Raw genomic sequence first — 144179 nt, 5'->3', positions numbered from 1 at the left:
CTGTTTTTAAAATAATTCAGGGCCTTCGGTGGTCATATCACTGAAAATACAAGATTTGAAAAAAATATTATTGTCTACGGGTGCTCGTGGAAGACCATTTCTAAGGACTGGAATCTAGAGAATGCTAAAGTGATTCTGGTATTTTACTGACCTCTGCTGGTCGTTTTTTATCAAGATAGTTAAATAGAGGCAGTTGAACAGAAAAAAAGTCCCTAAGCGGAAGCAGATAAGTCCTAGGGCTGATCTCCAGAGCCCGCAAAGTACATACACATATAAGTATATAATAAGTATATACTAAAGTATATTCCGAAGGTCTTGAATGCTCGACCTAAAAATCTAGAGCCTTGTTTAAATAAATACAGTTTCAATGAGAACAAACCCCGCTCTTCCTCTGGTAAGAGTGGCACACAGCAGCAGAGAAATGGAAGGCAAATATGTTAGCATCAACTAAATAAAATAAAAATATAAAAATGACAAAATTGGGTAAGGCAATCATTTTTGAAGAAAATCTTAAAAATTCAACATAATAGGCAGCCCAATATACTGCTCTTGCACCAAAAATGAAAAGCAGTAAACAGCAGACAGAGCTGTCTCATGCAGGGCAGGAGAGCAGGGGCAGGTAGCTTCCTGGCTGCCTACTGAAACTCGCCCACACTTACGCTGCTGTACATCTTCTTCCGGGTCACTCAAGTTTCCCATCCGGCCAGGAATAGCAACCCAGGGCAGAGATGGCAGCGGAAGGCAGGCTTAACCACTCCCTTCATGCCAAGGCTCAGGCAGCGGTCCCAGGCACCCCAGGTCTCCTGCTGCTTCTGTAAAGATGCCCTCTTTGTCCTTTATGACCATAGGACACCAGGCGGTCTGACCCATGAGAGGCACCTCCAGGTTCTGGGTACAAGGAGAGCTGCTCCTTCTGTAAAGATGCCCTCTTTGTCCTTTATGACCATAGGACACCAGCCGGTCTGACCCATGAGAGGCACCTCCAGGTTCTGGGTACAAGGAGAGCTGCTCCTTCTGTAAAGATGCCTCTGTCATTGATGCCCGAAGACCACACAGCACCAGCCAGTCTGACCATTGAGAGGCACCTCCAGGTTCTGGGTACAAGGAGAGCTGCTCCTTCTGTAAAGATGCCTCTGTCATTGATGCCCGAAGACCACACAGCACCAGCCAGTCTGACCATTGAGAGGCACCTCCAGGTTCTGGGTACAAGGAGAGCTGCTGCTTCTGTAAAGATGCCCTTTGTCCTTTATGACCACAGGACACCAGCTGGTCTGACCCTGGAGAGGCACCTCTAGGTCCTGGGTACAAGGAGGGCTGCTGCTCCTGTACAGATGCCCTCTTTGTCATTGATATCACAGGACACCAGCCAGTGTGACCCTTAAGTGGCAGCTCCAGGTCCTGGGAACAAGGAGAGCTGCTGCTTCTGTAAAGGTGCCCTTGTTGTCTTTGATGCACCCAGGACACCAGCCGGTCTGACCCTTGAGAAGCACCTCCAGTTCCCGGGTACAAGGAGATGGCAGAACAGGCCTCGGTCCCCACCCCCAGGCACTGACTGCCAGCTGGTTCTTCCTCCTCCACGCTTCAACAAGCCCACCTATGTTCCGAGGAGCTAGTGGGGGGGGGGGGAGTCTATCTTATAGTAGTCACTAAACAATGGCTGGTTTTTAAAGTCAGACCAGTCTCCTGTTGCAGCACTTTCTTTCATTTTACTGTAAATAATCCCAGGATTGTTACTTACCTTGTAAGCATCTGTTATTGGCATTAGTGCTGTAGATTCACATGCTTTGCACAAATCGGCAATCAAGTGTTGTGCTCCAATGATTACAAGTTGTTTTTGTTACACAAAGTTTTCTTCTAGTCACAAAGCAGTGGGACTCCTCTTGGTAATACTGCACATGGTCATCTACATATTATGTCGTGGGTAGGTGATAATGTAAGACTTCTCTATAACTAGCAATAAGATGTCCATGTGTTACTATGAAATAAAGTGTATGAACTGCAAGCTAGACAAGATTTGTTGTGGAGAAGGGTTGGCGCATGTGAATCTACGGTAAGAATATACAATGCTCCAGAACCTATTTCTTTTTGATAGCCAACTCAATCGGCGCATATTCAAACATTTATAAATTCATGGGCGTTCCTTATATTCGCACCAAACCATAAGTGAACTCAGTTACTTGGAATGAAAAGAACAAATATATCACTACAGCACCAATATTTCAACAGGAGAGAGGAAAAACAATGTTTATTTCCTTGTCTCTAAACACGAAATTGATATTCGTTACAGTTTTCTCATTACTTTAGAATAAAAGGTTGCCCAGGAAGAGCGTGCACAAAAAGAAGTGATCAAAGAAAAGTGCAGTGAATCAAGAGAAGAAAGGAAATTCAAAGAAGTAAACAGGGTATTTACATTAATTGCAATAATTACGGTCTTGCAATTTCCGTAATATAGCCACCTGGCCCATACAAAGATCAATAACAACTAGTCTCTAAATATAAACACAACAGTCATGTCAAATGTGTGCACTTTTTGACAAAATACTGGGTCCAAGGTGAAATTAGTGTCATTGACGTTTCGACTCGGCTTAAAGTCGTCCGGTGGGTTAAACCTGGACCATGTGAGTCTTCATCAGGACATTCAATAATAGGGCAACTGTTAGGACACAGATCGGGGTCACAGCGCCGCCGGACAGGAAACGAAACTACAACCCCCAGAGCACCTAGCTCAAGAACTACAGGACCCAGAATGCCAAGCCGGTAGCAGGCGCTTTTCAAACCAGCATAAAAACCACAACGGACGCAGAGGAAGGCGTCGGATATTGAAGTTCGTAGAGCGAGTCGACACTTCAGCAAGGTGAGACCTTGAATCTTGAATCGTGTATCAGCCTTTTGTTTGCCCCTCGAGGAGTGTTCCGACGTCCTTTGTTGAGAACTGTCGTTCTCAGGTTCAGTCCCCGCAGGAGGGGTAACGGACATTACGTATCAGCTGGCGGTGGGTTCGCCCGTGAGGAAACAGGCGAGCCGAACGTGAACCTTGCTGCACTGTTCTGCCGCAGTCCCCGCTCGAGGGTTTTTGAGCGTTGAGACTCGCGCTTCAACGCGCTCTTTACAGCTGTCCCCGTTCGAGGGTATTCGAGCGCTTAGACTCGCGCTAAACCGCGATATTGGTCGCTGTCCCCGCTCGAGGGTTTCGAGCGCCGAGACTCGTGCTGCAACGCGCTTTTGACAGCAGTCCCCGCTCGAGGGTTTTCAAGCGCCGAGACTCGCGCTGCAACGCGCTATTGACAGTAGTCCCCGCTCGAGGGTATTTGAGCGTTGAGACTCGCGCTATAAAGCGCTATTGACAGCAGTCCCCGCTCGAGGGTATTTGAGCGTTGAGACTCGCGCTAGAAAGCGTTATTTACAGCAGTCCCAGCTCGAGGGTATTCGAGCGCAGAGACTCGCACTACAACGCGCTATTATTTGCATCAACTTATTATTTCACCATAAGAAACAATTGGAGAAACCGGGCTGGAGTAAAGCTTGCGTTTATTGCCCTCCGTTGGCTGGTGTCAGGACTGACACTAATGCGGAGGACGAGCCAGGAAAACAAACGGTACTTTCCCCAAACAATTGAGTGGCATTGTCGGCCACTACTTAGCACGGTGTCCTCTGTTGGTGAATGTCGGGACAGACATTCGTGCAGAGGACGGTTGGAAGGAAAGGGCAGAAGCCCCAGCACAGTCCCTGTGTAGCAAGAGTAAGCGTTCGTCTTTTGTTGTGATTAAACCTTGGTTAACAGCATCACTGGATCTATTGTATCATTGCAAGGTACTGAAGTTGGGGTGGTATTATTCAGCACTCAATCCTGGGGTCTCAAGGATTACATAATATCCGACCTACAAACCCCAATCAACCTCCCGGTTGAGTATAGAGCCATGGCCGCTATGGATGACGTATTAGCCGCCTTACTGGATGTACAGACCGAACTAGCCACGTCCAGACAGGAAACAGCGGATCTGAGGGCTCGGATGGACCACCTTCAGAGGAACCCTTTCAGCGCAGGAGCGCCCAGCACCAGTCAACCAACTGCGGTAACGGTAGAGATGCCAGTCGCCATACCACTGGCCACACCAGAAAGGTACAGCGGGGACCCCTCCATGGTACAGGTGTTCATAACACAGGTGGCCCTTCACTTCTCGTGCAAACCGAAATCCTTTCCCACAAACCAGGCACGGGTGGCATTCATGATTTCGTATTTGGCTGGAAACGCCGCCCAGTGGGCTGTGCCCTTGGTAGGCAGAGATGACCCGCTCCTGTATGATTGGGAAGCATTTCAGGAGGAATTTGTCAAGGTGTTTGACCGAAGAGCAGATTCGTACACTGCAGACCGAGAACTCCTAGGGCTGAAACAGGGGTCCACTGGACTTGTCAAATATTTAAATGCATTCAGGCGTCTAGTCGCAGAGACCAAGTGGCCGCCAGCGAAACAAACAGCGCTATTCCACCAGGGATTGAGAGAAGAGCTGAAGGATGTGATCGCGCAGATCGACCCCCAACCGGCGCATTGTGAAGACCTGATCAGCCTCGCCCTTCGCCTAGAACATAGGTTAAGTGAACGTCGTGGTGGTGGACCAAAAAAGGAGAAGTCGCTGCCCGCTCCTGGACATCCAGGGTCCGCTGATCTGCCTCCGACTACTCGGAACGAGCCTATGGATATCGGGGCGGTGAGAGCCAGCCTAACGGCAACTGAGAAAGAGTCCAGCAGGAAACAGGACCTTTGTTTGTACTGCGGAAAAAAGGGGCACTACGTCCGCGAGTGCCCAGCGAAACCCAAGACAGGCCGTACCCGACCCAGCCGACTGGCCACAGCATCGGTGGAAAAGGGGGCGGAAAACTAGAGGACTCCCGGAACAACGGAGGGAATTCCTGGAGTCACGGATACATCCCTTCCATACAGCAACCTGCATTGACTGGTTCTAGGCATATGTTTATACCGCTACGGTTATGGGTGCGGGAACAATGGGTCTCTGTCTCAGCGATGATAGACTCAGGGGCCACTGGGTTGTTTATGGACGAGAAGGAGGCATCCAGTATCGGGATCACGCTTCTGCCGTGTTCGATCCCGGAGGACGTTTATGCGGTAGACGGGCGCAGGTTGATTTCAGGACCCATTAGTCACCACACCGGGGATATCGAGGTGGGGTACGGAACCCAGCACAAGGAGGTCATGGACTTCAACGTCATCTGTGCTCCTCAATATGGGATCATCCTGGGCTTGCCGTGGCTGAAAAAACACAACCCTTCCATAGGCTGGGAGTCTCAGACGTTGAGAATGAACTCCCCCTACTGCTCCCGGTTCTGCGGGTGGTCCTCGGAGCCTCCGGTGTCGGAAGAAATGCTGGGGCAGGCGGTGGCCACGGCTGCAGAGAAGGCGGTGACCCTTCCCCATGCATATAGGGACTTCAGAGACGTTTTCGATGACAAACAAGCGGAGACCCTTCCTCCCCACAGGGTTTATGACTGTCAGATCGATCTGGTTCCCGGGGCGAACGTACCAAGCGGGAGGCTGTATGCTTTGTCCGAACCCGAAAATATCCACCTTCGTTCTTATTTAGACACAATGCTGAAGCTGGGGTTCATCGTGCCATCTAGATCACCGGCTGCCTCCCCTCTGTTTTTTATCCCAAAAGCCAACGGGGAACTTCGCGCTTGCGTGGACTTCCGGGCGCTCAACGCCATCACTGTCAAGAACAGATACCCGTTGCCGCTCATAAATGTGCTCCTGGAACAAGTCAAAAGCGCGAAGGTGTACACCAAGCTGGATCTGAAGGGGGCTTACCACCTTGTCCGCATGAGGTGCGGGGACGAATGGAAGACGGCCTTTAAGACGCGGTTCGGCTTATTCGAGTATATAGTGATGCCCTTCGGGCTTTGTAACGCCCCTGCGGCGTTTCAGTTCTTCCTGAACGACGTGCTAAGGGACATCCTGGATGTGTACGTCGTTGTCTATATAGACGACATACTGGTGTATTCGGATAGCGTGGAGGAACACGTGAGGCACGTGTCTTCGGTCCTACAGGTACTGAGGGACAACTCTTTATTCTGTAAGCTCAGCAAATGCGACTTCCACGTAACCACAGTGGAATTCCTGGGGGTCATGCTAAGCCCAGACGGGCAAACAATGGCCGAAAGAAAAGTGAAGGCTGTTGTAGCCTGGCCGGCCCCTACAAACGTTAAGGAGGTGCAGAGCTTTCTTGGCTTTGCCAATTTTTACCGGAGGTTCATTGAGGGGTTCTCTGGAATGGTGGCTCCCATCACCCAGTTGCTACGGAAATCGTCTTCATTCCTGTGGTCCACAGAAGCCCAGGAGGCCTTTGAGGCCCTGAAGAGGTCCTTCACAAAGGCTCCTGTGCTGGCTCACCCTGATCTGGATCTCCAGTACATCGTGGAAGCAGACGCCTCAGATCTGGCGGTGGGGTCCATCCTATCACAAAGGAATCCGGTGTGTCTGGGGTGCTCCATCCGGTGGCTTTCATGTCCAGGAAGCTAAACGAGGCGGAGAGGAACTACCATGTTGCCGAAAAGGAGCTGTTTGCCATTAAGGACGCGTTCGGTGAATGGAGGCACTTTCTGATGGGGGGCCAGACACGTGGTGGCGGTGTTTACTGACCACCGGAACCTCCAATTCATGACTGCGGCCCGACAGCTGTCTCCTCGTCAGATGAGATGGATGCTGTTCTTCTCCGGATTTCATTTCACCATCACCTACAGGCCGGGCACCGAAAACAAGAATGCGGACGCCCTGTCGAGACAATCCAACGATTCAGGGCGTCCCTCGCCTACCATCAAGTCCATCGTTTCCCCAGGTGTGGTGGTAGGAGCGATTCAACCGGGGGCCATTCTTCGTGGAATACAAAGAGGCGTCTGTTCCGTTGAGTGGAGGACATGGCTTCGCAGATACAAAAAATGGACGGAAAAAGATGGGATCCCAGTACACGGTGGTTGCATCCTGGTCCCCACGGTTCGGCTGAGGAAACAGGCGTTCAGATGGTGTCATGAATCGCCTAGTGCAGGGCATTTGGGTCTGGAGAAAACGGTGGACTACGTGCTGCGTCAGTTCTGGTGGCCTTCGGTGAGGGCCGACGTGCGTGGTTGGATCGCCGCATGCTCGATATGTGCAGCCATGAAATCAGATCACTGCCGTCCTCAGGGACTCCTACGACCACTACCCACCCCTTCAAAACCATGGGAACGTATATCATTTGACTTCATCGTGGGCATGCCTAAGGATCAGGGGTGTACAGCCATTCTAGTAGTGGTCGATTATCTGACCAAGATGGGTCACTTCATCGCCTGCAAAGGGGTACCGACAGCTGGTCAATTGGCGGTCATGCTCCTAAAAGAGGTGGTACGTATCCACGGCCTGCCCAGCGTGATCGTGTCGGACTGTGGGTCACAGTTTACGGCTCGGTTCTGGAAATCCTGGTGTTCTGCTCTCCACGTCTCTACGGCCTTATCCACCAGCTACCACCCTCAGACAGACGGCCACACAGAACGCCTCCACCAAACATTGAAACAATATCTCCGCTGTTTCATAGAGCAGGGAAAGGAGGAATGGGTTGACAAATTGTGGCTCGCTGAAATCGCGTACAACAACGCCACGCACAGCTCCACCAAGGCGTCTCCGTTTTACAGCAACTTCGGACATCACCCCAGATTCCTCCCTTTGGTATGTCCTCGGGCCCAGACGGGCATGTCTGCAGCCAACGCTAGGGTAGCCCATATCAAGGACACGGTTGTGCAGACCAAGAAATGCTTGGAGAAAGCCAAGGTGGTTTACAAGGCATATGCAGACCGGCGACGAAGGCAGGGTCCGTTGTACAAACAGGGGGATTACGTGTGGGTTTCCTCGAAGAACCTACGGTTTCGCAAACACAGCGTGTTCCACCCGCATTTCGTTGGACCGTACCGTAACAAGGAGTGTGTCAGCCCAGTGAACATGAGGTTGGCGTTACCGGCCAGCATGAGAATACATCCGGTGTTTCACGTGTCTCTGCTCAAACCGGCGCGGTCTGCCGGGCGTTTCGCCCCTTCTAGGGTGTTGGTGGATGTGGAACAGGAATACGAGGTCGAGTGCATCAGGGATTCCAAGTGGCGCAGGGGCAAGCTATGGTACCTGATAGCGTGGAAGGGCTATGGGCCGGAGGAAGACTCGTGGGAGCCGGTGTCCGGGATATGCGCGCCTCGTTTGGTGTCAGCCTTTCACAGGAAGCATCCCTCCAAGCCAGGCCCGGTGGTGGGGCCCGTGGGTGAGGGGGGATGTACTGTTAGGACACAGATCGGGGTCACAGCGCCGCCGGACAGGAGACGAAACTACAACCCGAAGAGCACCTAGCTCAAGAACTACAGGACCCAGAATGCCAAGCCGGTAGCAGGCGCTTTTCAAACCAGCATTAAAACCACAACGGACGCAAAGGAAGGTGTCGGATATTGAAGTTCGTAGAGCGAGTCGACACTTCACTAAGGTGAGACCTTGAATCTTGAATCGTGTATCAGCCTTTTGTTTGCCCCTCGAGGAGTGTTCCGACGTCCTTTGTTGAGAACTGTCGTTCTCAGGTTCAGTCCCCGCAGGAGGGGTAACGGACATTACGTATCAGCTGGCGGTGGGTTCGCCCGTGAGGAAACAGGCGAGCCGAACGTGAACCTTGCAGCGCTGTTCTGCCGCAGTCCCCGCTCGAGGGTTTTCGAGCGTTGAGACTCGCGCTTCAACGCGCTCTTTACAGCTGTCCCCGCTCGAGGGTATTCGAGCGCTTAGACTCGCGCTAAACCGCGATATTGGTCGCTGTCCCCGCTCGAGGGTTTCGAGCGCCGAGACTCGCGCTGCAACGCGCTATTGACAGCAGTCCCCGCTCGAGGGTTTTCGAGCGCCAAGACTCGCGCTGCAACGCGCTATTGACAGTAGTCCCCGCTCGAGGGTATGTGAGCGTTGAGACTCGCGCTATAAAGCGCTATTGACAGCAGTCCCCGCTCGAGGGTATTCGAGCGCAGAGACTCGCACTACAACGCGCTATTATTTGCATCAACTTATTATTTCACCATAAGGAACAATTGGAGAAACTGGGCTGGAGTAAAGCTTGCGTTTATTGCCCTCCGTTGGCTGGTGTCAGGACTGACACTAATGCGGAGGACGAGCCAGGAAAACAAACAGTTCTTTCCCCAAACAATCGAGTGGCATTGTCGGCCACTACTTAGCACGGTGTCCTCTGTTGGTGAATGTCGGGACAGACATTCGTGCAGAGGACGGTTGGAAGGAAAGGGCAGAAGCCCCAGCACAGTCCCTGTGTAGCAAGACTAAGCGTTCGTCTTTTGTTGTGATTAAACCTTGGTTAACAGCATCACTGGATCTATTGTATCATTGCAAGGTACTGAAGTTGGGGTGGTATTATTCTCTACTCAATCCTGAGGTCTCAAGGATTACAGCAACCAAGGGTTAAAGATGACCCCAAGGATGTAAGGCTAGACTGCATATGTCTCGTACTCAGTCAAGACTGGATCCTTATAATGAGGATGATTCAAACGTCCCTCAAAATATATTGTTCAGTATAGTCGTTTTTTATTCAACTCCTTTTCTCTCGTTTTGTAGATAGGCAGTTCTTGAGCAACTGGTCTCAGTACATCACCGCTCCTGACCTCCGTGGATCAGGTAGCTGTATCGTTCTGCCATGTTAACCGCTCTCATAGGATTCCCAAGTCTAACCGTCTCTCGCCGCTACGAGGAGCCCATATATTTTGAGGGACGTTTGAATCATCCTCATTATAAGGATCCAGTCTTGACTGAGTACAAGACATATGCAGTCTAGCCTTACATCCTTGGGGTCATCTTTAACCCTTGGTTGCCCTATTATTGAATGTCCTGATGAAGACTCGCATGGTCCAGGTTTAACCCACCGGACGACTTTAAGCCGAGTCGAAACGCCGACGACACTAATTTCACCTTGGACCCAGTATTTTGTCAAAAAGTGCACACATTTGACATGACTGTTGTGTTTATATTTAGAGACTAGTTGTTATTGATCTTTGTATGGGCCAGGTGGCTATATTACGGAAATTGCAAGACCATAATTATTGCAATTAATGTAAATACCCTGTTTACTTCTTTGAATTTCCTTTCTTCTCTTGATTCACTGTACTTTTCTTTGATCACTTCTTTTTGTGCACGCTCTTCCTGGGCAACCTTTTATTCTAAAGTAATGAGAAAACTGTAAAGAATATCAATTTTGTGTTTAGAGACAAGGAAATAAACATTGTTTTTCCTCTCTCCTGTTGAAATATTGGTGCTGTAGTGATAGATTTGTTCTTTTCATTCCAAGTAACTGAGTTCACTTATGGTTTGGTGCGAATATAAGGAACGCCCATGAATTTATAAATGTTTGAATATGCGCCGATTGAGTTGGCTATCAAAAAGAAATAGGTTCTGGACCATTGTTTATTCTTACCGCAGTATACCCAGGTCCGTATCCTTTTGGGTTACCCCATTTTCATTAATGGCATGAGAATCTACAGCACTACATGCCAAGAACAGATGCTTACAGGGGAACAATCTGTTTGAGGCATGTGTGCTGTAGATACACATGCTTTGCACACACTGTAAAGCAGTCCCTCTCCCTAGGTAGTTGTGAACCTGTCGAGGTTGCAGTTGTTTGAAAGAGAGTTCTTAGAACTGCGTGGCCAACATTGGCTTATTGGCATGCAAAGACATCCACACAATTTTTTGTGAAGGTGTGTGGAGTAGACCATATTGCTGCTTTACAATTATCAGCAATAGCAAAGTTTTCTAAGAGAGCCATGGAAGCCCCCATCTTTCCAGAGGAGTGAGCTTTTGGTGGAACAGGTATAAGTTGTTTAGCTTTTACATAGCATATTTGGATGCATTTAACTATCCACCTTGAAAGGTAACATTTAGAACTTGCCTTTCCTATACAAGCATGTGCAAACGCAACAAACAATTGTTTTGTTTTTCTAAATGATTTAATTTTGTCGATGTAGTACATAAGTGCCCTTTTGATATCTAAAGTGTGTAATGCCCTTTCTGCAACTGTGTCTGGTTGCGGGAAAAAGACCGGTTAATCAATGGATTGATTGATATGAAAATTGGAAACTACTTTTGGTAGGAATTGGGGGTTAGTTCTAAGCACTACTCTGTCACAATGCATTTGAAAGAAAGGCTTCTCGAGAATTAACGCCTGAATTTAACTGACCCTTCTAAGAGAAGTAATAGCGATTAAAAATGCAAGTTTTCATGAAAGGTACTGATATTGACAAGAGTGTAATGGTTCAAAAGGAGGACCCATTAGTCTTGTTAGGACAATGTAAAGGTCCATGCTGGAGCAGGTGGCAGTATCAGAGAAATTATTCTTTTAAGTCCTTCCATAAAGGCTTTGATAACTGGAATTTTACAATGGGTGTTGTCTATTTTGTAGATATGCTGCAAGATGTAATCGTATAGAAGTGTATGCCAACCCTGCAGTTTGTAAACACAATAAGTGAAAAAGAACTGTCTGTGCCTTTACATGAAGAGGGTTGATATTTTGCTTGTGGCAGAACATAACAAAGCATTTAAATTTTGCTGCATAACATTGCCTAGGTTTACGAGCCTCTTTAAGACTGTTCGTACATTTTTTAGGTAAATGTACGCTTCCAAATTCTAAGACCTCAAGACCCAAATTGCAAGGTTAAATTGTTTGGGATGTCTTAGTATTCCGTGGTTCTGTGTGAGAAGGTCCGAGTCGAGGTGAAGCTTCTCGTGTGGGATCCATAGAGCACTGCCTTTGGATTGCTTGTGTGGATACCTGCTTGCAAAGAGTGGGTATTTTGCGTTTTCTTTTATTTCACACAGGTCTATTTCTGAAAACCCCCATTTGTGAAAATATGGTTGAAAAAAGCTGGGGTGAATTTCCCATTTGTGGATGCGTTGTTGCGTTCGACTTAAAAAGTCCACTATTTGAGTGCTTGTTCCTAGTTCTGGTACAAGGTGAATGTTGTGGTGTATTGCTAACCTCCATATTTTCTGTGCTGATTGAAATAATTGGAGAGAGTGTGTGTCCCCCCCCCCGTTTTTGTAAATAATACATAGTTGTCATATTGTCTGTTTGAGTTAGAACAACTTTGTGCTGTAGGTAAGTTAGGAAGGCTTTGATCGATAGATGAACAGCTTGCAGCTCTAGGTAATTGATATGTTGATTCTTCTTTTTGGAAAACCATAGTCCCTGAATAGTAAGGTTGTGGAGATGTGCTCCCCGCCCTGCTAGGGAAGCATCTGTTAGAATTATTTGGGGAACTGGGTCCTGAAACAGCCACCCCCTTGGATAGATTCTGTGAATTCTACCATTGCAGAGAGTGATGTGTGCGGCTGTCTACCAACACTAAATTGTGAAGTTGACCGAGTGATTAAGCCCATTGTTGAGAGAGACATTGTTGTATAGGTCTCATATTTAGCCTGGCATGTGGGACAATATGAATACAAGATGCCATCATGCCCAGAAGTCAGAAATGTTTTGGCATGAATTTGACTTTCAGTTTGAAACTGTTGAATTAATGTTACTATGTTTTGTATTCTGTCTTTGTTTGGGTATGCTAATGCTAAATGTGTGTTTAGCATGGCCCCCAGATACGACTGATAAGAGGCTGGCTGTAGATGAGACTTTTGTAGGTTGATGGTAAACCCTAGCTGATTTGGTAAATGTCGTTTTTTTATTAGTGTTTTGTTTGCAAAGACTGAAGTTGTTTGATTTGATTAGCCAGTCGTCTAGATATAAGAAGACATTAATATTTTATCTGCGCAGATGTGCTGCTACCACTGCTAGACATTTTGTGAATACTCTTGGTGCAGTGATAATCCCAAAGGGAAGAACTTTGAATTGATGTTTCCCTTGAAATATAAATCTGAGGTGTTTCCTGTGTGCAGGAAGAATTGGTATATGAAAATAGGTGTCCTTTAGATCTAAAGCTGCCATGATGCCCCCTTTTTGTAATAATGGAACAATCTACGGCTGGGAAGACACTGACTGAGTTTGCGTTCTCGACGTCAGAACAGAAGTCGCAGACTGAGACTGCAGTCTTGGCGTCGAGTGAGTTTTGGACTTCGACATCGAGATATGACCAGTAAATGGAGAATGAAGTCTTGACGCCGAGTGCGATTTCGGTTTCGACGTCGAACAATGACCCGCCAACGGAGACTGGTGCCTTTACGCTGGGAGTGCACTGGCCAACAGAGACTGATGTCTCGACGTCGTACGGGAGATGACGATGTATATATACACACACACACACATATATATTATGGCGCAATCAACAGCAACCAACATAATAGATAAAACAATCATCAATATGACATCTTTAACATTGGACGACAGGGAAGAACAAATCTTAAAATTGGGACTGTCATATTGTCCTCCAAGAAATTTCAATTTTGCACAGACCCGTATCGATATTTTCAGCTATATCAGAAAATTAAAACTGCTTAAATTCTATAAAATCAAAAGTGGACTAGCTAAAAAATCAACTACGGAACAATCGACCTCTGACATCAGACTAATGGCTACTGATGTTGAAGGAATAGTGGCAGCCAGAACTCTAGAAGAGAACATCGATGAGGCAATTGAAAGCAACATGTCTACCCAAGAACACTTACAAGCAGCCTCAATAGCTCAACTGGGGGCGGGCAAGAGCCCATTCAAGCCAAAATCAGTCTTTGTACCCATCATGCCCAAAGATGCAATCGACATTTTTCACGATAGGGTAACGGAGGATATAAAAAATCTACACTATCAAGTAAGTCATCACTCCAAGAAACCAAGTCAAAACGATCTGGAATATAATCGATTAATGACTAAATTAGGTACCGATACTGAGATCATCATAAAAGCTTCGGATAAAGGCGGCAATATAGTACTGTGGCCTAAGCAAGACTATATAAGAGAAGCCAATCGACAATTATCAGATACCCTGTGCTATGTGGAAACAACCAATAAAGAATACTTAAGGGCTTTGGAAACTTTGCGGAAACATCTAACTCAATGCAAGAGAGATAGTATGATCTCTAAAGAGGAATATAATTTTCTATGCAATGACTCACCTGTTTTGCCATCTATATACTTTCTCCCGAAAACTCATAAGGAGAGAACCCCGGTCCCGGGACGCCCAATAATATCGGCGATTGAAAGTGCAAGTGAGCACCTATCACAATACATTGATTACTTCTTACAAGATTTGGTCAGAGATTTGCCCTCCTATGTTAAGGATACGGGTGATTTCTTAACAAAAATCAGCAACATCAAATGGGAAGATAATATGAGAATGCTAACATTAGACATTGAATCCTTATACACTTGTATAGACCACCAAGTAGGATTGGATGCTATCAAACATTTCTTGTCTTCAAGACCTATCGAATATTACGAACATAACAAAGTAATTATGAGAAGTATTGACTGGTGCCTAAACAATAACTTCTTTGCATTTTCCAAAAAAATATACAGACAGTGCAGGGGCGTGGCAATGGGGTCTTGCTTCTCCCCCAGCTATGCCTGTTTAGTGGTTGGCTGGTGGGAGGAGCAGATATTGAGGAAAGAATTGTCGTCAAAATATGGTAACAATATAACAATTTGGTTACGTTATATAGACGATGTCTTTTTGTTGTGGAGAGGGGACAATGAAAGTGCAAATGCTTTTTTACATGATATCAATGTGAACAAAATGAATTTGAATTTTACTTCAAACATGAGTTGTACTGAGGTGGAATTCTTGGACACAAAGGTTTATGTAGAAAATGGTGAATTACACACAACATTGCATAGAAAACCTACAGCAGGTAACTCAACATTACATGCTTCTAGTGCCCACCCCAGACACCTAATTGACAGCATTCCCTACGGTGAGCTTCTTAGAATAAAACGCATATGTAGTGATGAGAAACAACAAACTATATGTATGCAAGAAGCTGTGGAAAGATTCCGTAGGAGAGGTTACACGGTAAAAACTCTACAAAGGGCTTTGGACAAAGCCAACAGTAGATCTAGGGCATCACTATTACCTAATGCAGAAGATAATGCCTTGCAGGAAAATGAAAATACCTCTAAGATACCTAGACTGATACTAACCTACAATAACCAGCACCGTCAAATTCGCTCAATAATTAATCAAAATTGGGCGATAGTGCAGACAGATGCAGTCATAACATCAGAATTGCCTCAAAAACCCACAATAACCTTTCGGAGAGGCATTTCGATGAGAAATAAAATAGCCAAAAGCATCCCAGACCTGAGTACCAAGAAGAAGAGCAGTTTTTGGTTACCGGAAAAACAGGGTTTCTTTAAATGTTCATCCTGCCGGGCATGTAAATTTGGAATAACTACCAAAAAGTACACTACACCTTTCAGCCCGAGGGAGTTCAAAATTCAGGGATGCTATGACTGCAAGACGGAATATGCAGTTTATATTCTGACGTGTACCTGCGGGCTCAGATATGTGGGTAGTACCAAGCAGCAGGTACACGTCAGAATTCTGCAACATCTCCGTGCCATCGTGAATAACGACAGTACATATCCTGTTGCAAGACACTTTAAGGCAGTCCACCAAAACAACTTGGCAGATTTAAAATATTTTGTCATCGGAGCAGTGAATGAGAATCCGTGTGGTGGTAATAGAGAAAAAAGCCTTAGACAGCTGGAATCTAAATTTATTGTAGAACTAGATAGTAGACAGCCCAATGGTTTGAATAATACAGAGGATTTACACCATTTCCTGTAAGATAACATCTTTCTAAATATATTCTTTGATGTCAGGATGTGACCGTTTAAGTTTCTCTCAGACCCTTAGGTTTCTGAAAACTAGTCTGAAAACCATACTGCGGCCCTAGTTAGGTTTCCACACTCTTTTCTAAAAAATACTTTTTTGATTTTGGTTTTAGTCTTTCACGTTATAAGTATAATTACTTTTATCTTATAAATTTTAAAAAAATCTCACAAAGCTTGTAAATATTAAGTTTTCCTTTTTCCCTTTTAAAAGGAAACAACACTATGATGGAATGGGAAAATATCACTGTAATTCTTGCACTTTAATCGAAAAAATACTATTATGCTGCTATAAAACATTATATGCACTTTATTTGTAGGTTTGCACATGAGCTCTATTTTGCACAACTCTCTATGTTGTCTAGATTAACATTGATGAAGTTAGGTCCTTACTATTTGGGAATTTATTCCGGTATTTTGTGTATAACCATAAAATTGAGGTATCAATATTTTATAATATATTTCTATTTTTATATTGTATATAGAATGCATATTTATTTTTATATATATGGATATATTTTTTCAAATTATATGAGGGAAGTATTTTGTATATATATATATTTTTATATGCTGTAGATACACTCATGAAAAATTATGGAGCTATACGATTAAGTGACCTTGACTGCAAATTAAGATATGTTCTGTGTCAAGAAATCAAATATATAGGTGCGTCATGTTTTATCTACTATTTTTTATGACTGAGCATTCATGCTGTTAGGTTGTTGTGACATGAAATACAACTATACTGGGTAATTTGGTTTTAGAGCTATGAAACTACAAAACCCAGCATACATTGGTATATAGTATTTTTTCTATGTTTAACACTGAGATGAGGTGAAAGCATCACGCCAAAAAATGTATAAAAATAAAAAGCGGACCATTTGTTTGTTACATTGAGAAAGAATACGGAGGTATTCGAAACGCGTCTGGCTATAAAATAATAAAGACCTGCTGATCCACAAAAATTGGAGTCTGTAATCCGTTCCTTTGGTTTTGTCCCGGCTGGGCTCTGCAGAAGGGAAACGGAGATATTATATATATATATATATATATATATATATATATATATATATATATATATATATATATATATATATGTATATATATCACGTCTACACCGGCGTTTTCCTTCCCGATATTGCAGAAAAGAACTACACAGGAGCCGTGGCCTCAGTCAAAGTGCAGGTTTATTTCCAGACACAACGTCCTACGCGTTTCGGAGTGAAACTACTCCTTCATCACGGGCCCGTATCTCTGCGAATACTTGATCTTGCTCTTGGTAGGGCATAATACTATTATGATGTTCAGATGATTGTATTAATCACAATCTGTGGGCTTTTCTATTTTTTGTTCTCAGACCAACTTGGACCTTTAAGGCACTTGTCAATCTTCACGCATTATGCGTTAATAGGGCCGGAGTCCAAGCGAGCGCCGTGGTCACATGTCTTGTACTGCTATCATGGGGTCTGACTTATCGTGTTGCCAAAATGACAAAATGAGACTGTAGCCTAACTTTAGAAGCGTTTCAAAATAGATGCACACCCACGGAGGTTTCCGCTTTATTTGTTGTATTTATTTGGATACTTTAGGATTACGCCAATTTGGTACGTTTTTTCATATAATTTTGAGGTGTTCAATCCTTGCACCTTAAGTATGAGATCTCATGTATTTAAAGCACGCTCACAAATGTATATGTTTATATTTGATTGATTTTTTTTTTTTTTTTCCAAAACCTTTATTGCACTTTACCTAGTACACAGCGGAATGCCTACAACCCTGTGGGCTGGCCGCTATCAAAGGACCGTAGTACACAATGATTTTCAGCAGAAAGGAGAACAACATTACAGTAACAATCAATTCGTGACGGAGTGTACTGAAAAAATAAAAGCGCCAGTCGAGCAATTGTTAAATGCAGGAATTGAGGTTTTGAGAGAGATTTTTCTTGTTTTTTCTTTCTTTTCCGTTTTTATAAAAATAACAAACACAGAACAACAACAGTCAGGAATGACAGTGTGGTCAGACAACAATCAGTGCATTGCAAGTTTCCAGTGTCTCTTGGGAATACGGGAACCTAACAGCACTACACCATGCGCGCTTGCCTCTACGCACCCCGCCCGCCCCTGCCCCCCCTGATTCACCTGCCCAGGCTCTAAGAAAAAGCCCCCTGCAGCAGCCCAGGCCTCCACCCCATCCCCCCCTCCCGTCTAGGTTTAGCCCTCCTCTCCCTCATCGTCGGATTCATCCTGATCATCCTCGCGCAAAGGTTCGCAGATGTCCCCCCTGTATTCATTCCATTTCAGCCATATCTTATTCCATTTTCCGGGGCAGGCTCGGTTGATATACACTGCTCGCTCGGTTAACATTACTCGATCCATGTTCAAACACCACAGGGACTTGGTTGGCAGTTCTGCAGCCCCCCATCGCTGTGCTATGTCCCGCTTCGCTACCATTAGTCCCGCCGTGACCCAAAGCCGCTCGTATCGGGTTAGGTCAGTAGGCTCCCATATGTCTAGCAAGCACCTCCTCGGGTCAGGTAGTATGGAGTGATCTAATGTCTGCGAAAGTGTGCGGAGCACTTGTTTCCAGTATTCCTGGATCTTGGAGCAGTCCCATATAGTATGGAAGAATGTGCCTTCCTCCCCACACCCCCGCAGACAGTAGGGATGAGGCGCCCTGTGTATGTGATGCAGCATTGTCCTTGTATAGTAAACCCTGTGTAGGATCTTAAATTGCACCAGCCGCATGCGTGCCGAGATGCCTACCTCTTTAGGGGACCCAAGAGCTTCGTGCCATTCATGTTCATCCATGTCGCCAATCTCCCCTTCCCATTTCTCTTTCAGGTGTGATGTGGGGTCAGGGCTGTTATTAAGTAGCTTACGGTAAGTGAGGGATGTCGCCCGTTCTAGCATGTATTCGGTGAGTAGTCGATCTTCCAAGGGTGAGGAATCTGGGAGCGGTGTGTCTGCTGGAATGGCTGCAAGCAGTGCGTGACGGATCTGAATGTATCTGTAGAGTTCCCCGTCGTTGAGCTCATAGAGTTTTTTCAGTCGGGCAAAGGGGATCACTTCGTTCCTCTCCCACAGGTCACCCACCACAGAGATGCCTATAGTGTCCCACTGTGCGAACCCCTTGGTGTTCCTCAGGTTGCCCAGCGTGCGAGAGTCCCACAGCAGAGTCATCCCAGTGATCTTCCCTTTCCAGCCCAGAGCTGCCGTAGCTGCGTGCCATATCTGCACCGTTAACTTGGTGGGGCCGACCAGAGTGCGCACCTTGCGGTGATCATACAATGGACCCAACAGACTATCAGCGCCCAACTGCACCCTGTCCGAGTAAAATGCTGGCTCGTCATGTGGTGCGTGCATCCACTGGTTGATGGGCTTCAGTTGCGCAGCCCAATAGTACAGTTTTAAATTCGGTAGCGCAATGCCCCCGCTATACCAGTCTCTGTGCAACTTGGATTGTGCAACTCGCGCCGGGAGGTTACCCCAAAGTAGGTTGGAGACCAGAGCCGCTACTCTCTGGAAGAGCCTGGGTGGCACAGGATAGGGCGAATTGTCAAGGACGTACAGGAAGCGTGGTAACGCCATCATCTTGTAAAGCGCGGCCCTGCCGAGGAGTGTTAACGGCAGGCCGGACCAGAACTCCACATCCCGCTTGAGTCTATCCAAGGGCGGCTTCAGATTCTTAGCCATGAATTCAGTCGGGTCCTTAGTGACGTGTATGCCGAGATACTGAAAAGAGGATCCCGCCAGTCGCAGTGGGCAAGTATCGTCGAGATCCGGAGCCGGACCCCGTAAGACATACATCTCAGACTTGGACCAATTTAGCGTGTAGCCGGAAATCCTGCCGTACGTGTCACAAATACGCAACAAGGCCGGTATTCCCTCCTCGGGGTCTGTTAGATACAGCAGCATGTCGTCTGCGTATAGGGACAGACTGTCTTCCCAACCCCCGGTCCCTGGTATACCCTTGAGTAGGGGGGTGGCTCGTATGAGAGTCGCAAGGGGCTCCAATGAGATGGCAAACAACAGGGGTGACAGAGGGCATCCCTGTCGCGTCCCCCGTCCCAGCGGGAAAGTGCGGGAAATGTGGCCGTTCGCCACCACATGGGCTACTGGGGCTGTGTACAGCAGTCTGACCCACGCTAAAAAACGAGGCCCAAACCCCATACGTGACAGCATTTCGAAAAGGTACTCCCACTCCACCAGGTCAAATGCCATCTTGGCATCAAGTGCCAGGATTACTGCCGGCGTGGTGATGGCGTCAGCTCTGGCCAGGATACCATGCAGTCGCCGCAAATTCAGCGCTGTGTTCCTATGCGGCATAAACCCGGACTGATCCGGGTGTATAATTGCGGACAGATGGGGCAGGATTCTCTGTGCCAGAAGTTTGGCCAAAATTTTTACCTCCGCGTTTAATAAGGAAATGGGTCGAAAGGATGAGCAATCCTCTGGTGGTTTACCCGGCTTGGGGATTGGTATTATAGTAGCCGCACGCTGGTCCGGAGGAAGGGAACCCCTCTCCAAACAGTCCTTGAACATCCCCAACAGATGCGTGCTGAGGGTGTCCGGCATCACTTGATACCATTCTATGGGTATCCCATTCGGTCCCAATGCCTTGCCCGGGTTTAGCGCCTTAATGGCCAGTTGGATTTCATCGGCAGGGATGTCCGCCTCCAGCTCGCTCGACGCCTCCGGTGTGAGGGTCCGAACCTCGATTGGCGCCAAGAGCGCCCTGGCACTCTCAGGTGTAATTTTACGAGCCGGGGTGTACACTTTTTCAAAATGGGTCGCAAGCAGTTCTGTTATACGCCTCGGATCAGTGTGTTGCACTCCCTGTTCCTCTTTTAGACGTTGGACCCCCCTGGAGTTACCCTCACGTTTATCGAGCCACGCCAGCATTTTCCCCGCTTTGTCCCCCACCTCATAAATCCTGTTCTGAGTGTCGGTTATGAAACCCTTGACTACCAACCGTAGGTGATCATTGTACAGCTGCTGCTGGAGAGTGAGTGCATGCAGGGCAGCGGGGGAAGGGTGAGACTCGTGTGCCGCGGTCCGCTCCCTCAGCGTAATCTCCAGGTCGGCTAGTTCCTGTGACTGCTGTTTCTTATGTCCGGTTATGGTGTTAATGGCTTGGCCCCGCAGAACCGTTTTATAGGCCTCCCAGAGCGTTGCCGGGGAACGCACTGAATGGGTATTTTCAAGAAAGTAGTGTTTCGTGGCGCGCGTGAGTTCTTTACGAACCTGCGGAATTTTGAAATATGATGCGTGCAGGGGGTAGATGCGCTTACGTGCTCTCGTCTGTAGTGAAAGCGTCAGTGTGAGCGGTGAGTGGTCCGAAATACCACGAGGGTGAATCACCAGGGCATCTACATGACAAAGGGCCTCCCCCAGCGACAGGAAATAATCGATGCGAGACAGGCTGCCATGCACCGTGGAGTGATATGTGTACTGCTGCATGCCCGGGTGTAAATGTCTCCAGATGTCTGTCATGCCCATGGCCGTGGTAAATCGTCGAAAGTATGTTTCCCCCCCTGTCTGGTTGGGGGAGGGGTATCTATCTAGTTGTGGATCCATGACCGCGTTAAAGTCCCCCCCTAGAATGGTTTCGCCCTCGGGGAGTGTCAAAAGGAAGTCCCCCAACCTAGGGAGGTGGACCGAGTGCAAAGCCGGTGGAATATACACTGATACCAAATTAAAGAGTTTCCCCTCCCACTGTCCCTGCACGGCCGCGAAGCAGCCCTGATCATCAGTTTTAATTGATAGGGGCATGAAACTTGAGTTCTTCCGTACTAGAACACCGGACCCCCTGGAGCCGGACGTGAAAGCAGAGTGAGCCCACATTTTGTAGCCTCGCCTATCCAAGGCCTTCGTAGCTCCCCCCACCAGGTGTGTCTCTTGCAACAGGGCTACCGTAGGCCGCAGGCGTTTAATAGCAGTCAGCACCAATCCCCGCTTAACCCTGTCCCCCAAACCTCTCACATTCCAGGACATCAAGGTCATAAGTGGGCATTGTGTGTCAGAGTGATTCACCCCCTCTGCCGGTACGGGACTGCTAGCCATCGGGGGGAAGTAGGTACATGATGTAATGCCCCAGAGATGTAACCGGTCCATCAGCCGCGTCGTCGCGCAGCAAAGCGTGCAGAGACATCATGGGGGCATAAAGTCACTGTCCGTTCCCAGCAATGCGTCTTGATTCCCATAAGTATTGAAACATTGTCCTCGACCCTTTATGCACATTCCCAACACAAACAGTTCAAAACAAACCCCCCTCCCTGCCCCCCTGCTTAACGGACCTCGAACTGCCCGCCACCCCAACTGAGCAGAGTGCTTTACCCATCCCAAAACCAGAGTACTTGCGTGTAGGGGGGAGAGTGTCTCCCCAGGCAGGCGGCGTCCCTGAAGGCTTTCGGGGCAGCCATGCCAGCGTCTACGTGCAGCAGTGAAAGTGATAAGTCAGTTTGGCGGTCGGCGATTGCTCAGTGTGCAGATTCTGTGGTCGGGATCATTCTTCCTCGCCTCCCCCTTCAAATCCATGGTAGGGTGAGCGTCCCGCTCCCTCCACTCGACCTGATGTCTGTGAGCCAGTCCTGCTGCCTTCTCCACGGTCTCGATCCGGTCTGTGTGTTTTGCGCTGTCGCCCAACGGTGTGCCAACCCTCCAGCCAGTCCCGGGCTGCATCAGGGGAGTCGAAGATCCACACTTTTTTGTCCGCTACCACCCGCAGTTTGGCCGGGAAGAGCATTGAGTACGGCAGTTCCTTGTCTCTCAAGGTCTTTTTCACTTCCAGGAACGTTCGTCTTCTCCTAGACACCTCCGCCGTATAGTCCGGGAAGAAAGCAATCCTCGAGTTCTGGATCTGGATGGCCGGCGCCACTCTAGCGGCCTGTAGAATAGCGTCCCGATCTCGGAAATTGAACAATCTAGCCAGTATCGGTCGCGGTGTGGCCCCCGACTTGGGTTTTCCTCCCGGAAGGCGGTGTGCCCTCTCGACGGAGAAGAAGTTTGAGAGTCCTTTGGGCTTGAGTCGCGATTTGACCAAGTCCTCCACATAGAGGTCTAATGCCCCCGTGTCTTCTGACTCCGGCACACCCAAAATTCGGACATTATTGCGTCGGGAGCGCCCTTCCTGGTCGTCCAGTTTGTCCCTGAGCAGTTTGTTATCGGTTTGCAGACGTTCTACTGCTGTTTGCAATTCGGATACGTCCTCAACCAGTGATTTAGTGACCACCTCGACCTGCTTGACCCTCTCATTTATTTTTTGGAGATCCGCTCTTATCAAGGTGACTTCCGTTGCCGTGGCACCCACCGTCGTTTGTACTTGGGCCAGTGCTGCTAGGACATCATCAAGTGTGGCCTTCCTCGCCCCCTCAGGTTCGGCCTGCTTTCCGGCGGTCTTGCGTTGGTCTTGGGGCGGTGAGTGCCTCTCATATGCAAATTTGTCCAACTTGGCCTGGGTCGAGATGTTTCTGGGGCCCCTGTTGGACATAGCGCCGCCGTGAAGTAAACTGCCAGATGGTCAGAATGTTCGTGCGTGGGTTGCGCAGGGCTGCCTCTCTGCGGTCCGGTGGCGGGCTGCGTCGAAGTACGTGGTCACCACAGTGGGGGGCGGTGTTACCCCGCAGGCACTCAGTGGTTTAGCGCTCACCTAGAGATTGCGGACAGGCCAGGCGCTGATTCGCCCCCCAGCGAGGGGCTCTCAGGGGAGTTCAGCGGTGTGCTGTAAGTTGCGACCCACACCGGCTGGGGCTGTCGCAGTACGACCTCTGCAGTGCCCCCCAGTTATAGGTGCTGCCCAGGTTCCTGCTCCTCTGGCGGCTCCGCTTGCGTAAGGCTCCCGGTGGTCCTGGTGGGAAGTCCGCAATGTCCTTGCTGGTGGGAAGTCCACAATGCCCTTGCCACCCTGTCTATTACCCGTCGACCTCAGAGGTCGCCGAGTGGAGCTGCCGGCCGTTGTGTGCCTTTGTCGGCCGCTGCCGGGGCCTGGCGTATTCCGATGGTGTGTCCGGGCAATGGCGGCACCGGGATGGACTGGCGCAGATCCCGTCGCACCGTTGGTGGATGCGCGCGGGACCGGGTAGTGTCGACTGGTCGTACCGTTGTGCGCCCGTGTGCTTGGGTTGATGGGAGGGGAGCTTCGCAGCGCTTTTGGGGGATGCGCTCGGAACGCCGGCGCTTCCTGCCGTTCACCCCCGCCTCTAGGTCACTTCCGGCCGGATTCAGTCCCACCGTCACTCCGCGGCTTCACGGCTGCAGTTGGGCCCAGCTCCTCCTCCGCCTCACGACAGTGTGATTACGCCCGTTTCGGCCGCCGCCGCTCTCAGAAACTTCAGCGCTGCTCGCCGCACGGACGTTGGGTCCGGCCTGCCCCTTTCCGCCAGTGAAGATCAGGATTTTGCTACGGATTATCGCGGAAAGCCGCCTTTGCCCAGGAGCCTCCCTAAGCTGCGGCCGCCATCGTTGGCTGCTAGCCACGCCCCTCATATTTGATTGATTTGAGTAATTGTATACCTGTCCTATGTCTATGCCTATGATCTAATAGATTTAAACCAATGCCTCTCAAACATACTTCCACGTGATCAAGCCGTTTTACGGTGAAACGCGTTGTGGAATAAACAGCACTTCTTGAATACCGGTGCCTACCTCGTTTTTTGTCCTGAGAGCGTGCTTCTAAAGACTTTTGTTTGCAAACGATACAATATTGTCGGCTTTGCTCCGCCGGCGTGCACGCCACCTTTCACGGGTCGTGAAGATCCAGAAGGAGTTGTCTTTTGAGTATGGATATATAGATATATATATATATATATATATATATATATATATATATATAAATGCCCATCTACTCTACTCATCTACTCAACAACACTCCAATTCACAATACTCCACTCTATGCCTCTCTACTCCATTAAACTCCACTCTAGTATACTCTATGACATTATACTCCACTCCATGCCACTCTACGACACACTCCCTCCAGGCCACTTTACTCCACTCTGTTCTAAGACACTCTCCGCCACTGCTCCACTCTCGTCACTCAACTTTTTTCCATTTCACTCTCCTACACTACTACATTCTATGACAACCTACTGCAGTCTACCTAGCTCTACACAACACATTCATCCACCACACGACTTCACTCTGACTCTCTGCTCCACTCTACGCCACTCTACACCCTCCATACCACTCAATGCAACTCATTCTAATCCACGTTACGACAACCAACTCTCCTTTACCCCACTTACTTTTAGCCATGTTGAACAGCAACTACACTGGTGTACAACTTGGCTATAACATATTAGCAAAGCCAATAGCTCTTGCATACGTTCGACCTATTAGCTTTGCCACTGCTCTTTTTTTATTTATTTTTTTACTTTCACCCATGTTGCATAGCAGATTCACTGCTGGCTTAAAAATGCATTGATAAAGCCAAATAGGTTTCGTATACGCACGGGCTATTTGGCTTGGCCAGTTTTTTTTTCTGTGGCTGGGGGGTATGGGTGGGGTGGGACAAACCACAGCGGGCGGGAGGTAGCAGGTGGTATGGGAAAAGCAGCAACAGGTAGGAATGGGATGGTGGCAAGTCTCATAGGGCAAGCAACAAAGAGGAGGTAGTATGGGGGAAGGAACAGTCAAGCAACGATGTGTGAGGAGGCAAGCAAAAACGGGCTAGCAAAGACGCTGGAGAAGAGCTAGGTGAACAACGGAAACAGGAGAAGAAAAAAATATGTCATTCAAAGCACGAGCAGTGAAAGGACACTAATCAAAAAGAAGCAATCTGCACTTTTTCCATGCTCGATAGAAGGAATAAACAAAGAGATAGTAACATTGTTTCACGCTGACCAATCAGAAGACAGCAAATATGAGTGATAATGAAGCCAATTAATGTTAAGCAATAAGCAAGCTCCAACCCCCCTTTTAGTTAACAAAATGTCTTGCAAGCGGTAGCCCATCACTGCCTGAGGCGAGACATAAAAAGGGCCACACAGCTACTTTCCTGTAACACTAGTTTTACAGCATTACCATTTCACAGACCTATATGCTGTGCCTGTCACACCAGCTTGTGGGTGGATTAGGAAAGTACATATTTATCCAGATGGTTACACACGCTTCGCCAAGGAGCAGATAGCAACACAAATGAAAGTGATTGCCCCCATGAAAAGAGACAGAAATAACGTAGATTCCTGGTTTTGGGCAGACTAAATGACCTGATAGCATAAAATGAAGGAGAGCTGCTGATCCCAGGTAAAGATTCCAGTGAAAAGATGCAACGCTTTGCTGGTTCTCCTTGATGGAGAACTACTATTCTGTTCCTTCAATTAGTAAAAACGCTTAATGGCAATAAAAGAAGAATTAATCGGCTGACCATGTGGTGTTTTACAGTTTTATTGAAAGCCATAGTTTGTAATACAGGGTTTACAAATGATAACAAAAATTACTGTAGCACCAACAGTGTCACTTATTAGCCTCACTTAGGGTGGCAAAGCAATCAATGACAGCTTCTAATGGGCAAAGAGCAGCCCTAATACGTCTCACTAAAGGCAGGGCAACCCAACTCCCCTCAAGACAAAGACAGCAGCACAAACCAACTGGATCTGTGTCCTAAGTGGTAGGGGAAGACTGAAACCCCTAAGTGGTCCCAGAGGAGATGAACTTCCGGCCCAAAGCATTAAATGTTTCCACCCCTCCCCTTAAGTTACAACAGGGAGTTTTTTTCCAACTGGGACGCTCAATAAAAGTAGACCAGCTTCTGACTGTTGGCAGAAGCAACCTGGAGGCATGAAGCTGGACTTGGTTCATGCACCTGGGCCCTCAGCCAGCTAGCAACACGGTTAGACAACGGGGCTGACTTCCAAAATACAATCAGGTGTAAGCGATCTGGAGTTGCGGGTCCAAGAAGTAGCTCTAGGTTCACAGCTTGCACAAAGCTAAAAAGTGGAAAAGAAAAACATCCCAAACTCCCCCCACCCCCCCAAAAAATAGCGACCTGTGTGACTAAACAAATAATATATATACACATGTTTTTTTTATGGACGCTTTAAGGGTAAGAATGAGATCTCCAATTTTCTATTTATGCACTTCGTTAGGTGACCTTATCGGGCAAGTGTTGCCAATGGAATGAACATACATATTTTGGGTCACAGTGTCTAAGGTCGGATGCCTCCACGTGACTCGTGAAGTTCCTTCAATCAGGTAAAATTATAATACGAGAGAGGAACAGACACTTCACAGTAAGATGTACAATAGATGCAGGAACTTTCTGGAGCAGGCTCAGTAGTACGGCCGCCTCGGGTTATTCTGTAGGTGGAAAGAGAGAAGCCAGGCATTAATTAGGCTATGGAAGGAATAAAGAGGGAGGCTCTGCTAGAGTGGCAAAACAATCAAACACTACAACATTGAGGGGTGAAGTACTGGTTCATACCAGCAGGTGACTGAAGAAGAGACAAGGAAGAGATGGAAACTCAGGCAGGTACACTATCCAAAGGGGCAATCATCTGAACACCCTGTGAACAGCAGCACCCAAAACAGCATCTATTTTGTAACCTTGCACTGTTAAAAGCACAAGTTACTACTTGTGTAACGATATATCTGTAGGAGACATTAGTTAGTGATAGATTCCTTACCTTAGAATATCCCCAGGCGTCAGACTGGATCCGGAAATTTTTGCGTAGCAATACCCCTACGCGCCGGCAGGCGTCGTCCGCGGCTCCGCGTCCGTCGTCGGCGTCGTTAGCGCCGGAATGACGTTGGAGTACTTAGACGCCACCCATGCGCGCTGACGTCAGTTCTGATACACAGCTTTTCCACGCCAGATACGCAGAGCCATGATAGAACCAACACTGGTGCCATGAAACTAGGGCCCTGAAAGGGGATGACCTTAACCCTAGATATCGGTTCGCAGAACGGGGAGGATGGGTGGGTCGGTAAGGAATCTATCACTAACTAATGTCTCTTACAGATATATCGTTACACAAGTAGTAACTTGTGCATCTGAAAGAAACACGTTAGTGATAGATTCCTTACCTTAGAATAGATACCCCAGCAATACCAACCCCGGTGGTGGGTCTGCGAACCAATAATCACACCAGAAAGTCCTGGAGGACGGAACGGCCAAAGAAGCCATCCCTCCGGATTGGCTGTCCAGGCAATAGTGTCTTGCAAATGTGTGCAGCGAGGCCCACGTAGCTGTCTGGCAAATGTCCTGCAAGGGCACTCTCAGCCCAGGGCAGTGGTAGTCGCCGTGGCCCGTGTGGAATGAGCCCTTAGTCCAACAGGGCGCTCCTTCTCAGCCAAGGAGTAACACGCCTGGATACACAAGATGATCCACCGCGAGATGGTCCGCTTGTGCACCGCCTTTCCCTTCTTAGTGCCCACGTAACCAACAAAGAGTTGGTCATCCACCCGGAACTGGCGTGTGCGATCCAGATAGTAAGAGAGCGCACGTTTTGGGTCCAGACGGTGGAGCGCCTCTTCCTCTTTCGAGGGATGCGGAGGCGGAAAGAAGGTGGGCAAGGTAATGGACTACCCGATGTGGAAGGCCGTGACAAACTTGGGCAGGAAAGAGGGTCTCGTCCGCAACACAACCTTGTACGGATGGACAGAGAGGAAAGGAGGTGTAGAAGAAAGAGCATGGAGCTCACTCACTCTCCTGGCAGAGGTGATGGCAACCAGGAAAGCAGTCTTCAAAGTAAGAAGACGGAGAGGACAGTTATGGAGCGGCTCAAAGGGAGCACACATTAGGTAAGTAAGTACAAGATTCAAGTCCCACTGGGGCATCACGAAAGGAACAGGAGGAAACATGTGTGTGATGCCCTTCAAAAACCTATTTACAACGGGGGACTTGAAAGCTGATCAGGTAGCATTAAGAAGGCGGAAAGGGCAGAAAGGTACCCCTTGATAGTGCCCAGAGCAGAGACCTGGTGGGCAAGAGAAAGAACAAAGAGGAGAACTTCAGAAAGGGGTGCAGAGAGTGGGTACACAGCCTTTGCTGTGGACCATGCCACAAAGCTGTTCCACCTGCAGGCGTATACCGACTTTGTGGAGGGACGCCTGGTTGCCAGAATGACATTACAGACTTCGGGAGGCAAGTCAAATGGCCTTTCTTTCAGGATATCGTCCGTCAGTTCCTCAGACATGGAGCCCAAAAACTAATTGGTTGTGCCAGTGTGCGCATCTCTGATTTGTGATAAAAGACTCAGTCCATTCTATAAATCACAGAGATGAGAGGTCGGTGAGGAATCTGCAGTTAGGAGTATCCACCAGAAAGAGCACTACTGGAGGTAAATAACTTCTGATGGTCATTTGCAACTACAGATTGCTCACCTTTACAAAAGAAACAAAAGTTGAACCTCTTAAGGATGGAGGGCCTGTGGAATGGCTCATACCAAAGCTTTGCAGGATACAACAGCCAAAATGCCCTTCCCATCAGACCAGTCGAACAAGTTACTTACCTTCGGTAACGATATATCTGTAAGAAACAGTAGTTAGTATTAGATTCCTTACCTTAGAATATCCCCAGGCGTCAGTCTGGATCCGGAAACTTTTGCGTAGCAGTACCCCTGCGCGTCGGTAGGCGTCGTCTGCAGGCGTCCCCTGCGGCTCCGCGTCCGTCGTCGGCGTCGTGATGACGTTGCTGGAGTATATAGACGCCGCCTCCGCGCGCTGACGTCAGTTCTTTGCACACAGCTTTTCCGCGCCAGAACACGCAGAGCCATGTGAGAACTAACACTGGTGCCATGTGAAACTAGGGCCCTGAAAGGGATGTCCTTAACCCTAGGTATCAGTTTGCAGAACGGGGAGGATGGGTGGGGCGGTAAGGAATCTAATACTAACTACTGTTTCTTACAGATATATCGTTACCGAAGGTAAGTAACTTGTTCATCTGAAAGAAACAATATTTATAAAAAAAAAAATAAAAAAAAAGAAACAGGTTAGTATTAGATTCCTTACCTTAGAATAGATACCCCAGCAATACCAACCCCGGTGGTGGGTCTGCGAACCAATACAAACCTACACCAGAAAGTCCTGGAGGACCGAACGGCCAAAGAAGCCATCCCTCCGGACTTGACTGTCCAGGCAGTAGTGCCTCGCAAAGGTGTGCAGCGAGGCCCACGTAGCCGCCTGGCAAATTTCCTGCAAAGGGACTCCCCGGCCCAGGGCAGTAGTAGCCGCCGTGGCCCGAGTGGAATGGGCCCTCAGCCCAACAGGAGGCTCCTTCCGAGCCAAAGAGTAGCATGCTTTGATGCACAGGACGACCCACCGAGAGATGGTTCGCTTCTGTACCGCCCTTCCCTTCTTCTCACCCACGTAGCCAACAAACAGTTGGTCATCCACCCGGAACTGGCGTGTGCGATCCATATAAAATGAAAGCGCACGTTTTGGGTCCAGACGATGGAGCCGCTCTTCATCTTTTGAAGGATGCGGAGGCGGGAAGAAGGAGGGTAAGGTGATGGACTGCCCGATGTGAAAAGCAGAAACTACTTTGGGCAGGAAAGAAGGCCTAGTCCTAAGAACCACCTTGTCAGGATGGACGGACATGAAAGGAGGTTTGACAGAAAGAGCCTGGAGCTCACTCACTCTCCTGGCAGAGGTGATGGCAACCAGGAAGGCCGTCTTAAGAGTGAGAAGACGGAGAGGACAGGAATGAAGCGGCTCAAAGGGAGCACACATCAAGAATGTCAGAACTAGATTCAAGTCCCACTGAGGCATCACGAACGGAACAGGTGGATACATGTGCGTGATGCCTTTCAAGAACCTCAGTACAATAGGGGACTTGAATAAAGATGGCTGATCAGGTAGCCTTAAGAAGGCGGAAAGGGCAGAAAGGTAGCCCTTGATAGTGCCCAGAGCAGAGCCCTGCTGGGCAAGAGAAAGAAGGAAGAGGAGAACCTCGGAAAGAGGGGCAGAAAGGGGATCCACAGCCTTTGCTGTGCACCATGCCACAAATCTGTTCCACCGGCAGGCGTATACCGACTTTGTGGAGGGACGCCTGGCTGCCAGAATCACATCACAGACTTCAGGAGGCAAGTCGAATGGCCTCAACTGTCGCCGCTCAATCTCCACGCATGGAGGTGGAGGCTGGACAGGTTCGGGTGGAGGACCGTCCCCTGCTGCTGCGACAGAAGGTCCTCCTGAAGGGGCAGGCGGATCGAGGGACCGACTGTCATGCTGAGTAGCTCGGGATACCAGTATCTTCGAGCCCAGTCCGGAGCCACAAGGATAACTTGGGCCCGGTCGCGCCTGATCTTCAGCACTCTGGGCAGAAGTGGTATAGGCGGAAAGGCGTACAACAGACCGCAACTCCACTCGCGCCGAAAGGCGTCGCCGAGCGAGTGCCGTCTTGGAAACTCCAACGCGCAGAACTGATGACATTGCGCGTTCTCTTCTGTGGCGAATAGATCTAACCAAGGCTCTCCCCATTGCTGAAAGAGGCCGTTCGCCACGTCCGAGTTCAGACGCCATTCGTGATCCACCGAGCACCGACGGCTGAGTTCGTCCGCCCTGGCGTTCAGAGAACCTGCCAGGTGTTGAACCGTCAGAGTCACGCCCTGACGTTCCAGCCATTGCCAGAGGCGCAGAGCCTCCTGGCAAAGGGTCCACGACCCCACTCCGCCTTGTTTGTTGCAGTACCACATGGCGGTGGTGTTGTCCGTGAACACCTGCACTACACTCCCGTTGACAAAGGGGAGGAATGCCTTCAGTGCTAGGCGAATCGCCCGCAGCTCCAGCAGGTTGATATGGAGCCGGGACTCCGCCGGAGACCAGATGCCTCTGATCTCCGCCTCTCCCAAGTGGCCACCCCAGCCCTGGAGGGACGCGTCCGTCACAACTACGTGCTCCGGTTGGGGAAGGGAGAGGGATCTGCCTCTGACCCAATCGCGGTCCGTAAGCCACCACTGCAACTGTCTCGCAGTGCCCTCCGAGATCAGGACATGGTCGGATAGGTTGCCCTGATGCTGGGCCCACTGAAACTTCAGGTCCCACTGCAGAGCCCGCATCCGCCACCTGGCGTGATGCACCAGTAGGATGCAGGAGGCCATCAGCCCCAGAAGCCGTAGCGTCAACCTGACCGAAACCCGGGATAACGGCTGAAAGATGGGAATCAGAGCCTGAATATCCCGGACCCGCCGTTCCGGAGGATAAACCCGAAACTGCGCCGAGTCGAGAACCGCTCCGATGAAAAGGAGCTTTTGAGAGGGACACAGGTGTGATTTCGGCACATTGATGGAAAACCCCAGCTCGTGCAGGAGGTCTGCCGTCATCTGAAGGTGGTGGACGACTGTTTGGGGCGAGCCCGCCTTCAACAACCAGTCGTCGAGGTAGGGGAAGACTGAAACCCCTAACCGGCGCAGATGAGCTGCGACCACCGCCATCACTTTCGTGAACACCCGTGGGGCGCTGGTAAGGCCGAATGGGAGCACGATAAACTGAAAGTGCTCCTGGCCTACCGTGAACCGCAGGTAACGCCGGTGGGCCGGCAGGACGGGGATGTGAAAATACGCATCCTGCAAGTCCAACGCTACCATCCAGTCTTGTGGGTCTAGAGCAGCCAAGACCTGAGCCAAAGTCAACATCTTGAACTTCTCCTTCCGGAGGAAGCCGTTGACGTTCCTTAGGTCCAAGATAGGACGGAGGCCTCCTTTGTCCTTCTTGGGCACCAGAAAGTAGTGGGAGTAGCAACCACACCCTACTTCTGGCCCAGGAACGCGCTCGATGGCCCCCTTGGCCAAGAGGGCCGTAACTTCCTCCTGCAGAAGTGTCAAGTGGTCCCCCGACACACGGTGGTTCTGCGGTGGCATGGCTGGAGGAGTGGACTCGAAGGGGAGGGAGTAGCCCCTTCGGACGAGCTGCAGCACCCACCTGTCCGATGTAATCGCGCGCCAGCGGGAGTGGTGATGGCGAACCCTGCCACCCACTGGCGTCACGTGAGCCCGAAAGCTCGGACTAGGAAGATTTGGAGGCTGCAGCGGGGGGAGGTGTGGACTGACCTCGCCGCTGCCCTCTACCGCCACCACGGCGGAATCCACGGCCGCCACCGCGCTGGGGAGCGTTCTGCCGCGCGTGGCTGGCAGCACGTGTGGGACCGCCCCTTCCTTGGCCACGAAAGGGGCGAAACGAACCCGTCTGCTGGCGCTGGGTCGAAAGACCCAAGGACTTGGCCGTGACCCTGGAGTCCTTGAAGCACTCAAGCGCGTTGTCCGCCTTGTCACCGAACAGGCGACTGCCATCAAATGGCATGTCCATGAGGGCATTCTGGACGTCCGGCGAGAAGTTGGCAGATCTCAGCCAAGCATGGCGACGATTCGCCACCGTCGTGGACATAGCCCGTCCCAGCGAGTCGGTTGTGTCAAGACCACACCTGATCGAGTACCTCGCCGCGTCCCGGCCTTCAACCAAGGCCTGGTTGAGCTTGTCCCGCACTTCCTGCGGGCATTGCGGCAAACACTCCGCGACCGTATCCCACAGGGAGTGGGTGTAGCGGCCCAAGAGGCACGCGGTATTACAAGACCGCAGTCCAGCGCTCAAAGACGAAAAGACCTTTTTGCCAAATTGGTCATATCGCTTCGATTCCCGATCGGGCGGGGCCGACGGGAATGCGGACTGTGAAGTGGAGGCCTGGATCACCAGACTCTCCGGGGAGGGATGGGTGGAGAGGAAGGCAGGATCGTCCGAGCACGGACGGTGACGCCTGGCAACGTTCCGGTCAACCGGTGCACCGGAAGCGGGCCTGGACCAGGTGCCCAAAAGGACATCCGTCAGGGCCTCATTAAACGGCAGCAGAGGCTCCTGAGGGCATGACTGCGGTTTAAACACTTCGGTTAGAATGTTAGGTTTGACCTTAGCGACGGGGAGCTCAAGGCGCAAGGCCTTGGCAGCCCTCATCAGGACCACCGAATAGGCAGCCCCCGCCTCTGACGCCACAGGGGAAGGCGAGACAAACCCAGGGTTGGGCGACTCGTCCAGGCCACTGGCATCACCCAAGTCACCTACCCAGTCCACATCATACTGGCAGGCACGGGATAAAGGGTCTTCAGACCCCTCCCAACCCTCTCCATACTCGTCCTCATCGCCGTAGTCTGGGTCGATGACATAGACCGGCTCCTCGGAGCCAACGGGCTCCAACGGCGCCGGACGATGCCGGTCCGACTCCGCGTCAGGAGTCAGAGAGGGAATGGGGGTGGCGCCGCGCGGCGCCGGGGACCCGACGCCGGCCGGACCCGACGGCGGAGCCACGGCGTCGCGCGGAGGCGGCACCACGGGTTGGCCCAATGGAATCGGCGCCGGAGAGGCCGGTAGACCAGCCGGCGACGAACCTGAGGGACCCAGCGGCGCCGGGGCCGGAGCCGCCGGCGGCGTCGGGGCAGGAGCACCCGAACCGCTCGGGCCCCCAGACGGGACCGACGGGCCCGCAGGCGCCGTAGGCCCCGCCGGAGGAGACATCGCCCTCATAGCCATGAGGAACTCCTCAATCTCCTCGCGCGACGCGCCTTCCCCAGGGACCGACGGGTATGGGGCAGACGGCGTCGGCGACCCCCGCGGGGGTGGGGCCACCCGAACCCCCGGCCACATCACGCGGGCGTCGGGGGGAGTCGGGGGTACGATGACGACGCCCCGACTTCTTGCGCTTACCTGATGAACCGGAGGAATGGTGGCGACTCCCGGAGCGCTCATGGCGGCTCCGCGATCGCTCCCTCGACCGCTCCCTCGACCTCCGACCAGACCGGGACCGCTCTCGACGCGGGGCCGACACTCGGAGTTCGAGCAGCTTGCGGGACCGCTCCCGTCTAGCTTTACTATCAAGGCCCGGCAGTCGACGCAGGACTCCACGTCGTGGTCCGCGCCCAGACACCGGAGGCAGAGTCGATGGTGGTCGGTGACCGACATCTGGCGGTCGCACCCGTCGCAACTCTTGAAACCGGGCATCCTACCGGCACCGTAGAAAGAATTAGGAATTTACCAAAAACTTGGTCAAAAGACCGGAGTACTGCTCTTCGGATCTGCGCTAACTGGCGCGGAAAAAAGAAGAACTGACGTCAGCGCGCGGAGGCGGCGTCTATATACTCCAGCGACGTCATCACGGCGCACGACGCCGACGACGGACGCGGAGCCGCAGGGGACGCCTGCAGACGACGCCTACCGACGCGCAGGGGTACTGCTACGCAAAAGTTTCCGGATCCAGACTGACGCCTGGGGATATTCTAAGGTAAGGAATCTAATACTAACCTGTTTCTTTCAGATTGTCAAGGCAGTAGTGCTTCGCGAACGTGTGCACTAAGGCCTATGTTGCAGTCTTACAAATATCCGGGCCAGTTAACTCTGCATGCTAACGCATGTGGTAGCAGCCTGGGCCCTTGTGGAATGAGCCCTCAAACTTTCTGGAGGCAGCTTTTTGGCAGTCACATAGCAGATTTTAATGCAAATGAGTATCCAACTGGCAAAAGTCATTTTTTGCGCAGCTTTGTCTTTTTTTGCCCCAGAGAATCCTATAAAGAGCTGATCACCTACCCGATGATCAGCTCTTCAGTAGCGGACCGGGAGCAACAGCACAGGGCACCATGAAAGTGGACAGGCTGAAACGATGCCAAACTGGACTTCTTGAGTTCCTTCCTTGACTTACTCTAAGACTTGGACCACAACAACGACCTATCACAGGACTTGAGTGGTGCTTATATGCAGCTCCAGTCATCACTTTCAGGGTGGAGCAGAGTCTGGGGGGACACCTAACGCACAAGTTACTTACCTTCGGTAATGATATATCTGTAAGAAACAGTAGTTAGTATTAGATTCCTTACCTTAGAATATCCCCAGACGTCAGACTGGATCCGGAAACTTTTGCATAGCAGTACCCTTGCGCGTCGGTAGGCGTCGTCTGCAGCTCCGCGTCCGTCGTCGGCGTCGTTTGCGCCGGGATGACATCGCCGGAGTACTTAGATGCCGCCCTCGCGCGCTGACGTCAAGTTCTTATTCACAGCTTTTCCGCGCCAGAAACGCAGAGCCATGATAAAAACCAACACTGGTGCCATGAAACTAGGGCCCTGAAAGGGGATGACCTTAACCCTAGATATCGGTTTGCAGAACGGGGAGGATGGGTGGGGCAGTAAGGAATCTAATACTAACTACTGTTTCTTACAGATATATCGTTACCGAAGGTAAGTAACTTTTGCATCTGAAAGAAACAGGTTAGTATTGGATTCCTTACCTTAGAATAGATACCCCAGCAATACCAACCCCGGTGGTGGGTCTGCGAACCAATGATCACACCAGAAAGTCCTGGAGAACGGAACGGCCGAAAAAGCCATCTCTCCGGACTTGGCTGTCCAGGCAGTAGTGTCTTGCAAACGTGTGCAGCGAGGCCCACGTAGCCGCCTGACAGATGTCCTGCAAGGGGACTCCCCGGCCCAGGGCAGTAGTAGCCGCCGTGGCCTGTGTGGAATGGGCACGAAGCCCCACAGGAGGCTCCTTTCGAGCCAAAGAGTAACAAGCCTTGATGCACAAGACGACCCATCGAGAAATGGTTCGTTTGTGCACCGCCCGTCCCTTCTTATCGCCCACGTAACCAACAAAGAGTTGGCCATCCACCCGGAACTGGCGTGTGCGATACAAATAGAAGGAGAGCGCACGTTTTGGGTCCAGACGTTGGAGCCTCTCTTCCTCTTTCGAGGGATGCGGAGGCGGAAAGAAGGTGGGCAAAGTGATGGACTGCCCGATGTGGAAGGCTGTGACTACCTTGGGCAGGAAAGAGGGTCGCGTCCGCAACACAACTTTGTCCGGATGGACTGAAAGGAAAGGAGGCTGAGAAGAAAGGGCCTGGAGCTTACTCACTCTCCTGGCAGAGGTGATGGCAACCAGGAAAGCGGTCTTCAGAGTAAGGAGGCGAAGAGGACAGTTATGAAGTGGCTCAAAGGGAGCGCACATCAGAAAAGTAAGAACAAGGTTCAAGTCCCACTGAGGCATCACAAAAGGAACTGGAGGAAACATATGAGTGATGCCCTTCAAAAACCTATTTACAACCGGGGACTTGAACAAAGAGGGCTGATCAGGTAGCCTTAAGAAGGCGGAAATGGCAGAGAGGTAGCCCTTTAGAGTGCCCAGAGCAGAGCCCTGCTGGGCAAGAGAAATGAGAAAGAGGAGAACCTCTGAAAGAGGGGCAGAAAGGGGATCCACAGCCTTTGCTGTGCACCATGCCACAAATTAGTTCCACCTGCAGGCGTATACCTATTTTGTGGAGGGACACCTGGCTGCCAGAATCACATTACAGACTTCAGGAGGCAAGTCAAATGGCCTCAACTGCCGCCGCTCAATCTCCACGCATGTAAGTGGAGGCTGGACAGGTTCGGGTGGAGGACCGTCCCCTGCTGCTGCGACAGAAGTTCCTCCTGAAGGGGCAGACGAATCTGGGGATCGACAGACATGCTGAGTAGCTCGGGATACCAGAACCTCCGTGCCCAGTCAGGAGCCATAAGGATGACTTCGGCCCGGTCGCGCCTGATCTTCTTCAGCACTCTGGGCAGAAGTGGTATAGGCGGAAAGGCGTACAACAGACCGCATCTCCACTCGCGACGAAAAGCGTCTCCGAGCGAGTGCCGCCTTGGAAATTCCAACGCGCAGAACCATTGCGCGTTCTCTTCTGTGGCGAATAGATCTAACCAAGGCTCTCCCCACTGCTGAAAGAGGCCTTGGGCCACGTCCGAGTTCAGACGCCATTCGTGATCCATCATGCACCGACGGCTGAGTTTGTCCGCCCTGGCGTTCAGGGAACCTGCTAGGTGTCGAAGCACCAGGGTCACGCCCTGATGTTCCAGTCACTGCCAGAGGCGCAGAGCCTCCTGGCATAGGGTCCACGACCCCACCCCGCCCTGTTTGTTGCAGTACCACATGGCGGTGGTGTTGTCCGTGAACACCTGCACTACACTCCCCCGGACAGAGGGGAGGAATGCCTTCAGTGCTTAAACCCTGGCATCCCTACCAGCACCGTTGGAGTCGTTCGACTTCGAAGAAAGATCAAAAATGATCGAAAAAGGTAAGTAAAAAATTGACTAAAGGTACCACTTTTTCCGGATAGGCGCTTGCTGGCGCGGAAAAAATAGGGACCTGACGTCAGCGCGCGAGGGCGGCGTCTAGTACTCCGGCGACATCATCCCGACGCCAACGACGCCGACGACGGACGGGGAGCCGCAGACGACACCTACCGACACGCAAGGGTACTGCTACGCAAAAGTTTCCGGATCCAGTCTGACGACTGGGGATATTCTAAGGTAAGGAATCTAATACTAACCTGTTTCTTTCAGATATGACACCTACTAGCAGTCAGGTGTTAAGCTAAGAAATTTTTCAAATCCAGTCTGGCACCTGCAGGTTATTCTAAAGGTGAGGAATCTGCAGTTAGAAGTGTCCATCAGAAAGCATCATTTTCTGAATCACCTCTTCCATTTTAGTACCCTTATAGCTAGTGAAAAGCTGGTCAGCAATTTGGCATTCCTGGTACTAAGCTCAAAGCTCTGCAAGAATCCAGATGGTTGGGCAAACAGGAGTCTTCCAAGTCAACGGATACCATCCAGTCTCCCAGCCCTCAGAACCAAGAGAACCTGTGCAAGGGTCAGCAGCTTGAATTGTTCCTAGTGGAGGAAGGTGTTCAATACCCAAAGGTCAGGAATGGGACAGAGCTCAAAGCAGGAGTAACATCCCTGACTGATCCCATGCTCCTACACGAGCTTCGTTGCTTCTTTACCCAGCATTGCAAAGACAACTTGCTGTAGAATGAGGGTACAGACAGAAGATGTATCAGAAGAGGCAGAAGGAACAGGAAAAGTGAAGCTCCTGCAAAGGTAAGGAGTTGACATTTCGGATCTGCAGGACCCTGCGGTCCGTCCTCATAGCCTTCAAATGCGCCAAATGGGAAAGTCATGTTCCACTCCAGCTCGCCCAGCCTGCAAGTGACCCATCAGGAGTAGGTAAAAATGGCTTGGTCTGTGGGTAAGGGAGGAAGAATGCTTGTGCTGCTGCCAGTGGTAGCACCAGGATCAACTGTACCCACTCTACTGGCACAAAACTAGAGTGTCCTGGATACCCAGAATTGGAAATAAATACCCGCAAGGCTCCTCCCAGAGGAAGTGTCGTAGTTTATGGCCATCCTTAGAAAGCCTGCCAAGGTGCTGGAATTTTCCCCGCCTACAGGGGAAAACCACAGGGAAATTGGCGATTGTTCGACAGGTTAGAAAGGCTGACATTGCCAAAATGGCGGTCCTCGGAATCCAAAAAGCTTGTGTCATTCTCTGTGTAATTGATGGGTGTGGGATGCCAGCCCCAGGGAACACGCTGCAGCCCACCCCTTGCTTCAACCAATGCTAAGTCTAAAGGCAACTTATTATAAAATTTCTCTGTGTGACCAGTTTAGCAAATCATGAAAAGATGCATTAAACTTTGGAATACCTTTAATATAAGGTTGGAGGCTGGTGCAGTGAGCCTGGGTGGATGCTGACTCCCAGTGACAAGTCTAGCACATCAAGGCAGGTGTGACTGACCACATAACATAGGCACACATGGTGAATGTGCTGATGAAGACCCCAAAAACAGTGAAGTACAGGTGTGCAGAGGATGGGAAATCCGAGTGGTGTATGTGACTGGAAGGCCCTGAACCCCACTGCTGCTACGTGCCTGCAAATGCCCGCTCCCCATCCCAATGCAGATGTAACTGGAAACAAGGATGCTTTAGTGTCAACGTGTCAGTGGTAACAAACGTACAGATTTAAGCTCCACGTAAAAGGGCGCAGTCGGAACCTGTAAGGATAATGCGGTGGCAATAGTGTAGGATAAAGAAATGTACAAATTTAAGAAGCACTTACCAAGGGGTTCGGTCGGAACCTGTAAGCCAGCATCATTCTTTTACGGAACGCATCGTATTCATCATCGTGTTTGGAGAGCTCTGCTGGACGATCAATGCCAAGGCCTGCTCCGTCACGTGCAGTCACACCCCTGCAAAACAACATACCATCAAGAGCAGAAGTAGTGCCAGGTACTTGCCAACTTCAATAATTAATCACAATACCGGAGCAGGAGCATGACCTCGATCCAGCCCACAAAAACACCATCGCTATCCATCAAAGCATAAGCCTCCATCCCCCTCCCCCCCACCCCCAGTCTTTGGATTCCCACAACAGCATGCTCGGACAAAACCAGTAGCATTAGCAAGCATTAGGTACTGAAACATGACCCTTTCTGTTGGAGGAAGAAAAGTCCCGATGCGGCTCTAGAGACGTCCCTGCCCAGAGTTCATTATAACAGTCCCTGTAAATGTATGACACCCTAACTCAACACACATGCAGTTGTCAGAAAGACCCTATGCCCAGATGAAGGTTCATTGTCATTTTCCTTTTTGGCACCTCTCACTAAATAAAGCTGAGCTTGGCATGAAGTGACAGCTCAGTATTCATTGTGAAGTGTGCCTTAATGCTGAACAGGTCACTACTAAAGTTCTCAATGTTTAACCAGATAATGCATTTCTGAGGTATTCTCAAGCATATCACAGTATCAAGAATTTTAGAGCCATAGACATCATGTCTCTCTTAGCACTTCAGCTTTGTATGACTTCAAGGTCAAAGGGTATTTCCTTGTTCTGTGGCATTCAAGCGCTGCCCGGAGACTTGTTCTATCTGTATGGCATCTCCTTAGATGACAGCAAAGGACCAACTAGGAGTGTGTTGCACAGTGCCCAGCCTGACAATGCTATCCTCAGATGAGTTCACTCCAGCTTTCACTTTCATCAATTCTTGACCCACATAATAATGATTTTACAGAGCAAATAATACTCCTGCTTAACAAACGTGGCTAGGCGTTTTGTCTTAGTGGAGGCCTGTATTCCTTAAAGGCGCCATGTCAATATTCTCCTACGTAAAGGGTGGTGCCAACATGCATAATTCTGTGCTTTGTTTTTCTTCTTTGAGAGGGAGTTAAAATGGGATCTTCGGAGTTGAATGTGTTATAAGTCGTAAAAAAATTAGAGGTTGTCCGAAAAAAAATTAAAATACATTTCATTTTGTAGACCTGATTTCTTTACATTATTTTCAAAAAGAAAATTTTACATATGAAATTATGTTCTGGGTTTCACACACTAAGTCAAGAACATCGTAGAAGCCAGCCTGTGACGCAGAATCTGTCTTTACCTGGAAATGGAAACTAAAGGCCACAAGCCTAGGCCTCTGTACAATTTTCAGGAAGACTGGCATAAATGTAAATGTATTTGAGCTTGTAAAGCGCACTGCTACCCGTAGGTTTCCTGGCGCTGTATAACGCTGGGGAACCCGTCCTGGCTTTCCCTGTGAGATGGTCCCTGCTTGGAGTCCCCAAGGTGAAGCCAGGCATCCCCGGCGTTGATGGGGCCGTTGAAGAGATTAGTGTTAGGACACGGAACTTGGCATAGTAACTGACAGCGCTGTTCCCGCCGTATCAGGACTACACTCCCCATACTACCTCTGGCGGGAACTACAACTCCCGTCATGCTGCGCGAGGCAGGCACACGGAAGAAACAACTTAAAACGGACCGGGAGATGGGGGCGGCTGTCGGATATTTCGAGTCCGCCGTGGAGTCCGTGAGTTACCTCAGGTGAGCGGTTCCTCTGGAGAGTTTGCTCTCACCTCATAGTCTACGCGCTGCTAGCTCCAGCACGCCCAGTCCCCGCTCGAGGGTTCGAGCAGTACCTGACTTAGCGCTTGAAGCGCCAGCACGCCCAGTCCCCGCTCGAGGGTTCGAGCATTACTCCACTTCGCGCATTTGAAGCGCCATCACACCCAGTCCCCGCTCGAGGGTTCGAGCCTTCCTTAAACTCAGCGCTTGAAGCGCCAACACGCCCAGCCCCCGCTCGAGGGTTTGAGCTTTACTTTCGCGCACTTGAAGCGCCAACACGCCCAGTCCCCGCTCGAGGGTTTGAGCTTTACTTTCGCGCACTTGAAGCGCCAACACGCCCAGTCCCCGCTCGAGGGTTCGAGCTTTACTTTCGCGCATTTTGAAGCGCCAACAAGTCCAGTCCCCGCTCGAGGGTAGTCGAGTGACTTGAACTCGAATACGCAGAGAGACTTTCCCCGTTCGAGGGTTATCGAACATTGGGGCTCTGCCTTTTGCTTTCCCTCCATTCTTTTTGCCCTCTGTTGGGAGGTGTCGGGACCGGCATCTATGCAGAGGACGAAATAGAGAGTGCGCCTTCCCTAACCTCCATTCCACAGTTCGAGTGGCATTGTCGGCCACTGCTTAGCACGGTGTCCTCTGTTGGGTGGCTGTCGGGACCGACAGTCGTGCAGAGGACGGTTGGACGCCCTTATCATCGGCTCCGCCAAGCATCATTTGCCCCTCTGCTTTGTTGTACTCGTGTATTCTTTGGTGCTATTAAACCAACCGTGTATCAACATCACCTCGCGTTGTTACTGAGTTCTCAACCCCGGGGTACTCAGGGGGTTACAATTAGGCAAGCTAATGCCCAGAGTTGCCGAGTGGGACCACTAATTAGAGTAAGCACCGAAGCGAGAATTATCGAGTCCGCTGACCCAGGTCCACGACCCTGCCGCGTCAGGAATTGAACCCTGGTCCCGGGCCGACTTCTGCTCCCGGGTCTGCCGCCTCTAACCAGTGAGCCACACTACTCCACATGCATGCCCAAAGTTTTTTACAGATGGAAGAAGAAGAATCTGATATGAACAATGAGGACTTTAATTCACTAAAGAAGAGCCCAGGTCTCATAGCAAACATAGAGTGGTTTTGAACCCCCCATCACCACTCCAAGTGCACACATGGGGAACAGCGGTGCACTGGTTATCGTCAAACAGAAGTCTCTCATTACAGGCACGCATATTGTCCATATCCACAGCAAAAACACTACAACAAGCTTGACTTTCCTGCTGCCGTTTGTGTGCAAAGTACCTGAAACTAAATGATTGACAACAAAATAACATAATTGCTCAACCTCTTGTCACGGCACTGATGCAGCTTTAGATGGAGTAACGCTAGGATGAATTCTTACTTATTCACAGGGTTCACGATGCCCTGGCCATCAGATCCCAATCCATCCCCTTCCTTCCAACCCATCTTCATCAGCATCTGGTAACCAATGTTCTCCACCGTCAGCTTGAACTCCTTGTACTCTGAATAGTCGGGCTCTTTACCTTCCTGTTGGTTGAAAAAACAAGGACAGTATTTGGTAAGTGGCACAGGGTGGGCGACTCCTAAATACAATTGTTGCCAATCACGATATTGTGCAATATAATGCTACAAGGGGCATCATGCAGTCCTCTTACCATAAGGGGCGGTGCCAGCAAAGCGCTTGTTCTACCACTGGCAGAATTCTGTAATGTACTCCTGTTGCTCTAGGGCAACCGAAGGTCATATTGCAACAGTCGGATACTACTGCATTAAAGAAATTGTTCAATATGCCCCTACAGCTGCCACTAAGGGAATCATGAAATGCACTTCTCTTACCTCAAGGGAGACTCCTTTCGACACTGGGAGTATTCCCCATGGCCCTCCTCTTATTTTCAGGTTAATCCCAGAATACAACCTGCTATGACGAAGAGTATCCTGTATTGGATAATGAATATGCTACTTACCAGTATGCATCTGTTCTTGGCATGTAGGGCTGCTAACATTCATATCTTAGCATTAGATCGCCGCCTAGTGTTGGGCTCGGATGATTGCACATTGTTGTCCTGGAAGAGTCTTCGAAGTATCCTGAGATAGGTGGCTCCTCCCCTGGACTACAGTGCGCATGGGCATCGGCTCCATCCCCAGATTGTTTTTCGCCATTGTGGCAGAAGATGGAGTGAAAAGTGTAAAGGATGTCCATGCTAATGAATAAATACAATAGTATATCTGCAGCTGCGACAGGCACCGGGGAGGAGGGCGGGCGATATGAATGTTAGCAGCCCTACATGCCAAGAACAGATGCATACTGGTAAGTAGCATATTCAGTTCGAGGCATGTGGGCTGCTAAATTCATATCTTAGCATAGAATACATAGCAGTCCCTCCATCAGCGGCGGTTGCCCGTGCCAGCTGCAGAAACCTGAAAAAGTGTCTTGAGAACAGCCTGTCCTACAGCTGCTTGCTGCTTGGAATGCACATCAACACAGTAGTGTTTCGTGAAGGTATGTGGTGTGACCCACGTGGCTGCTCTGCAAATATCCTCTAAAGGAATGTTCCCTAGGAAAGCCATGGATGCCCCCAGTTTGCGTGTGGAGTGCGCTCTGGGGGGTATTGTTAAAGTGCGCTTGGCTTTGTGATAACATATCTGGATGCACTTAACAATCCACCTGGCTATCCCTGCTTTGGAAATTGGGTTGCCTTTGTGTTGTGGTGCGAAGGCAACAAAGAGTTGTTTTGTCTTTCTAAAGGGTTGTGTTCTGTCTATGTAGTACATCAACGCCCTCCGTACATCTAAGGTATGGAGCATTCTTTCCGCCACCGTTTGCGGGTTTTGAAAGAATGCTGGTAAGTCAATAGTTTGGTTTAGATGAAACTGTGACACCACCTTCGGAAGGAATTTGGGGTTAGTGCGTAGCACTACCCTATTTGGATGAATTTGAATGAATGGCTCTTGGATTGTGAGCGCCTGCAGCTCACTGACACGCCTCAGAGACGTAATAGCTATAAGGAAAGCTACTTTCCACGTAAGGAACTGGAGTTCACACGAGTGCAGTGGCTCAAATGGTGGTCCCATCAGTCTGGTGAGGACGACATTGAGGTTCCACACTGGAGCTGGCGGTGTCCTTGGGGGAATGACTCTTTTCAGACCTTCAAGGAAGGCTTTAATGGCGGGCACTCTGAAGACAGAGAGGTGCTGCCTGTTCTGAAGATAAGCCGCTATGGCGGATAGATGTATCCGAATGGAAGTGTACGCCAGATTGCACTTGTAAAGATGCAACAGATAGCAGATGATGTTGGGGATAGATGCATCAAGCGGGTTGATGTCATTGGCTGTACAGTAGATGACAAAACGCTTCCACTTTGCAGCATAGCATGCTCTAGTAGTTGGTTTCCTCGCCTCCTTGATGATGCTCATGCATTCTGGAGGCAGGTTAAGGTACCCAAACTCTAGGACCTCAGGAGCCAGATCGCCAGGTTGAGCTGTTGCGGATCTGGATGCTGAATTTCTCCATGGTTCTGCGTCAAAAGACTGGGCGTGAGACGCAGTCTTTGATGCGGCACCACTGAGAGTTCGAGGAACGTGGTGTACCATGCTTGGCGCGCCCACGTTGGAGCAACTAGGATGAGAGTCATCTCGTGCTGCCTTAGCTTTCTTGCGACCAGCGGTATTAGAGGGGCTGGCGGAAAAGCGTACGCAAATTTGCCTGACCAGTTCATCCATATCGCATTCCCCTGCGACTGTGGGTGAGGGAACCTGGCGGCAAAGTGTTGGCATTTTGCGTTCTCTTTTGTGGCAAACAGGTCTATCTCCGGATGACCCCACTGCTGGAAGTACGGGTGGAGGACAGATGGGTGTAACTCCCACTCGTGCATTTGATGGCTGTACCTGCTGAGCAGATCCGCCATCTGATTGTCCTTTCCTGGGAGGTGTTCTGCCATGAGGAAAATGTTCCTCTGAATGGCCCACTTCCACATGCTCTGAGCCAGATGAGACAGCTGTGGCGAGTGGGTGCCTCCCTGCTTTTGAATGTAGTACATCGCGGTCATGTTGTCCGTCCGGACTAGCACGACCTTGTTGCACAGATGTACAATGAAGGACTTGAGCGCCATGAAGATCGCCATCAGTTCCAGATAGTTGATGTGCATCTTCTGTTGCTGCGTTGACCATAGTCCCTGCACTGTGTAAGTGAGCACATGAGCTCCCCATCCCTGGAGAGATGCGTCCGTTGTCAGGACAATCTGCGGCACAGGCTCTTGGAACAGTCGGCCCTTGCAAAGGTTGTGTGGAGTCCACCAATGCAGAGAGTTGTATGCCCGACTGGTAACCAACACTAGGTCTGTCAATTGTCCACGAGCCTGTGTCCACTGATTCGCTAAACACTCCTGGAGCGGGCGCATGTGTAGCCGTGCGTGAGGGACTATGAAGATGCAGGAGGCCATCATGCCTATCAACTGCATAAACACTCTCGCTGGAAGCGAGTGTTGTGGCCTGAACCTTTGGATCAGGGCCTGCATGCTGTCTATCCTGACTTGGTTTGGCTGAGCCATGGCCGTCAGGGTGTTGATCGTTGCACCTAGGAACTGCCGGACATGTGCCGGCTGAAGATGCGATTTTGGGTAGTTTAGGGAGAAACCCAGATCGTGAAGAAGGTGAATTGTAGTTGACATGTCCGCGGCGCACTGCTGCTCTGACTTGGCTTGTACGAGCCAGTCGTCTAGGTAGGGGTAGACATGGATGTTCTGCCTCCTGAGGTGCGCCGCTACTGTCGCCAGACACTTGGTGAACACCCTCGGGGCTGTTGTGACTCCGAAGGGTAGGACCTTGAACTGGTAGTGCCTGCCTTGAATAGTGAACCTGAGGTATTTCCTGTGTGACGGGTGTAGTGGAATGTGGAAATACGCATCCTTGAGATCTAAGGTTGCTAAGAAGTCTCCTTGGTTTAGCAAGGGAAGAATCTGTTGCAGTGTAAGCATGTGGAAATGTTCCGATAGTATGTACAGGTTGAGGGGGCGTAGATCTAGAATGGGTCTGAGAGATCCGTCCTTCTTTGGAATAAGGAAGTACAGGGAATATACCCCTGTGCCTTCCTCTCCCACCGGCACTTGCTCGATTGCTCCCTTTTGCAGCATCACCACTACCTCCTGCTGCAATAAGAGCAAGTGCTCTGCGGACATAGGCCTTTGCCTTGGCGGGATGTTGGGTGGAGTGGACTTCAATTCTAGGCAATAACCATACTGGACTAGTTGTCGCACCCACCTGTCTGTGGTGATGTTTTTCCAGACGGGCAGGAACTGCTGCAGTCTCCCCCCGACAGGTGTTAGGTGGTCGGGGGGCAGTGACAGAGAGTCACTGTTTGCTTGGAGTAGAGGAGCGGGGGTTGTTGTTTCCTCTGCCGCGACCTCTGTTGCTGTTATTCCTGTAACCTCCCTTGTTCTGTTTCGTGAACGAGGATTGTGCTCCACCTTTTGAGAACTGGGATTGTTGACCCATTTGTCCTCTGGTGACCCCACGTGCACCTGAGCGACGAAAATTGCTGCCACGAAACTGTTGAGACTGCAGGGCCCCCATGGATTTAGCAGTTTCCGTGTCCTTTTTTATTTTCTCTAGGGTGGTGTCAACATCTGGACCAAACAGACTATCAGGATTGACCGGTTGATTAAGGATTGTTGTCTGAATATCCGGTTTAAAGCCTGAGATGCGTAGCCACGCCTGTCGTCTCAGCATAACGCTAGTGTTGACAGCCCTAGCAGCTGTATCTGCAGCGTCAAGCGCACACTTGATGGCTGCGTTTGAGATTAGCTTCCCTTCGTTAATGAGCAGTTGTGTAGCTTCTTGGAACTGTGGAGGCAGGTGTTGTACAACCTGTTCTAGGGTGTCGTAGTGTGCCCTATCGTAACGCGCCAAGAGCGCCTGTGTATTGGCGATGCGCCAAAAGTTTGATGCCTGTGCAGCTACTCTTTTGCCCCCTGCCTCTAGCACTTTGGACTCCTTATCCGGGGAAGGAGCTTCACCCGTTGTCTGGGAGTTGGCACGCTTCCTGGCATTGGCGACCACAAGAGAGTCCAGTGGCAATTGTCCCCGGATGTAGGCGGGGTCCGCAGGTGCAGGCCTGTACTTCTTTTCAATGCGAGGGTTGACCACTCTCGCTCTTGTAGGCTCCTAAAAAATGTCCCCAGCATGTTTGAGGACTCCTTTTAGCATAGGAAGTGTCTTTACTGTCCTTTCAGAGACTGAAAAGGTGTCGAAAAGGAAGTCTTCCTCAACCGGGTCGGCATGCATGTCCACATCATGATTGGCTGCCGCCCTTTCAAGTAGTGCATGAAAGCCTGCTGAGTCCTCAGTCGGGGATGCACGTGCATTAAAGAGCTGCGGGTCCTGCCCCACACCCTGGGTGTTCTGGTCACCAGTGTCATCGTATGAATCCGGTTGTGCATCAGGTTCATCGATAGGGAAATTGTACTGCTCGTCCTCATCATACCCCTCACCCGCAGAGTGTTCTGGGGAGGGAGTAGGGCTCCGTCTTGGAGGAGGCTGGATTGGCTCCGTGAGGCCTGAGGCGTCAAGGGGCACCCTCTTCTTTTTCAGTGGGATGACATAGGAGTCCACTGGCTCCGAAGTAATTTTCCTCTTATAGAGGGTCAGCTTGCCTGTGTCAGCGTCGATGAAATGCTCTGAATCGTCTTCTGATTCGAGTACCCGACGTGGAAGCGGGCCAGCCGGCGAAGAAACTTGTTTCGGAGCCGGTTTGGTTGAAAACGCTTTCGGCGCCTCCTTAGGTGGCAAAAGAAAGAGAAGTTTCCCAGAAGGCTTTGCTGGAGTGTCCTTTTGCGGCTGCGGCGATGATATCGGAGCCGACGGGGCAAAGGCTTTCTCCCTGATTCTTTGCAGTGAGTCTGCGATGAGGGACGTCTCACTCACAGTGGGTTTCGTCGCTGACGAGGATGGTCTGATCGGTCCCTCGGATCCGACGTCCTTGTGGGCCTTGTGTGCTTTGGGCGCGGAGCCCGTCTTCACCGCCTCCGATTCCTGAGTCCGGGGCGCAGACTTCTTGTGCGTAGCCTCCTTGGAGCCGACTTTGGCTGGCTTGGACGGCGTCGTAGCCGCTGACCCGTGCCGACCATCTTTCTTGGAGGACCCCTCCTCAGGCGTCGGTTTCGATTTTGCAGCATCGGAATCAACGGACTTCTTCGGCTTCTGCGGACCGGAGGTCGACGGAGCCGATGGGGTAGCGGGCACCGTCTTTTTCACCGGCACGGCAGCCATCTTAGGGACACTCGAGTCCTTAAGTTTCGGTTTCGTTTTCGGGTCGGCCATTTTAGGTGTCGTCGATCCCGATGGTTTCAGTTTCGTTTTCGAAACAGTCTGCTCAGCAAGTGAGTCCGTAGCCGGGCCCGAAGGCGGGGCTGTGGCTTGCGGCAACGGGTCTTGGGTAAGGCCGACAGGCGATCCCGTGTCCCGGTCGGTATCTTCGTAACCTTCGGGGCAGAGCTCGTCCCCCGAGCTGTCTGCCGCGGCCCCATAAATCTCATCGTCGTCTCCTACCTCTTCGACGTATTCAAGGCCTTGACCCGCGACTCCGTCGTTGTCTTCCGGATCCGCCTCGACCTCCGTCTCTGGTGGGGAGATTTGTAGATGGTGACCCTGGACCTCTTCGTCCTGGTCGCCGAAGATGTTCTCCGGATCCGGGGCCGCTTGCTTAGCTTCCAAGCGCACCGAAGCTTGAGAGTTTTCTTGGAGCGGAACTGCGCACACAATTTGCACTTTCCGTCGTCGTGGTCAGGCGAAAGGCACTTGTTACAGACGGGGTGTAGATCGATGTGTGGGTACTTGGACCCACAGAGCGGGCAGTACTTAAACGGGCTCCGCTCCATGTCCGAAAAGGCTTGCAGTCGTGTCGCGATGAGAAGGCCTCAAAGTTCAGAGAGCGAAGAAAACTCCGCTTATTCCGGCTCCAAGAGACGGAAGACTCGAGACCGTGCGCAGACAATACCGACGCAATGAAATCGAGGCCTTTTGGCCGCTAAAAGTTAGTGTTACTTGGTTCCGACAGTAAGACGTCGAGACCACATCCGAACCCAATGCCGGAAAAAAACAATCTGGGGATGGAGCCGATGCCCATGCGCACTGTAGTCCAGGGGAGGAGCCACCTATCTCAGGATACTTCGAAGACTCTTCCAGGACAACAATGTGCAATCATCCGAGCCCAACACTAGGCGGCGATCTAATGCTAAGATATGAATTTAGCAGCCCACATGCCTCGAACCTGCTGACATGTTCACTCACTGATATGTAAATGTAAATGTATAGCGATTTATATAGCGCACATATCACCCGAAGGCATCAATGCGCTTGCCTTGGGAACCCGTCCTGGTATTCCCCTGTGAGATAACCCCAGCAGGGTATCCACAAGGTGAAAGCCAGGCATCCCGCCGCGAGGGGCCGTAGTGGAGATTAAGCAAGCTAATTGCCCAGAGTCGCAGAGTGTGAACCCGTGAGTCGAGTAGGCACTGGAACGAGAATTATCGAGTCCGTGGAATTTTTGAGCCCAAGACCCGCCGAGGCGGGGAATTGAACCCTGGTCCAGGACCAATCTCAGCTTCCGGGTCTGCCACCTCTAACCCCTGAGCCACACTTCTCCACTCGTAACTGCCTGTGAATTTCTGCAATGTGCTTTTTTTCTGCAAGACGCATGCCTTGCAATAACTTCCAGACAACCCGAGACACTCTGCACTGCTTCTTGCAGTGTAATATCTATACTGTAATTCACACCTATTTATGCTGTAACTACAACTCAGCTTTACTGCCGCAACTTATCCTATTTATTGTGCAGTCCTTCCGTCATTAGGTGACAATCCTCTGCAATACACTTGTAATTTGACTTACGCAGCTTCCTGTGCAGTCTGCACTTGCACTGGGAAACCTACAGTGTGCGCAAACTGCCAATACACAGGAAACCCTGCATTGAGCACGTGCCTATGCTGTACTGGTTAGCATGCAATCGAAACTCTAAACACAAAATGTACCAAATCTGCGGCCATCTGCCTAATCTTTTTTTGAGCATCGTCGAGACCAAATTGGTGGTATGCTCTTTCTCTCGTGATGTCAAACCTACGCCCCATGGCCCCTGTGAACAGTCAGCATCTTTATTTTCCAATTCTTTTTACTCCTTGGCATCTTACAACTTCATTTGGTTATCTGCCTTCTCTTCACGTCTCTTCTATCACTTATCTTAACAAGACACCTTACTTCTGCAGAGGTGGGAGGGTCACATATGACTACAGAAAAGTGGAGTACTGCTTTATACACTGCAGGGGTTCCTCCACTGGCTGTTTGAACACCATGCATAAAGAATAAATGATGGACAGAATGCAGAACAATGTCATACCTTCACCCCAGTACAGAGATCTGGGCCTCATAAATCGTTGTTTTGCTCCCCCTGCCATTCCAGTTTGAACCTAGCCGTATGCAAATCAGCCTTGACGCTGCTCCCAATGGGAACAGTCCAGCCCGAACTGCCAAGCCAGGTCCTCCCTGGACTGGAAACAAGCATCCTAGGACCGGTTTTCATCAGCCAGGCTAGCTTGACTCCAGTGGCACAGGGAGCACGGGACCAACATCTGGGCATACCCATCCCACTCGGGGTAACAAATGCAAAAAGAACAATTGATGGACAGAATGCAGAACAATGTCATACATTCACATGGTGCTATCTATCCTCTTTGCTTTCTTTAGGTATCTTTTGATGGCTGGCTTAGTGAAAAAACTTCTCCAGATTTGAAAACTGGTTTCCCTCACCTCTGAAAATGGACAGCGACCACTGCCATCAGTTTCATGAACACCTGAGGGGCACTAGTGAGGCCAAAGGGGAGCACAGCAAACTGGAAATGCTCCTAGGCTAACTTGAACCGTAAGTAACATCTGCAGGACAAGTCTATTAAGATACACATTTTGCCAGTCCAAGGGCACAATCAGCGGGAAGGCATTCGCAGGATGAAGACCTAATAACACTCCTCTATTTCAGCATCCAGAACCCTCTCAATGGCTCCTTTGAACAATAACACTCACATCTATTGCAGTTCCTCTGAGATTTGCTGATGTGGGAGTTAGACTCAGCAAACCTGAAACAATGGGTAGTGGAAAGCCATGCTGAACGATCTGAAGGGCCCATTTGTCGGACAGGTTGGATCGACACCCTGGAAGAAAGCGCTAGATAACACCTCCCACAGGGTGGTTGCGAGCTCCTAATGGCAACTAAAGTTTAATGAGTGTTGCAGCAGGGGAAGGGAAATGGGAGGATTGGCGCCTGTGACTGCCTGCCTGATCCAAGACCCGGGCTTCAAAAGGACTGGGCCATTGTTGTAGAGGCCAACGTTGCCAATACACCAGCCACTTAGAAGTAGCTTCAGAGTTTCTCAAACTTGTGAAGAAACTGTTTGGCAGGGGTCAAAAGATCCTGACAACAAAACGTAGCCCTACTCTCTTTGAAATATTCCAAGTAAGAATCTGCTTTTTCGCTGAACTGGTGTGAGCCATCAAAAGGGAAGTCTCGAAAGCGGCCTGTACATCTCATGTGAAGTGCATTCATGCACGGTGGAGGAACACCACATTAGTGCCACCTGCTCCTCCCGAACAATCAGCAGTATCAACACAAGCACGAATCACATATTTGGCCGCAGCTGGACCTTCCGAATGGTTTGAGCCAGTGAATCCTATGGTCTTCCGGGACCACTGGCACATTCTGACTGACCATATCCCAGAGGGCATACGTACATCTGCCCAACAAACAGAGTGACTGAGCTCTATGGTAGGCTAGCCGAAAAGAAGATTTGCTTTCCAAATGTTTCAATCCGCCTAGACTCCCTATTCTGAGATGTTGTGGAAAATAAGCTGGTGTTTATCTTGCTGGTTGAAGCTTGCCCAAACAGACTTTCAGGAGCAGGATGTTTACTGAGAAAAACAAGGTCGCCAGGCGCCCGTCTGGGCTCTGGTTACCTGCCTATTCACCGGTGGCAGGAACAGGGCCTTGACCGGGAGCTCTTTATTGCACCAGTGTGGGCCACATTCAGCAGAAGGAAGACCTTAGATATGGCACACCAGGCTGTAAGATTTCTAGAAAGACATTTATCTTAACCCCAATAGAGGGTAAGTTCAGCACAGTAGCTGGAAGTAAAGTTACAGGTGCGAAAGAAGCAATCTCCTTCGATGGAGGTCTAAATGGTGAATTTAACCCAATATTAGGTAAAGTATCAAGCCAAAGGGCCACTTTTAAATCAATGTAAAAAATTCTCTTCATAATGAGGGAGTAAGTCATCCCTATTTCCCTTTCTCTTTGATGACAAGCTGTGGCTAAAATGAAAATCAAAAAGATAAGAGCCTGTGTTCCAGTAGGAGTGTAGGGTAAGAAGTAGGCTGTATGGTGATTAGTTGCACTTTAGCCATTTCACAATGCAACATCATTCAGGCAGCCAGTTCGGGGTCAAACATCCGAATCAGTGCCATATATTTCTCTGGTACCACAATCCTTGGTAACCGCATCGATACGGAAGGAATATTTGCAGGGTGTAGAGCTGGGATGTAAGCCTATATCCAAGTCGGTAAAGAATCTATGACAGATGGGATGGGTGAGGGGGCTACAGGGACACCAGCCAGCACCAAGGTCAGAGATGTCAAGGTAATGCGACTTAGGGCCCTGGTGATCCTTGCGGGATGAAGACGCACCAGAGGTGCGCCAAAGATCTGCCGCATGACCTCCTTAAAGCCTTTGATTTACAAGGGGGTCGATGATGGCCTAGTAAAGTTGCACACTGAGACTAAGGAATTGGCTCAGCAAACGGAGCTAGAGGGAGACTGGCTGACATTGTGATGCCTTCACACCTCCTCTTTAGATAGAGTAGCGGGATGGAGTCCTGTCTGACTTCGCTTTCCTGTGTTTTGTTAGGACCTTCGCTTACTGGAGGACGGACTGCAAAGTAGACCTCTCTCAGGAAGGACCTCTAAAACAGGATTAACACGAAGCCCACAACAACTTCTTGTGTTTGTCGACACATAGTTTTGCTTTTCGGTCCCAGAATGTCTTCGGGTGGATGAGAGCACACTTATCATACAGCTTTCAGTCATGCCAGAGCCCAAACGAAATAGAGGCACCTCATGTGGGTCCATGATCTACATGTTTCCTACAGTCACAAAATAGTTGAAGAGCTGTATGGTTTAGGTGGGTCGGGGGGAGGGGGTTGACACTGTTCCCTCGCACACTGGAATTTTTATTAAAAGTCATCACAACTTTGATGAATTTTGAAGGGGAGACCAAGATCCACATCAGAAGTCCCAAAAAGAACTGGCATTAGTATGAAGGGGTGGCACTTGTATGCAGCGCTGTTGTGTCATTTCCGGGACAGTACAGAGGTAGCACGGTGCCACCTAGCAGCATGTATTGTATTGTATTGTAATTGCATTTATATAGCGCTTACTACCCCTGATGAGGCGTCGAAGCGCTTTTTCGGAGGGTAGCACGCTACTCCGGGACCCATAGAGGATTAGTGTTGAATTAGTATAGTGAAACATGCAAGTACATTTTAAGTGGTGGATAGGTTAGTCAGTTATTTGGATTTGGAATGATAGCAGAAGGATGGAGTAGGACAAAGGTTTGTATTTATTTATCGCTCGCTTGTTGACGCACGCTATTCAGGAAGCCTATAAAGGATTAGTGGTGAATTAATATGGTGAAATAGGAGGTAATTTCAGTGGTGGATATTAGTCTGTTACTTGGAGTGAGAAGGATAGCGGAGGGATATAGGGGAAGAAAGATTTGCATTCATATAGCACTTGTTACCCCTGATGGGTGTTGAAGCGCTTTTCGGGCGAGTAGCACGCCACTCCGGAACCCATAAAGGATTAGTGTTGAAAATTAGTATAGTATAAATATGAAATAATTTGAGTAGTAGATATGTTATTCAGTTATTTGGGCAGTATATTAGTATAGTTGAATATGGAATATGGAATTTGAGAAGTGAATATGTTAGTCTGTTAATTTTGATTGAAAAGGATAGTGGAGGGATAAAAAAGTATTCAGATGCAGTCTGGTGCCTGGAGTATTATAGAGGTGAGGAAACTGTGGTTAGCAGAATCCAACAGAACAGCAGATGACAGAATATCTCAGGGCATGGGAATCCGGAAAAGATTCATACAGTGAAATCTTATTAATCAAGTATCAAATCCAAACTTGTAACCCACAGGCAGTCCTCCCCAACCTTGGACCCATTGACAAAAAACACCTTGTAAGCCTTGCTACCTACATCAGTCTAGGGAAGTCGGTGCTCAGAAGTGGTAGACGGAGTAGAAAGGATTCTCCTACCAGGCAGCCATCACCTAGATCATGCACTAAGTGAATAGTCAGACTCTCACTTTGATGTTGTGATGGCCCAAGGTCAAGTTACGGATGCTCCAATCAGACTACTGCATTGAATAGCCACCTTACCTATTAGCTGCATCAGCCATACAGTGCCTTGCACAAGTAATTGTTATCGATCCCTCCCTTAATTTGACTTCATACAGGAATGCACTGCAGAGTACATAGCTGTGCACAGCATCATGGAAATTAAACCACTTACTCAAGGACAATTCAACTTTTCAAAATACTTATACGAGTGGTCCACAAGACATAGGTGAGCAGCCACAAACGCCATGCACCCCAGCATCTGCTTTCTTGAGTCGAAGTGAAAAGGAGGGATATGTGGAGATTGTTTTCAGATACCAGCAAAGAACACAGCATCCGTTTATTCACCACTCCACATGCCATCTTACCTTTAGCGCCTTGAAGGTCTCCATAAACCTATCAAGCTCGTCAGGAGGCAGGAAGTCTCCAATGAAGTGCTTTCCACGCCCCATCTCGGTCAGCTGCTCTGCCCATTCTGTGAAGGAAATGAGAGAAGCAATAACAAACTTAGTCCAGAGACAGGAACCAGCAAAACAATGCAAGTTTTTCCTCACATATAGCAAAGAAAATTCAATTCTTAACTATATCCATCTATACTAGACATCTGAATCAAAATCCCATCATCCTGGAAGGATTCCCTTTGTTGACAATGCCCTCAATATTTCTGTGGTCAGTAACATTAGAAGGCTCAAACATGTCCGCTTTGGGCAGAGGAAAGGGTGGAAGGAAATTTAATTGTGAACTCTTCCCACAAGCAATCTTATTAGAGGAAGGATGGAGAGGCTCAAGAAAGGGGTAGGCTGATTGAACGCCTCCCCAACTCACCTCGCGTTTTCTCCATCTCTAAGCAACGAAGCTGATGCTCCCATGTTCCATGCTTGTTGTCTACCTCTTCATCACTGTCGTACTCAAACTGCTGCTCTGCTGCAACCTTCGCCCACATCAACTGCATGTCCTGCATCACCTTCTTGTGCTTCATTATCATGTCGAACATCTGCTGCATCTACAATGCCCAGCAGTTATCAATGCAGAGAGAAATCAATCAGCCAAGATCATGGAAGATTGGGATATTGATCCAAAATCCGTCAACATTTCACAGGAGTACAGGGACAACATGACTAACAAAGATGTGAACCACAGGAAAGAGGTACAGCTTCCAAACAACGGCTCGCTGCCAGCATATGAAGCTTCTACCAGACTACGTGCGATGCTCAAAGACCTAGGAATCAGAGCGATAAGTGAACGAGTGGGCTGAACAGATATAGGTCCTGTAAGCAGTCCTCCTTTGCCTCAATCTCACATTATCCAACACAACTCTGGTTCGCACTCTGCACTCTATAACCCTCTAACGCAACAGAAAGACTCCTATATAGCCCTTTCTATTGCTTGAATCCAAATGTTTTAAAGCCTGTAAACAGTTGCATACTTCTCTGCAGGAGGAACTGCCCATTAAGCAGTACCGCTACAATATGTATAACTGTTTAAGTGGGGCAATCCAGTGACCGATACCCCTTGAAAAAATATTCACAGCAACGACGACATTTGACAGCTCCCCCATTGGATTTGTTTAAACCGATAAAGGAGATGCCTCTCTGTACCTCAATGTCACATCACCCTTTACATCTCTACCCAAGATAATTGTACATCACAAATGTGTCATTGTCCATGAAACCATCAAGGGTAATAAGAGAGAGACAGACAGACAATGGAATTCCAATGCATGGTTTGAGTGCTTTTGTAGAGGATACGTACAAACACAGTACTAGACTCAAATAAATGAGTTCCCATCACAGGGAAATAAAGTGGTCCTTAGGGTACAAAGTGTGCAGGGAGGTAGACATGCTACTGCTTACCTCTTGCTGTTCTTTCACCTGCTTCTTCTGTGCTTCAGAGAGCTCAGTCACACCCACCAGACCGAGAGGCTTCCCCTTGGCGTAGCCCAGACCCTCGAGATCTTGAACTGAAACACAAAAACAAACCAGGTATGTCAAACAGAGATGGTGCTGCTAAACGAAGATACAAGAACCACATAGCTACAAGTGCTTCTAAATGCCAGAATTAAGGTAATGCCCTTTACAATGGATAGACATGATAGATTCCTCAACTTATGAATCTCCCCATCTGCTTTGTTACAACTCCATCCCTTCTCCAGAACTGATAAGGAGCCGCATGTAGGTGCCAACCCTGCACACGGACCGTTTTCTCCTGATTTGTTCCCCATGCCGTCTGTGGTGGGGCGTGGTTGACCAGGTTGAGTTTGTGCTGGCAGTGTGCAAATTTTAACTCAGGACTTGAATACTCCTGAACATCCAGTCCACAGTATGAGGAGGAGAGCAGTAAGGAATCTGATGTTAGATGAACTATCAAACAGAAGGAGAGTAACTGTAGGTAAGTAACTTATACCTCTAATGGATATGTTTAACTACAGATTTCTCTCCTTGTGAATCAGTGCCATTGTCCAAGGAGGTAGCCTTGAGGGGTGGACTGGCACCAGGTGGTTGTGCAGGAACGAGAACTCAAAACAACCCTTCCTGCAAATTGGAAAATCAATGCAGTAGCGAGTTCCTGCTTCTTCATACAGTACTAATTTTTGGAAGAAGGAATCGTTTGTATTGTAAGTTGAGTCTATTGATGAAGGGTTCTTTCTCCAGGGTTTGTAATAAGTGGTATGTTTCACTAGATATGCACTGGTAGATATGCACTGGTCTCTCGTTTTTCATAAGGAGGTCACAGTTCAATATGGGCGAAACATGAAGGATCCGAATCCAGTGCCGAAATCAGATCTGGCACTGAAGTAATGACAGGCATGGCTTGCACACAGCGGTGGACACATGCCCCTGCACTACAAGTAGAGAGGGCTGACTTAGTCCAGGTTGAGTAGGCACCAAGGAAAGGCCTGCTGGCTGCAAAGTGATAAAGGCTGCTGTAGAGGCAGAGAGTCAGAACAACAAAAAAGGCTTGGGTCCTATCACTATCTGCCCTGGACCACTCTAACTTACTAAACAAAGTGACCAGATAGGTTTTTCTGCCAATCTTAAGCAACACCTAGCCGACAAATCCTAAGTGAGCGCTGTTTGCTTTACATCATAATTTTTTATATTATTTTTCATAGCCTTTCAACATGTCCAAAAAGCTACATAAATGTAGCACTTTTGTCACCTTCAATACATACAAATCAAGAAATCAAAAAAAATAATACAAACAATAAATGATAAACATCTATACAAGACATGAACACCATGTAAAAAGTGAAATGCCTCCAAACATTTTTAGAGGGCACCAGTCCTTGTGTAATACATGAATAAACAAGCGGGCAGAAAATGGTTCAAACAAGTCCTGCTTGTTTGCTGAGCTGAAGACTGCTCAATATAAGGGGTCGAATCACGAGGGGGAATACATCTATTAGTCGTTCCCTGAAGCACCCCACTACTATTCTTGCTTCAGTTCAGAGTCAACGCGTTTCGAACCCCGAGATTATTTAAGGGTTCTCCTCAGGACGTGGACTGGAAGTGGCCTTTACTGTAAGTAATCGTTGCTCCACAAAACCTATGAACTGTTCGTAAGAAGGCATGGGACCTCTCACACTGTAAATGGCTGCACTCGGTCTCCGTGTATCGTGAGAACATGTATATCAAAGCCTAGGGAACTTTCCCTTTACAAGCTTGCGGTCATTCATAAGGACCGCTAACCTTTCTTTACTGTCGGTCCCTTTTTGTGATAAGCAGGACCTTTGTGATGTCTACGATTTAATCTCCACTTAGTCAAGTACATCTTTGTCGTCATCACGCCGAGGAGGACAAATATTTACGCCCTGACGCTGAACGAGAACGGACATAGGGCTGCATTGGATTTTCCTTTACGGTCCCATCGCATCAATATCGTCACTTGATCATCTCAAGAATACTGTCAAGGGCGTACCCTTACTTTTGTGGTCTAACATCAATATTCCAGGTCTTATTAATAGATTAAGATTTTTAACTCAGGACCGACCATATACACTTTTGAACTATCAAGAAGATACTGACAATTCTAGGCTTCGTACAGAACGGTACCACATTGATAATAAGCCCTGATGAAGTTCTCTGAATGAGAACGAAACGCGTTGGCTGGAAAGCAAAGCGTCTTTTGAATATTGAATATGAAATAAAGAAACTTAATTAAAATCACTTTGTGACCTTTGGACTTCATTTTGCCGCGCACGCCCACCCAATTGCAATGTGGGTGAGAAGTATCCACCAGAACGCATCATTAGGCAGAAAGGAGATGGTGCACTGCATATAGGAAAGAGGATAAAAAGGCCTTACGTAAATACAAGCTAGGAAGCACAAATACCAAAGCAGAGTTTTCTGCCAATGTTATTCAGGCTGCTCCAAACGGCATCTAGAACGTGTTTAATATTATGAGAGAACGGTCCAATCCGGCCAGCTCAAGTCAAGCTATGGTGCCCTCGCAAGCTCTCTGTGATGGCCTTGCAGTATTTTTCAAGGAAAAGATCAATACAATTATAGAAGGTTTCAGCTCCACGAATTTGAGACAGTCCACCTTGGAAGCTCCGTCAGATAGCTTCAATTCTTTGCCAGCACCAGGCCATATATCTGGGACAGGCCCATATAAATTCGATAATGTTGAACATCTCTCTGAGGAGTGTTTTTGTGCTTTGCTGTGTTAATCTTTAGACCCCTTGCCACATAAAATCTGGAAAGAACAGGCAGAATAACTATTTCCTCATCTCTGCTAAATATGCAGTCAGTCATTGCAATCAGGCATAGTACCTTCTGTCTGGAAAAAAGTTATTGTAACCTCTACTCTGAAAAAGCCTCCTCTAAATCCGGCCTGAGTAATTACAGACTAATATCCCTTCTGCCGTATCCTGTTAAAATTATAGAACGTTATGTGAGCAAGTCCTTAGCTCAATATCTGGAAACACCATAACTGTCTGGAGGAGAAGCAATTTGGATTTCAGCCTGGCCATAAGACTGAATCAGCGCTGATCACAGTGATGGATAAGCTGTGAATGAGGTCCCATGAGGGGTAATCAGCAGTACTGACCTTATTGGATCTTTCGACCGTATTCGATAAGAGTCTGACATACTACACTTTTGGCTCGGCTGGCGGTGATTGGGGTGAGCGGGACAGTCTTGAACTGGTTCTGCACATACTTATCCGACAGATGTCAGGCAATTGCCCTGCCCACATTTCGCTCTGAGTTTAGGACAATCAAACAGGGTGTGTGACAGGGCTCAACTGTCAGCCCGATTCTTTTTAATGTCTATATGGCCCCATGATCACAACTATTAAAATCTCATAAGGTCAATTTGGTCAGTTATGCCGATGACCCCCAACTTACTCTATCGCTGGCAAGTAACCAGCAGCTCTCAACCTTTCATGATTGTATGAAGGACATTATCAAGTGCCTTAAATTAATTCCCCGAAGTTCTACAGGGAGAAGATCGAGTTCTTATGCTGTTCAGCTAATAAAGCTCTAGTCGTAGTCTCCGCCAATTTTTGGCCAGTGCCATCTGACGGGACGAATGTCCAGAATCTGGGAGCTATCTTTGATAATAAACTTAGCATAGAGAGATGAATGAATAAAACAGCAGGTACACTTCAGAGAGCCCTAAGGAGGGTACTGCTGGTGCCGCCTTCTGCTAGAGCCTTGATAGTTCATAGTGTTATCCTCATTAGCTTGGATTACTGTAATGCTCTTCTGTTGGGTGCACCTGAATATTTATTACGCTGTCTGTCAAGAGTTCAGATCATGGAGGCCAAACTTGCCTTGAACAGACCTAGAATAGTTTCTTAGGGGTCTAAATGGGGATTCAACCGTAATCCTCTGCTCGTCATCACCTTATCAATAGTACAAGGGTACGAACACAATAATAATACTAACAAACCAGATCACAAGATGTGAAGAACCAGTAACATGAGTCACCCCTGGTGTAGGATTCCCATCAACAGTCTTGTAATGATCAATATTATCATTTGGTAGTCCTTATCGGGTATTGTGTCTCTAGATCATTGAGACCGGCATACCCAGATAACCAGATAAGGGGTAGCGACCCACAATCACTCGGTACTACCACATGGTGTTGATGTGATGGGAAGTGCAGTGTAAACATAAAATATAAGTGGTGATCTTAAAAAAGGATAGGGAACTCAACCCAGAAAGCTTTAATAATTGTTGGCCCCTTCCTTAATAAAAACAAGAACAGTATAATATCGTCATCGCAGTCCAAACAAATAGCTGCGAGGAGACCAACATGTTTCAGCCACTAAGGGATAACTCCTTCGGCTTTCGTCAGGGTCTCTGTTCTATAATAATACTACTGCATTGGTTGTGAATAAAGTGTGAAAAATTAGGAAAAAACACACAAGTGAAAACCAGTAAAGGATATAATGTTCCTTCGACTGTGTCAACTCCTCTCTTCGGCACCTGGTTAATTATGTACCAGAGTATCCGGGGAGTGGACCTCACCTCTTCCTGGACCTGGCTCAGGATATATGAGACCCCGCTCTGTCCGTCGGTATCTCCGGCCGTGACTGAGTCAGGACCGAAGAGAGGAGTTGACACAGTCGAAGGAACATTATATCCTTTACTGGTTTTCACTTGTGTGTTTTTTCCTAATTTTTCACACTTTATTCACAACCAATGCAGTAGTATTATTATAGAACAGAGACCCTGACGAAAGCCGAAGGAGTTATCCCTTAGTGGCTGAAACATGTTGGTCTCCTCGCAGCTATTTGTTTGGACTGCGATGACGATATTATACTGTTCTTGTTTTTATTAAGGAAGGGGCCAACAATTATTAAAGCTTTCTGGGTTGAATTCCCTATCCTTTTTTAAGATCACCACTTATATTTTATGTTTACACTGCACTTCCCATCACATCAACACCATGTGGTAGTACCGAGTGATTGTGGGTCGCTACCCCTTATCTGGTTATCTGGGTATGCCGGTCTCAATGATCTAGAGACACAATACCCGATAAGGACTACCAAATGATAATATTGATCATTACAAGACTGTTGATGGGAATCCTACACCAGGGGTGACTCACGTTACTGGTTCTTCACATCTTGTGATCTGGTTTGTTAGTATTATTATTGTGTTTGTACCCTTGTACTATTGATAAGGTGATGACGAGCAGAGGATTACGGTTGAATCCCCATTTAGACCCCTAAGTTTGTAGTTGTTTGTTGATTCCTACGGGGGATAATACTTAGGCTTGGTCTATAAACATCCCTCTAGCCCTGCAATAGATTGTGTTTTTCAACTAGAATAGTTTCTGCCTCCTTAGCACTGAATGATCTCTGCTGGCAGCCGCTGAAACAAAGAATTCTGATTAGATCGCTTTGTACTGTTTTCAAAGCTCTTCAGGACTGGGCCCGGTCCCCCTACAAAAGAGGCTAAGAAGATACATCCCCGGTAAATCTCTTTGCTCTGCTTCAGCCAAACTGGTGTGCATGACTAAGTTTAGGAAATCCAGTCAAAGTGGCCAGACCTTCACAGGAGGCTAAGTTTTGGAATCAATTTCCCAGAGGTCTCCAACTGATCTTTTGCAGTTTAGGAAGGCCCTAAAGAACTGGCTTTTCCTAAGTAACTTGAGTTTTGGTCTCAACACTGATTATTTGATCTGTTAACTTCCATGTTCTCTGGCTATTTCAAACTCCTAGCTTTCATGTCTCTCTATTTTAGTAGCTAGCACCTGGATATCAGTCTCCGACAGAGTACTCTATAAACCCTATACATAAATACAGAAATAAAAAATTACAAAAACTTTACTGCTAAAAATGGGAAGATGGTGACTGTGTGCAGATTGGAGGTGAGAGATGAGCAGTCCTGGACTGAAAGTTACAATGCGATGATGAAAATCTATTAATACAAGTCAATGCAGAGCTCAGTACGCACCAAATATGGGCTGCGCTGTGATCACTAATGATACAAGGAGTTAAATGTGCCCGAGGAGTTTAGGTTTTGTTACTTTGTTCTTCGTCTACTTAAACTGGCACAAGTGAATTAAAGGGAGCAGTTAGCGCACGTTATCTCTTATAAATGGAGCAAATGCTGTGCAGTGAGATTATTTATATCTGATTTCATAATGGTGCCTGCAGGAACATCAAACCAGGCCCTGGTTGGCACACCCTCACTGGCTTAACAACATGTGCAAATTCAGTTCAATCTTAAAATGGGCTTTGGAAAAGACACGTTGTCCATTAAAATCTTTTCACAACACAGACACTATGCACTCCATCATGATTACATTCCACCAGAGTTAAAAGGTAGGTTGAAGTTGGTTTCTATGAGCGTCACTGGGAAAAACTTGCTTTGAAATTCCAGACAGTAGCTCAAATTAACAGCATACACTACACAGTTTCGCTAACACCAGTTTCTGCCTTAGTCTCTAACATTTTACACAAACATCCCAAGTTCTAATGTTCTACTTGTTTACTATCCACTCAGCCTATATCGCTAAAACTTTCCTACCGCTGCTTGCACTTCTGGTCATAAAGTGTGCACACAGTGGCTCTGGAGAGGGCCAGGGCGTGGGAGGGGTTGGTCTTGGACCTCACTCTTTTGGACCTGGATGGAGAGGACACCCCGGCGCATAGCCCTGCTCCGGCAGAACAACCGCCTGGAGAGATGGTGACCTAGGCCTTGTTCCCCTACTTCCTATGTGATGACTGCAAGTTGTTTGTTGATTACTCCTGATGGTCTACTTCGGGTCTGGATTGGTCGGGATGGATGTGGACTCGCACTGGTGGTACGCTGGCACGTCTGGGGGGGTGGGGGGCAGGGTTAGGGGCGGGGGGGTAGATCTAGAGGAGGGGAGGCGGTTGGGAGGGATGAGCGGGAAGGGGGGTTGTTGATCAGAAATGGAGAAGAGGAACTACTGATCCTACTGGACATTGCGCATGGGGGGGAATGAGAGGACCGAAAAGCAGCACTGCCATTTCCCGAATGACTGGTTGTCGCTGAGCCATGCTGTACTTCCCAGCACAGGACTTTATCTGCTGTTGCGCCGCTCGACCTCCGGGGTGTGAGCTAAATGGCTGTGTGGCGCATATAATGGAGATTCATAGATATAATGGTCAACAGAGGGAATGACACAAATGCTTTGATTGTACCACCTACTTTGCTGCAATAAAAAAATACTTAAAACATTTTTTTACAAAAACTAAAGCGTGCACACATTTACAGACTCCACTCAATCGCTAGATAGAATTTGACAATACTGGCCTCCAGCAAGGCAGGGCTTGGACTTACCAGAGAGAACACTGGTGTCGTTGAGTTCCGGAGGAGCTTCAACAACGGGCAGCTCGACTTTTTCTTCCTCTGGTCCCCAACGGCTCTTTCTTTTCCTCTTCGCTGAAGGTGGCTTCGGAGAGTCTGAGGTACTGGAGGAAGGTTCAACCTGAGAGGTCTCTTGAGGGTTTTCCCAGTTCTGCTTGGTTGATGCAAGGGTTGAGAGTGCCAGGTCCAACTCCTTACGACCTCTTCGATACTCCTCCAGCTTTCGCTTGTAGTGTTTGTAAATTTTGCTGGTTGGATCATACAGAAAGCTAAAAAAGACAAGAATGAAGGCTTGTAACTGAAGGTGGCTGTATGTGCACAGTAATGAACTCACTCCTAACCATAGGAGAGCCTCCAAGTGCCATCTTCGGCCAGGCAGAGCATTCTGTCACAAATATCAAAAGAGTGCACTGCAAAATGCTGCACTCAGCCTGTCACCTTCATTCACACACTACACACACAGGAAGTAACTACCTAGAGGAACTGCAGCTGCCAGGGAATAATGTATGCAACTAAAGTAATCTTACACATTGAGCCACATGCAACAAGTTGGTAAGTTCAAAGCTTGCAGCAATTCAAGAATGCTCACAAAGTCCTTCAGATGTTATAAATTTGGTAAGAAAAATTATTTTTTATATTCTCGTAGCATTTGGCAAATTCCTCTTAGGTATAATTTTCTGTCTAGTTTACTTATTGTTAAGTTTCCGGTCAGCCTTTTTTGTTCCTGTTCAAGGGTTGGACGTGCAAATCTAACTGAGTAACTGAAAGTTTTATTACAACAGTAAACCAATTGCCAAAAGATATTTAGAGACAGGGAGGGTTTTTACATGGGGCTGTACCTATAAGTGTGGCATGGGCTGAAGTCAGATGGCTGCGGCATTTCAGAGATTGGAGACAGCCTCAGCCTACAGTTTGAGCTTTGGTACTTGGAAAATCTTTAGGTGCTGCATAAGCAATACCTTCCTTTGGGCATAAAATCGCAACTTTCAACAACAGGGTCAACCTGATTTTCATTATCTAGCTGAAGAGACTAGGACCAAGAGGCACAGAGAGTGGCAGAGGAGGAAAGAGATTAGGAAAGAGGATGAGAGTAAATGTAATGACCCTAAATGGTTGAGAAGGTGTGTGTGTGTGCGCGGGGGGGAGGGGGGTGGGTGGGTGGGCGAAAAATGTACAAATATGTATTCTGTTTTGTGGCATGTCCAAAAATGTATCCACAAAACACTAGCAGTTTTAATACTAAATATAGGAGAGCTTTGCTAAATTAAAACACCCATATAATTTAACTTGATTTGCGGCACTGCTCCCATCTAATTGCGAATTCACAAAGATTCTTGGAAAAATACTTTTTTATATCTTGTACAAGCAAGTGAAGGAGTTGAAGTTTCTTGGTAAGGCTAAACAACAAGGCCTTAGTGTGGGAAAATGGGCCTCTCTTGCAGTAATCCCCCCTTTTGCGTGGCTTTTGATGCAACTTTGACTGTAGAGTACTGGGTCCCTGCTTTCCAGGATCCCAGTACCAGTGTTCCTTCCCTAAAAACATGTCCAGTATTGGTACTTCTGCCCCTGTATAAGTCCCGAATAAGTGGGACCCTAGGTACCTAGGGCCTGGAGGCTGAAGAGGGTCGTCTGGAACCCCTCTCACTAGGACCATGCCACTGCCCCTGAACCTGGCATGCCCCTGTGAGGTGATAAAATGACCAAGTCAACATGGCACACTGCCTTACGATCTCTAAGGCAGGGTGCTCTATATCTAAGGTATGAGCAGATATGCCCCTACAGTATTAGGGTCTATTCCCTAATATTCTAAGTGCCAGAGAAGACATAGAGAGTACATGGGCTGGAAACTAGACAGCTCGAATTCCCCGGCACCATGATGGCTTCCCTGAAACCAGGAGTGTTTGATACCAAACAGCTCCTTGTAATAAACCCACACTGATGCCAGTGTGAAATGTATTAAGAAATGTACTGCCACACACAGGCATGTTTCTGGACCCCTAGGTGGCGAGCCTCTACTCTCTGGGACCAGAAACAATGCACATCCAGGGCAGAGATGTTAACACCCCACCCCCCAGGAAGGGCCAGTGCTATGAAAGGAAGCTTCAAAGGCCTGATGCCTTTGTAATGTGGACCCAGGAGTCTTCTGTTAGCAGCAGATGGAAGCCACCGGTTTACACCCCAACTTTGGGTGGGAAACTTGGAAAGGCTAAGAGGTGTGCCCACCTTTGCCAACTCGTAGTTAAGCTCACTTTTCAGGCCCCTACATCTTGAAGATGAGGGGACCCTCCAATCAGGGCTAGGTCTATGCCCCCTCCAACAGGAGGTTAGCACAATAGTGAGTGTGGTCACCACAGGTAAGGCCCCCATTGGCCCTACCTATTACTGCCCCAAAACGCCCCCTAAATTTAGTATTTAGGAGGCTCCACAGACCTAGAAACTAGATCTGCAACAACCCAAGAAGACTAGCTTCAGAGAAGACTGAAGAAGACGACTGCCTTGGCCCCCGCCCTACCGGCCTGTCTCCAGCTTCTGCGAACCTGCGACCTGTCTTGCAGCCAGCGACCTCTGAAATCACTGGGAGGACTGCTAGCTTCAAAAAAGACTCCAATCTCCCCTGTACAGAAGACCTGTCCTGAGGAAATCTACTCCAAGGACTCCGGAGTCAGGCAGATCCGTGTCTCCTGCCCACTCTGCACCCGATGCCCACGTCTGAGTGGCACACCTGTGCAGTGAGGTCTCCCTGGTGATCCTGTCCCTCTGTCCAGCGTTGGCTGACCGCTCCAGACCTCCACAACAGCACCTGCAGTGTGAATCTAGAGGCTTCCCCCGACTGCGACCAGCTCTAGTAAGAAAACTCCGACATCGAAAGGCACCCTTAGCCCCAAGTGTCGATTTTATAAAGTAAAAAGTATTTTTAATTAAAAATGTAGTTACCTTGATTGGTCTGGATCTCATTCTTGAGTCGTGTGTCCATTATTGATCACTGTGGTGGAATACATGTCGTACACTCCACTGTGTTAAGTCTAAGGCTGCTCACCCACACTACCACTGAAAGAGCACTTTGGGACTTACACTGAGACTTGTACACTTTTGGTGGGGAACCCCTGGACTCTGCGTACAGTATTACCACCTAGTGGCAATATCATATACAGAGGCAGCTTCCTACAGGTAGTGATTTGCTATGGTAGGCATCTCCCTGGAACCTGCCTAATTATCCAAACTCGGAGGAAAGGCTTTAGTGGTGGATGGATTATCCCACTGGAGGGATAAATTGCTTACCTATAAATCCTAGTTCTCTTCCAGGGGAATAATCATCAAAGCCATAAGCACTGAATATCCAGGCCCATGCACAGGGACCCTGGAGCATTTATTAAATATATATATATATATTTATGTTTAACTTTATTAATGTACGTAGTACCCCATATACATATTTGTTTAACAGTCCCGCCAAAAGCCACCGCTCTCAGCGTAGTGGGTGCCGCGACTCGCGAAGACTATCTCGCGCATCCACTCGATAACCTACAAAGGAACGTCGCACGCTCCCAAGCTGGTTATTAATTCTTTATTAGGTTGGCAAAAAACTGACAACGCGTTTGAGCCACTTGGCCTTTCTCAATGTCAGTTTCCATCTGCCTCCTTTCACATTGTAGAGCATGAAAATTTCACTGGGCAGCTACATCGACATAAACATAAGTAAAGGACTATGGATTAAGCTATTTACTAATTCAGGATTAGCATAGTGACCATTTTGTATTGTCTTTTAAAAACATATTGATCTACAATTCTATACATCCTTTAACTAATATCGTATTGTGGGATGAATCCCAATACTTATAAATGACATCAATCTTGCCTCTAGATGGGCTGAAACTTCCAAATATGACATTTATCAATTATATTTAAACTATATTAATTTCAAAAGTATATATGATTCAGATAAAAGGCCTACTATATATTACAACACGTTATTTTACAGCACCTGTATACAAATTGAGCCCTGAATGGGCTTACGTTAGCGGAAAGAAAATATATGATGGACAATGAAAAATGGCTAACCATAATATTAAAAAAATAAATCTATTGATCATATCCAAATCAATAACAATATACCAGTTTAATCTCCCACTGAATTGTGTCTTCCTTCATCTAAACGGGCTGAGCAAGTTTTTCTATGAACTCTAAGAAGTGGGTGGATAAAGCGGCTCTGTATGCTGTTTTATCAAAATGTATGGTTACATTTCAGATTTGGATTGTTGGAGCATCCCCTATATTTCTGTTAACCAATATGGGTCCATAGTTCTTCACTATTAAGGCCCCACGGTGTGCAGGTCCTTAGCACAACTATATATCGAGATTCCAATTGTTTGAGGGATTTGACCCCATCACCTCCTCTGTCTTTGTGTGGAATTTGATCAATGCAGAAGAAACATAATAGATCCACTTCTGCTTTGATGCGTTTCGGCAAAATGTGATGATACTGGATACGTGTCATCTTTGTTTAATATTGCCTGGGCATGTTCTAATACCCGCTTCTTAGCCGGGTGGACCGTACTCCCAATGTTTTTTTTGTAACAAGGGCATACCAGGCAGTAAACAACAAAGTTTTAGTGGCAATTCAAAGTTTCTTTATTTTTCTCTGGTACTTTTTTCCTAGAATCTCAAAATCTAGCCTGGGCAGAGCCCAATGAACAATGCATTTTAGGGGTCTAGGGTTAGTAGCCAATGGGCTACTGACCTAATTGTGACTACACCCTTGGTGTGCTCACTCCACGGAGGGAGTGGGCACAATCCCTAATCCTGATTGCAGAGTGCCTGCCATCTGCAAGATGGCGGGAACTGAAGAGTGGGCTTCACCTCGCCTCTCCCACGAGTGGTAAGGTTGGCAGGGGTGGGCACACCTTCTGGGCTGTGCTAATTTTTCCCCACCTGTCTTCCCACCGGAAAGGAAGAGAGACAGGAAGGGGACCCTGCTTCTGATAGCAGGAGAGTCTGGGGGTTGCGTTACAAAGGCAGCAAGTCCTTTGAAGCTTCCCTGCCACAGATGGCTCTTCCTGGCCTGGGGAGGTGTGACCACCTCCGCCCAGGAAAGGCTTTCTTTCTGGGCTCAGGGAGCGAAGGCTCCCTCCCCAGGGGTCCAGGAACATGCCTCGTGGTGGCAGGCTGGAGTTTACCAGTCATGGAACCCATCAGAGGCTGTTCTTTTTTTTGGGGAGCATCTCTAAGATGCCCTCTGAGGGACTTGTATAATAAATTCCACACCGGCATCAGTGAGGTTTATTATGCTGAGAACTTTGCTACCAAACTTCCCAGACTTCAGTAAAGCCATTACGGTGCTGTGGCGTTTGTAATGACAAATTCCCAGACCATATACTCTTTATGGCTTTATTGCACTTACAATGTCTAAGAATGGACTTAGACACGGTGGGGGTACAGGGCTCATGCACCTGTAACCTCACCAGTGGTAGAGTGCACCAAGCTAGAGAGGTGCCTTTACTATACCACAAGCAGTAGATTGTAGGCATGGCACACAGGCATGTGTGCCATGTAGACATCACTTTTCTCTGCACCAAAACACACAGCCAGCAAGAGAAGTATGTGTGTGTTAAGGTACAGGGCCTCTAGGAGTGCACAAAAGGTGCTGCATTCCTTAGAGGCCTTCCCTGGTCACAGTGCCCTTGGTACCCATGGCACCTTTTACAAGGGTCTTACATGTGGCCAGAGAGGTGCCAACTGAGGTTGCAAAGGTACCGTTTTAGGGAAAGAACATACTCATGGGTACCTCGTTAGCAGGAACCCAGGGCACACTTAGTCAGAGCATCAACATCAGGCAAAAAATGAGGGGCAACCATGCCAAAAGGGGCTCTTTCCTACACCCCCACACCACCTCATTGGGAAGCTTGAGGCTGGTCACCATCATTACATTCAGTCAAGTGCTACAGGGGTTGTTCAGACTATGGGAGAGCATAGGCATATGAGCACAGGCTCACAGTCGTTCTTGCTTGTCCCCGGCCCCCACACCAAATGGAGGGTGTGACAAGCAGCAATACATTTAAGTGAACCTTTTCTGGAAGAGTTAATTATTCTTCTGCATCACCCAAGAGGAATTCTGGCACACTCCTCCTTACAAAACTACTTAAGGCCAATGATGTTCGAGGGCATTCGTTTATGCATAGCTCTCAATAGATCCTGCCAGAGCATCTCAAAGGGGTTGAGGTCTGGACTTTGACAAGGCTGGTGCAAATCCTGATTTTCCTTTTCAACCATTTGTGTGTGGATTAACTGGTGGGATTAGGATCATCGTCCTGTTGAATGATCCATATTAATAAGCGTTAACCATCACAATGTTGTGTATTTCCTAGCAATCCGTAGGACCTGTGCATTGTTTGGACAAAGTAAACTAAGAATTGGTGCCTAGACTGGTTCAAGACACCCCTCAGGATATCTTAGCGTATAGACCAGCTAGCTCACAGTGCCACTGTATGCCCCCCCCCCCCCAACCTACCAGGGAGCAAGCAGTTTCTGGCAACTCCAGAACATGACAATCCTGATTACTCAGGAATCATGCAAACAGTACTCAGTCACTCTTGCTCACTTATTATCAGAGGAATATATAGAGAATACACAGTGGGATGTTTTCAATAATATTTATTGAACCAATGTTATTCTTGCATAAAATACGTGGGCTGCAATGATTAGTAAACAGAAGCAGATGAACGTGATTACAAGCAGAGCCAAGAATCCCCCCAAGGGACGATCCAACCCTATTGCCTGATCGGATAGAATGAAGGACCCCGTCTTGCTCTTGAGTTGTACACCCAACAAGGAATGTCAGACCGGTGCGTAGTGGATTCTCAGCATGCACGGACATACGGTGTCAGCATAAGTGCCTCCTCTACCAATCTATCTAGATGCCTATTATTTATAATAAAACACAATGTGCTATCTAGATTTGTGATGTTATGGATAGGCAGATATCGCGGTCTCCCCATGGATGAAGAAAGGACGACTTTTGTACTTGGTGCATTGAGAGGCCTAGTACGTGATGTTCAAGGCCTTGTGATAATGTTGTGCAAAGCTGGATGTGTGAACAAAGTAGTTTAAAAAAAACAAATCCAACATTGTTGCACATGCAAATGTGTGCTAAAGTTCACTGTTGACATGTTATTTTCTAGGACAAAGTAAGGAATAAGGTTCTTCGCAACATGGGCCTAAGTCGGGAATATTACAATAAGGAAGTTGTCACATTTTCCTCAAGAATTTATAGTGGACTCTATAACACTGAGGCATTCAAGTCCTACAGCTGCAAAACAAGCACACATCACCGTTACACCACCATGCTTGTTAGTTAGCATGTGGCTCGAGGTGCTACACAGTGTATGGTTGTCACAAAATATATTGCCGCGTTTTACAGCTGAGGAAATATGATCTTATTTCTCCAGGGGACATTGTTCCAGAAGTCTTGCTGTTCATTCAAGTGTTTTCGAACCTGGGCATTTCAACAATATTATTTATGGGGAGGAGGGTTTTCTCTTGGCAACAGATTCATGAACTCTAATGAATACTGTATTAATGGAGAACTGCATTTCCCTAGATGTAGCGCTGGAATCATTTGCAAATCCAGGAGCAATTTATGGTCTGAAGGCAGGATGGATTTACTGGGACGCCAACTTTCGGTTGATTGGCAACCATCTTGACCCACCTCCATTTGTGTATGTTCCTCCCTGTGGAATTTGCGACTTCATATTGTTTGGAAACGGCCTAATACCTTGCAGACTGAGCAGCAACACTTTTTTTTCTGAGACCACCATCCATGTCATGACATAGGCATGATGGGTTACCAAAACCCTAAATGCTGAAGCCCAAACTGAAAAAAGTGTCTGATTTCATATACATATGGTAGTACTTTGTAATGATAAAGTTATTATATGCACATCACTTAGGGCCCTTGCAATTGGACTCTACTCCCACGACAGAGGATCGTAGTCTCCTGATGGTGTGATCATCTCACACTAATCACAAATCAACTGAGTGACAAGGACAAGAGACATATAAGTTGATAGCTTACCTAGGCCTTTCACACTGGATACAGTTATCTTTGGCCATGGTGATTTTCCACTCATAACACAAATGACTACACTGGACTACTTCGGAAACTAATCAGCAACTGTACCTAATCCAGAAAAGAGTAGCCAGAAAAGTCTTTACAACAAGTCCTAAACAGCTAGGCCTACATTACTCCAGCTCTCAAAGTCTTCACTACTTACCAGTGGAAATAAGAACACTGCTCAAAGCCCATTGCAATGCACATTGATCAACTCAAGGCACATGTACAAACATCATACAATCCAATTTCGGATCATAAAATCAAAGGAGGAACTTAAATCAGCAATGACTCCACGTCCGATAATTCCCCTAATCAAAAAATGTGCTTTAGTCGGAGCCGCTTCTGGGAGGATATTCTCAGGATATGGAACACATTCCCAAAAAGTATAAGGGCCATCAACCACCATCGAGAACTCCAAAAAGAATTAAAGACATGGCTTTCCATGAACGCTGTATCCACGTGACTCATAGCACAACCGCTGATCAGTATGTAAATGCAGACATGCCTCTGCTTACATACAGAAGTGCTGGTCAGGTAGGTATGCTCCTGTGCCAAGTCTGGACAACACGCTCCAGGTCTCAAAGGACAGCTCTAGAAAGTGTTATGGGGCCTCATCAAAGAGGTATAATTGCTGATGAAACGCTATAATAGAATAGCACAGAGGTGGACAATGAAACAAAAGTGTGAGAAGCTCTGGCCCCTCCAACAAACACTTAACCACCTATTACCTTAGTGCTGGGTTGTTCAGGTTCTTCTTCTTAGCGATGGCCTCAGCACCCGGGCCTTCTTCGGATATGAGCTTGGCCAGCTTCTCCGCAACGATCATGGCCACATCATCCTCTACGATTGAAACTAAGCAGGCAGTCAGTACGGGGCTCAACTCAAACACCATACAGTCACAAGCCTACATCTATGAGGCCCAAGAATGAAGCAAGGGCAAGAAAAGAGGGAAGGAATTTAATCTCAAGGTCCTGCAAATCCATGAACAGGCAAAGCAATCATCAAAAAAACATACATTTACTGACTGCTACATACTTATATTGCTACTACTACATACATTTACTGACTACAGGTCTGGCTATGTTAAGTAAATATTTAATAATTGGATGAAAATGTTTAAGTGCAACAAAAGCACATTCTACCTTGCTGTTTGGTGCACCCTTGTGACAGAAATGTTTTAGCACTAGACCCCTTTTAGGATAAGCATTGGCATAGCCAATAGGGCTCGCCTTTGGGACCTTATAAGTATTTAGTTATGCAGCATAATATCCTTGGTGCAACAACATCAATTGTTGCATGGCTAAACATTTATATGGTCCCAAAGGCGAGACCTATTGGCCATGCCAATGCTTGTTTCACTATTGGAACAACTGCCATGTTCTAATGTCCTGTGTAAAAGACCCATCTACAAAAATTAAAAACAACTGTTACACGGCAAAAAAAAACTAACTCCTCGAATACAGCATTTTAATCCAATTCAAGTGGACCAAATACTGCCGTGTCTGAGTACAACAAACACCATGAGGGAAAAATCTCTGTAGTTCCGGATACATTCAGATAGTATAGCGTATTTTTAACCACGCAAGATCAACTGCATTTTGGCCATCCAGACATAAATTGTGTTATCAAGCAAATTATTGAATTCACTAAAACTCTTTTGCTTCATTATCACGTATAAAAGTACTTCTAGATATGCGAGTTCAGACTACCGGTTGTACAGAAATAACACGTTAAATAAGAACTTCTCAATGCAGTGCTTTAACCCCTCCCATGCTGGTGACGAACCCCAGCCGTCACGCCCCGCGGTAGGCGTGTGCGGATGACGGCTGGGGTTCGTCACGGCCCGCCCTGTTCTTTTGTTTACCGCACAGCGGAAAAATCGCGGCCGCAGCGAAGGGGTTAATGTGCCTATTACTGTTAATGCATCCACATTAAATAACAGTAGATGATATAGCACCCAGGATATGCTGCAAGGCTAAATACTTAGAGGGTACCACAGGCGAGACCTATTGGCTATGCCAATGCTGGTTTTATTAGGACAGGGGATGAGCAGTACAGGAATGACTAACCATGGGAAATCTCCATTTAAAGTTACTATAAAGAAAACTATTTTCATTTCACTTGTGCAGATACCCTCTAAAGATTAAATTAAAACTAGTGCATCCACAATAACAATTCCAGCCTGCATGTGTTTTGTTCACTTGTTACTTGAATAATAAAATGTACGTCACAAACATGTGAACCTTATAACATCCATGAACTTGCTCACTGTGTAATGTGACTTAGGTCATTTCTGGGGTGGGAGGGTTTCAGCATTTAAAGCAGCTCAAAAATAACAGTAGTAGGGACATCCGCAACCGTTTTAATAAATGGAAACGCCACAACTTTTGCAGGCTCCAAAGCTTTATCATATTAAGACAAAAGCATAAAAAAGTAAACCTGCAGAATATAAAAAGGAAATCCAGAAAAGGATGAAAAAATATATATCAATTGCTACAGTTTTGCTTGCTATAGAAAGAAAGTTGTATAAAAGTTATTGTTAAATGGTGCACATTACTCATGAACATTTTAGACTAAAAATCTATGGAACAAAAAATAGTTCGAACTGGAGGAAGAGAACAACCTGAGAAAATTAAATCATGGTTTTAAAGGAATAGCAGCCCCTGATATCTGGGGTTTTTACCTTTCCGATTGGGCTCATCCACCGTTTCCTTGCCTTTTCGGATCTCCGCTGCTCGCTTTCTGTAAAATAGGAATTCATTGCTGTTCCTGTCGCATAAAAACCTAAAAAACAAATAATTTTTGTTTCATTCTTAAAAATTAAACTGAAATTCTCGGACATGCACATGCCAATAGTGACCTCAGTCGGAGAGCGCTGTAGCCTGTTCCACTGCTGGAACTAACAGAACAGCTCTTCACACAGGCGAGATAGGGAAGAGGTACTTGCAACCACCTTACAGCATCTTCTTTTGGTAAATAGGTCTTCAAGAAAAAAAACTTCCATCTATAATCCTACCGAGACCATGACACCTCACAGAAATTGGTACTGCAAGCGCAAAGCATAAGATAGTTGCATTTCTTTGAAGCTTAACAGAACACGTATATTCTATAAAGGCATTTGGAGCCAAGCTAGCCACTCCTCAATTCTGTTTATTCAGAACACTTGCACAGATGTAGATCCAAGACCTATGCAAACATATAATATAACAGAAAAATAATTTGGTGGATCTCGTCATTTTCCTGAATTTGCAAGTGCTGTTAGACAAAGGCCCATCACTCTGCTCTCAATTTTGACCAAATCCCTAGATTTATATGATCCGACCTTCTTTACAGGACTTAACAGTAGATATACAGATACAAATAAGCATTATAGAAACATTAGGATGGCAGTGAATCATACAAAGCTATAGTTGATGTAAAAACAGAACCCCAATTAAATCTGTTCTAGGTGATGAATTTGATGGCACTTACATAGTGGTGGTTGTGTGAACACATTCTTAAAAGAATTGTTGATCAATGAATGACAAAGAACCAACTTGGAAATGTAGCAAGATTTTTTACTTTTTACAGAGCTTTTTTTAAGATGGTGGCTTCTTAATTCAAGGCTAAACATTAAATCTGAAATACAGAAGTTATTATTTCAGGGTTGTTATTAACACTACATATCAACACAATCCCTTATGTCATTTGGTTACGGTGTTATGCTTGTATGACATTTGAGACAATTACTTGACTTATGGAAACATGCCCTTCTTTCATACAGAACAATGAGAAAATCCGTTCTCTCTCTCCTGAACTCAAAGACGTCTAGGAAGCTCTTGTGTTAAGGGTGCTGAGCTGTGGGCCACATCCCCTAATGTGGTGTGCCATGCACCAGACCATCACAAACAACTACAATCAGAAGTTTTTATTGATAAATATATACCCAGTTCTACAAAATACTTATCACAATATATGTTAGAAAGTATCTTCAAGAACACATGCCTACTTGTCAAACCTTTACAGACATACCTTACCTAATGAAAATTGTATATAATTATTGTCCCTATTCTCACCTACAATCAGTTGTGTACATTTAGAGCAACTTGTTAGAACCCTTGCATACATGAGCAGTGAAATATCACATATACTGTGAGAGTAGCATGGCCTTCCAAGATTCCAAACGGACACTTATATATTCCCATTTTAGAGGCATCGGACATCAAGGCTTTAAGTAGGCGTTAATATTCAACATATCTGTTTTCAAGGGAGGCAGTAGGTGTCAAACAAACATATTTCCCAAAATGTGTTGCCACCCAATTTTCTAATCTCAATCTTAAACGAAAAGCTAGATTGCAATTTATTTCAAATTGCAGAAGTTACCCGTCCACAGTATTAAATGAATGCAACGTGGGAGGGGCTTTTCCAGTGCATCTATAAAACTATGGAACAGATTTGTCAAGCTAACAGGAATTGGGTTTCGGTTTAATGCATTCTTTGCCTTACTGAATTAGAAAGATTTTGGTGGCTTGTCACTGAGCTAACCAAGTCTAGCAAATCTCTGAAATAGCAGACAGCATTACGCAAATCCAGCATCCAAAAAACAGGAGCACAATTCATCTCAGCCACCTGATATACCTCCGTAAACAATTGTTGTCCAGAGATTTTCCTTTCTGATTTTAGTTTTTGTATCATTAGAAAAGTAATTTAGGTTGGGTAGACACTGCTACGTCAATTTATTTTTTAACAGCATTTTTCAAAATGGTGGATGTTGCAGTGATGATGTAATATTTCAGGAACCATGAGACCTATATACATTATTTTGGAGTCGAAATATAAGTTTTGGGGGTCAAGTAGTCTTAAAAAGACAGAAAATAACTCCTCAGAGCAACCCTTCCGCCATTTTGGAAAATATAATAGAGGAAGAAGAGACGTATGGAAATGAACCAAAAACTAGTTTTTAATCCCTTTAAGTATACACCAAACACGGGTTATGATCTGAATATGAAAAAACATGTTTTAGACATTTCATCTTCATATGAGCATGCACATTTTGGAAATTTATTAGAGCTGTGTATACTGTTAAGTAATTTGTGACTGGAGATGGTGTTACTGGTAATAACCCAACCTTCTTCAGTGGGAAGGTATTCTTGGCGATAAGAGCATGAATTCCAGCCCACAGAGGAACTGGCTTTTTTCATCCTTCAGTCTGCACTGAAAAAGCGATATAAATTCACTTAAATCAGCTTTGTGGATCGCAGCATCAGGTAGAAGATCCATGTCCTCAGCCACTTTGAAACTTTCTGGTAGACTGGGTCAGTTGATGGCTTGTAGTGATTTTGCACACATTGGCAAGACAGTTGGGTTATAAGTTTGTAGCTACCTTTGTTTATGCCTACAGCTGACAGCTTGTTTTCCAGCAGCTACTTCATTGGCAGTCTTGAAAATGCACCATGGCAGTATCATGTGTGTTGGATGTTCCAGACAAAGAAGAGATGTCTTCAAAATCAAAATTATCAAGAGCAGCAATTGTAAATCCACTACTAGTAAAGCGACTTAGAAGTGGTGTGCTGCCGGATCCACAAGATTTTACAGCATAAGCTGCTAATAAGTTCCTGCTCCATACTATGTTATTGTATATTGTTGATAAAACCCCCCTATTCTTTGCAGTGAACAGCTCTCTACTTTTTCACTTGGCATAAACTGCGTGGACAGTCATGTGTAGCAGAGTTTTCTTTTTGCCGTGATGTAATTAATAAAACATGATTTGGAAAAGATAGTACATTTGCACAGCATAAGCCGGTCGGTTCATAGGACTGTCTTCTACTTCTTTGCTTATATCTTCAAAGCCACCAGCAGTAATGTGGGCTTCTGTTCCGAACTCAAGAACTTTAGTTTGTAACAGTTGTGCTTAGCTGATATTAAACAATTAAGTAAGAAATGTTAATACAAAATCAGGCATTCTTGTTGACTCCCATGATCTGCGGAGCTCTGGAACATTACAAAATGCGTCATTAAGTACAAAATCTAAATTTTTCAGGACTTTTCTTAAAATAGTTCCTGACGATTTTACTGCATGCTGTGATCTTTTTTGACGGCAAGAACTTCAGAAGTCAAATCAGCCAAGAACACCATGAGTGTCTCACTCTTTTTATTAGACTGACAAAAAAAGAGTTCTGTCATTGTACATTCACAACAGAAAAATCTTAATTTCATTATTATGGATCAATACAGCTTTATCAATGTCGACCATTATTTCTCTAACCTCACTGTGTGTGAACCCAAAGCCAGCCCTCAAGAGAGTGCAGCCTTAACTGAAGGCTGCTGCTTACATTGCTGCTGGGAGCTGATTGCACATTCATATTTTTGAATGTATGCATGAATGCAGTTCAGTGGGAATACAAATCTGCAGCATATACATTCACCTTGCTGTTTAGATCAGCAACTCGACTGAAAACTTCATCATGGAAGAACCAAGCTGCAGATAAAAACATGTTTGCCTTTTCAGACTCACATACTCTGTACTTTGTTCTTTCATCAATCCCTTTGGATCCTGTTCTGGCTAATCTAGATAACACATTGAAGATCGTTTGCTTTCTGATCAGTTGTTGGAGATGGACGGGGAGGAGCCATCAATCTTCTAAGTGAATGGATTATGGGTTTGGCGTTCATCTCTTTCTCAGAAGACTCTGATTTTTGTCGTGATTTCCTGGTTTCTGCCAATTTTTTCCAGGCTTTTTTTCATTGTAAACGACTTGTAGCACTTGTTGTTACAATGATAAAATATTTGATCCCCTTCACCTATCAGTTTCAATCTTATGTGAACTCTGTCTTGCCGTATTTCTGCAGCATCTGGAACTCTCTTCTGTTCAGCTGGAGTTGATGTTAGCTTTTCTTTTAGATTAGTTTGGCATATGACAAATTTTCTTTGTTGAAGGAGTCCTCAGATTTAGTTAGCAAAACACTGTCAGGAAGTAAGATCCTCTGCTAACACCTGCTTTGCTCACGTTTTCGAATTTGAATCAAAGGAAAACCTTAAATAAAAACAATATTAAAATAAATTACCAATGAGTCCTTTAAGTGCTCCAGGGTGTTGTCTGCTTCGTCGCCAAAAAGGTGACGGCCATCAAAGGGCATGTCCATCAAGGGGTTCTGGCCATCCCCTGAAAAGCCAGCGGACCTCATCCAGGCGTAGCACCGAAGCGCTACCGACGTTGAAATGGTCCTGGACAGAGAGTCAGCGGTGTCCAGTCCACAACATATCGTAAACTTTGCTGCATCTCTCCCGGCGGCAACAGCCTGAGAGAGCACTGCCTGGGCCTCCTCCGGACACTGAGGCAGCACTTACGCCACCGTATCCCACACTGAGTGCAAATAATGGCTCAAGAGACATGCGGTGTTTACGGACCGCAGGCTAAGCTGTCGGAAGAGAAACTTTTCTTGCCAAGGTGGTCCAGCTTCTTGGATTCCCTTTCCGGTGGAGCGGTACGGAAGGTGCTTTTGCAGGTGGAAGCTTGGACCACTTGGAGGGTGGGGTGTTGGGAGAGGAAAGTGGGGTCACCCGGAGCCAGGCGGTGGCTTCGGGTGATCATCCTGTCCACGGGAGCCCCCGTGTTGGGCCTGGACCATGTGCCCAAAAGGACATTAATGAGGGCCTCATTAAACGGAAGCAGGGGCTCCAAACAGCAGCATGGGCTCCAAAGAGCTTCCTGCCGGTTGAAGCACCTCAGTCAGGAGGTTAGTTCTGACCGCCACCTTAGGAAGCTTGAGGTTGAGCGCCCCAGCCGCCCTACGCAACACCACTGAATACGACGCTCCCTCCTCCGTACCCATGGTAGGAGGAGAAAACATGCCAAGGTTGGGTGAAGTGTCAAGACCAGTGGCATCCCCCAGTTCCTCTATCCAGTCCTGCTCAGTATCTAGCTGGTCAATTAAAGGGTGACCGGACCCCTCCCAGTGTTCCTCATCATCCTCTAGGTGCCACTGTTGTTGGAAAGGGAACCCAGGAGTGAACAGGGACATAAAAACCCCATCCGGCACCGGATACGACGCCGGTCCGGCTCAGTGTCCACGTCAGGAAGGAGGACGGGGGTCGACGCCGGCCAGGGAGCCGACCGGCGCCGAACGCGGTAGTGGTGTTGTAGGAAGCTGCACCGGTGGAGGTGTAACGAGATCAACCGCCGCCGATCCGGATCCAGGCCATGGATCCAAGGGGGGCCTGCGGCGCCGTGGCAAGAGCCGCCGGCAGCGAAGACCTAGGTACCCAGAACAGAGACTGCGCGGCCCGAAGGCATGCCAGCGGGGTCCGCCCTAAGATGGCATGCATCGCTTCGTAGAACATACAAAGCTGGGCGGGGAACCGCAGGAGTGGCACCACCCACGTGCCTCATTGATCGGCTGACCGTTTAGGAGAAGTTGAAGACCGACGATGCTTCTTTGACTCCTTCTTATGCTTCGACTTACCTGACCCCGAGTGCGAAGACTTAGATGATTTCGAACCGGAATGGAGGTGGCTCCGCGACTGGTCCCTCGACCTCCCTCTCGACCGGGACCTTAAACTGCGCCGACGGTCAGTGTTCAAGCAGCTTTCGGGACCGCTCCCGCAAAGCCTTCAGCGCCAACAGCTGACAGTCGGAGCACGACTTGGGGTTGTGGTCGCGCTCCAGGCATGAGGCACACGCGGTGCGGATCCGTCACCGACATCAATCGGTTACAGGAACCGCAGACCTTAAAACGGGGCATCCCTCATGCACCTGTTCGGAATCGGAGACTCGAAACAAGACGCGGACAAAAGTCGAGAAAAACAAAGTAAAAAAATGACTGAGGTACCGCTCTTCCCAGATCTTCGCTGGCTGGCGCGGAAAAAGAAAAACTGACGCCAGCGCGGAGTCTAAGTAGCTGACGGGGCGTCACGCGGAGCCGACCGACGCCACCTTCCTACGTGAAGGTACTGCTGACGAAAAAACTTTCTGGATCCAGTCTGACGCCTGAAGGTAATTCTAAGGTAAGGAATCTATAATTAACGTGTTTCTTTCAGATATATTAAATCACTGCAAAACATCTGCAATTTTTTAAAATGTCGTCCAGAAAAATGTGGCCCGGATTAGCAATGTCTACCCAAGCTAAATTACTTCTCGAATGATACAAAAACAGAAATCAAAAATGAAAATCTCAGGACAACAATTTTTTTACTGAGGTGGGCCACGACTAAATATTAGGCCCTCTAGAAGGCCACCCAGAAAACATCAGCACTTGAGTACACAGTGTCGAAGAACCCTCTTCTTTCCAGGACAGCCACTGTAAAACTATAATCGTGAGGTTGGAACCATCTTCTTGCACAAGGCACAGTAAAGTACTCATTAGCGAGTGGTTTTTCAACTGGAGAAAGATGCACATATGAACTTACTTTGCTTCTTTTGATTGTGAGAGATACAAGCGATTTTTTCATAGCCTGGGTCATAGTAATACCGGTTATTTACCATTTGTTGAAGTATCATATGCATGGTAGGAAGTGTAATCAAAATAACAAGCTACTATTATTACCCTAATGGTCATGAAAGCGAACATATAGAAAAGACACAACTGGGGTTCCTCCTTTGAGTGGGCATAAATGCAGAGAACGTGGTACACAGGTGAGCCATTATGGGGGTACAGATAGGGTCAATATTTAGGGCTAAAGATGGAACAGGCCTTTTTATAAAGTGTCAGGGGGCTTTTTGAATGTGAAGTACGTTGGTCAACCAAAGAGTACTAAGCGGAAAAGTTCTAAACTAAATGACGAGAGTAGGAAATACTTACTTTGTTTCCATTTTCAGCAATGCTCCCAGTCATCATTGACATCCACTCATCGGAGATGGTCACCAGGTAATGAACAACTGAAAACTTTAATTTGACTATCTACTAACCCTGGGCGAAGCACTACGCTACGCTCACGGAGTTTGCGAAGTTTTCGCAACTTCGCACTACGCGAGCTGCACGTAGCACAGTGCGAACATGCGTAGCGTAGTGCAGCGGTCATTTTTTGCTTGTTCACAGTCCTGAACGTCATGTTCGCAACCGCGAGCAAGCAAAATGACATCCCGGCGAGATTCTCAACGCGAGGAGGTCAGGTTTCTCATTGTGAGTGGTTGCGCATGCTCGCGACCGCTCTCAATGAGAAACTACCTGTTCGCATTGAGAAAGCTGCCGCTCGAGTAATCTACTCGAGCAGCAGAAAACTACAGCTCGCACTGTGCAAGATGGCGTTTTCAATGCTTGCACAGTGCCGGATGCTTGTCCGCACTGTGCAATCATTGAAAACGCATCTTGCACAGTGCGAACATGCTACTACGCAGCTCGCGTAGTGCTACGTGAAGTTCGCGTAGTGCACTTCGCGTAGCTTCGCGTAGCGCTACTTCGCGAACTACGCCCACCCTTACTATCTACTCCTCTTGAAACAGGGTAAACTTTAACAAAAATGTGGACAGGCACACAGAGAAAAGCAGCAATGGTGATGTAAAGCCACTGTCCATTTGCATTTTTCTTCAACAGCCTTAATATCATTTGGCTATTCATTTAGAAAAAACAAATTAAAGAGGGTTATTTGCTATGTACAGCCCTCTCCCAAGTGCCTTTTATCAACACGAGAAAACCTGTTGATGGAAGCTTGGTTGAAATAAGAATGAGAAATAAGGCAACAGACTTGTGCTCAGGAAACATTTTGCCGCCACAAATAGGTTGAATAGGCGGAAAAGGTAAACTCTCATTGAGCTAGCCAAAGATTATGAATATATGACTCATGCCAAGAGCAGGTTTGGATAATGCAAATTGAAAGAAAGTTTCTAAAAATAGTTTCCATTTCAAGATACCAAGAAAATATGAATCCAAGGCTGTAGTGGGTCTTATATTTAAGAATACGCGAGCCTTTAGGCCGTAAAGTGTGTGTCGGAAAGTGCCCCTTTTTGGCATGGGAACCCTCCCTTTTTGCCAGGTATATTATGCAATTTTAACATAAGTGCACTGGGTTCCTGCTATTCAGGTCCCTGGTGCCATATCTCTTTCTCTAAAACTCTACGATTGTTCCCAAAATTGGTAAAACCTTTAGCACCCCCTGTAAGTCCCTAGTAAATTGTACCCCTGGTACATAGGAACGCTAAAGAGGGTCCCTAAGGGCTGCAGCATGTATTGTGCCACATTAAGAGACCCCCTCAGCACCATCATGCAAACTGCCATGACAGGCTGCGTGGCATGGTGCATAAAAAAGTTAAGACAGCATGTCACACCTCCTCTGTGCCATTCCAGCAGACACTGCATGCAGTATAGGTATACTACATGTGTGGACATATCTACATGAGCCGATATGCCCCTGCAATGTCTAAGTCAATTCTTAGATATTATAAGGGGACAGGGAAGTCATTTTGAGTACATGTGCTGGACACTGGTAATTACAAGTTCCCCAGCTACACGATGGCTTCACTGAAACTAGAGACGTTTGGTATCAAACATATCATATGAATAAACTCACACTGATTCTACTTATGGATTTATTAGTACATGCACCAAGATGGCCCCTAAAAACCTACAGACTATTAGTGCTCTGGCTGACTACTGTAGACCAGCCTGCCACCACAGACAGGTTTCTGATCCCATGCAAGTATGGGAATAAACAATGACTGCTCCGGCAGGAGGCTTCAAAGACCTCTGCTGCCTTTGATCTGCAACCCAAGGCTTCCCAAGACAGGGGGAATGCCACCCCCCCCGTCCTGAGCCCATTTGGTGCCAGGACAGGTGGAAACATTAGCTAGTTAGGAGTTTGTCCCCTCATGCCAGTTCCACCCCCAAGGTGTGCTACTGGATGGGGACACGACTTTGAGAATTGCACCTTTCAGCTTTGGCAGAATTAGAATCTCTGGGTCAGGGTTATGCTAACTTCCCACACATTTGCTTAAATTGAATGGTGACAAAACCGAGGTTCCGATCGTGGGTTGAAACCCTCAATCGTGGTGCCCAGAGTCCTGGCCTGCTTCTTTAGGAATTGTTCCTACCCATTCTGCCAAAGTGAAAAGCCTGGGCTTTTGGTTAGATGATGCTCTTTCTATGCGCCCTCAAGCAGCTGTAGTAGCAGCCATCTGCTTTGCAGTCATGAAATGGGTCAGGAAAATTATCTGGATTATCCCTCACTCGGCACTGAGAACACTAATTCAGACGCTTATCCTTTCAAGACTGGATTATGGGAATGTTCTGTATCTGGGCGCTGACAAGGCGTCTACCAGTCATCTTCAGGTTGTACAGAATTCTGCAGCAAGGCTTCTTACTCGACTTCCGAGCAGTACCGCTGCCAGCCCCTCCCCCTCCCCGCACCCCCCCCCTGCCAGCCCCTCCTTCCCCCCCGAACCAATTCTCCGAGAGCTGCATAGGCTACCTATTGGAAAAAGAGTACAATTTAAAGTGCTCTGCTTTATGTTCAAAGCTAAAGCTGGGGGAAAGCTTAAGCTGAACAAGAACAAATCTCTTATTTTTAAAGAATACAGGCTCACGCTAACTGAGAAGAAGTCTAAATATTGCACCCACAAAATTGAGAATGCCTCTTCCGCCAAATAACTTTTTAGGCGTGTACAGCAGCTTTCTGCCTCGCAACCCAGGGAGGAGCCAGAGGGCTCTCAAATGTTCTGTAATCAGCTAGCAAACTTCTTCCACTCCAAGACCACAGATTTTTATGCAGGTTTTGGCCTAACCATCACTACGCCTATTCAGTCAAGTACCACTAGCGGGCACTTACTGACACCTAAATGGATGTCATCAGGCTCAAGTCAAGAGCTGAAAGGGCTCTCTGGGTTTCCTACACTCTCCCCCAAGTTGGTAGAACAATATCTTCTGAAAACCAACTCAAGATCAACCTCTAGAAGCCTGCCCACCAGCAGTTCTCCAAATGGCGGCCAGGATTATAGCCGACCCACTTTCCAAACTAATGAACAATGTGATCATATCCGAATCTTACCCCCAGGGCTGGAAGCAGCCTATCATTAGGCTTCTCCTAAAGAAACCAAATTTGGATATCACGGACTGTAAATATTATCGTCAGATCTCCTTAATTCCACTTCCAGCCAAGATTCTGCAGATGCACCTCAACATCCATTTGATGGAAACTGCAGAACAGTAGCACTGGTTTAATGCCTCCCAGTTTGGCTTTAGGAAACATTTTGGGACAGAAACTGCATTATCTCAGCCACTGATTGTATAAGGCGTCTATTGGATGAAGGACAAGGGGTGGAGCGGATACTCTTGGATACCATCTCACCTGTGCTGCTGCTGGATAGGCTTCAAGGTCTTGGCATCTCTCAAGCATAAGCCCTCTCGTCCTCCTTCCCAAAGGTGAAGTTACAGCACTTCGACTCAGAGGCCTTTTCTCTGACTTGTGTGAACTGCCGTAGGGCTCATCTTTGAGCCCCACGCTTTTTAATCTTTATGTGGTCCCTCTAGCTGCAATAATCCAGTCATTGAGAATGGAGGTAGTGTCGTATGCTGACGACACTCAAATCATGGTGTCAATCCCCAAGAATCCATGCCTGGTAGCAGAGAACGTCTCATGTTGCCTGGCCAATGTTGCAGAATCGATGTCATGTAATCTTTCATAACTCAACTGAGAAAAAACTAAATTGATGATTTTTGGTGCAGGGGCACCTAGCTGGAATAGTAGCTGCTGGCCTCACTCTTTAGGAACCTGTCCAACTCTGGGGGAAAAGGCTAAGAACCTCGGAGTGCTGATGGATACTGAACTTAACGAATAGTTTCTTACCTGTCGGTGTAGTTTTGCAGCTTGAAGATCTTTCTGGATTCACTATGCTGTGTATATTCCGCAATCTGGTGGTTGGGTCCGGAATCGTAGTCTTTCTTCTCTTTTTTTTTTTTTTGTAGCCCAGGTGGGCGTCGACGTTCCCCCATTTGGTGCACCTTCGGTGACGTCGGCGTGCTTCTGGCGGAAGCTACCACCCTTGGGCGCCATCTTCGGATTCTTTTTTTCTGTCTCTTTCTCCTTTTCTGTTTTGTAGTGAATCCATGGCTTTGTTTGTTAATCCTTTTTTTTTTTAACGTAATTGTTTTGACGTCTGTTTTCACGTATCTTCTAAGTTTCAACTTTCTTTCTTTCTATGTGTTTCCACCTTCTTCTCCAGCCTCATCTTTCTGGCGGAGGCGGGTGGGTTCGCTAGTGAATCCAGAAAGATCTTCAAGCTGCAAAACTACACCGACAGGTAAGAAACTATTCGTTTTGCAGCGTGAATCTTTCTGGATTCACTATGCTGTGCATAGATTTTGTAGCGGTTTACCTCACTTTTGTGGCGGTTGGGTGGAAGATGAGCGTTGGTTGTTGAATATATGTTGAAGCACTTTCTGCCCTACTTGTGCTTCTTTGTTCAACTGTACATCCACGCAATAGTGCTTAGTGAAAGTGTGCACTGAAGCCCATGTTGCCGCCAGGCATATGTCCTGGATTGGTGTGTTGGCCAGAAAGGCAATTGTTGCTCCTTTCTTCCTGGTGGAGTGGGCCTGTGCCCCTCCAGTTAGCTCCTGGCCAGCTTGTTTGTGGCAGAATTGTATTGTCTGCGCGATCCATCGCGCTATGGTGTTTTTAGTGACTGGTTTGCCCATGTAACTGTTTGCGAAGGATACGAAGAACTGTTTTGTTTTCCTGTGTTCCTTCGTTCTCTCGATGTAGTGCATCACAGCCCTTCTAGCGTCTAGGGTGTGGAGTGACCTCTCTGCGCTTGTAGTGGGGTTTTGGAAGAAGCTAGGGATCTGAATACTCTGGTTCATGTGGAACCTTGACACCACCTTTGGCATGAAGTGTGGGTCTGTTCTCATCACGACCCTGTCACTGTGTATCTGGATGTAGGGTTCTTGTAGTGTGAGTGCCTGCAGTTCGCTCACCCTTCGTAGCGAGGTGATTGCTACCAGAAAGGCCGTCTTCATTGTTAACATTTGCAGTGATGCTTTGTGGATGGGTTCGAAAGGTGCTTTCATGAGCTCCGTCAGCACCACATTTAGGTTCCATGCCGGCGGCGGCATTCTTTTTGGCGGCGCTATTCTTTTAGCTCCTTCCAGGAATCTTTTTACGACTTGGGATGTGAAAAAACTTCTCCCTGTTTCTCCTCTTGTGTATGCCACAATCGCGGCCAGGTGCACCCTCAGCGAGGATGAGCTTAGCTTAGCCTTAATTAGGTGCGTGAGGTACCTTAGCACCGTGGATTCCTTGGTCAGTTTCCTTTGGAGCTGTTTCTTGCAACACCATTGAGTGAATCTCTTCCATTTTTCCCCATAGCACTTGCGTGTGCTGGGCCTTCTTGCCTCTCGTAGCACCCACAGGGTGCTCTCTGGTAGTTTTAGGTGTGCGAATTCTAAGTCCTCAGGAGCCAGGCTGAGAGGTTGAGGCTCTCTGGCTCTGGGCGTAGGATTTCTCCGTTTTCCATGGAGAGCAGGTCTCTTCTTTTTGGGAACTTGTGTGGTGTCCCCTGCGCCATCTCCATTATCTGAGAAAACCAGGTCTGTCTGGCCCATTGTGGTGCCACAAGGATGAGCGTCATTTTGCTCTTCATGCATTTGTTGAGAACCCTCGGGATCAATGGTATCGGGGGAAAAGCGTAGGCAAATGTTTTCGACCAGCTTATCCATAGGGCATTTCCCTGGGACAGTGCCTCTGGTTGCCTGGATGCAAAGTACTGGCATTTTGCATTCCGGTGTGTTGCAAATAGGTGTATTGTTGGCGTGCCCCATTTCCTGAATAGTCTCTCTGTTTCCTGAGTATTGAGTTCCCACTCGTGGGACGCTGAAGTCGGCCTGCTGAGCCAATCTGCTTCCACATTGTCCTTCCCTGGCAGGTGTATGGCTAGCAGGTCTATTTTTTAGTGGTATAGCCCATTTCCAGATCTCCTGTGCCAGGTTTGATAGAGGGAACGACTGAGTTCCCCCCTGTTTGTTTATGTAAAACATCGTTGGGGTGTTGTCCGTTTGTATTAGCACCTTCTGGTTGTACGGGTGCTTCTGGAAAGCCTTGAGGGCTAGCAACACAGTTTTCAGTTCCAGGTAGTTGATGTGCCTGACTGCATCTGAAGGGCTCCACAGACCCCTCACTCTGAGCCTGTTCATGTGTGCGCCCCACCCCTTTTGGGATGAGTCTGTGGTGATGGTCACTGTTGGGTCCGGTGGTGTTAGAGGCTTCCCTTCTGTTATTCTCTCCCTTGTCCACCACCTTATCTCCTCCTGCACCCTGTGCGTTACAACCACTAGATCCTCCCAACTTCCTGTAGCTTGTGACCATTGCTGTTGTAGCCACTCTTGGAGTGGTCTCACCTGTAGTCGTACATTGGGGACCAAGTGTATGCATGATGCCATCATCCCCAAGATCTTGCTCACAGTCCTCACTGTCAGAGATCACCCCTTCTGGTAGTGACGTTTCTCCCTCAGTAGGCTGAGCGTCCTCTTTTCGCTCGGTGAGACTCTGCATCGGACGGTGTCGTCTGGGCTCCTAGGAAGATCTTCACTTGCTCTGGTTCTAGTGAGCATTTTCCCCAGTGTATGGAGAAACCCAGGCTTGCTAGTGTTCTTGTCACCTGTTCTGCATGCTCTTTGCATGTCCTGTAAGAGCTTGCCTTTACCAGCCAGTCGTCGAAGTAGGGGTATACGTGTATCCCCTCTCTTCTTAGGTGTGCGGCCACTGCCGCGAGGCATTTGGTGAACACTCTTGGTGCGGACTTTAGGCCGAAAGCGAGGGTCGTGAATTGGTAGTGATCCTCGTTTACTGTGAACCTTAGCATGTGCTTGTGCTGCCTGTTCATGGGGATGTGCAGGTACGCGTCTGAGGTCTATGGTGGACAAGAAGTCCCCTGCCTTTATCTGTGGGATGACCTCTTGTAGGGACGTCATTTAGAATTTTTGAGTTTTTACGTATTTGTTTAGGAACCGTAGGTCCAGGATGGGTCTTAGACTTTCGTCCACTTTTGGCACTAGGAAGTAGTTTGAGTACACTCCCTTGTTCCGTTCTTTGAAAGGTACTCGTTCGATGGCCGCTTTGAGGAGGAGTTCTTTGGCTTCCTCTTGAAGTAGTTGCAGCTCTCTTCCCGAATGCTGTCTTTTCTTTGGTTTTCTGTTTGGTGGCCTCTTTTCCAACTCTATGCAGTATCCGAACTGCATGATATTGAGTATCTACTTGTCTGTTGTTATTTTTCTCCACTCCTGGAGAAAAAATCTCAATCTTCCTCCTACCGGCGTTACATGTTCCTTTGTGTCTTGCCCGTGTAGCCCCCCCCCTCTTTGTTTTTCCGTGCTCCTCCCCCGGAGTGTTTGGGTGGTGGAGCACCTTCTCCCGTGTGAAGTCACTTAGAGGGTGGTTGTTCACCGCCTCTCCTTCTCTGGCCCTGTCCATTTCCTCTCGACCGAAAGGACTAGCCCCTGCTTTGGTAGTTCCAGCCTTGCCTCTGCTGGCCCTGGTGGCCTTAGTTGTCACTCTGTTGCCCCTGGTGGAAACTCTGGTGAGAATCTCCTCGCTGACTTCCACCTCTGCCGTTCGGCCTCCGCGTAGGGGTGCCTCTTCTCATCCCCCTGAACTGCAGGGCCCCCATGGACCTTGCGGTCTCGTTGTCCTTCTTCAATTGGGTGAGCTTCTCATCCACTGGGGCTCCGAACAGTGATTCCCCGTTGAAGGGTGTGTTCAGGATGTTGTTCTGGACCTCAGCCTTGAAGCCTGAGATCCTGAGCCAGGCTTGCCTTCTCTCAGTGATGCCTATAGCCATCAGTCTGCTGGATGTTTCTGCCCCATCCAAGGCTGTCTTCAGGCAAGAATTGGTGATGCTGTTCCCCTCTTCCACAAGGTGTGATGCCCTCTCACGGTATTGTTCCGGGAGGTGCTTGAGCAACTGTCCCATCTCATCCCAGTGCTGGTATTGATGCCTATTCAGGAGTGCATTGGAGCTCGCCATCCGCCAGTGTGCTGCGGCGTTCTCTCAATTTTTCTGCCAGTTAGATCCATCCTCCTGCTTTCTTTGTCAGGTGGGGGTCCAGACGTTGTTGGGACGTTTGCCCTTTTCCTGGCCGTTGCAGCGATTATAGAATCTGCTGTGACGGATCCCTTGATGTAAGCCGGGTCTTGGGAGGAGAATTTGTATTTTTTCTCCGTCCTCGGCGTCACTGATCTGCATGTAGCCGGATCCTTGAAGGCTTCCTTCCCCTGGTCTGTGATACTCTTGAGCATGGGCAGGAATTGACTTCTTGTCTGTATGGGGAGCAATGTCTCGAGCAGGAAGTCTGCTTCTGGCTTCTCCTCCTCCATCTTAACTCCATAAGCCGCTGCTGCCTTTCTGACCACCTCATTGTATGCCCCAATGTCATCCGGTGGTGAAGGCCTCGAGGGGTATGTTTCTACCGCCTCCTCTGGGTTTTCGGCCTCGATGTCCTGCCATTCCTGGTCTTGGGCCGTCGAGGAACCCGAGCCGTAGCTTCACTGCTGCTCCCCGTAATCCCCTTCTGTGTAGTAGAGGTCTTCCTCCTCTTCGTGCTCCGAAGGTTCCGGGGTTTTCGGCGGCTCTTCAGCGTCGAACTCCTCGAGCTCCTGTACCACAGCGAAGCTCGATGTCGGCTTCGAGGGGATCTTGTAACTCCTCATTTTTTCATCGAAATCCTTCTTTCTCTGAAGGATGTTCTCCATTTCGGCCTCGAGCCTCTTTCTCTTTCTCTGCATCTCTGCGGCCTGTTCGTCGTCGAGCGTTTCGGCCGCCCTTTTCGGCGGCGCCGTCGACGTCGAAGCTTTCTTCGGCTCCTTTTCTTTCGACGTCGAAGGTCCTTTTTCTGGGACCTACTTCGATGACCTTTGCTTTTTGCTGGTCTTCGGCCTCCGGGAGTCCTTCTCGGAGGATCCGCTAGGCTCTTTTTCGGAGGATGCAGCTTCGGTCGTCGATTTGTTCGACGCCGGTGCTCCTTTCGAGGCTCTGGGCTCAGACTATCGAGAGTCTGCCTCTGGTTTTCGAGGCCCTGTGGGAGTTTTCAGGGTCGTAGACTCTCCTACCTTATCAGGTGTTTTCTTATCGGTCTCAGCGACCGTGAAGTCATCTGGGCCTTTCGGCGATGTTGTCCTCGTCGTCTGTGGAGAGGCCAAGTTCGTAAAGCGTCAGGGCTTGGCCCTTGCCCTGCATTGTGTGGTGAGCCGTCCTCTGTCTTTCTCGAACTCGAAGTGTCTTCGGCTTGAAGACGGAGCAGGCGTTGCAGTCTCTGCTCTCGTGGTCAATAGGCAGGCAGAGGTTGTAGACTGGGTGCTGGTCTTTCTGTGCGAACTTGTGGTGGCAGTTCTTGCAGAATTTAAAGGGCGTCTTGTACATCCCTGCGCTCAGGGGGCCCCCTGTGTGCGCATTCCTCCAAGGACGTCGAAGATTTCGAAATTCTCTCCTTTCTTCGTCGTCTCTTCTCTAAAGGTCCTCTTCTCCCGATCTTCTCAGGTCTTCTCTGTTGAAGATTTGCTATATTTTCTCCTTTCTTCCTCCAAAAACTTCTGGAGCTTCACGCGACGATCCAGACCCAACGGCGGAAAAAAAGAATCTGAAGATGGCGCCCAAGGGTGGTAGCTTCCGCCGGAAGCACGCCGACGTCACCGATGGTGCACCAAATGGTGGGACGTCGACGCCCACCTGGGCTACAAAAAAAAAGAGAAGAAAGACTACGATTCCGGACCCAACCACCAGATTGCGGAATATGCACAGCATTATGAATCCAGAAAGATTCACGCTGCAAAACTTTAATGCCCAGGTGAGTCGCACAATAGCAACATGTACCTGGTCGTAAGCAGGTTGCTCTTGCCCTGGTAGTGTCCAGATTGGATTACTGCAACTCACTATACCTGGACTCGAATAAGAACACGCAGCACAGACTCCAGGTGATGCAAAATGCATTGTTCTGGACATTCCATGGGGTCAGTCGGCCGCGAAGGGATTGGAGACCCTTCATTGGCTCACAGTTAGTAAGCGCATCAGCTTTAAATCTCTCTGCATGGTACACAAGACTCTTCAACTCCCATATCCAAAAACATTAAAAGCCATGTTTAGTTGGTACACCCCAGTTAGACATCTTCGTTCATCGCTTCAACTCCAGCACACAGTGCCAAATGCTTAAAGAAAGAAATGGGGCGACATAGCATTTTCTATGGCCGCAAGAACACCTTTCCACAAAAAATAAGGGCCATTCCTCAGAGCTTGCCTTTCAGGAAAGCTCTTAAGACCTGACTTTACTCAATGTAGATATTTTCTGCAGCTGGAGATCTAGTGGACGGTAGTCTATAGCACCTTGATGCCTTTGGGTGATTGCTGTGCTCTACAAATTCTTAAAAAATCAAGTAGGGCTTGGCCCGAAACATGCCCAAGAGCTGGTCTCCCCTTATATTCCCTCCCTAGATTTGAGATCAGCCAGCCAGGTCCGATACTGTGAGCCCAGAATCCACTGGGTTCAATCCGGCGGATGTTCTTTTGCTTATTTAAGGCCGAAACTGTGGAACGCTCTGCCTCAGTATATAAGAAACTGCACTTCTTTAATGCAATGTCGCAAACTTTTAAAAACATCGCTCTGCTAATCATGGTGTCTTTAGGATCTCCTTGCAGTTCCTCAGCGCCGAGAAACCCAATGGGTGCCGTGCGCATTACAAATGGGAATTAATAATAATAATGAAGTGGACATATAGAGGTGTAGACACTCTAAAGGTAAGTAGCCCATTGGCTACTATCTGTCACTCCCCTAACGCCTCAAAATTGAATATTTAGCTGGCCCTCCTGACACCAGGAATTTTGATTAGACGGATCAGAATGAAGAGGTCAAAGAAGATGTGCGATAAACGCAAGAACTGAAAACCAGCTTTGGACTTTGGGCACCAAACTCTGCCTGCACCAAGTCTCGACAATCATTACCAGCAACTCATCCTGCAACTGACCCGTTTCCAAGAACCCCATGAGACTGCCAGCTCTTTGCAAATTGCCAGCAATCTCTCTTGGAGTAGAAGAGCTGCTCCCCTGCAGTCCGCGGGCACCAAAAAGCAAAGTCTGGCTCACCGAGTTCCGCTCCCCGGACAGCCCGACGCAGCAGCCCCCAGGAAGAGGCATTTGTACTCCTGAAGGTTAGATCTGTACCCCGACAAAGTGAGAGGACACCAGGACAGACAGGATACCCGGGGTAACGAACCCCTTGCACCAAGCAAAGACCGTGAGAGTCCAATCCAGATTCCAAGGACACTGAGAAAAAGCAGCCGTCGAGGGACATCAGCACCATAGAGACCCACTTCCAGAGTGTACAGCAAGGCCCTTGGACACACAGAGTCCAGCTGACCTTTGACTCTGCACCCAAGAGCCGCAGCCGGGTACCAACGAACCGACTGGGCTTTCTTGTTCCCTGGACCTTTGTGACCTTAGTCCCCATTGTGACCTACCAAACTTGTCCTCAAGTCCCCCTCTACAGCCTATTTTAGGAGGCGCCCTTTCTTCCTACGGGCGTAGTGCGCACTGCCACCAACCCGTCCATCACCTCGGCACTTGGACACCCCAGGGCAGGTAACGATTAACCTGCTGGTGGTACTTTGGACTTTGGCACCCTAAGTCCCGAAGGAGACTGCCAGAATCCAATCACAAACAACTGTATGCAACATATCCCTTTTCTACCACAGGGAAGCATCGATGAGTAAATACGCATTTAAGTGAACTATTTACTTAACTGTAAAAAATCCTATTTAAAAAAGTACTTACTTGATAACAAAGTTCTTAGTATCAATATGTACATACAAATATGGCTTATTTTACTAAATTGGTCCCGGATTAATTCTAGAGTGTGTGTCTCATTTATTGCCTCTGTGAGCACTGCAAATGCTTAGCACTAACCTCTGATAAGCCTAACTGCTCGCACACACTACAACAAAAGAGAGCATATGGGTTACCATGTATGCCGCTCTAAACCAACTGGGTTTGCCTGAACTCTTTACACCGTGTACCTCGTTTTGGTCCAGTATATAAAGAGCCAGCTTCCTACATTGGTGGTTGAGCAGTTGGATACAAGACTTTGCATTTGCTGATACCACTTGGCCAATAGGTGACTCGGTGAAGTAAATCCAGACCCGACATTAGTTACAAAAAAATGTGGGAATTTCTGCCAATGTCTCCAAATTGCTAAATGTGTACTGTTAGGGCCTTGGTTAAGTATCACAGTCCATTTGTATTCGAATTTTAAATGCATCCTAGACAGTTCGGCCTTTAAAAAGTACAGTGTGCTAGATTTAAAAAAAAAAATTCTAATAGGGTCTCAACTGATCTAATTTATGTCTGAGACAGAGGATAATATACAAGCGCTCAACCTGGGTCCGTACAAGAAACTTAAGTTGGCCCAACTTAAGGACCTCTGCAAAGCAGGGAACCTTGCCACAGAATCTAGACTGGTTTCTGAATCCCTGCAGTTGAGAGCCTACGCTCTCTGAGGGCAGAAACAATGCCTGCTCCGGTCAGAGGCGCTTACGCCTCCTTCAAGCAGGATGGCTAAGTGTAGGAAACTAGGCTTTTGTTGCAGTTGTCCTCCATTTTTATGACCCCTTTATAGCTGCTAGATGCTGATTTTTCCACTCTGACAGTGCATGAGGCCTGCTCACCAGACGTCAGTGCGCCTTCCCCAAAACAAGGTGTTGTCTAATAGTGCTACAATTGACTTTGGCACCCCTGTAGGTCCCTAGTAAATGGTCCCCCTGGGACCTAGGACATGGGTACTAAAGAGGGTCCCTAAGGGCGCCAGCATATATTATGCCACCCTAGGGGACCCACATACAAATTCCACACAGACTGCCATTGCCAGCTGCATGACATGGTGGATTTAGTAATACATGCACCCAGAGGGTACCTTAGAGGTACCCCCTGAACCCTACTAGCCCTCGTGTGCTGTCTGACTGGCCCGGTCCAGCCCGCCACCACAGACCGGTTTCTGACATCCTAAGAGGTGAAAGCCCCACTCTCAGACAACAGAAACAAAGCCTGCTCTAGAGAGAGGTGTTGACACCTGCTCCACAAGGAAGACTGGTACATCAGCATACCAAGGAAGGAGGCTTCAAAGGCCTCTGCTGTTTGTGATATGCAAACCAAGGCCTCCTCAGTCAGGGGAAATGCCATCCCCTGCCCTAATCTGGCACCAGGAAAGGTGGAAAAACTACCAATGCAGGAGGCGTGTTGCACTGTCAGGTTGGATCCATCTCAATGGTTGCCAGCCTGAAGGGACCACAAAGTTAGTAATCCCACCATCTTGTGTGTGGTGAAATTAGGAATTGGCACAGGGTGATGCACGCTCTTCAAAGAAAGTGTTCATCTAGGGAATGTAGTGACCCATGGGGCAAGTAGCCCACTGGCTACTACCCCTCACTCCCCTTAAGGCACCTAAATTGAGTACTTCGGGCACCCCTTGATAACAGGACTTCAGATTTTGACACAAAAGAAAGAGTGGACAAAGAAGACTATTGGCCCGAAAACCGAAGAGCACAACTTGCTGGCGCCAACCGTACTAGCCTGCCTGCTGCACCCGACCCTCGTGGAGCAACTGACACATCCTGCCACTGTGCCAACTGATGACCACTTGTGGAAGAGGTGTGGCGCCGCGGCCAGGGCGACTGACTCCGGAATCTGGGGATCACGGTTCGATCCCCGGCAGCAGATTAGCCCAGCACCATGTGACTCTGGGCAATAGCTTGCTTAATCTTCCCGACGGCCCCCAGCACCTAGAGACCCTTACGGGTGATTGTTCGCGCTTTACAAATGTGGCTTATTATTATTACTGTACCCAGAGGGCTGCCAATTGCTTCGCCAATTACCAAAGAAACTCCAACCTTGGAGTAGAGGAGCACCAAAGAAGCAAAGCCCACTACATCGACCTGCCACCTATGGGGATTACCGACACAGTAGCTGCCCAGGAAGAGTTAGTGCTCCTACAGTTAAGATCCAGGATCGACCGAAAACCACACAACACAAATACCTGGGGTACTGGACCTCTTGCAGCAGCCAAGGTTTGTTGTGACCAGACCGGACACCATTGCAGAGAAAAACCGACCTGCACGTCAAGGAACTTCAGAGACAGCGAGATCCACATAAAGAGTGGCCCACTTGTCCGGTTTGCTCTTTTTTGCAGAAACCGAAGACAAACACTGAGTCCCCGACCACCGCCTCCCAACACCTCAAAGCTCCCCACCCATGCACTACAGCCCAAGTCTGGTGGAGGTGATGCCTACAAGAGTCGAGCCCAGCCTTGGGTCTGGCCAGACTGGACTTCCAGTTGCCATCTGCAGCCTCTGCCTGAAGGCCCCGACAACTGCGAGTGACTCCAGCACCGAATATGATGTCAAAAGAAACCACTACAACCGATCACTACAGTCAGAGGAGAAGTGGACCAACAGTGTCCCTATGCGTCCACGCATCTAAAGGTCTGAGCACTCATTTTGGGTTCCCCTGGACTGGTCCCCAAGTCCCAATCTCTTTTTGACCAAACCGTTCCCCACTGAAGTGAATGGGGCACCCGACACCATAACACACCTCTGCACCCGGACGTCCCAGGCTACCTGTTGGTGTGGCCTTGGACCTTTCTCACTTTACGTCCAGAATAACAGTCCCGTAGGCATCTGTTAAGTGCCCAAATCCAGTACATGTTTCCCCCCAAAGGATAACATTACCGCACTTAAAAACTGCACTGTCTCAACTTTTGAAAACTGTAACAAATCATAACTCGAAAAGTACTTACCTGATTTCGATTATCTTGGTATCTAAATTCCTATAAAAGTAGGTGTTCTTTTTTTATAAATTGGTGTTGGATTCCTTTATTGAGTGTGTGTCTCACTTACTACCTTGTATGTGCAATAAATGCTTAGCACTAGCCTCTGATATGTCTACCTGCTTGCTCACACTGACTTTTTGTATAGTGTGCCTCGTTTTTGTCCACTATATAAAGGAGTCAGTGTTCTACAAAATCTATGCCAGCCACTCCTTGTTTGACACTGACACCGAATAGTGATTTCGCACTTTCTTCAGTCAACACTGCTATTCTTCATTAGCCAAAGGCACCTCAACCACCCATCAATTTAGACATATAAACCCCTTCCTTGACTGGCTGATTATCACGTCCAGTGCTGACAGCAAAGTTATTGCACATTTGTCAGCAAAGTCATCTCGCTCCTCTCTTAAACGTCAAAACAATCAATCACTGGTCAGACAGCAGAGCTATGGTTTCTCAGTTCAGATATCACGTAGTATCGCTGGATAGGTGTATACCTATCGGATTATCAGAGACAAAGACCCTTGTCTGGTGGACAAAGAGAACCTCAGAAACGAACTTGGTGGGAAGGGAAAAGAAAGACTTGGAGAGGTAGATTCGGGACAGAGGGAGGCGGGAACTCTAAACTAAGCAACACGAGGCCAGGAAACATGAGACGCAACTACACATGGAAGCTGTACCCAGGAACAAAAAAAGAAATGCAGTATAAGGGAACACCTAATCAAGCTAAAGGAGACTGGAAAACAAGAACACCAGTGGTATGTCCCTGCTATTTTGGAACATTTCACCTCAAACGACGGTCCAAAAACACTACATCATAAAGACAAGCATGCATTGACTCAGGGTGTTTTCTCTTGTGCGACAATGTTGTTTTAGGATTTCAAAGAACATGCTAAACATTTAAAACCTTAAATCTACAGCTTAGGATAATAAAAAGTAATAATGGCAAGGAAACATTTGTGGCAAGGTCTAAACGCTTTCTAAATACTGTTCACAAAGCCCCCTTCCACTCGATGTGTCCCCTCATCCACCCCCAAACCCTTCCTAGTGTGAGTATGTTTTAACTCAGACTGCACCACTTAAACTCCATTCCGATTGCTTGAGGGTTGCAATGGCTCTTGTTTGGCTGAATCTTTTGTTCATTATTTGATACCATACTGTCAAGTGACTTGACTGCGATTTATAATACCAAAATTTGACAATATATATGTGATTATTAGGAATGTCGGTACTGTCTCCAATAATGTTTGGAATGCACATTGTTCAAACTCAATAAAGAAGGAAAAAAGGCTAAGCACGAGCTATTGCTATTGTTCATGCTAAGACCGACCAAACTTATATTACACGCTTGCTCTATATGAAGCCAAAATTAGGTGGCTAGACTTTCTGCAGGAGATCTAAGAACACAGAAAAATAGGGGGAGAACACCCCCGTTCTTTACTAGTAAGTATTAACTGCTCCTCTTCGGCACAGGCCTTTGAAGAGTGCACAGACACCAAAAGCATCAAATAAGTGAACAACCGAACCCTACTTTCTCCAGTCCCCCGTGGGCGCCTTCCTCCTCTTGTCTGTACCCACTCTGCAGATAAATACTACAAGCTCAGCATGTAAGTTACACAACTACCAAAAATGAATAACTCTGAAATTCCTAATCTACTGGTGATCACTTAAGCAATTTTGCTGTGCTTACAGAGGTATCTAGTTCTAATTAGGCAGGTTGGCGTTAGCTGGGATCGATCTCCCACATGTTATTAGAAACATACTTAATAGAACAGACGTTACTACCTCTTTTGGGTGGCATAATCACAGCATATTTTGGTGTCTTAAGGCATTTTACCTTTTTAATATATTGTGTATGTCAATGTTAGGTGTGCTGTATTGGAAACACAACTGCTTCTCTTTCTTAGACACTATAAATGCTTAACCTTCAGAGACTGGTGTGCGTCATAAAGCAACAAACAGACGCGTGGCACTAAGGCAAACAGCAATAAAAAGGTTTCTGTAGACATGTATCTCTTGTAGGTAGAGCCTGTGCAGTTGGCAATGTGCTTGAGCATAGCACAAATACAATACATTGTTTTGTTTTCCTAGAGCCAAACAAAAATTCCTCTTTGGAAATCACCCCATTCCTCTTCTCCAAGGGGTTGGGATGTAAAACTTGACTGCCATCTCTGGTCATATCTGCAACATGAAATTGTTCACCCCATCACTCACGGGTCCATGGTTCTTACTGATGACAGACTTACGCAAATGCAGGGCAGTCCTTGTATTCTTCTATTGCCATCTTTTCCATCTCAAGGCCCCCTTCCGCTACAAAGGCCGCCATCTCTTCCACCAGTTTCAGGATTTCGGGGTCCTCTGGGGGTGAAACTTTAAGCAGCCTGTCAGTACTGGCGTTCATTCAGACAGCAAACAAATCAATAGGCATTTTATTTCTTCAAATAATCCACAACTGATGTGGGGCAAAACGCACCACTTAGAAACTTTTAGAATCCGGATCACAACCACTTTTAAAGAAAGGTGTGATTGGTGATGCGGTTAGCAAACAATACAGATATCACACTGAACGAATCATAAATTAGTAGGTGGCTTTCCTGTACATTGAAGGGGAGGTACAAAAATCATATCATTATTTTTAAACAAGGTAAGTATCAGCCAGCTGCCCACAGGACAAATGCAATGGAAATGCATCAAAGCTCTTTAAAGTTGTGCAAGAGAAAGTACCACTGGTGTAGAAGTCACCTCCAAAGATTTCTATAACTAAACTTTATTGAGTGTGAAACATTGTGTAATTTATACAAAAAACGATGTGGTGGCTATCAAGCTGGGAAACCAGCTTTATCAAATCAACCCTGTAGAAAGGTCTGATCGGAGAAAAACTGGAGGAAAAAGAAAAATCAAAACAATGAAACAAAATCAAAAGGGTCCACTATCAAATTCATCCTGGACCTTAAATAATTAACAGAAGCACACTTAACGTACAAGAACTGCACTTCACAGAATTCCTTCAAATAGGAAAATAAATAACTAAGTTTTCCCCTTTCTCATAAAAAAACATAGCTTCTGGGTTACTCTCTATCAAAAGTTGGAACCAAGTGCAACATTCGAAGAAAAGACGGATAGACAGCAGGATCAGCAAAGGGGCTAACATAGGATTGGTTAAAAAGATAGGACTAAAATATTTTTTGAAAATAAAAATCACCTAGCAGGATTCAAGGAGTGAGATGCTGAACCGGGCTTGAGGGAGGTTATAATTTTACTACAGAGAGCACCGGCCACTAAGGAAGGTAGACGAAAGGTGAGAGGAAAGAAATATATGGCGGTGGTTGGGAGATATCCACATGCAGTTACAAATTTGAAAAATTAGGCCTAGGGACAAAGATGGTCCCATAGGGAAAATTGATATGGGAATGGTGAAAAAATTGAGTTCCATATGGTAGGCACAAAAAACACAAATAAAAAGTACACATTGTATTTTGTGAATTGCGGAAAATAGTTGATGGGCATATGATGTTCAGAATCTGTTTCCCAAAGTTGTTTTTCTTCTAATTCACATAAAACTTTATAAGAACAGGGTTTATTGCCTCCTGCTATGTACCTACCACATGTTTACCAGGACCAAAGTAAGGCCAGAAAATCCAAGTCAATTCAGGACTTTGCACAACTGCACCCAAGGCTTGGCTTACACAACATTTATTAAAATAACTGCAATAAATGCAGGAAAATAAAAAAACAGTTGGTTCAGCGTTCCAGTTCTTAGAAAATAATTGAGGAGAATCTTGGAACACTAGTGAATGTTTTAAATTAGTTCACTTTCGGGTTGCATGTCTTTAGTGCAGGTATCAATCAGGATTCTATCATTGATTGTAAGCTTCATCTTCCAAGAGGAACAGCTGGTGAGCAGTTGCAATGACTAATAAAACCCGGTAAAAAGGACCTCCGGCGCTACACTCGGCCATGAGCCCACTGGGTGTATGGCCCACGTGCAAAAGAGTTCTACAGCTTATTGAAGCCATTAAAAGTGGATTTTGCTGTGCACAAATGAACAGAGGCCTCACCCTCCCGGAGAACAGTTGCTTTCTAGTTATGCCTGCACCTTTGTTTTCCCACCTACGTTTGTAGAATTTGTTAGATGTTTGCAACTTTATCTGCTGCGAGAAAAGGCAGGCGTAAAGCAGGAGACACCACAGTGCGCACCATCAAGACGGCCAAGTGATGGTACAACTTTGCCATACAATGGCACCAGCTTTTGGAGGCTTGAAGAAACACCATCCACACTGCGAATTATGCATGTGTTCAGGAAATTAGGGCAAAGTGTCCTCTGCAGAAGGCAAAGGGAGTTCCTGCTGACACTCCAGAATTACAAACCTTATGTTATAACCTTCCAGAGTGAGAGGCAGGCAGAATTTCTGACTGTCCACTTCAGAGATAGATCAAAGCAGAGATCTAGGTGTGAACCCTGTGCCCAACATGGTTAGTTAGCCCATAACTGTAAAGCACAGCTTAACTATGCTGGAAGAACGTGAACCTGGCACGCTGTGAGTTTGAACATAAATAATGGGAGAAATAATTAATCAGGTTAACACATCAAATTTTATCCTTTCACACAAAAGATCACTTTTTGTGATTATCACCAGTCCCTGTGTAGGTTCACCTCGTTCTCCATCATAACAATCCACTAAACATTCCATATGCTTTGCTTCCCTCCCATCGGTTTCCTATATCTTTTCCTTAACCCTTACCTGCTCATCACCCTATAACTCTTCTGCTTCCCCTCTACCTCTCAATCTTTTTGCCTGCACCTCTTGAAACCGCTGAAACCATCTCTGCATGTCCACGTTTGCCACTCATTTCCTCCATACTCGTTTCCCAGCACCCTCCACAAAATCTCCCACTGAATGTTTTCTTCAGTCTCCCTCCATCGTGGCTCTTCGTGGTCTGATATTGAGACCATTCCTGCATCCCACCACTGAACACATATGGGCTTCATTTATGGAACCACCCATGTCTTGGACAGACAGGAAAACCAATGTAGTTTTCAGTCTGTTTGTGGAATTACCAGAGTAAACTGCTCTGGAACCATATTCAAACAGGACAGCCAGCTAGCCCTCATTTCTTTGCCACCTGTGAAGGCAGGGTTTCGTCTCTCATTAACCACCCACAGCAGATATGTTTGAACTTCTGGGCTTGACCTTCTCATTGGCTGCCCAAACCGCATCCGATTTCATGGCCTCTACTGCGCCAGAGGGTGCCTCCAAATTAGGGTTTGATCCCCCAAATGATGCTGCTCAATCACTGCAATATTTTGTTCAATAAGTAAATAAAATAAAAAGGAATGGTTCTAAACAGAGCTACAGGATCAGAATACACACAGTAGATCCTCCAGACCAAAGTGGGAGTCTCAGAAGCCCGGACCCAGAACGGAGTTAAAACTCACACAATTTTTACTCTGCTCCAGGGCTCAATACATGGGAGACTAGAAATAGACAAATTATATTACTGCCAAAATGGTAGTATACGCTGCGCACTGTGCATGAGTAGTCCTCGCGGACTCTATTGGTCCATTTAACGCGTAAATAAACATATCATGTGCATACTCTGTTTTTCAAAGAAATCATGTTTTGAATCATAACATAAATTACTGTTTAAATCATACAGTTGATTGTGATTCAAATGCTTATGATAAACTATTTGTATACAATCAACTGTATGATTTAAACAGTAATTTATGTTATGATTCAAAACATGATTTCTTTGAAAAACAGAGTATGCACATGATTTGTTTATTTACGCGTTAAATGGACCAATAGAGTCCGTGAGGACTACTCATGCACAGTGCGCAGCGTATACTACCATTTTGGCAGTAATATAATTTGTCTGAGTCACACTTGGCTGACAGCAAGTGTTACGCTGTGGCACCATTGTGTTTACATTGTTTATTAATTAATGTTTAAAACTGATTAGATTGAACATTTAAAAGGAGTGCGCTTCCAACCCCCTTAAATCAGACTAGAAATAGAGGCACCCCAAGAGATGTGCCACCAACCTGTGTAAGTTCATAGGAGGGTTATGAGTAACAGAAAAATGGTTCATTGGAGAAGCTACTCAAGCTATCTGATTAAGAATGAACACGCAAATACATCTAGTACTAGATGACGGGGACCGCAGGAAGAACCCTTGGTCACAACTGCAGAGCTCATGATATCAAGGCACTGAAAGATGATCACCAGCCTGAGGAGTAGGGCAGGCATTAAACTGAGCTGCGGAATACATCTGGAGCAGTAGGACGAGAAGATTAAAAAATCCTATAACTTTTGTAGGAACATTTTTTTCATAAAAAATGTAAAAATCCCTAAGTGCTTTCAACAATTATCAACACATCCAATCCAAATACAGCTCACCTACAAGTGCGCCTGAATCTTATTGAATAAAAAAGAGAATGCTGAATTTTGTATTAGAGGCCTTGTGAATATTATGTTACAAAATAGATAGCTACAGAGAATCAGAGGACACTTACTCAACAGTAACAGGTCTATCTAAATGCCTTCCTACAGTTTCCAAGATGTGCCAGTATCCTAAGTCCTCAATGACGCTTTCCTGTTTTAAGGTGCAACCCAAAAACGTCGCAACTGGAGTTCCAGAAAAGTTGTGTGGGTTGTGAGCAGGTTTACATTTTTTGTTTTAAACCGATAACAGCATTTCTACCTGTAGATAACAGTGGTGCAAAAAAGGTCATATCCTTTGAGGCAATCCACCATCCGATCAAACCAGATCAGGTTAAACATCTGAAATACTATTCAGTGTCTAAAGAGGCAGACCGAGAAGCACCATGTCAAGAACTTTCAAGTGGGTTCACCTCCTTTTAATCACAAAGCACAGGACCATTCAGGGAACAAGGTCACCTTCACTTGCAAGATGAGAAAGAAGACGGGCGGCCTTAGAAGCTATTGGGACTCACACATGTAACCCACTTGGTACTTAATTATCTCTAAAGAGATCTGAGGACTAGCAACATCTCGTCCAAATGCAGAGGACATAGCGTGCCGGGTGGATATCGATGGAGAGAAAGAGAAAGCTAAATGCTGCACTGGTAAGCAAGGCTCAGATAAGTCGCTGAGGGTCAACACTGCATAGCACTGTATGATTAGGCTCAGTCTACAGCAATCCCTCCCACTCTAGAGTTCTGCTTAGAGGGTAAAGTACATGTAGTCAAGCAACCATGACTCAAGAATGAATACAGATTAGACATGTTTTTGAACTGATCCCACAGGAACTATGGCAACCATAGCGCAGTTCCATTTTTGGGCATTATTTGAACAAACTTCACGAGCTCAACAAGTTGCAATTTTTGTCACAAAACTGAATTAAATAGATTGCAAGCAACAAATTAGTGAAAACCACAGGGATCCAGCTGTCATGGTAGGAACTCGAGATCTCCAGTGAAAAGGTCCTAGGTGATGGGAGTCACAAAAAATCAAGTGCCTCTCAATTGCAGAACAGGACGGTGGTCGATTCCTGAAAGTTAGCTGCCTGGTGGCAGCAAAGTAAGCCACTGAGGTTCAAACAAGCCAAGGCTTAAATGGAGATTGTGGACAACATCTGTAAAAAGGCATGTCAAGACAGCATGGGGTAGAAAATGATCACGTGCCATCAGATCAGCAGTCGTCTGCAAGTGCCCACGTCTGCTAAGAATGGGGGTGTAATAATAAACTTTCAGCCATCAACAAACTTGCTCTGTCCTGCTTACAGGCACACTCAATTGCGGAATCAAATGAATTTACGTCCCTTTTCTCCCACCACTTACCATCAAATTCTAGCCATTGTTCAAAATCCTCATCTTTTTCCTCCTCCTCAGGTGGTAATCGTAAAGTACTCCTTTTGCCTGGCACAGAGGTCTGCGTGGGCTTAGGTAAGGGCTCTGGCTGGATGGCTACATCACTTGTCGTATCAGTTTCTTTAGCGGTGGGCAAGGGCTTCTTACTGGCAACTGAAGAGATGGCAGAGCTACTACTTGGGCCTGAAGAGCGAACAATCTTGCTGCTTGCAGGGGCCAGTGGGCGAGTGGTGGTGCTGCAGCCAGCAACAAGCGGAGGAACAGTGCTGCTAGCAGGGGACGGTGGACAAATGGCATTGTTGGTGCCGCCAGGGACCTTGGGAAGAATGTTTTTTTCACTTTGTGCTGCCAGGGAGAGAATAGAAATATAAAATTGTTTGAATGCATTTGTTGTGCAAAATATACAATCATAAAAAATGCTCACAAAAGACAGTTATAATCTGCAAAGACATTAAAATAATTATATGAAGCTTTGTACTCAGTCCAATATACCTTCTCGTTGAGGAAAAGAATAAGGACAAAAAAGAATGATTGTGGTAGCAAGTGCCGAGATCGACAAGGGAGAATGCACACACACATCATTGCAATTTAAAGAACTTCAAGTCCACCATGCAGTATCAACCATTTCCAGAAACCTCTGGGTCGCAGTCTAAAAATAGGGTCAACGTTTCTTAGCAGCCCTTGGAAAGGGATGGGCCGCTTGGGCAGCCAGGAACTTGTCAAGTGTTCTAAAAACCCACCACCTAGAAGCGAATTAGAATTCTGAACACACTATGCAAGGGGTTCAGATTGGAGTGACTAGAAGGGCCCAGGCACACTTTTGAGGCTTGAAACTGCTTTAAATGGGTAACATAATATAGATTTTAACCTTGCAACAAGTCTGATGCACTAATAAAATCATAAGAACACATGATTCCCATATGCAGTTAGAAATGTCACTTTCTTGACTCCTGCATTAAGTCAGGCTCAATGTCTTTAAGATACAAACACAAGGAATCCATACTGAGGGGTTATACTGAAGCAGCTCACCAGCATTTTGCATTTAAATGATACTGGGTCAGAGGCAGGGCCTCCGACTGAGACAAACAGATTTTTTCAGTCCCTATTTGTATATGTGACTTTGGTAACTAATCAAAATCTATTACACTACAATCTGCATAAACGTGTATGTATGGTTTTATAACACAAGACCTATCATTCTATCAATTTATCTATAGTGGTATCCAACACTACAGTCCACCCAACTTCGTCAATGAGTTTAGTCTTATTGTGTTAAATTAAAGCACTAGTAGGTAAGGTAGTTGTTGCACGTTAGTCAATTAGTAGGGGAACTTACTTTCTCAATTTAGCCCTGGACATATCTCTCACCTTCACCCAATTTTATGTACAGACAAGAGGGACCTTTTACATCGCAAATGGTTCGAAAGTCAATGTTCATTCAGAGGAAATATGGGTGCTGCATTTGGGGACCATCCCCCAAACTACTCACCCAAAGGTATCTTACATCAGGGTCACATATTGCGGCAAAAATGTGAACGTGGTGGTGGCATGCAGGGAGACTCCTGAACCCAAAACTATTGCCTTTTAGTTTTGTTACTACAAAAAAGAGACACCAAAAGTAATACACAAACTCAAAAGACACTTACGTTTAGTTTTCTCCTGCATTTTCATAAACTGCTGCAGGAAGCTCCCATCATTGGCAAACTTATTTGATGTATTAGCAGCTGAGTCCGAGGCGCTTTCGCTGAATGGGAGAAAGACTTACAGTTAATTATCCAGACACTGACTAACATTCTTCAATACACAAACCTGAAACAGAAGAACAGGAAGTAGGTCCACTCTTTCAACCCACTCTGCAAGTGAGTTTATCACACAATATGAACTTGTTTACCAAGAACTATAAAGACTGTGTCTCTCGGAAAGCAGCACCAAATGTACATCTGTTTTTAGTCCTGAGGGGGATCTGAAACTTGAGATAGTCTGGGAGATTTGTTTCACCCATGCTTGTGTTCTTTACGCACCACACAAGCATGGGTGACCACAAGGGTGCAACAATGTTGCCATACCCCTTGACAAACCTCCTGTAGTACCCTTTGAGTACTAAGAAGGCTCTCACCTTTGTCTGGGTTTTGGGGGGCTCCCAAGCCAGGATGGTTTCAAGCTTGGGCAGTAGGGGCGCCACCAGGCCGCTCCCAACCTAGTGTCCCAGGTACACCACGGAACAAAGTACTTACTTGCACCTACTGAGGTGAACCACTTATGAACTATACGTACCAGAATCCTTAGGGGCGATCCGGAGGAGGGGCTAGCGGTGTGCGATCCATTGCGGGTGATTCTACACCACGGAACCCTGCCCGATCTGGCACTTACTCGCCTTGATCGCGCAGCGCCAACAAAACTTCACAACTTTCACAATTTTTGCCTGACAATGCAATGTTGACTGAATGTGCACTAGGTCCCTGCTAATCAAGTTCCCAGGGCCTGTGTTCTTTCCCAAAACTGTACCTTTGTTTCCAAAATTGGCGTACCTCTGACCCACATAGAAGTCCCTTGTAAAAATATCAGTGGTACCAAGGGCATTGTGACCAGAGTGGGTCTCTACGGGCTGTAGCATGTATCTTGTCACACTCAGGGACCCCTCACCAAACACTTACACTGAAAATGCAGCCTGCATGTTTTGGTGCAACTGAAAGTGAAGAGTTAACCTGGCACACATCCCTGTGTGTCAGGCCTGCCAGCATTGCCAGAGGCATAGGTAAGTCACCTCTACAGCAGGCCTTACAGCCCTTAGGCAGGGTGCACAACACCTCCGATGAGGGCATAACTGCATGAGCAGATTTGCTTTATTCACCCTTGAGGCGGAAGCCGGGGGTACCTTGCGCTCCCTTGCGCGCTATTTGTGAGACGCTGAAACGCTGATTGTTTTGAAACTGTGTCACTGTTTGTGAGTGATCGCTACTACGAAAAACTTTTAAAAACTGTAGATATTTTAAAATGTGGAGATTTTAATAGGAGCCCCTACCTGTAGCGAGATCTACATCGCCAGGATATTTCTCATTGGGTGACACAGCGCCACTGTTGCTAGGCGCTGGTCACTTCCCCTAGTAACTGGAGCCGCCATCTTGGGCCGGGGAAGGCTCGCGCTGGAGCTCGCAGCCCCTCCCGCCCTCCCAGGTACTTAAGGGCGTTCACATTAGCATTCGGGAGATTTGCTTTATTCACCCTTGAGGCGGAAGCCGGGGGTACCTTGCGCGCTATTTGTGAGACGCTGATTGTTTTGAAACTGTGTCACTGTTTGTGAGTTATTGACTACGAATAACTTTTAAAAACTGTAGATATTTTAAAATGTGGAGATTTTAATAGGAGCCCCTACCTGTAGCGAGATCTACATCGCCAGGATATTTCTCATTGGGTGACACAGCGCCACTGTTGCTAGGCGCTGGTCACTTCCCCTAGTAACTGGAGCCGCCATCTTGGGCCGGGGAAGGCTCGCGCTGGAGCTCGCAGCCCCTCCCACCCTCCTCCCACATACCAGGATGTACTTAGGTCAAGGTCCCACCCGTCCGCGCAGCGGGCGGGCGCAGCGAGCGCGCCGGCGGCGCGCCGAAGGCGTGCCAAAGGCAAGCCCGTCTGCGCCCGTCCGAGCCGGGACAGGGCCCAGGGCCACCACCCCTGGCCATTTTCCGCTACCCCCACGAGGGACGTACACTTCCAGCCAGCTTAGGAACTGCCGTCCTCCACGAGATCCACTATGTTCCATATTCGACCCATACTATCTTGAGGGAAATGCTCATCAATGCTGTCCGAACTGCGCCGCCATGATATCAAACGGTCAGGACCTCCCTCGCCGGAAGCCCAACAAAACACTAAGTGACCACTCCATGGCCCTTATTAATGTCCGCTCCTTAGGTAAACACCGACAAGAAATAGCCGAGCTTATGGAAGACAAACAGTTAGATTTACTGTTTTTAACAGAGACCTGGTTGGACAATGCTTCCGATCCGGATTTAGTTATCGCTGTTCCCCATGGGTTTTCAATCCACAGATTGGATAGACAACGCAAGAAAGGAGGAGGGATAGCAATAATTGCTCGGGACACCTATGCGGTCAGAATTAACGTGATACCGCTCCTTTCTTGTGAGGCCCTCCAATTCTCCATTAAACTAACTCCTTCGGTAAACTTCAAAGGTATTCTCATTTACCGTCCTCCAGGGCAAAGGTCGGCATTTATCTCCGACATCAGCCGTATCCTGGAAGTGTCTGCCCTTGATGGCTCATTTACCATCTTAGGCGACTTCAATTTTCACTTCGATAAAGTTTAAGATAATGACACAGCTGCCCTTCAGGCATGCCTGACAACTTTCGGACTCTCTCAGCTAGTTAAAGCCCCTACCCACGAAGGAGGCCATACTCTTGATGGCATTTTTTCCAATTTATATGACCTGCAGGTCTCTGCCATTTTTCCCATCATTTGGTCAGATCACTTTGTCATAACGGCCACACTAATTAACCATGACCCAGGAACAGCTATGGACAGTGGTAATCCTCGTCAGACTTTCCTGGCCTGGAATGATATTGACAGTGACTGCCTTCAATCACTTTTGATTAAAACTAGCCCACCCCTGTCATATGATCCCAATATTGCAATTACTCAATACAATGAATGGGTTGCATCTGCGACCTCCTCCCTGGTCCAGTCAAAACAAAGCTCCCGAAATAGATCATCCCCGTCTGCCCCCTGGTACTCGGAGACTCTAAGGACACAAAAGCAGCTGTGTCGGAGGAATGAAAGGAACTGGCGCAGACATTATTCCGAAGAGGCCAAAATAATATACAAGCATACGGTCATCATATACAAAAACATGATCCTGGATGCCAAGAAGAAGTTCTTTTCTGAGAAAATAGAACTCTCCAAAAACTCAAACAAGGCTTTGTTTGAGACCACCAAACAGTTGGCTGGCTGCTTGCCCAGTCTACAACCTCCTCCCTCCCAATCATTTTGTGATGCATTGGCAAACTATTTCTACGACAAAGTTAATGACATCTACGCAGTCTTTGCCAATAGCGTAAAAATGCCTCTAAACACTCCCCCTGAGCCGGCGAGTTCCCCCATGGCTGGCCCTTCGCTTTCTCAGTTTAAGGAGGTTTCTAGCACTCAGGTCAGGGATATCATGTCATCCATCAAATCAGGCTCTGCCCTTGATCCCTGCCCTTTTAAAGTATTGCTTCCAGTCTTGGAAGTGCTGCTCCCAGCTATTACCACTATCTGCAACATTTTGATCAATACAGGCGTTTACCCCTCAGACCTAAAAAAGACACTACTAAAGCCATTGTTGAAAAAACCAAACCTAGATAGGAACGAGCTCAAAAATTACCGACCTATTGCCAATCTTCCTATTTTGGCAAAAGTTGTCGAAAAGGCCCTGAATGTCCAACTGTCAGCCTTTATAGAAACTCACCATCTACTGGATGACTCCCAGTTTGGTTTTCGCCAACATCATGGGACGGAGACGGCCCTGATCAAGGCAACAGAGGATATTAGAACCATTCGCGATGCGGGTGGTACAGCAGTCTTGATACTGCTGGACCTGTTGGCGGCGTTCGACACGACACGGTCGATCATGCCATCCTGATCGACGTTGTCGAAGACCTGGGGATTCGGCATAAGGTCAGGACTCTCCTGGCTTCCTTTCTGGCAGAAAGAACTCAGGTGGTCACCATAGGGCCTTTTCAGTCCACCACCCTGTCCCTGCCGTGCGGAGTACCTCAAGGCTCATCCCTGAGTCCGACACTCTTCAATATATACGTGTCGGACCTTGCCAACACCATTCGTGCTCACGGGATGAGCCTTACATCCTACGCTGACGACACCCAGTTGGTCCTAGCCATCAGAAATGACGGCCAAAAAATCGCCGATAACTTCAATCTGGGCATGCAGGCCATAGGGAATTGGATGGCCTCCAATTGCCTTAAATTGAACTCGGATAAGTCCGAGGTGGTTATCTTTGGAAACTTAACCCCAGAATGGTCTTCCCGCTGGTGGCCACAGTCCATGGGTCCTCCCTCCACTCCCGTCAGCAAAGTGAGGAACCTGGGAGTCATGTTTGACGACCGTCTCACTTTCCTCCCTCACGCAAATCAGATCGCCTCTTCCGCTTTTTATAAGTTGCGAATTATTAAGAAAATTCTCCCTTTCCTCCCTGCTTCAGCTGGCAAAACCCTGATTACGTCCCTGGTTTTGTCCACCTTGGACTATTGCAATGCCCTCTTCCTGAACTCTCAAGAAAGAGTCCTTAATAAGCTGCAAGCTATTCAAAACGCTGCTGCCAGACTGCTGGGTGATGTCCCCAAATTTCAATCAGTCTCAGGAACCATCAGAGAACTTCACTGGCTTTCTATCAGGAATAGAACTAAGTTTAAGGCTCTTTGCATTGTCTACAAGGCGCTGCATAACCAGGGACCAGCCTTTCTCACTCAACAACTTGTTCCCTACCGGCCCACCAGGTCCCTGCGGTCCTCCGATCGTTTCCAGCTGGAAGTACCCCGCACCAAACTGGTTTCATGGGGTGATAGAAGATTTCTCGTTTCAGCTCCCAAGCTCTGGAACACTTTGCCATTTTCCATAAAAAGTAGCCCCTCTCTATGGTCCTTTCGAAAGCACCTTAAAACGTGGCTATTTGACCAATAATCACATCCTCCTGTAAGGCTGAATCCAGCAGATACTTAGCGCCGAGATGCCCATGAGCCTTCGTTCGCGCTTTATAAGTGTTTAAATAAAATAAATAAATAAATACCCCTATAATGTCTAAGTCTATTCTTAGCCATTAGAAGTGCATACTGAAGCCAATCCGAGAACATGGGCTCCGCGCTTGACAATACAAGTTCCGCAACTTCATGATGGTTTCACCGAATCCCAAGATGTTTGGTAACAAACCACTGATTAATGAGACTACACCACTGATGCCAGTATTCGATTAATTAATAAATGCACTCAGGGGGCCCCTCAGAGGTGCCCCCTAAAAACCTAACCAACAGCCAGTGTGTAGCTGACTGGTCAGCACCAGCCGACCACTTCCAGACATGCTTTCGATCCCCCGAGATGGGAGCCTTGTGCTCTCGTGGGTCAGAAACAAAGCCTACTCTCGGTGGAGGCACTTAACACCTACCCCCAAGCACGAACAGCATTCAAGGGCAGCGAGTCTCAAAGGCTTCCTTCCTTTGCTATGCAAGCGAGGGCCTCTCCAGCTAGTGGAGATGCCCACCCCCCTGACCTAGTCCAACGTTTGGCGGCAGGGTCGACGGGAAAATTAGTAAGCAGAAGCAGTAGGTCCCTCTCAGCCAGGACCACCCCTAAGATGTCCTGGGCTCAAGTGAACCCCTCCTTTGAAAATTCTCCATATTGGTTGTGAGGATTTTAGCTAATAGGATTAGGTGTATTCCCCGTCCCCAAAAGAAGTGGACATAAAAAGGGTGTAGTCTTCCTAAGGGTAAATAGCCCACTGGCTATTACCTGCCAGTACCTGTAGCGCCCATAAATTAAGTATTTAGGGGCAACCTTGAGCTTTGATTCTCAGATTCCTGGCGACAAAGGACTGAAGAGCCGTGCAGCACTGACACCAGACAACTGACTTGGCCCCAGCCCTACCGGGATGTCTGCAGCCCTCGAAGAAACCTGCTCCAAAAAGCGACTTATCCTGCAGGCCCAGTGACCTCCACAACCCTGCGAGTACTGCCTGCCTTCCCTAAAGACCAAGAACTCAAGAGGACAGCGGCACTGTCCACAAAGAAACCAACAACAAGAGCTCCAGTGCCCTGCTGAACCTCACAACCAGCTCTCTGTACCCACCTCTGCACCGGACGCCTCTGGCCAGAGTCGAAGTGGTTCATCGGTCCTAAGAAGGTTGACCAGCGGCCCTGAGCTCCAGTCCACCCTAGAGTGACCTCTACAGGACTCCACGACGACCCCTGCAGCATCTACACAAAGTACCACCTAACTGAGACCAGCCTAGTAAGGATCTTCCGACCTCAAAGTCCACCTCTGTAGTCCCCACAACTCCATGTTCGAGCCTGCAGCCGTGGTCCAAAATCTTCTGTCTTCATTGCTGTGCTGATCCTAACCCCCGGAAGTTGAGCCCCAACTACGATTTTACCTACCTGCAACCGGCACCTCTATGTGTGCCCCCAGTCTCCTTTGAATAACATTGGGCCCCAATGACCGAATGGAACCTCTGCACCCGGCCAAACCAGTGCTGCAGTCTCTACACTTACCTGATCCTTGCCCAGTGTTGATTCTAAAACCCGAAGACTGGATTTTTAAGTTGTGTATATACCTGTGAAATTGCATGATTGTTTTCCTTCTATAGGTTAACATTCAACTATTTGAAAAATGCAGTGTGCACTTTTTATACTGAAAAACTGCTATTACAAAAGTATTTTACTACAACAAAGTATCTTTGGTTCTAAGCAATAAACATACAAAAAGTAATATTTTTACAAACAATTGGTCTTGAATTTAGTCATTGAGTGTGTGTAATCATTTCTTGCCCGACTGTGTACAATAAATCCTTAGCACAGCTCTCTGATAAGCCGAACTGCTCACCCACAATGCCACAAAAGAGAGGATTAGTATTATCTACTTAGGCCTTTGTAAAGCCTCTGGGATCCACTGGACTCTGTGCACACTGCTTTACTTTGGTATTGTATATACAGAGCCAGCTTCCTACAGCAATTCAAACAGAACAACCAAGAGTAGCTCTATTTGCCAACCATCTCCAATGGAAGAAACAAACTATATGCTGCTTCCCATCACTAGAAACAAACGGAAACACCAATTCCCTGAAGTGCCGCGAGTTGACAGTCCATTGAAGCAATTGCAAATGTTCCAAAACAGAAGCCAGCCAATCGCTAAATCGGACTGATCCACAGCCTACTGCATGTATACTGGGAACATGAGATCCATAAGCATCTAAAGCAGCCTGTAGCCAGGAATAAAAAGCAATTTAACACATCACACACCAATGTAAAACAAACACTGAAAAAGCAAATAAGCCTGGGCAAGCTTACTAATATACATTTTTGGTGCAAAAATAGGTTATATAAAAAATTAATTTGCAAACAGAAAAATACAACGTAAAGGTTTGGACCAGCAACCCAGATACAGAAGTGCATTGCTTTTCTGGGGGCAAGCCCATCCAGCAGAGTGCTGTCACTCACAGGGCACGACAATCAATGAACGACGTTAGTTGATCCATTGCCCATACTGTAAGCTGTGGTGGTTGAAACCAAAATGTGAATAGTCCAATTGATGAAAAGGGCTGACCAAAAGCCCCAGGAAGTATGTATGTATGATAAAAATATATTCACAAGTTTTCGGGAAATGTGAAGCTGGCCAGACAAGCTAGCATGGTCCCTAGGCCTAATATTAAAAAGTTATATATACACAGATATATGCATATGTCAAAAAACACAGTGTCACAGGTAGGACACCAAGGAAATCCCCACTCCACAAGCTGGATATTTCCACAGGATCTATATACAGCAACACGTTCCAATCTAACTGTGTCTTAGTCACGGCCTAATACAAAATTCAGTATGCCCAACTACTTAAGGAAACAGAAGTAAAAACTTGAAAAACTTACAATTTTAAACAAAGAGAGAAAAGTGCCCTTTGAAGAAATACGACCATACACAGAATATATACAGTCAGTGGGCAGTCAAAGAGTGTTGCTTGCCACATCTTACAATTCATGTTACAGCCATTAATTACTTGTGATTTAAATAAAAGAAGAGATTTAAGCGTACCATGCAGAGTAGGCAAGCTGGAAACAATATGACAGATTACAAGATGAGTGCTCTATCATCATGTAGTGACAAATGGCGCTATGCTGGAAATAGGCGTGCCTACAATGTACCAAGGCGCCCTAAAAATTAATTAAATAACCAGTAATGTTTGCCCTTATTCACCGGATTGTTATAGCTGTCATGCCCCTGTCAGGGGTATAAATGTTGCTCTGAATGATAAATAGCAAGTCCGACCCGGTGGCCCTAGTATAATCTGTTTGGCGGGAGTGTTGGACTATGCTAATAGCTGAGGTGGCACAACTGAGTTTGCTATCTTCTGTGATGCGAAAATCAAAAGTTTCTAAAAACATGTGCATCAGTGAATAGAAGTAAAATACACATATCAGAAGTCCAATCTACTTATTAATGATGTAACCACAACTAGGGCAAATCTATTGCATCTTACTATTCCCAAAACCAGGCAAAGTGGACAACAATGAGGTAAGTGTGGTTAATGGCAGGTTTCTGACAAAGTGCCTGCATTAGTATACATCACCACACATCATCTAAGGGCACACCTCTCTGCAAACCACACCCACTATTTCCCAGAAACTGGGTACAGTGCCCGCAAAAACAACCACTGATCGCTTGTTTCTACACTCACAACAGAACCCTGTCAATGATTATCTGAAGGAAGCACACAGACAGCTAGACACTACAGACAGTTATGAGAGAACCACTTGTGGTGCATGCTCAGCCATTAATAGATACTACACTTGCCTACGGGTCTGGGGGGAAAAGGGCCTCCTTAATATGGAGGTATATCAATTTCTCCTTATTAAGGAACGGGTGGCACCTTGCTTCTACATGATGCCCAAGGTTCACAAAAAAAAAAGCACCACCAGGTAGACTCATAATCTAACCCAATAAGAGCCTCCTAGAACAAAGCTCCACTTACCTCAATGTTTTCCTGTAGCCTTATGTCCTTGCACTGCCTTCCTACTTTAGAGGCAGCACAGACGTCATTGTTCAATGTAGGGAATATTCCATGGTAGTCAGATTACATACTGTTCACTATGGAAGTCGTATCCTCATTCACTTGCATCAAACTCCTGGCTTGTATGCATTTCTTTCGGTAGACAGCCATTCTTTAGGAAGCTGGCTCTGTATATACTATACCAAAGTAAGGTATATAATATGCACAGACTCCAGTGGATCCCCAGAGGTATAGCAGAGGCTTAAGTAGATAATACTTGGCGCTCTTTTATGGTAGTGTGGTCAAGCAGCTAGGCTTTTCAGAGGGCAGTGTTCAGCATTTGTTGTTCACACTCAGGCATGAAATTAGGTCACACACCCAAAGACTGAATTCAGACCAATTGTTTGTATAAAAAGTTATTTTGTTGTTTTATTTCTAGAAACAAGATATACTTAGTAGCAGGTAACTGATACTTACCAAAGGCTGTTACCTTTCAAAAGACAGTGAACACTGGTTTAGTAGGAACATTCAGATTACTTTTGCAGTTGAGAAAATGTTTGTGAGCGGTTAAAGGATACAATTTTACTTCTAGATTACGTTTCTAGTTTGGCACACAGTCTAAGCAACACAGGACATTAGGAAGCAGGCCAACTCTTTTCTAGTTACTAAGTTACCTTTGTTGCAGTACATAACAGTTCAACACAAAATTTTCAGAGAAACCCCAGCATTCAGTCTTATGGAGAAAACGAAGCGTTCAGTTTACAGGTGAGCCTTCATCACGGAAACATGGCTAAACTCCCTATCCCTCCCCATTCTGGACATGCTGGTGCAGCCCGGTTTTTCAATTATCCGCAAAGACAGGCCCATACACAAAGGTGGCGGCATAGCAATTATCCACAAAAGTGACCTCTCCATCTCTGAAACTCCCTCCTGCCTGTACAATTCCTTCGAATGCCTGTCGGTCAACATCAAATCTACCACTCACAGTTCACGGCAATGCCATCTCCTCTACCATCCTCCAGGCAACTCCAACAAATTTAGAGCTCAGCTGTCGGATCTGATCACCCAATCCGCACTCAATAGCGACTACAGCTTAATTCTGGGCGACCTCAACCTAAGATGGAACGAAATCAATAACCCGCTCATTCAATCTCTCAACAACCTTCGGCAAGACAACGATATGATCCAACACTGCTCAGAGGAAACGCATTACAGAGGAGCGATCTTGGATGCCATCCTTGCGAACAAAAATGCAGTCTCGATTGACCACCTCATCCCGGTGGACTGGTCAGACCACCACATCATTCTATTTCATATCAACCAGCCGGCCCTATCCCTCCCACCCACTCAAGCGTCCCCTAAGTGGGTCAGGAACACATCCAGAGTCCCCAGAGACAAGCTAGAAGAAGGACTCAGCTCACTCCTCCCGAACACGACTGAATCCCTCTCAACCTCGGAACTCACCTCGCTCTATCATTCTAACCTGGAGCTCACCCTCGATCAGCTGGCACCTTTGAAACTAAAAAAAAACAGAAGCATTACCTCTAGGTCATGGTTCTCTACTGACATTAATGAGGAAGAAGACACCTCAGATCCCTGGAAAGAACTTGGAGGAACAACCCCACCTCCCTCCATCGGGATCAACTCAAGGTAGCACGCAAAAACTACTATATTCATATCAAGAGCAAAAAGTCATCCTTCTTCTGTTCTGCGTTAGACAATGCCAAAAACCGCCCCAAAGAACTCTTCAACATCATTAGGAACCAAACCTCCATTCCAGTGGCAGCCAACTTGGCGGCGTCCAAACCCCATTGCGACAACTTTGCAAGCTTTTTCAATGAAATACATCGCCAAAATTGATCGTTCATTCAGCTTGAAGCTCTCCACCTGCACAGAAACCCGGAGTCCTGCAACTAACCACAACCCCCCAGTAACCTTGTCTATCCGCTGGTCATCCTTCCAGCCGGTCAAGGAAGAAATGATAAGCAATCTTATCGCCTCCGCTAAACCATCATCTCACTCCCTCAATCAACTTCCCTCCAGACTGACCAAGGAGCTAAAGCTCACTCTAGCCCCAATCTGGGGCAAGATCATCAACAGCTCCTTGAGAGAGGGTTCCATTCCTGACTGCCTTAAACTAGGACAAGTCACACCACTTCTAAAAAAACCTGGCCTTGACCCCTTGGACATTAACAACTTCAGACCGGTCTCGAAACTTCCGCTCCTATCCAAAATTCTTTAAAGATGTGTGCTCTCACAATTAACCCAACATCTAGAGAACACTAATCTTCTTGACCCTCACCAATCAGGGTTCAGAAAGGGCTGCAGCACTGAAACCGCAATCCTAAATGTCCTAGATGATCTGCACATGTCATTCGACTCCAACCAATGTAGCCTTCTCATCCTCCTTGACCTCTCGGCGGCGTTCGACACAATTGATCATTCCCTGCTACTCAATGTCCTCCAGGAGAGAGCGGGCATTGAAAAGACGGTCTCAAAATGGTTCTCCTCTTTTCTCAACAACCGCACTCAAAGAATAAAGATCAACAGCTTTGAATCAGACCCCCTCCCCATCAGCAGAGGAGTTCCTCAAGGGTCAGTACTCTCCCCGCAACTCTTCAACATCTACATGGAACACCTCACTTCTAAGGAACTCCAACATCCCCTTCCACCTCTACGCGGATGACACACAACTCTATTTGGAAACCACATCGATCGCAGACATTCACAGACTAAATGGTACACTCATGGAGGTCCAACACTGGCTCTCAGCCAACCACCTCAAACTTAATGAAGAGAAAACGGAAGTACTCCTCATTTCGAATAAAGATGAAAACCCCCAAATAGTGGAATGGCTCAAAGCCTTAAATGCTCTCAATGTCTCTCTAGCACCAACAGACTCCACAAAATCCCTAGTGATCACTCTCGATCACATCTCAAAAAACACCAAAAGTGCTTTCCTGAACTTGAAACTTCTCTACAAAATGTAACCCTTCCTCCCCCCCAAAGACTTGAAACAGGCCACTCAGGCACTGGTGCTCTCCAGAATTGACTATGGCATCGCAGTGCTGACTGGAACAGCCAAGTCGCAACTGGGACCTCTCACCTCCACCCTCATCGCAGCAGCAAGAATGGTCACAGGAACAAAGAAATATGAGCACATCTCTCTGGCACTCAAGGAACTGAAGTGGCTCCCGATAGACCAACGAGACAGCTTACGTACAGCTTGCCTCACACATAAAGCCCTACATACAGGCAAACCAGAATATCTGGCCACCAAACTCGAAAGGGCCGGTCAATCCAGGAACCTCAGAAGCTCCAACACACTCCTACTCATCCCTCTGAAATCACAGAAACACAAAACCTCAAATAAATCCTTTGCGGGGAATGCTCCTAGGATCTGGAATTCCACCCCCCCCCCATATCAGAATGACCGCCTCCTTCCCGCAATTCCAAACGCTACTCAAAGCCCTCTTCCTTGAGCGCTCCGGTTCGTAACGAGAACCCGACGCCTGATTGTGAAAGTTCGCTATCTCTTTGAACCCAGAGCCGGATGATTCGCTCCTGATCTCTGCCCCGTATTGAGCTCAAGTTGTTGTTGTACAGACGTTATTTCCTGCTTGTGTTCCTGGTTCCTGTTTTTATGTCCTTATCTGTATTTGTTGTGAAGCGCTCTGATACCCACGGGTTCAGCCAGCGCTATACAAAACGTCAATACATTTAAAACAAAAATAGAACCAAAGTTCGGATTGGCACTCAAGGGGTACCAACAGTGGCACTAGAGCGGCCGGGTGCAGAGTGGAGGATGCCAATGTGGCACTTTGGTTGGGGGCTATTCAGGGGCAGGCCACTGTCTCTGGAGTCAAGCTCCTAGGAATAAGGTCAGGGCAAAGGGGGTCTCAAGTTGACACCAAGTCCACACCACCAAGGCGCAGGGGAGGCCGTGTGCAGGGTGCTCAGGAGGTGTCGGGAGCCAAATGCTTTTCAATGGAGGATGTCGGTCACGAAAAAGGGCTGCAGGCTGGTGCAGGAGCCAGAAGACTGGACGAAGGGAACCAATGGCTGAAAGATGAAGAGTTGCAAGACACCGTCAGTCGGGCACCACAGTACTCAGAAGCTGCAGGGGTGTCCTTTTATGCCAGGTTCTTCTCACAGGTTTAGGTCGTGGTTGGGGGACCCTATGAGTAGAAACTGCAGGTGACGAAGAGAATGTCGTTGGAAGTCGTCCAACGCTGAATCACAGGTCCGGATCGCTGGGGTGGTGGGCCACTCGGACACGGGCCTTGGGCATCGGTTGCAGAGTGGTGAGGATTTTCAGATACAGCTGGATCAGGAGTCCTGCATTAGGTTGGTGTTGGACAAATCCGCTGTCCACAGGAGATCAGAGTCCTTTAGGAAGGCAGGGCAGGTCGCCTGGGTTCTTGAAGGCTGCTGGCTGCAGGACCCGCTGGGTTCAGCTTGTAGGGGTTTCAGAACAAGAGACAGGCCCGTAGGGCAGGGGCCAAAGCAATTTTTGACGTCCTCCTCTTCTGCACCACAGCTCTTCGGTCTCCTTCTTGTCATGTCAAATCTGAAGAGGGAAGGTAAAAGGGTGCCCCTAAATACGAGATTTCAAGGCGTTACAGGGGTGTGGGTTGGTACCAATGTGCCCCTTCCCTGTGGTGTCTACACCCACTAGTATGCCACTCTCGAGTGAGAGGGGGCATAAGCCACTTCCTGATTGGAGGGGTCCCCCCCATATACAAGATGACGGGGACTGAGATGTGGGGTTGGCAAAGGTGGGCACACCTCCCTTCCTAGCTAGGTTTTCCTGACTGTTCTTGTGACCAAAATGGGGGGCAGAACTGGTGGGAGCCAGATGCTGATAGCAGCAAAAAGCTGGGGGCAGCTAACCAAGGCAGCAGGCCTTTGAAGCTTCCTCTTCGAGAACCTTGCCCACCCAGGGGGAGGAGGCCTGAACCCTCTGCACAGGATTTATTTTATGTATTTATTTGAAGAGTTTTATATAGCGCTGGCTAGACCCTGTGGTATCAGAGCGCTTTACATGAGGATCAGTGTGTTACAGGTTACATAAGTTACATCAGTTGCAATTACAAGTATAGGCATAGGAAAAGACATGAGAATACATAATAAAAAAGTTATTAGCGCGTTGCATAGCCAAGACTAACGTCTTAAGGGGAATGGAAGGAAGAGGTGGAGAGGAAAAACCGGGGGAAAGGAAAGTAGATAGAGTAAGGCAGACCAGAAGGGGGAAAGTACATCAGGAGCAATAAAGCATTTAAAGCAGTCAATGTGAAAGATAGACAAAGCCGCGAGGAACCATTTGAAACAATGTCTGCAGTCCGGCAGGGTAGGTGACGCCGAGGGGATGAGCCATAGCCAGACTCCTCTATAGCTGCATAGGACAGCTCCACCAGGCAATGGCCAGTGGTTCTCAGGCTCCTCTGAACGCTAGCGCTGGCTAGACCCACAGAGTGCATTAAAATAAGTAAATTATTACAGCAGAACAGTGATTACAAAGATTACAATTAGTTTCTGGAGCAAAAAAAAAAACAGTAACCTCATGTTGCAAAATACACCTGTTACAATAGAGCACAAGATAAAATCATTCCGTTTTTTAGAGCAAGAGAAAAGATGGAAAACAAGACCAAGTAGTAATGCTGGAGAAGGGAAAAGTAAAGGTCAAGCCAGGAAGATCGGGCATGGAGAAGAGATTTAAGTGGATGCCAAAACTAAGAGCAAGCAAGTCGGATAAAACAGGAGAGGGTCCAGTTATTGGTAACAATGTAATCTGGTCTGCAGAGCTGGGACGGGTAAAGGTAGGGGTGGAAAGGGGTGCCTAACCAAGTCCAACTAGAAGAGAGAAGTGTAGCAGGCTCCGATGGGTCGATTGAGGGCGCAGGTCGTTCTGGTGGCGACGGGCATCGTGGGGACAGTTGAAACCGCAAGATGGAGGAACCAGTGACACGGACCCAGAGAGTCCAGAAACCTGTCTGGTGGCGGCAGATGGCTGGGAGTCAGTCGGAAACCACAATCAGAGATGGTCGTTTTTCAGGGGGCATACCCTCAGTGTGCATTTTTCATTAAATCCAACACAGACATCAGTGTGGGTTTAATATGCAGGGAAGTCTGATACCAAACTTTCCCAGGCTTCAGTAAAGCCATCATGGAGCTGTGGGGTTTGAGATGACAAACTCCCAGCCCATGTCCTCAAAATGGCTCCACTGCACTCTAAAGGTCTGTGAATGGCACAGGCCCTGTATGGGCATAATGCTCATGCAGCTATGCCCTCACCTGTGGTATGGTGCACCTTGCCTTAAGGGCAGTAAGGCCTGCTAGAGGGGTGACTTACTCATGCCACAGGCAGTGTTGGTGGACATGCACACAGGGTTTGTGCCATGTCGACTTCAGTTTGGTTTGCACCAAAACTCCCAGTATGCAAAGGAAGGGAGTGGGGTTGTTAAGGTGAGGGGTCTCTGGGTGGCATAATAAATGCTGCAGTCCTCAGAGGCCATCACTGGTCACAAGGCCCACGATACCAGGAGTACCTTTTACAAAGGACTTAGGAGCTGGGGCCTGGTTAGCAGGTTCCCAGCACATACTAAGTCAAGTTGGCATCAGGTATCTGGCAAAGAGTCAGGGGGTACCCATTCAAAAAGGGGCACTTTCCTGCACATACATACATAAATACAACCACGTCATGATGCTGCTTGACATGCTGAGGTACTCTTTGGATAACAATTTCTTTTTGTTCAATGGTACATGGTAACGTCAATTGACAGGGACTGCAACAAGAAGTTGCTTTGCTCCCAGCTACGCTGGGATCTTTATGGGATGGTGGGAGGAAGATCATGTGTGGGCAGAAGAAAATCAAAGATGGACCAAGCACACAACACTTTGGATCAGATATATAGCTGATCAAATTAGCATCGTCTTGATGATTTCCTTAGACAAATTGCAAACAACAATTTGAATTTAGCATTTCCACATAAAATCCATGTCGCCGAGATGGACCTCCTTGATGTATCCGTCAGGGTTGTTTATGGAGCCTTGCAAACAAGACTTTATCGCAAGAGTACTGCGGGGAATAGTATTCTCCATGCGAACAGTAATCACCTACACAAACTGAAGAGGAGTATCCCCTTCGGGGAACTCCTCAGAGCCAAGCGGAAGTGCAACATGGAGAAGGCATTCACGGACGAGGAAAGAAAAATGACTAGCAGATTTAGGGGCAACCCTCTTAAGGCAGCAAGTGAAAAGCAGTGCATGTAACAAGGGAGAACCTCCTCATTAAGAGAACAAAGGACAGACAGGTTCCAGGTGTGAGAAAGTGCCATCTTTCTTGCCTGGGTATGCCCCCACTTTTTTTTGAACTGCTGATGTGCTTGACTGAGTGTGCCCTGGGTCCCTGCCAATCAGGTACCCAGGGCCTGTGTTCCTTCCCTAAAAACTGTGTTGAAACAAAACCCAATTGGCCTCTCTGGCCACCTATCAGCCCCTAGTAAATGGTACCCTAGGTACCCAGGGCATGGTGACCAGAGAAGACCCCTAAGGGCTGCAGCACTTATGGTGCCACCCTTAGGGGCCCTGTACCTTGGTACCCACACACTGCCTTTGCAGGGTGAGTGCATAGGTACAGAACTAAACAAAGAGTCGACATGGCACACATCCCTGTGTGCCATGCCGGCAAACCCACTGCCCTGGCATACATCTGTCACCCCTCTAGCTGGGTGCCCTATGCCAGTGGTGTGGGCACAGGTGCATGAGCCCTGTGCCCCTACAGTACCCAGGGCCAATTCTGGACACTGTAGGTGCAATGATGCCATTAAGAGTATATGGTGCTGGGAGGTTGTCATTGCGAACTCCACAGCACCATAATGGCTTCACTGAAGACTGAGAAGTTTGGTACCAAACTTCTCAGCACATTAAACCCACACTGATGCCAGTGTGAGATTTAATGTAAAATGCACCAGGGGGCATCTTAGAGATGCCCCACTGAAAACCTAACCTACAATCCACGTCTGGCTGAGTGGCTGCAGAGGCTGCCACACAGCAGACATGTTGCTGGACCCCTGGGTGGAGAGTCACCCGCTCTCCTGGGTCTGCAACAAAGCACATCCTGGGCGAGGTGCTATGTCTCCTCCCCCAGGATGGACAGGGGGAAGCTTCAAAGGCATACCGCCTCTGAGAGCTTCTCCAGACCATTTGCTGTACCCAGCAACCAGCCCCCCACCAGTCCTACCCCCACTTTGGCGGGAAGACTGGCGGGAAAAACTATGTTAGGAAGGAAGGGGTGCCAACCTGTGCCAACTCCACCCCTCAGGTGGAGGAGGCGAGGTGAAGCACGACCCCGGGCTCCGGCCATCTTGTAGATGGGGAGTCCTGCCCAATCCCAGCTAGGCCCCTGACCCCCTCCCACAGGAAGGGAGAAGGCTAGGGGGTGTACTCACCCCAGAACAGGGACCCATTGGTTCCTGCCCTGGCCCTACCTGTAACGCTCCTAAATTTAGTATTTAGGGGCTCCCTGAACCTTCCTTCCTCAGATCCCGATATCAAAAAGAAGATTAAGAAGAAGAAGACCCGCTGTGCAGCTGCTAACAACAGGACAACAACAAATGACTTGGCCCCAGCCCTACCGGCCTGTTGATCCTGGAAGCTGCTCCTGCCTAAACCCGGCGACCTCCGCGGACAGCAATCTTAGGACACCCAGAGGACCTGCCTACCTTGACCCTCTCGACGATTGGGACTGGCATCAGCAAAGGCTCTGCTACAACAACCCACCGGGGGCCCACCAGGAAGCTCCGAACCAGCCCACTCTGCACCAGCCGAGCCTGGGCCGACCCGAACCAAGACCACGAGGACGTCCCCCGGGCGACTGGGACCCGAAGTCCAGTACCCGAAGTCCAGTGCCCAAAGCCCCTCCTCGACGAACCAGCCGACGCCTGCAGACTCAGAACCAGGGGCCACTCCAACCGCGACCAGCCGAGGGTAAGCTTTTTCGACCCCCAAAGACAACCCTGCACCCGGCGCCCCGCTGCCCCCTGTGCCTCCCTTTGGGGTACCTACCTGTGCTCCATCATCCCAACTAACCTCTCGAAGTGCTGGTCACCCCTGGAGAGTCACCGTCCCCGAGCCTGCAGCCTTTGTTCCTTCTTAAAGATCCTCATTGGATAACATTGAGCGCCCGACGGCTCAAAAGCACCCTGCACCCAGCCGCCCGAGTGCCGCTGGCTGCGACCTCTTTGCCCTATCCTACTTCCCCTACCTACCTCTGCACCCGGCCGCCGCTGGGACTGAACTAAATGTACTCTCCTGACCCTGGGGGACCCCTGAGTCCAAGCCCAGAACCCTAACTTCACCAACCAAGTACTCGCCTGGAAACCGGTAATTCACTTACCTGCCGTTGGATAACATTGAACCATTTTGACTCGAAAATGTTCTAAGTGTGAAGTTTTGAAAACTGGAAATATTCCTATAAAATCAGCCAAAGTCCGAATTCGAAAATACTCACCTGTGATCAGGAGAGAAGCCAGTATTGTACCTTTCAGTCCAGTACTGAACCGCAAAAGTAATCCCTAGCGCGTTTACTAGTAACCTGTATTTTCTCCATAGGAACCCATTGTCTAATTTTCTATGAAATTTCTTCTAAGTGTCTACTTTTGAAAACTGAAAATATTCTTTAAAAATCGTACGAAATACTGAAACGCAATTACCTACCTGTTTTGAGTTAAGCCCCCAGTGCTGGCCCTAGGAGACTAGTGCTGGGTTACAAAAGTAACGCAATCGTACTTTACATATAACCTGAATTTCCTCCCATTGGATAACATGGTCAGAATCACCTTGAAAAGTTTCAAAGTGTGAACTTTTAAAACAGGTTTATATTCAGGAAAATTCATCACAGTAACTAAAACGTTTTTGCTAATCTGGTTTCAGCTTAGACCCCAGGACTGAATCTAAGATCTAGTCCTGGAACTACCAAAGTAATCCATAAAGTAATTAATTGTACTTTCCTATGAAAAACCCATTGAGCTCAATGCTAGAGTGTGTTTAAGAACTGTGTTGCTTATTATCTATCCTGTAATTATTGTATGTACAAACGTATTGCTCCTCTGCAAAGTATTTACATGAGAGTACTCGTACCTTGAAAAGGATATTTTTATAACTGTTGGTTCTAAAAATAAAACAACTATTAATGTGGATATATAAACAATTGGCCTGGAGTTCAGTCCTTGAGTGTGTGAAACCTTTTGCTGACTGAGTGTGTACAACAAATGCTTTACACTGTCCTCTGGTGCTGCCTTACTGCTCGACCAAGCTACCACTTTGGAGAGTATGGTCAGTTCTGACTTTAACCTCTGTTATACCTCTGGGGTTGGTGGACTCTATACACACTGTACTTCCTTCTAGTCCAGTATATATAGAGACACTTTCTCACACCAGGTGTAGTCAGGCTGATCTCCACATTTAACAGCCAGTCCACAACCATCAGGAAAATGCTTGCAAAACATTGCCACCTGGTGAAATCTGATCCAATGACAGGCAACAAAATGTCCCCTATCCTCTGATTAAAGGTTTTAAAGCCTAGCCCTTGAGGTATGTTTTTGTGCACAGCTGTAGGAATCCGGCTCTGTATTTGGTATACCACTATGTGGTTATACTGTGAAGAGAGTCCAGAGAATCACGCAGAAGTATACAGGGCTCAATGCAAACTCAAAGTGCTCTGTTTGTGGTAGTGTGGGGGCGAGCAGCCCTAGGCCTAACACAGGAGTGTGAGACATTTGCTGTGCACTCAATGACCAATAAATGATGACTCAAAAAGGAGATCCACACCAATTTTTAAAAAATAAGCTTTGTTTGAGTTTTGTTTTAAGACCAAGATCTTCGCAAAAAGGTAAGTACGTTTTTTAGGAAAAATACTTTTGGCTTTCAAAAGTCAACACGCAATTTTCAGTCCAATGTTGACCTAGGGAGGAAAACAACAATGCAGTTTCACACAGTTCCAGTCTTCAAGATTTAAGGTCAGCAGAGGGCATGGTTTAGGTGCTTGGAGCAATGCTGTTTGCAGGTAAGTAAATCGGATGCAGGGGCTAAGCTTTGGGGTTAGAGTAAGCATAGAGGAGACATGCTAACTTTTGAGTGAGTGAGTGCATAAAAGGAAAAAAAAGGAAAAAAAATCCAAACTCAAAAGGATGCTCCCTAATAGAATAGAAGGAAATATAAGCTAAATTTAACAGCTTAACTTACGAAAGAAGGAATCACTATCACAAAAGCCTCTACTAAAAAAAAAATACAAAAAACAAAAATTAAAAAAAAAAAAAGGGAAGGAAAAGGGGAAAAAAAAAAAAAAAAAAAAAAAAACCACATATTGAAATTCGCGGAAAAGTAGGAGTGTATGAACTCCTCTCTCCTTTTATAAAACCACGTAACACATATAGACTCCACTATACGTTATTTAACCAGTAAAAACTTCGCACTGTGGTTTCAGTAGACCTAGACATATTTGGCCCTCCATTATCCCAATTTTAAGAACATTCCGCCTGAGCCTAGATAGAGCATCAGGGGTATCACAAACCGGATTCCTTCCGGTTGGATAATCAAGGGTTCCTTAGGGGAGGGGGGGAGGTGTGCACAAGGGGAGGGGTTAGGGGAATAAAAAATAAAATGTTTCTCATTTCTAAAATGGCGGCTGGAAAATCCATAAATAAAAAATGGGCGAATCTTAAGTATCGTAGCAATATTAAGGAGAAAGCATGGACAAGACTCTTAACCAATTTTAGTAGATACGTAAAATATGAATACCATTAAGTTTCTCTCCTGGAATGTTAATGGCCTGCGCACCAAACCTAGAGCTAGTACAATAGTACAATATATCCGGGATTTTGGTGCCCAGGTCATTATTCTCCAGGAGACACACTTGGTTGAAGGGGAAATATTAGATTTGGTAAAAAAGAATAGATGGATAGACATATCAGTCTCCACTTCCCAGACAATTAATACAAGAGGGGTGGTCATACTATTTAAAAAAAACATTACTACAAAGCTCTTGAAACAAAAGGTCGACCCTCACGGTAGATGGGCAATTGCGACTGTAATGATTGGAGGGTCAAGTATCACATTGGTAGGCTATTATGGGCCGAACTGTGATGACCCATCTGTCTTGGCCACGTTGTTCTCTGAGCTGTTACATTTTCCAGAACCCATGATAATAGCGGGTGACTTTAACATCGTGCTAGATCCAAAGCTGGACAAATCCTCCTCTAGCAGACAACAGATGCATTCTAAATCAAGAGATCTTCTCATTAAAAATATGCACCAATATGGATTTGTTGATATATGGAGGGCAAGATCGGGTTTAAAATCCGTTTTTTCTTTTAGAAACTACAAGTACCATCACAGATCAAGAATTGATTTCATATTGGTAAACAAGTCTTTGGAAAAGTCTGTAAGGGATATAACCTACCTACCCTCACACCTGTCCGATCACTCGGCAGTGCTGTTGGACCTTGAACTCCAGTTCCAAAACTTGACAAGGTCATGGAAAATCGACAGATCCTTTCTTACTTCTCCTGAGGATCTGGACTACTTAAAGGTGGAGACGCAGGAATTCTTTAAAATTAACATTGGTACGGCGGCATCTAGTTTAGTATGGGATGCTTTTAAATGCTTTTTGAGAGGGATCATCAAGAATAAAACCTCATATCGTAAGAAACAATACACACAAGAGGTTACACTGATAGAGACTAATATACTAAAAGCTCAATTAGATCTGGAAAACTTAAATAATTGTCCAGATCATGTTATACTGACTAAACAGGATGAGCTTACGAAACTTAAAGGACAATTGGCTTCTCTATTAAATCAGCGTATCTTGCAGAGGTGGGAAGCTAGTAAATTAGCAAATTTTGAATTTGGTGAAGGGGCAGGCAAACTATTAGCCTGGAAGTCCAGAACAGATCAAACACGTAATAACATTGGCTCTATAATATCGGATTCTGGAACAGCATCCTCGGATCCTGAAATAAGGTCAGCTTTCAAAGATTTTTTCCAGACAATTTATAGAGAGGATAACAATATTACCTCTACTGAAGTAGAAAACTGGCTTAACAAAATTACCTTACCAACACTTTATGAAGAACAGGCGAACCTATTAGACCACCCAATTACGATGGAGGAGGTATTATCAGCAATAGTAAATACTAAATCTGGTAAGGCGGCAGGCCCGGATGGTCTTCCGGTCGAGATTTATAAATATATTGCATCCGATATTGCCCCTTTTCTTACCACGCTATTTAACTTGATTCTGGTAGAAGGAGATTTACCTCCTACATCGTGGAGCAAAGCTTCCATTACGTTAATTTTGAAACCAGGCAAAATAGCTACAGCATGTGGGTCATATCGCCCAATTTCAGTTCTCAATGCGGACTATAAAATTTTTGCATCAATACTAGCCAAACGATTGGGACAGGTAGCTCCTTTAATTTTACATCCTAACCAAAAGGGCTTTGTAAAGGGTCGTCAACTTTATGAGTTAATTTATGACCTAATAGGTGCAATAGATATGGCAACTACTTCATCATTGCCCTTGGCCATTCTCACCTTGGACGCAGCCAAGGCCTTCGACAGGGTTAATTGGAAATACCTGTCGGGGGCCTTGGATAAATTTGGGGTGGGCCGAGCTTTTCGTAGAGCGGTGGAACTACTGTACCACGAACCTTCAGCCTCGGTTTTGGTAAATGGTGCACTATCGGAACCTTTCGCTATTACAAGAGGAACCCGGCAGGGCTGTCCGCTTTCGCCTTTACTTTTTGATATCTATATGGAGCCATTCGCCCAATTAATCCGTGAAGATAGTAACATTACTCCATTTAGATACAGTGACTGGGAAAAAAAGTATCTTTATACGCTGACGATCTTATGATCCTAACATCTGATATCAAATCAGCTTTTCCGTCAGTTATTAATCTGGCACAAGAATTCGGCAATATTTCTGGTTACGAAATTAATGCCACAAAGACCGAAATTATGACATGGAATATTAATAATACGCTACTTCCAGTACAGCCTTGCGATAGTATGAGATATTTGGGAATACAAATTTTAAAAGACATCAATCAGATCGCCCATACAAATTTTGCTCAGGTAGCCAAAAACTGCAGGAATTCAATGAATTCTTGGAGTCATCTTCCTTTGACTCTCTTAGGTCGATCAAATTTGGTCAAGATGTCCATTCTACCCAAGTTGACCTTTATTTTCAATAGTTTACCACTTTACTTTGAAAAGAAAATGATAGCTAAGATGCAGAGTGATATCACCTCATTTATATGGAGGAACAAGCTAGCAAGAATTTCTTGGAATAAATTAAGGCGTCGTAGGGAGAAGGGAGGCTTGGCTGGCCCTGATATTCAAATTTACGCCTGGGCGTTTCAGATGACACATGCTCGAATTTTATTTAAAACTCCAGCTGACCAGGGTATCGGCCTGATGTTTTCAACATTATTAAAATTTGAAGGCTTAAATCAGGTGGGATTTTTGTTCAAGTTTGGGGATCCAAAATTTTTTAAGAAGATAAAGTTGAAGATACTACAGGGCCTAGCGAGAACTTGGTATAATCTTAGAACAACTACCAAAATAGGATACTTTTCAAACAGTTCTCCTATATGGGACCTTCCGGACCCACCTGAGTGGACTAAAGATGCCTTGATAAGCCCGCTAAAAGAAGCTGGTATCATAACTTGGGGAGATCTCTTTTTTGAAGGGGAAATGTTTTCCTGGGAACACTTAGTGAGAAAAGTAGGCCCCAATCTATCAAGGCTTAAATTTCTCCAGATCTCTAGTTGGGCGAATGCACAAAATTCTGACACCACTCGTCGTCCAAAAGCATTACTGGGAGGCAGCAGTCAACTAGAATCTTCACTACTGGACAATACCCTAAAAACTAAAGAGGTTTCCCATTTCTATAATTTAATCCTAGAGGAAATAGACGGAGTATTCCACCTTCCAGATCAACTTTGGGGTTCTCTTCTGCCGACATTAAATATGAACGAACTATGGAAGATATCCTTTACTGTGTTATGGGATATTGTCAAACCAGCCTGGCTGCGAAGAAACCACTTGTTTACCCTTCACAGGGCGTACTATTCCCCTCAAAGGCTGTCAAAATTTTCATCTGGTATACCAGTAGCTTGCCCACGGTGTGGTCTAGTTGCTGCTTCTGACGCCCATATGTTTTATGATTGCCCTCATCTATCATCCTATTGGCAATCAATAAGCAACAAATTAACATCTTCTATAGGCATCACTGTGAATATAGACCTAGGACTGATAATTTTTGGAATACAGGATAAAAAACGCACCGCAAATAACAATCTTGTGTTTTATTCAATGTTGGTAGCTCGACGTGAGATTTGTAAGCGTTGGAAAGAGGCCTCCCCCCCGACACTACAAGATTGGAGCTCATCTATGCTCTCTATATCAAAACTAGAGCTTTCAAGAGGAGAAAAACCAGAAAGAAGAGCCTTCTGGCTAAAACTCGATTGGTCTCAATAATTTGTAACTGGGGTTTTTTTTTTTTTTTTTTTTTTTTTTTCCCCCAGTTCCAATGATTATGAAGCCATGTCATACTCCTTTTTGTTTATTCATATCTGACCTCTATAATTAAGGTCAATCTGTGGTATAAGCAGTGGTGTAATTTGGCTAATGGCAAGCTCCGTCCTAAGAGTACATAAAGGTCTGTGACTAAGGATGAAACTAACTTGTCTGTAGGGTCTTGGCACTTCTTCATAATCATTGACCCCTACCAGTCATGCACTGAGACAGCAAGTCTTTCTCCAGGTCACACCTTTTTTTTGAGCCCAAGGTACTTATGGGCCAGCCATGGTTGAGATGAGGAACAAAAAAAAAAAAAAAAAAAAAAAAAGCATAGAGGAGACAGGCGGCAGCACCAAACATATACCACCAACGGCACAGGGGCTGCCGGGTGCAGGGTACTAAGATATATCGCGGGCCAAATGTTTTTCAATGGAGACACTCAGTTGGACAAACTAGCTGCAGACGTTGGCCAGAGGCTCCATGAAAAAAAAACCACTGACGGAAGAGGTAAGTTGAGGTGGGTCATAGGTGCACCGTTGAGCTGCCCATGGCCCAGGGGCTTCGGGTGCAGGGGTGTCCTTTTTTTTTTTTTTTTGCAGTTTTATATAGCGCGAACTAGACCCGAACCGAATCAGGTAACAGAGCGCTTTACATAGCACCAGTTACGTTAAATGAGGACACACTTTCATTTTTAGTCCTTTGATGCTGGATTCTTCTTACCGGAGCCGGTCGTGGGGGGAGTCACTGGATTCACAATGCAGATGTAGTTGCGGAGTCCAGGAGGGGTCAACCAACTCTGGACTTGGAATCAGGATCACCGAGGAACCGTTTCTAGATCGGTGGGCCACCTGGACACAGGCCAGAGGCGTCGGGTGCAGAGTGGTCAAGTATTGCGTATCCGGAGGGCAGCAGAGTCCTTGGTGTTGTTTTCTTTGTGAACAGTGGTGCTGTCCTCACGAGTTCTGGTCTTCTTCAGAAGCAGAAAGTCCTCCCAGAGTTTGTGGAGGTCGCTGACTGCTGGAAATCCGTTTATTTGTATGATTTTCAAGGGCTGCAAACAAGCCGGTAAAGCTGGGACCAAGTCAGTAGGGATCGCAAGTCTTCTTCTGCACTGCATCTTTTTCTTCTTAGGTCAAGTGGAACTAGTTTCAGGGTCTGGGGGAGCCATCTAAATAATACATATAGGGTCCTTTTAAGGTAGTGTCAGGTAGGGCAAATGGGCACCTTACCTAGGGTGACTACACACTGAAGTATGCCACCCTCCTGTGGGAGGGGGTATAGTCCTAGCCCTTACTGGAGGAGTCCCCCAATCTTCAAGATAGCATGGACTGAAAGGTGTACTTCACCTGGCCTTCTTCACCTTAACAGTGGAGTTGGCAGAGGTGGGTACACCTCCTATTCTAGGTTTTCTTGCTCAAAGTGGGCATGTAAACTTGGTGGCTGCTATCTGCTGCTAGCAGCAGCGGTGGAATGGGGGTTGCATTTCAAAGGGGGCAAACCTTTGAAGCTTCCCTCTCGAGCACCGTGCCCATCCTGGGGGAGGAAGTGTGACATCTCCGCCCAGGTTGTGCATTGGTTCCAAAACCCAGAGAGCAGAGGCTCTCGACGCAGAGGTCCAGAAACATGTATGGTGGTGGCAGGCTGTCTACAGTCAGTCTGTGACCAAACCAGGGTTGGAAGGTTTTCAGGGAGCACCTCTGAGGTGTCCTCTGAGTACATGGTTAAATAAATCCCAAATGGCATCAGTGTGGGTTTATTGAGAGGAGTAGATTGATACCACACACTTCTGGTTTGAGAGAAGCCATCATGGTGCTGGGTAAATCCAGTTGTCGAATTTCCAGCCGATGTACTCTGTATGGCTTCCCCACCACTTACAATATCTAAGAATGGACCTAAATATTGATGGGGCATATTTGCTTATGCAGATAATGAAGAGTCCATGTTGGAGGAGGAGCCAAGCCAGGCGCTGCAACCATCTCCTGATGAGCACATCCTTTGATAATGCACAGCAGGTATTGTCCCTGGACTATTTTCTGAACCTAGAATAGTGCAATGGGCTTGAATTCTCTGAAAGAGCCGTGTAGCTACAGGGCTCGAAAAATTCACTTGACCGCTCGCATTTGCGAGTCAGATTAATTCAGGACCAGCTATTTTTAGGTCCTACTCGCCCTTTTTGGCGAGTAGGAATACAAACTGAAACTTGACCTCTGCCTCTGAAAGCAGAGGAAATGTGACAAGATAGCAAGATTTAAAGGTATCTTTATTGCTCACAAAGTAAATGAGCAATAAAAATGCTTTTAAATCTTGTTAAGTTGTCACATTTGCTCATCTTTCAGAGTCAGAGGTCAAGAGCATTTCAGTTAGGTCGAGGAGATTTTGTAGGATACTAGACCTGCAGGTCTACTGTATTTTTAATGATTTTCCGAGCCCTGAGCTAGGGTGCTAATTTTCAATGCGGCAGGGTCTGGGCTATTTTTGGTATCTAGGGCACCAAACATCTAAAATCGCACCCAGAGTCTGAAGTCCGGAACACCAGCAAATGCATTTTCTTTAACTATAAACTATTGGAGGGTGTGGGGGAGTTTAAAGCCTTTTAAATTATTTTGTACGACATGGGGACTGTGCCAGCGTGCTGTAATGGTGTTTTTTCTTGCAGCCAGTCAATTGGATCTCTTGGAACCACGGATCAGACTTTGGTTTAGTAGACTTGAAAAAGAAAATAATGGGGGGCGGGGGGGGGGGGGAAACCCTCGTCCACAGGGGTCCATATCCCCCTTTTTTTTTTTTTACTTTTAGGGCCGCTGGTCAAACGGTCAAGATGTATACGAGTGCAACTAAAGGATAGTTTTCGAATTAGTTTCTACTTTCGGGCCAAGTCTGGAGTAAATTCGCTGAGTAGTTTTGGATGCAGGTGTAAGCAAAATTTCCCTGGGGCACTAAAAAGGGAAAAACTTCTGTTTTCACATGCCATCCCTCCCCTTTAAAGTGTACGAAATGTGTCATGCAAGATCATAGGTGGCTATGCGGAATGATTGCCAAATTTGATGACAAAGTTGTAGGCAAATCCGAAATACCATGCCTTATTAAGGGAAAGTATGGCTGAACCATAACTACACCGTGATAACAGCAGTTGTGTGATACATACACACACTTTTTTTTTACTCTGATGTTTTTCTTTTTGCACATTGCACTTCAATGAATTCAAGAAGCTGCCATATTTTGCATTTTACACTTTCTCAACCGTTGTGGGAAATATATGGCACACAGCACTTTATTGAATTCCGACGGTGGTAGGTCCCACACCGACATTGGAATACAACATTTGGTGCAATATTTTCCATTTACGAGCCTTGTGCTATGTAGGACGATGGAGAATTTGTAGAATTCATGATCACTTTAACACTTTACAGTGAGAGAGAAGATATAATCCCTTCCGTTTGTTCTGGCACTAATGCACTTTAATAGGCTTCAGGAAGTTACTGTACTATCTACTTCCTTACTATTTCGAAGGGTAGACGTTTTCACTGCACGTGACTTTTTTTATACTATATAGGCCAATTGTGGCCATTATTGGGTGCAGTAAGTCAACGGCATAAGAGCAGCTCATGTATGGCATAATATGTAGTTCAGATTAGGCAAAATGCAATTATTGTACTGTGGGAAGTGACACATAAGGCCGAGCATTTGCACTTTAGTGAGATATTTCATAATGCACTTTATAAACCTCAAGGGCAACTATTACAGTAATTGATATAAACTATCTGCTTGATAATCAATGGAAACAACTGGACTTTAGGGGCTGTGATCGAAAGGAAATGTTTGAATGTCTCCTTCATTGCGCTCCTGGATAATAGAGAGGGATTTTGCTGAGCTCCTAGCTGTGTTGAGTTTAAAATAAAATGTAAAAAATGTGGGTATGAACATTTATGCACTTTGAATTAAGAGAGGAAAATTGAAACTATTGAAGAAATTATGAAAGAGCACGATGGACTAGAATGACGTATGTTGCTCTTTATAGGAATAGGGTACTTTACTATTTCCCTTCTCTCTCTCAAATCTTTTCTTTCTCGCTTTACTCGACTTACATAAATGAAAAATCATAGAAATTAAAACATTTGAAAATGGGATATGTGTATTTTTCTGTATGAATGGATTGCTGCATAAACCTATGTGGATGGGAGTTTAAATTTGAATGATTTATTATATGGAACTGGGTCGTGTCTCATTTGTGTAAATAAAGTTTTTGTTGAGGTGTGGATGGAGGCTTTTGCCCCTTTCTCTATGACCCTGTCATAGGCTACGGCTGAAACGCGTAGGCCATTTCACCTTGGTGCTGTCCATATTTAAATAAGTGGATGCTGTGTGAGGAGCTCCGACCGCTGTCTTAGTGGACGCTTCTACACACACACACATAAATACGTCTATACATATATATCAAATTCTTTCAATACAGCCAGAAACACCCACTAATCTGCCTTACCCATATTACAGCAGCTACAATGGTACAATACTTAATTCAACGCCAATTTAAAACTGTGATGCAAATGTCTTAGAACTAGCTCCACTGATGTGCTTCTCCGTTTGTTCACTGCAAACCTCTAACTGATATCACGCCACCCTGCCCCACCTCACTATTACTAATAGGGCAGCAAAAGACCATTTTCAAAAGATCCTTCAAGACTAAATAATATCTTAAAAGAATATCGTTGCTGGAAGCTGTCCTAATTGACACTGTGGTCTAAAACGAGATGATAGCCCAACTAGAATAGCTGCAAGCCAGATATTTAGTTCCAGCCACTACTTATAGGATCTTTAATATGAAGAGAAGAAACTTACCGTGCGGCCTTGGAAGCAGATGCCTGTCTACTAAGGAGAAGTTGCTGGTTCGCCTGAGCCCGCTGCTTTGCTTCTTGCTGAAGTTTGGCTTCAATCTCTTTCCTCTTCTTGGCGATGAACTGCTCATGCTGCCTTACTGTTTTAGGCAACGTATTTGTCCACCTGGCAGGGTGCATTGGTTTTCCAATCTTCTTTCCTGAACAAAAAAAAGGATTGATAAAAGATAGGTTTAACAAAGTCAGAGACAAAGTTTATTGAGTATTGCCCTGACATCTTATTAAGTATGGGTGCTGCAACAAATATTCAAACTTTCCTGCTTGAAATCAACAAAAAGGGGGACACTACAGTAGAGAAAATTAAGAACGTTATCATTAAACACTGCTATAGCAGAGGAATTAAATCGATCTAATAAAGGCTTATGCCAAGGATGATCAACCAACTCATATAAAAGTATACACCTCATTGAATCAGTGATTGGCTGTCTCATGTAACACCCACCAACTGCTCAGATTGATGAAAATTATTTGAACATATGGATAGTTTTTAGCATTTTTATAACTGCAAATGTTTTACCTGCTTTTTGTAAGATTTTAAGTAATCAAACAAATAAAATTTAATAATAAACTGCTCGAGTTTACATCCTAACAAGGAAAAGGAGTGCAGACTCACGTTGCACAATAAGTGGCCAAGCCAGATACACAGAAATTAGGGGCATTAGGTTATGTGGCCCATTGATTTGCCAGTTCGCATCACTTCAAAGATGTTTTCACTACCTGAACATTTAACGGCATTGAAAAAAATATACGAAAAAAATCCTCATTGGTTTTCTCAAAGGTCCAAAAGAAAAGGTAAAAAACAGTCCCACCCTGAGGATATGTAGAGGATGGCACACTTTTTTTTGCGAATGCATAGTCTGATTTTTTGACCTCGCCTACTAGACGGCATATGCGCTGTTGTGAGACATTACTTTTCAGTGGGATCCCAGCCCACCCACTGCTTACCACTGGTTAGTTTTACAGCCATTCTCATTTGCTTGCTTCTTACTCACTAGATCGTGTGAGCTTTCCTTTTTCTTTGCGCATTAGTCCTTCCCCTCAAGCATGGATGTATTACTTATGTCCTTCCACTGCTTGTTTTTTAAGCAGTACTTCATTCTTTTTGATTATGCACTCCATGAGACTGTGTGTGTTTTCCAGTTGTCTCCCTTGTGTATGTCTCCTTGCCATCCCCATGCTTGCTGTTTTTTTTTCTTTTTAATTACCGATCCAACATGGTAACTAACAAAAAAAAACAAGCATTTACAATGCAACGGTTTCGCCTTTGCAAAAGTTAGAGCTATGAAAAAGGAAGGATAGAAGAGGGAAGAGTCTAGAAATGGTTATTTGGGAGATCATAGAAGTAAAATGAGGTTTGGGACAAGTCAGAGGGTGGAGGTAGAGCATACTACATGGTCACAATATCACAACTGCCCTCTTTTCAGTATTTGGGCCCCATTCTGTCCTGTTCCTGCTGCAAAAAAATGTGGAAAGTACAATAGACATGAATCTCCCAATGGGCTGCTTGTAATTTCTTTCGAACATATTTTCAGCTTTTTAATGCGTCAGGTCCAAAGCCAGTTTTGTTCTTTAAAATGTGTAGTTACATGTAGAAAGATCCATGTACTGATCTCAGCAACTCACTAGTTAACAACAAATATTTCCTTCCCTTATCTGTTAATGACTGACACATTTCATGCGACTCAAAGTTCCGGAGAATTTGAGAAGTTATTTATTCCTTTAATTCCGTTTGGAGTTTTGCTTGGGAAGATGATTGGGTCAAGCTTACTAAACAATGCATGCGCGGTCTGTTGCGAGCATATTGTGCATTACCATGGTCGCCTCATTAGTTACTCGGAAGTCTACAGCTGACAACCTGCTGACTCAACAATCCAATTTACCCTAAAAGCAGGCAGACGGCAGCTTGTTTTACAAGGCACCTCTGCAGCAGAAAGGTTATCTCGCCAACAGCTGACATGCTGGCTCAGCCTGTCTCTTTATATATTCAAAGGCTTACAATATATTTCTCCTCGTTCTGTTTGTTCCCTAGCAGCTGGGTCTAACTACCCAGCACGCCGCAAATAACGGTGTTACTCAACACAGCATACAATCCAACAGCTCGAATATGAGTCATGCTGGTGTTCTCGAACTAGGCCAGAATTGTGTAAAAGAACTAAATCTAGAACGTTGCTGAAAACACTTTGAATCACAAACAATGAAATAATGATATAATACATATAATGATTCAAAGTCTGCTTACCACACACCCCAGCTCTGTCCCTCATAAGCTTCCATCTTCCACAGACTGTTCTCCTGTCTCCATGTTACATCTAAAAGGGCGCTCACCTACTCCTGAAGAGGCAAACTCTGACACAAGCCCCACATTTTGAAATATTCTTCTAAGTTCATCAGCTCTAAAGCCCTTGCACACCCGCTATTCTGCCACCTCAAAATAGGCACCACATTCTATTTCCACACTCTGTCGAGCCAGGCCTGATTTCCTTGGGCTGTCTGTGCCATGATTTCTTAGTCTGTAGGCTCGGTGCTGCTGTGTTACTGGAACAGTGATAGTCAGCTTATCAGTTTTCATTGAAAGCAAGCACAATCACAGCCCACCACCACCACCCTGGTATGTCGACTGTCTGCGGCCTGCCGTGCACGGTCACGGTGCCGCCCCCATGATCCATCTCAATGACTCATCATGGACTCGACAGTCTCGACTGACTCAGACTCACTCACTTGCGCGAAGTTGCGATCGATCCGACTCTCTCTGTCTCACCAGCTCAGAGCTCACCCCAATCAAGTTGTGCGTGACGAGTCGACCTCTGACCTTGATGGCAGCAGGGGCTTCCAGTCGCACAGAGAGAGTGCCGCCCGGCGCAGGCGCCCAGAGCCACCTGACCCACCGCCACAGCCCAGTACTGTACTCCTACTACTGTAGCACTAGGAGGAAACAACAGGGCAGCTCTTGGAGGCCTGTTGGGCTGGGTAGGGTCAGTTATATGCCAGCGACAATTGACTTCTCTGCCCGAACGTGGGTGTCCGAGAGCGCCGATTCCATGCTAGATTTTCATTATAGTCACATAAAATGAACCAACGCACAAAGCAACTACAGGGTGAGTGGAAAGACAGCCCGCGGGTGGATTCGGCCCTTCTGGGTCCATGCTGGGTACCCTGTTGAACTGGCAGTGAGTGGGTCGTGTTCTTGTATCCTGTAGGCAGTGATGGCACACAAAAACGGGCCACACGTTGGTCCTTTCAAGCTGGCCCTTTTGGCTTTGCCAAACTGCCACAAATGCCAATCCAAAACTGACGCTGGACAGCCTAAGCCTAAGTTAATTTGCTTTTCGGGGGCACCAGGCACTTCCGGTATTTCACAGAGTCGCTGTCAAACAGCCTTCTTCGGCTTTCTGCTTTTTAAGGGCAGATCAGCAGCGCTGTTGGACGACGTCACAAGCCCAACTGCTTAGGCACTGCTACTAGGCTACCAGAAGGGCTGGGGCTGAGTCAGCCACACTTGACGGCCTCTGCAGTTGCCCTGCTGAGTTGACCTAGGGCTTAGCTATCTTGAGTGCGGCTGGTGCAGTGGCACCAGGACCTTCAGTTTTAGTTTCTCAATGCACCCTAAATAGGGCTTTATTCTACTAACAATCAGGGGGCAAGGATACCACGTCCCTTTCTTGCGCGCTAAAGCCATGTCACTCTTGCTACGTCACAGAGGGCAGCGGCCTGTGGAGAATCCGACGGTGCTGCGCTTTCCAGATGTTGACTGGATGCATCTCCTCCTACAGGTGCCTGGATTTTGAGATGATACAATCATTTTTTTTAAAGGTATTGGATAGAAACAAAACGCTACCACGGGAGAAAGGGACACAGGGTAGGGTATCAAATAGCAGCAAAATGAAGAGGAAGAAAGTACCTGCGAGTCAGTGGGCCGCCTCCTGTAGCAGGGCCAGGGCAGGCAAGGCAACAACGGTCGTTACGTGGCAAGAAAGAAGAATGGATGGTGCTGGAGGACTGGTCTCGGTCTCCACACCCGGACCTCGAGGCTCGACACGATGGAAGGGGGCGGCGTGCACTGCGCGCCGCGCGTAACGCGTCACCACCAGTGCGGCGGCGAGAGCGAGGGCTGGCCCAAAGTGTTACAGGGCCGTCATCATTGGTTGCGGCTGTGCGCACCGCGCACACTACCTAATTGACGGCCCTGTGAGCAAGTCTGGGACTGGGAGGGAGGTGGTACGTGGTGGGGGCCTGCCGCCCTGTACTCTCTGAGTCTGAGATAAACATGATGGATCATGATGACGTCAGACGTCGCTCGTGATCGGTGCCGGCCCGTGCTTGCTGATATGTTCTCCATCTCCATGACTCGCTCCATCGCATCTGCATGTCGACGGTGTACACTGACTGTCTGACTGTAATGCAAACTTAAGCAGAGCTGAGCCTGAGTGAGCACCGCCTGGCCACCGGGGTCACCGCGCGCCGCGGCCGCCCTAGTCACAGGCACACTACAGCACAGCTGAGCAGGTCAAGGTCACTGACTCACAGGCAGCAGGCCGCAACGGGCCGGGCCTCCGGCCTCCCCTCTCCAGTCACAGTGAGCGTGCCGGCCCGCCCACGGGCCGCGGCCGCCTCAGATAAGGTGCCGCCTGGGGCGGACCGCCCCCCCCTAGCTACGCGGCTGCTTACAGGAGCTCTTAATGGGAAAGGACGGTACCAGCGCCAACCTGCAATAAGCGGTAGAAGGTCTATCCCAAAATAATAACAAGTCAGGTCCCGGGCCGCGCTGTGATTGGCTGACGTCACGGGGGTGTCCCGGGCCGGCAGCCAATCACAGCGCGGCCCGGGAATGACGTCACGGGGGTGTCCCGGGCCGGCAGCCAATCGCAGCGCGGCCCGGGACAAAGGGGCGGGGCTTAAAAAAAGCACCAGAAACGCCCCCGAATCGCGTTTTCGTGAGAAACCGCGATTGACAGCCTCTGTCTCCCAATGGCTAGCCTCCATTTATGGAGCTAGCCAATTGGAAACAGAGGCTGTCCTAACCTCACTATTGAAAACAACAGATTTCGATCTGGGAGGGGCTTCGCCCCTCGCCAGGTTACGAAACCTAAAAAGCACCTGCATTGTTTTGTAGGGGAATGCATGGTACGAGGGCCGATAAAATGCTATGACTGGCTGCGTCACACTTATTTTAAAATTCCTTAGCCATTCTGTATAGCATCAGGGATGCTGGGCAGCATGGCTAATGATCACTGGCAAAGCCTCTGGGTTTTAAAGGTGAGGCCAATTCCTTGCCAATGCTCGTTTTAGAGGGTCACATGAGTGGAGACACAAATTCTACTTTGAGGGGTAAGCGGACTAAGGGGTCTATTACGATGGCTAGCGGACCGCAACAGCAAAAGGGACCGCCAGCAATAGGTGCGGCGGTCCTGCCATTCAAATTAGGATGCACCTGCCACACTGGCGGGTGCATCCCACATTTTTTACAATGCGGCGGGCGGTGCTGTAAGCAGCACCCGCGGCAATGGAAAAAACGCATGTTGTGTATTTGCATGCACAACGTGACAGCCACCGCGTGGTGCCTGCCACCTTGTGCATGCAAATGCAGGGGGGTACGCCCATGTGCACCCCCAACACCCTGAAACTTCACTATGGGCCCCCAAAAGCAGAAACCGCATGCCTTTCCATGGCAGCAATGCCGAAAAGTCGACCGGCGGACGCATACCCCCCCCCCCCAGCCATACTAACCTACCTTGTGTGGGATTTCAACCATCCACGTTTCTTGGAGGAGAATTATTTCATTTTGGCCTATATACTCCTGCCATACCTCATCCCCCAGATTCCTTCTCAGCCCTGCAATGTTCCATGAACTTAATCTCAACTCAGTTTGGCATTTCTTAGTACTTCGTTTACCAAGTGTGACATTATTTTCGTTTCCTGGGCTTGCTATTCTCTAGGGTTCAGCTATATTATTGTTATTTATGCAATCAACATTACATATATCAGTCCCATCGTTTTGCATAAGATGTGGGTCGCCAATCATCACCCTAATTTCCTCAGATGCATGAATAACTGGACTATTCGAAATGTTGTTCATTCTGGCTCTGACCCCCGCAATAGTGTCATCATCAGTTGAAAAGCTAACCTCTGTTTCTTCATTCACAAAAGTGGTCTTACATTCATTTAAATCTTTAACAGTTAGTGTTGGTTTCCAGGACAGAACTTTCTCAATAGAAGTCACCTTTTGGAGTGTTCCAGTTAGTTGTCAGTCCTGCTCATCCAGTCCTGACAATACCTGGAATCTGTTAGCCATTGAAATTGGGGAGGGGGGGGGGGGATCTATTTAAAAAAGAGTCAACTTGTGGTTTATAGAAATATCCCAAGAGAAGCATTGTCAGATAAGTGGACTAGAGCCCACCCTTTGCTGGCTTTATTTTCAGTCTCATTTGTGCGAGTTTTACTTCCTTTTCAAGCATTTGTCCCTCCCCTCAAGCATGTGTCCCTTAAAAGCTAACTGTTCAGGTGCTACTTTATAAGCACTCCACGAGAGTGCGTGTTTTCCAGCTGTCTCCCACATTTACTCTCTACCTCCAGCCCCGTTCCACTTGTGTTGTTTTATTTGAATGTGTTTTTCTTTCTTCCTTCTCCATAACGTACGTGACTTGCATGCTTCTCACACCACATTGTCTTTAACCTTTGTACTTCTCGCACTGGCTCCCGGTTAAGCTCTCTCCCTCGTTCGTTTCTCCGCACCCCGTTCCTCTCTATTTTCTTCACTCCCAACACCCTCCGTATTGCCCCCCTCAGGGATTCCAACACCAACCCACTTGCAATATTTTTAAATATTTGTGTGTACCACCGCAAGTCAGATCTGTCATAAAGAGAGATATCATTTTTTAGGCATGATATGCTTAGTGAATGTCATGGTGCATGCAGTGCTTTAAATAGGCCGGTACTGTCCAGGAAATGCTATCCTTTTAATTGGAAAGCACAAGCAATTCTCAGAAACAGGCAGGTACTCTGGTACAAAGTATATGCACTTCTATTTTTCCATGTCAAGCACTGGGCGTACGGCATCAGGGATGATTTACAAGGAATAGAACCATTTAGGCCCCAACTGCGCAACCTACTGTTTTTTTCTAACAGTTATTTTAGGGTTTAAGGGACGTTGTTGAGGGAAGGAGCAGAAAAGCCTCAAGGCAGTCAGTTCTCGCCACAAAGACCCGTCCTACTCATATAATGACATTTATTTTAAAGTTGTCAGGACTGCAGTAGCTCCTAACCCCCGTTATTAAACTATGACGAGCCCAGGGCCCGGCAGCTCACTGCGGCCCGTCTCTCGGTTCTCCAAGCGCACCTTTAAGCTGCTGATCGAGGTATTTCTCTCCTCCGACGCGGCTGGCCGTGGTACCCTTGTTTCCGATGATATCTTCGAAATACTCCATCCACTTCCCAGGCACTTCCGGGGCCGAGCGCTTCCGGTCCAGGGAGCGTGGCATGCTGGGAAATGGCGTGACCGCCCATTTTGTAACTGCTTGCCGCCATCTTGAAAACTCAGACAGTGCTTCGGTGTGATAGGAGAAACGGGACAACGGGGCGTAGGCGGGCACTGCAACTTTAAAAATGCAGGTTTTAACAATGAACTAAATATTATATCCTAATTCTAAATATCAGTGTAAATATAAATCTATAAACATGTTTCAAAAGTTGAATGAATAAAATAATCTCTTAATTTTAATAAACTCATACCTCGTATGTGGTACTTCACTAATATTAGTCGAATGTTTTTGTTATCTATATGATTAGGAATTTATGACGGGGCAAATTATAGCTGCGTTGAAATAAATATTTTCAAGATGGCTGCCTGAACGTAAAGCGCACTGACGTAGCAAGCCTGCTAACGCCCTCACAGATAGGCCAGCTGTCATGTCAATATTATTGTATCGAGACGCTGCGAAACAATAGGACGTCAGGAGTGACAACAAACCTACCAAAGCAGACCCTATGGAGTCAGCAGAGTCCCAAAACAAAAGGACTTGCAAAATATGCATGCTTACCATGGATGGCAAAAATTAGCGTCACTC

General features: G+C 47.1%; 1 protein-coding gene across 1 annotated transcript; it reads right to left on the bottom strand.

Annotated features, from left to right (window-relative positions):
- Positions 1-26199: 26199 nt before the first annotated feature.
- SUGP1 (SURP and G-patch domain containing 1) lies at positions 26200-143574 on the bottom strand. Its single transcript, XM_078670808.1, has 14 exons — positions 143453-143574; positions 136064-136259; positions 106530-106627; positions 104854-105228; positions 99296-99419; positions 74971-75071; positions 73016-73139; positions 64154-64449; positions 56742-56848; positions 55714-55891; positions 55257-55363; positions 42838-42983; positions 39673-39802; positions 26200-27127 (listed from the first exon to the last, which is right to left on the bottom strand). The coding sequence occupies exons 1-14, from the start codon at positions 143538-143540 to the stop codon at positions 27101-27103; spliced, it is 2097 nt and encodes a 698-aa protein (XP_078526934.1). The 5' UTR covers positions 143541-143574; the 3' UTR covers positions 26200-27100.
- Positions 143575-144179: the final 605 nt, after the last annotated feature.

This window comes from Lissotriton helveticus, chromosome 12, assembly GCF_964261635.1.
Source record: "Lissotriton helveticus chromosome 12, aLisHel1.1, whole genome shotgun sequence".
In the NCBI taxonomy this organism is placed as follows: domain Eukaryota; kingdom Metazoa; phylum Chordata; class Amphibia; order Caudata; family Salamandridae; genus Lissotriton; species Lissotriton helveticus.
Note: the sequence above shows the minus strand (reverse complement) of the source record. Positions and strands in the feature narration are given on the sequence as shown.

Coding starts and splice junctions, on each gene's coding strand:
- SUGP1 (XM_078670808.1), bottom strand. CDS start 143,540: ATGGAGTATTTCGAAGATATCATCGGAAACAAGGGTACCACGGCCAGC. Junction 105,229..106,529: donor AATGCAGGAGAAAACTAAAC/GTAAGTGTCTTT, acceptor TCTCCCTGGCAG/CACAAAGTGAAAAAAACATT. Junction 56,849..64,153: donor CGACACCAGTGTTCTCTCTG/GTAAGTCCAAGC, acceptor TTTGTGTTTCAG/TTCAAGATCTCGAGGGTCTG.